The sequence below is a fragment of the Colius striatus genome, chromosome Z, assembly GCF_028858725.1.
Source record: "Colius striatus isolate bColStr4 chromosome Z, bColStr4.1.hap1, whole genome shotgun sequence".
NCBI lineage: Eukaryota > Metazoa > Chordata > Aves > Coliiformes > Coliidae > Colius > Colius striatus.
The window spans coordinates 71,748,355-71,892,533 of NC_084790.1; the positions used below are offsets into that span (position 1 = coordinate 71,748,355).

General features: G+C 40.9%; 2 protein-coding genes across 7 annotated transcripts; one reads left to right on the top strand and one right to left on the bottom strand.

Moving 5' to 3' along the window:
• Nucleotides 1–20,908: 20,908 nt before the first annotated feature.
• Nucleotides 20,909–71,566, top strand: SYK (spleen associated tyrosine kinase). Of its 5 annotated transcripts, none has more exons than XM_062017729.1 (15): nucleotides 20,909–21,156; nucleotides 38,557–38,807; nucleotides 39,904–40,364; nucleotides 41,830–41,990; nucleotides 51,177–51,315; nucleotides 52,483–52,564; nucleotides 53,372–53,421; nucleotides 57,113–57,181; nucleotides 62,850–62,940; nucleotides 63,653–63,830; nucleotides 65,067–65,276; nucleotides 65,719–65,908; nucleotides 67,274–67,414; nucleotides 67,649–67,761; nucleotides 69,343–71,566. In XM_062017729.1, exons 3-15 carry the CDS (start codon nucleotides 39,951–39,953, stop codon nucleotides 69,413–69,415), a joined length of 1,911 nt encoding a protein of 636 aa, XP_061873713.1. In that variant the 5' UTR covers nucleotides 20,909–21,156; nucleotides 38,557–38,807; nucleotides 39,904–39,950; the 3' UTR covers nucleotides 69,416–71,566. The 5 variants fall into 5 exon arrangements, with proteins under 5 accessions (XP_061873713.1, XP_061873717.1, XP_061873718.1 ...); XM_062017731.1 differs by lacking the exon at nucleotides 20,909–21,156 and adding an exon at nucleotides 21,171–21,269; XM_062017733.1 differs by lacking the exon at nucleotides 57,113–57,181.
• Nucleotides 71,567–79,544: 7,978 nt separating this feature from the next.
• Nucleotides 79,545–83,308, bottom strand: LOC104557990 (tubulin polymerization-promoting protein family member 2). 2 transcript variants are annotated; one of them, XM_010202415.2, is made up of 5 exons: nucleotides 83,241–83,308; nucleotides 82,319–82,491; nucleotides 80,265–80,441; nucleotides 79,948–80,101; nucleotides 79,545–79,805 (listed from the first exon to the last, which is right to left on the bottom strand). In XM_010202415.2, exons 3-5 carry the CDS (start codon nucleotides 80,432–80,434, stop codon nucleotides 79,623–79,625), a joined length of 507 nt encoding a protein of 168 aa, XP_010200717.1. In that variant the 5' UTR covers nucleotides 80,435–80,441; nucleotides 82,319–82,491; nucleotides 83,241–83,308; the 3' UTR covers nucleotides 79,545–79,622. The 2 variants fall into 2 exon arrangements, with proteins under 2 accessions (XP_010200717.1, XP_061873678.1); XM_062017694.1 differs by lacking the exon at nucleotides 83,241–83,308 and adding an exon at nucleotides 83,157–83,182.
• Nucleotides 83,309–144,179: the final 60,871 nt, after the last annotated feature.

The following is a 144,179-nucleotide window of genomic DNA, read 5'->3' on the forward strand; positions in this document are numbered from 1 at the left end:
CATTTTCATGAGTTGTATATTGGTGAAGTTTAGTGAGCAGTATTTTCAATATTATTTAAGCAAATAGCTCTTCCTTAAGCTAGTCATTGTCTCCCTGTTTTTCTCTTCCTTTGTGACAACATATGAACCAAATCCCGATTTGGTCTCTAGCATCCTCTACCGTTAGCATTTGATTAAGCCATCTTATTAGTCCTTGGTATAGCAGACTGGACACTGATTCTCCACCATCTGTTTTTCTTGCCTTTGCATTGGAGCAGCTGATCCCAACATGCTTTGACACCCTTTCACAGTAGCTGATGACAAAATACCTCCAGGATTTTTTACCCCTCTTTTTCTCTTCCTATCTTTTCACAACACAGCACTGAAAACAGCTGTATTATGTTCTTTTTAGGAAAGACAGGTCAACAAGGCAGGGTGGTGGAGTTGCTCTTGATGTGAAAGAGCAACTGGAATGTACTGAATTCTGTCCAGGTGAGGATGAGAGTTTGTGAGTTAGAATTAAGGGGCAGGCTAGCATGTGTGACACTGTTGTGGCTATTACAGGCCACCTGACCAGAATAGGGAAGGTGATGAGGCCTTCTACAGGCAGCTGGGAACAGCCTCAAAATCACAGGCCATAGTTCTCATGGAGGATTTCAACTACCCAGACATCTGCTGGATGACCCATACAGCTAACCACTTACAGTCCAGGAGGTTCCTTCAGTGCATTGATGATAACTTCTTGATGCAAAAGGTGGATGTGCCAACTGGATCTTGTACTCACGAACAAGCAGGGTCTGGCTGAAGTGGAGAAGGTTGAGAGTAGCCTTGGCTGCAGCAGTCATGAGGTTGTGGAGTTCAGGACTGTCATGTGTCGTGGTTTGGCCCAGCTAGCACAGCAGCAGCACAACAGTCTCTCGCTCGGTGCCCCCATTCACCCCCACCCTCATTAGGATGGCGGAGGCCCCAGCGAAATGGGAGTAAAAAAAAGGTAAGCAAGGTTGTTGTGGATTGAGACAAGGGCAGGGAGGGCTCACTGCCAATTATGGTTCTGGGCAAAACAGACTCTAGTACTCGACTTAGAGAGGAAAGTAGGAAAGTTTATTCTACAAGAAACAGAACAGAATAAAAGCAAAAAAAAAAGGGAGTAGGATGATGAGAAAATTACAACCAGCATTTTAAGATCTCCCTCCCCCATCCCTCCTTTCTTCCTGGGCCCAGCTCACTGCTCCCGATATCTCTACCTCCTCCCCCCACAACGGCTCAGGGGGCCAGGGAATGGGGAATGTGGTCAGTCTCTCACAGATGGGCTTTGCCGCTTCTGTCTTCTCAGATGAGGACGACTGCTGGCATTCTTCCCCTGCTCCAACATGGGGTTCCTCCCCCAGAACACAGTCCTTAACAAACTTCTTTGGTGTGGGTTGTTCCCAGCAGCTGCGGCTTCTGCCAATACAGGGTCCCTCACACAGGACACAGTCCTTGGTGAATATCTCTGGCGTGGATTCTTCACCGCGGTTGCAGTTTCTGCATTTGCAGGGTCCCTCTCTCGGGACAAGGCCTGCTCCGGCCATAGTGATAAAGAGCCCCTCCTTTGGGACAAGGCCTCCTCCGGCCATAGTCACTGTCCCTGGCTCGGGGCCTTTAATGAAGTGAATCGCTGCCCCTGGTCCGGGGTCAGCTTTAGCAAAATAAGTCTCTGCCCCTGATGTGGGCTCATTATCAAAGTAAGTCTCTACTGCCAATGCGGGGTCTTTAAAGAAATGAAAATAAATCTCAGCTTCACTAGTTCTCTCCATAGAATGCAGGGGAGCCTCTGCTCCAGCACACCTCCTCCTCTCTTGCATCACTGACCTTGGAGTCCGCATGGTTGTTTCTCTCACCGTTCCTACTCCTTGCACCACCACCAGCCAGAAGAAGGAAGAAGGGGCAGAAGAAAGAAAAAAGATGGAGGAAGAGGCCTCCCCTTCCGGCTTCTTCTCAAAAAAGTGATCGTGGAGGCGTCTAATTGGCTCAGCCCCAGAAGTGGGTCTGGCTCTGAGCTGGGGAGAGTTGCGAGCAACTTCTTACAGGAGCCATCTTTACAGCCCCTTCCCCCTTACCAGAAAAGGCTGTCATGTCAAACCATGACATCATGGTTTAGCAAGGAGCAGCTTTTGCATGGTAACAGGGGGAGGGGGTTGCAGTGAAGAGTCAGTAAGAAGTTCTCAGACTCTCCCTCAGCTCTTGGGTTGAGACCCACCTCCAGCCCGGCTAGGCCAATCACTAGGCACATCACTATTTAGGGACAGGAATTTGAAGTGCTTGGGAGGAGATGTAGTGGTGGTACAAGATGGAGGTGACCACGCGGACCCCACAGTCAGAGGAGGAGGAAGGAAGGAGGAGCACCAGACCAGAGATCCCTCTGCAAGGGGGTCTGTGCCCCTGCAACCCATGGAGGGCAATGGCAGGACTGAGAGCCACCAGCAGCTCTGTGTGAGTGCACCCGGAATGGGCAGAGACTGTGTGAGGAGGCGGCCATGGAGCAAGCTGTGCTGGAGAGCCTGTGGGCCAGAGTAGAGCCACAGGAGAGGCAGAGAGGAGCTGCAGCCTTTGGGATGAACGCATGTCAGAGCAGCCTGTGCAGGGCTTCCATGTGTGTGAGGGACCCCACAGAGGTGCAGGGAGGACTGGTGTGGAACCCATCTGCCCTGAGGTGAGACAAATGGCAGAAACCATTGAGAATAGACTGACTGAAACCCCTGTTCCTTGCCCCCTCCCCTGAGCCATTCAGTGGGGGAGGAGATAAAGACACTCAGGGCTCTGAGCCTGGAAGGAGGGGAGGGGTGGAGAGAAGGTGTTCTTAAAGGGCTGGTTGTGCTCTTCATCCTTGTACCACACTGTGTTGTTCTGTGTTGGTTATGTTTTGGGGGGTTATGGTTTAGTTGGTGAAGGATTAAATTGTTTTCTTCCCCAAGTAGCCTGGTCTGTTTTGTCCTGGACCATAAGAGGCAATTAAGCCCTCCCTGCCCTTTGGTAATTCTCAGGTCTTTGGTATTTGAGGCTAACCATGGTCTCTTGTTCCTTGATGAGCCTAAACCTTGACAAGGATCTTGTGTGGTAGGAACAGAATACCAAGCAGGATCACAACCCTGGATTTTAGCAGAGCCAACTTCAGCCTTGCCAAGAAATTACTAGGGCACATTCCATGGGATAAGTTATTAGAGGATAAAGGGGCCCAAGATAGTTGGTCTCTGTTCAAAGATCACTTTTTCCAGGCTCAGGATCAGAGCATCCCAGTAGGTAGGAAATCAAGAAAGAGAGCCAGGAGACCCACATGGTTAAACAAAGAACTGTTGGGCAAACTCAAGTGGAAGAAAAGAGTTTATAGATCATGGAAGGAAGAGATGGCCACTTGGGATGAATATAAGACTGTCATCAGAAGCAACTAGGAAAGCTAAAGCCTTGTTGGAGTGGTGTCTTGCAAGGGAGGTCAAAGATAACAAAAAGGACTTCTTCAAATACACTGCAGATAAAACTAACACTGGAGGCAATAGAGGCCCACTGTTGAAAGGGATCTGGGGGTCTTGGTGGACAGCAGGATGAGTATGAGCCAGCAACATGCTTACATGGCCAAGTATTAGAAGGGCTGTGGGCAGTAGGTTGACAGTGGTTCTCCTCCCCCTCTACTCTGTCCTGCTGAGACCACATCTGGAATATCGTGTGCAGTTCTGGGCCTCTCAGTTCAGGAAGGACAAGGAGCTGCTGGAGAGAGTTCAGCACAGGGCCACCAAAATGATGAAGGGACTGGAGTATCTCCCTTATGATGAAAGGCTGAGGGAGCTGGGGCTCTTTAGCTTGGAGGAGACTGAGGAGTGATCTCATTAATGTTTACAAATACATAAAGGGCAAGTGTCAGGAGGATGGAGCCAGGCTCTTTGCAGTGACGCCCAATGATAGGACAAGGGGCAATGGGTATAAGCTGGAACATAAGAGGTTCCAAAGAAATACAAGGAAGGATTTCTTCACTGTGAGGGTGAGGTAGCACTGGAACAGGCTGCCCAGATGTGTTGTTGAGTCTCCTTCTCTGAGGACATTCAAAGCCCACCTGAATGAATTCTTGTGTGACCTACTCTAGGTGGTCCTGCTCTGGCAGGGGGTTGGGCTAGGTGAGCTTGCAAAGTCCCTTCTAGACCTTGAAATTCTGTGATTATATGTCTTTGCTCTCATATTGAAGCAAATGCTGTCCTGTGAAGTGTTCTAGGTGTACAGACAGAAGCAGAAAGGTTGATATAGATGTCCATCTTGACTCTTCTCACACCACTGAATCAATACAACTTACTGATTTTGCTATCAGCTACAGCAGGTCAGTGATTTACCTCCAATTTTTTTTCCTCAAAAAAAGCAGTATCTGTACTAGGAAAAAAGCCAATTTCTAAACAAAATTATTCTTTTTGCTTAGCACTACCAATGCTGAAACTAAAGATTTAGATACCAACAATTCATTTTGCTTGCTCAAAAATATCTATGAAAAACTACATTGCCATACCTCTGTTGTGATTCTTGCAACATCTCTATACCAGACACCCCTCTTGGTTTCTGGAATTTCCACTGTTGTGTTGTATGTTTGGGGTATTCTTGATGGTTTTTTTTTTTTTCTTTTCTCCTTCATCAACTAGAAGGGAAAAATAAAATAGGAACAATTTGGCAGAAAAGTAAAAATTATTTTCTAAATTCAGAATGTAGTCACTGAAATATACTGTTACTGCAAAGTGAAATACTGCTACCTTTCAGTACTTTTGTTCAGGAATTTCAGCTATAATATCTTCCAGAAGTCAAGGAAATTGGCATTAATGCAGTAGAGAGTTTGGCCGCTTCCTTTAATATTTTCTTATAATATTCCTGGTAAAAGATTCGATGTTTGAACAATGCCTATTCTGACAGATGGTTACATCCAGTAAGGTTTCAAATAACTCTATTAATAAAGTTAGTACTTGTCATGTACTACTTTGCATATGCAATTCTCCTGGAAAATCGATGTTTTAGTGTCAGAGAGCAAGGAGGGGCAGCTGCTCCTCACAGGCAGAGATGCTCCATAGCAGGAGCTAAACACAGGCTGTCCTTGGCACTTAGTTCTCCTTTTCTCCCAACAAAACTGAGGCATTTCCAAACTGTAAAAGCTAGTTCGCATCATAGCCCCACTCTGAGTCTTTGATGAAAAGAGGAAATCACACTGACATCAGACATCTGTAACTTGCAAATTGTAATACAACTAATATACCCATATCTATGTATCTATATAGGAGAATCAATATTTTGCAGGATGACTGCTTTGTCTTCATTGTTTCTCCACCTAATTACAAAGGGCATCTTAAGGGCTGTGAGCATCTTGTGATGCATGTTGCCATCAGCTACTCTGTGGTTCTGAAGTAATCATGCAGCTAAGTAAGAAAGACATGAATTTCCTTCATTAGGAAATTGCATAAGGCTTGGCATCACTATCTTGCTTGACATCAGCAAGATAAGATTTGTATGCAGTAATTGTCTCAGGCTGATGGTTTAATAATGTCTCTAAATTGCTATCAATGATAAACACTAATAATTTGGCTATCATTTCATAATGTAGAAATGTGAAAGACATCCCTCATTCATTCATCTTAAATTATCTTGAGTATCTTCATGACCACGTTTTTTGCCAAACCAGTAATAACCAAAGCTCTGATGAGTCATTTCCCCCACCACTTGAAAGCAATTCTTTTGGCTTATTTGAGAAGCAAGAGTTTGACATTGGTGTCAAACAGATTAAAAAGTAGCTTAATGGTGGCAAATAATAGCACAAAGCTTCTCAGAAGTACAGACAATAACATTTAGGCCTGTGTACAGAGAAAAATAAAAGAAGATTCAAAATAGCAGCACAGTGCAGGCAAGGATCCAACATAACTTTTCACTTCTTTACGACACATTATTTAGTGATTTTTATGTGCTGTGATTTCTGTGAACGTAGTACTATGTACTGATGTAGAAGTTCAAAATTTTTCTTCACTGTCATCTCAGTATGTCATAAAAAAACTACTCTGCAGGTTCTGTGGTTTAATTTAAGCCAGTGGACAAGCTGAAGACTATTTCCAACAGCCTCACAGACTACAAGTAGGATGTGAACACAGTTTTGACACTATTGGTACACTGTAAGAGAAGAAAAGAGTGATTTTAAACTGAAAGGGGGAAAAAAAAAAAAAGTTAGAGATTTCCTTCTTTTATAACATCCAGACCCTAACAAAATTACGGGAGTATCAAGGGAAGACACTATACACAGGCTCTACAGTCAAATTACAGTGGATGAAAAAGACAATAAACAAGAAAGAAATCAGAAGATTCCAGTGAATGTCGGCAGGGCAAAAAGACTGTGTAGTGGGTAAAACAATAAAAAAGTTTACTGATAGACTTCCTTAATGTAAGACTTCCGTATTTTATGTTTTCTTCTTGTGTTGTAATTCAGACAAGCACTTTCTTCTGTCTGGTAGATATGACATAGGCCTGAGGTTCTGGAAAATTAGATACTAAAATTATTGTTTTCAGCCAAAAACAGACTACAAACTGTCAAACTACACAAAAACTCCCAATCTACCTATACCACAATTACTTAAAGCTACACAGGGTACCTCACCTATTCAAAGTTTGAGATTCTTGATCTGAAAACCCATCATTGTGTATTGTTACAAGACCATGCAATTGTGGACAAAACTCACAAAAAGACAAAACAAAACCAAAAGACAAAACTGAAACAAAAACTTCCTAAGAAACAAGCAAATACCTTTTAATTTATGGCCCATAAAGAACTGGGAGCTCACGTCACTGTGTGTGACTGTATCATATAAAATATGGTCATCATTAGGTTTTCAAAACCCTTTTCACTCCATCAGAGGTTAACATCAAAAGATCCAAGATTCAAAACATTACATAATGTGCTTCCTTCTCACCATTTAACCATCTTGCACGAGCCCCCACTGGATAGTACCTGTACACAGACAGAGAAACCCAGAGTCTTCCTCAAATTTTACTCTTGGCTGACATGCTTTCTTCTCTTTTTTTCTTCTGTTCCTCTGATAATTAACTTTTCCTGTTAACATTATTAGCTTTCTACAGCAATCTCCATACAAAAAACACGAAGCAGCCTGAAGTCTCTTTCATTCCTTACGGCCCCTTCTACCATGAAAGCACTATAAAATAGGCCCTTCAGTAAAAGCCATCTATGCTCCCAAAGGTGAAAGAAAACCCTTTCCCTATTTCACACTTTCTGTCAGAGCAAGCATGTTGCATAGGCAATTATTTCAAATCATAAATGTACTTTGTGTCTACTGCAGCAAATGAAGACTTCCAAAAGTAAGGTGCAGAGAGCCTTTAATTTAACTTGGCCTTTAAGAAAGTCTTATGTATGTCTAAGAAAGCAAGGTGAGGTGCCTGAGGACTGGAGGAAGGCCAGTGTTACTCCAGCTTTCAAAAAGGGCAAGAAGGAGGACTCTGGAAATCACAGGCCTGTGTCATGATTTAGGCCCATCAGGGAACAAAAGACCAGGATTAGCCTCAAGTACAGAAGACCTGAGAATTGCCAAAGGGCAGGGAGGGCTTAATTGCCTCTTATGGTCCAGAACAAAACACCAGGCTACTTGGGGAAGAAAATAGAAAAAATTCAATCCAACGCCAACTAAAGCATAACCAAAACCATAAACCCAAAATATAACCAAAATAAAACAACCCAGAGTGGTACAACAATGAAGAGTTCAACCGGTCCTTTAAGAACACCTTCTCCCCACTCCTCCCCTCCTTCCAGGCTCAGAGCCCTGAGTGTCTTTATCTCCTCCCCCACTGAATGACTCAGGGGAGGGGGCAAGGAACAGGGGTTTCAGTCAGTCTATTCTCAATGGTTTCTGCCATTGCCACCAGTCCTCCCTGCATCTCTGTGGGGTACCTCAGACACAGGGTAGCCCTGCACAGGCTGCTCTGACATGCGTTCATCCCAAAAGCTACAGCTCCTTCTGCCTCTTGTGTGGCTCTGCTCTGCAGCCCGCAGGCTCTCCAGCATGGCCTGTGCCATGGCTGCCTCCTCACATCATCTCTGCCCATCAGGGTGCACTTACCCAGAGCTGCTGGTGGCTCTCAGTCCTGCCATGGCCGTCCATGGGTTGCAGGGGCACAGCTGCGTTCTCACAATGGGTTGCAGAGGGGTCTCTGGTCTGGTGCTCCTCCTTCCTTCCTCCTCCTCTGACTGTAGGGTCCCCATGGTCGCCTCCATCTTGTATCACTCTTACACCTCCTGCCAGCACTTCAAATTCCCGTCCCCTAAATAGTGATGGCAGAGGCGCCAGATTGGCCCAGCCTCACTGGAGGTAGGTATGAACCCAGGAGCCAGGGGAGAGTCCAGAAACTCTTTACTGGATCTTCACTGCAACCTGCTCACCCTGTTACCAAGCAAAAGCTGCTCCTTGCTAAACCATGACAGCCTGTCAGCATTACCTCCATCCATGGAAAGGTGATGGTACAGCTCATCTGCATGTCATCTCTTAGCACATGAATAAAAAGAAGGTTATCGTGAGTAGTCAATATGAATTCACCAAAACGAAAACCTGCTTGACCAATCTGATAGCCTTCTACAATGGAGCTCCACAGGGATCGGTTCTGGGACCAGTCTTGTTCAATGTCTTAATCAATAACCTAGATGAGAGGACAGAGTGTACCCTCAGCAAGTTCCCTGATGACACCAAACTGGAAGGACTGGCTCATTCCCCAGAGGCTGTGCTGCCATTCAGCGGGATCTTGACTGACTTGAGAGTTGGGCAGAGAGGAACTTCCTGAGGTTCAACAAGGACAAGTGCAGAGTCCTGCATCTGAGAAGGAACAACCTCCTGCACCAGTACAGGCTGGGGGTTGAACTGTTATAAAGCGACTCTGTGGAGAGAGACCTGGGAGTTCTGGTGGGCAGCAAATTAAGCATGAGCCAGCAATGTGCCCTCATGGCCAAGAAGGCCAACAGCATCCTACTGGAAGGCATCAAAGAAGAGTGTGTCCAGCAGGTCAAGAATTTTCTCCTCTCCTTTTACTCTGCTATGGTGAGGCCTCATAGAATCATAGAATTGATTCAGTTGGAAGAGACCTTTAAGATCATCAAGTCTTGACTTTGTCCCAGCCCTATCAACCACTAGACCATTTCACTTAAGTGAAATGTCCAACCATCTCTTGAACACCTTCAGGGATGGTGACATCACCACCTCCCTTGGCAACCCATTCCAATGCCTGCCAATCCTTTCAGTAAAGAAATTCCTACTAATATCCAGCTTTTCTCCAAGTTAAATAGCCCCAGATCTCTCAGACATTCCTCATATGAGACAAGCTCTCTGTAAAGCTTCCCTACCCTCAAGTAGATTGACACTTCCACCCAGCTTGGTGTCATCTGCAAATGTACGAAAAGTACATTCTGTCCCCTCCTCCAGATCATTAATAAAGATTTACTAAACAGGAGTGTCCCCAGTACAGATCCCTGGGGGACACCACTAATGACTGGCCGCCAACTGGATTTAATATCATTGACAACTCTTTGGACACAACCACTAGACTTTCATTACAGTAAGATAAGTAAGTCTCATGACAAGCACAGGAGCCTGCCAATAGTTAAACAATAACAGCTATAAATTAAAGTCATTTATAGTTCTTCTCTAAAAACAATTGAGGAGAAATCTCTTGGTTATTTGAAAAAAATAATTTCGGAGTTGTTCTGAATTTATTTTATTCAAGTAAATATTTATCTGCAGTACGTTATTCCAAGACCAAGAAAATAGCTTACATCCTTCTTTCCTCTCTGTTGGTCTCTTTACTTAAACATAAAAATCTAAGTAAGTTATGACATGATTTTAGAAACTTATGGAACAGAAACCCACATGTCAAAATGTATGTCCAAAAATTTTAGTTTGATTTCTTCCAACAGTGAGATCTATGGGTGTAAGTTGCTGACGTAACTGAGATGGCTCCAGATATAAACCTTCAAAGAAGAAGGAAGCACAGCTCTCAGGTGCCATCCCACTCATATAACTTTAGCCACTCAGAAGTTAGACTTCTAGCCTAAACTGTCTTGACAGTCTAAAGAAAGCAAGCAAGAGAAGCTGAAGATTAATTGTTCCACTTTCATTAGTCTCTTAACCTTGCTATATAATTAACTACCTTTCAGAAGTATCATTCTCCTTTTTTGGATTCTAGATGACTAACCTATACTAAAGACACATAACATTTAGATGACGAAAGATGTCTGAAATTAGACAGGATTTCTATCACCCTTTTCCACGTGTTGTGGATTAATAAAAGAGTCTTCATTCAGAGTATGAACTAGGTAGTGTGAATTTGCATCCTGATGCATCATAAGCTATTTTCCTTAAGCGGGTACATCTAAGCATGATATACTCATTCTGTCACATGGAACCGTGGCCCTACATATTTATCTTTTCACCCAGGCATTTTACTTACAGAGACTGAGCCATGCATTATGTCAGTTTAGGAACTTTGCAGGCAATGGAATGAATTCCCGTACAAGACAATGTGAGGTATAGGTGAAACACCTCATGAAAGAAGTCTCTAGAGCATCACCGTGCATTATTCAGCCTTGTTCAGTATCAAACTGTTATCTTCTATGGACTTATCAATGGTTTGTGTGAAACGAGGAGGTGTTTTCAGTATGACTGTTAATGGGCAGGTGTCTAAAGTGGTTTACTTCTTGAAACATCAGACATCACTGGTGCCTCCAGAATGGCCAAGAAGAGAATGTTGTTAGGTAAAAAAAGCAGTCTAGTAGTTCCTTTCTAAAGTAAGCTGGTTCATATGGTGTCTTGAATATATTACTGAAATGCTGGATAGAATGTACATTTACATTCATGTTGGCCAAACAAGCTATGCATAAACTGTTACCATTAGACTACTGAACTGAGTAGTCAGGAAACTACTGGGCAGGAAACAAGGTAAAAAATGTTAGTGGTATCACAGTGACTAGAGAGTCAAAAATTCCACCTGTGAGAGCAGCCAGAAGAAGCTGTGCTAACTTGCTGAAGAAAGTGAACCCATTACAGTCTGATCCTTAGAGTCAAAGAACCACATTGTATAACATTACCCTTGAAAACCTTCAAATAAGATTTTGGTGTGGACTTCTGAACCCAAGAAGGTAAAAATCTTACTCCATGTGCAATCAAGAAGAAACCACAGATTGTGAAGATTTGGATATGGCTGCGGCTAAGCGTTCCCGTAGTGCCACAAGTTGCCTTCTAGAAACATAAAGCAAACTAGCACGAATCTCTATTGATGATCTATCTCTGAATCTCTTGGTTCTAGACAGTTTCCCCACATTTCTGGAAATGCGTGTACCCACAATTGAAAACAGCACTGCAAACACAGCTTCAGCAATGCTGCCTAGAGCAGAAGGATTTCAGACGCCTCACTGGCTGTTCCCCTCCTCCTAAATTCCAGTAGGTGTTTTGTAGTGTCATGACATTGTTAATTTGTACTGAGCTTGTTATAAAATACAACCTCTCAAGCACTTTCAGAAGAACTGATATCTCCAGATGGCTCTTTTCCATCATGTGTGCCATTGATACTCCTTTCTACATGTAGTTTCTCATGATTTTCCTGAATATTTCTGCACTTTGTTTTCTATTTTGAATTCTAATACTCCTTTCCAGTCTGCAATGACTCCCAGCTTCATTTAATTTAATTTAATTTAATTTTATTAATCACGCTTTGTATTCAGGCTTAACTGGACAAATGCCCTGCACAGAAAAACTGACAGTAGCGTGAGCTCCATGTTCTACTTTGCAATTTTGAGTAAAAACCTGCAGCTCTAACAATGTACTCACGTACATCTCTGAATGTGTGAGGTAAGGTCTGCAAGTTGTTCTACTGCTGTTAGGGAAGTTTGGACCATCCTATGGCTTTTTATGTTTTCTTTTGTTGTGGTGTTTTTTTGTGTGAAAACTACTTCTTTATATTAGTTGCAACATTTTAAAGTTAAAGCATCAGCAGACAGTGGTTTACTGCAGTGAATTGCGTTGTTGTGTCATATAGTTCTCTGCCTCAGCGGTATTTTCAAGGCAACCTTTTCCTCACACCAGAGCTCAGTTAAGGAACGTGTGGCATAGTGAGGAGGCAGTTTGCTGTTATTGTCTGTTCCTGTGACTGGGTAACACTTACAGTGAGGTCAGAACAACATTCAGGGACTCTTCCCTGTCACAGCAGCTGACTTCTCTTCAGCGATATTTGCTTTTTCTAAATTAAGAAATATTTGCATAATTAAATATTACATAGTGCCACTCAGATTGACTGAAGTGTATATTCAGAAAATAATTTTTTTCCAAGGTCTAATTAATCCACTATTTTTAGCATTCCACAGATAACTAACTCTGTTAGGTAACCTAGCACCTTCATCCATTAAGAACATACATCAAAAGGAGATAAAGTGTGGTTGGACATTGCAGTAGTTAACTCATACTTGACCATCAGTCCAGAAGAAAGATCCTTTTTAACTGATTTACAGAACAGGCACAGCTTCAGCTTGGTAACACTATTCAAGTGCTATGCCTCAGTCTAAATTCAATTCAATTGCTTTTAGTGTCCAATGTACGCAGATCTCAGCGCCCACCACACTCTGTTTTCTCCAAGACTAGCAAACAGGCTACCAATTAGATATCTGTGTGGAAATGATGATGTTCATTATACAGTTCTTTCTTTCTGGTTTTTTTTCAAGTAGACAAAGACTTCTACAGAAGCAAGCTGTCATGACCCATCATCAGTAGCATTTCACATTCCTGATATTTACCTGACATCTTCGGTTTGAGCTTCTGCAACAAAACAATTCAGCTGCCCACATGGTTCACATGTTTTCTTTCAGGCCCTTAAATTGCCAAGGAGAGCTTTCAAGAACATTTCTAAAACAAGAAAGAACATTTGAATCAAAGAAAAACACTTAACTTAGCTTTTCCCCTTTCTCACTTTATAGTCCTGAAAACATCTTTGAACATTTTTAGCCTTTGGGAAACAGGAATAGAAACAAAAATAGAACAGGCAAGTGCTGAAGATCAAGTCATAGCATTGTATAGAGCTGAGGTTCGTGACCTCTGCAGAGAGCTCTGATGTCAGTTGCTTATAACTTCATCAGGTCATGACCCTAAAGAGTAATTTTTGCATACTCCATTGTCTGTGTAAAATTGAATTTTTCATAATTCCACAATTAAATTTTATCAGAAACAGCTCATCTCTTCCCCTCAAAATACAGGAATAAAGTTATTTTTTGCCTATGTTTAAAAATATTTTAAGCCATTCAGTGACGAATTCTAGAACGGCTGTACATTGAAACAAGGATTTGATATACGGCATACGGCATTTTCTGAGAAAGATATCTGTTTTCACGTCTTAATCTGGCTCAGTTCTGTATAGGAGTTGCAAACCTAGGTTTCCAAAACTTAAAAATCATGACTGAAGTCATGTATGTAACCAAAATATACTCTATGGTGTGTATGCTGTACAGCACACAATCACTAATTGTATAAACACAAACTAATTTTTGACAAGACCTTTGCTTCCTTCAGTTAATAAAAGAGTTGTCAGTTATTTAATAAGCGACTTGTCAGTATTTAATTTTCTCTTTATGCTTGTTTAGAGTCAAAATCTGCAGTGCAGTAAGCCATAACTCAGGCTGTCAGTGCATCTGCTGTCCTCCCAGTCTTCCTGTGCAGACAGTCTGAGCCACCCTCCCGGTACAGGGAGGAAGGAGGACAGGGTGATGGGAGGAAGGGCTTTCTTCTCTGAAAGTGCCATGAGCTAACAAGCAGAAAGTCACTCTCAGCTGTAGTGAGGAGTATCCACCGAGGAGGCTCAGTGAAAAATCACCGAGCCTTTAAAGCTCTGTGTGTATATAAGGTATTGTACTCCTTTCATAGACAAACCCTCATTCTAATGTCCAGTCCAACTAAAATTAACACAGGAATCCCATCAGCAGAATTCCTCTCTACCAATCCTGATTCACTGCCAGAGTAAGTCTACCCTGTCCATGCCATGAGTCAGGGTTCCTGGAAAAAATGGCTTATGGTCCACGTTATTTCAGTAAACAGATGCAGTCAAGTAGGAGGAGTTAAAACTTTGCACGTGACCTTAAATTCCAGCATTTCTTAATGCCAATTATTTAAGATTGTGATCTAAATGCTCTTTTATTCTATTATTTTTATATGTATGTCAATGCATACCAGATAACATTCTCTTACAGTTTCCTTAGGTAACATCTCTTGTGGGTTTTTTTCATTTTTTATTTTCACCTTGTTCCTATCCACACAACACAAGACTTTAATTTGTTGTGCTTGGTTTTACCATGAGGCTGGGGATTTGCCCTGTAAATCCCTGCAATGTCATAGTGTTATATTAACAAAAATAATCCATGGAAAAATAAATCAGAAGCTTATTTTGTAAACTCACGATGTTTTGCAGAACTTCTGAATGAGATGTTCATTGATTACGTACAAATATATATATAGATATATATATACACACACATATGACCTGCCCTAACATTTTTCTGTACTTTACTGAATGCGATACAAAAGAAATTATTTTCCTCACTTGGTTTAGTGCTGCCCAGATGGAAGTTCAAAAGTAATAACACTTGCAACATCTATTAATATAGTACACAATTGTTCAAAAACCAGTGCTGTCCTTCTACTTACACTTTTTCTACTAAAAAATATCAAAGGCCATTTATTTGTCTTGCAAGAGTTACATATATGACAAATTAAGACAATCTCTGCTGTGGTTAGAGAGAGAGAGAGCAGAAGCAAGAAGATAACACTGGAAACTCCAAATGTTCACAAATGTCTGTGTGGATGTCATAAGTCACAGAATACTGTCCCTGGAGGCAGGGACTTTACCACACCCTTATAGCAATATACAAAAGTATCGATGGACTTCCAGTATGACAAAACAATTCTCATCAGAGATTTCTGAGCATTTAAAAATGAATGAGCTGAGATAAGTTAATGGAAACTTAGAAAAAGACAAATACAACTATTTATGTGTCATAAACTAAGGCATTTGCAATTTAAAAAAATATTAACACAGGGTTAGCCCCCAAATCAACTCAGATTTGTCATAAAAAATCCTGTCTCCATGCAATTGAAACCACTGCAAAAGTCCAGTGTTTCTTTTAAAACATTTAATGAAGAAACCTGGAAGTATCTTTGGGATATCCTGATGCCCCATTATCACTCTTGATCAGTTGCCTGGTATCTTCCTGAAATTCCCAACTAGTGGTTTCAGCAACCTGTTCAGGTCCTTAGCTCCACAGGTGAAATAGAGACACTTCTCTCTGTTTGCTCTTGATATATTTTTCAAGATTTAAAAGATGCAAGGATTAAGTGGAGAAAGCAATAGCTATTTGACTGTAACTGCTGCAGACAATGTAGAGAGAAGACTAATTTACTAAGATAAAATAAAGTGGAAATTTCAAAGAAAAGTGAGGTAAAAGAATGTTCTTCTGGCTGGATCTATAAAGCCTGGAAGTGAGTTTTGAATAAAGGTACAGCTGCCAGTAGAGTACAGTACATCTGACAAAGGCAATGGAAATACTATCTCTTTAAATTAGAGTCCAAGGACAGCTGATACAGCATAAATGGCCCTCTAATTTGTAATCTTGCAATCACCATCTCCTTTATCCATCAGCATCTCTTTATGGGCCAGTTTTGGTCTGGCTGGTGAGACACCAGGGGAGGGGGGAGGGGAGGGGAGCTTTTGATAATTAGCATATGGCATGCCCTAGTTTTTTACCACCCACATGCTATTAAAAGTGCTGTGGTTACGACACATCTGAAAGGACACTATTAATGTGTGGTTAAGGCTGCTGGACATAGTTAAGTGCCTCTACTTCCAACCCCAATGAAAGCTGCCAGCAGTATGGTGTCTAAGACCCCTGAGTGCTACTCTTTAGCTGTTGTTTCTTCTTTATGACTCAAACATCATGTCTACATTTCAAAAAAATAATCTAAATAAATGCTTCCTATTTTTTGTGTGTATACAGCTCATTCATTCAGCTTCTCAGTGCAGCTTTTTTTCACTGTGAACACGGCTAGAAACAATATATAGGCATCAAGGATAATTTTGACAGCGTTACGCAAGACATCTACTAGACATAAAGAAGTCACTGTTGAATAAATTCAACGTAAATAAGATTAAAATCAAGCTAACTTCTGCTTTCTGTTTTAAAGCTATGAGATCCCCAGCAGTTTCAGTTCTCGGGAAGTTACAAATGTTTTATATGTGTGTTTTGACAGAAATTCGGTTGAGACAATTATTCCCACATTCACATTCCTAAGCGAAGACAAAAGACATCCTTCAGCTGTCCCACATGCATGATTACTTCTAAATGCTTTTAATTGTTTTGCATTCTGAGACCTCATTTTTAATATAAAGTGGATGTTGCTCCTGGGTTGTCCCCTAGAGCTCTAAAGGTTTTGTATGGTCATGTGCTGCTTCCATTCTTGCATGTATCACTCTTGTACTTTATCTGTAGGGTCACAGAGACAAAAAATGAACTATTATCCTACTGACTAACTCTCATGGCTTTGCGTAATTCTAAAGACAAGTGTGTTTTTAAAGGCATGTTAGAGTTCAAACTGATCTAGTTCACAATAGACTGTTATTTTAAAAGATATTTAAAATACATACGTGTGTGTATTTGTACACCTACAGAGAAAAACATGTTATTAGACCCTATCAAACGTGGTATTTATTTTGTATCTTTCTCAAAGTATGGATTCAAATAAAAGGAAATCAGCCTAAAATGTCAGTTTGTAACCTCTGATTGTGAAATCCTTCTGCTTTTTTGGCAGAAAATGTCTCTTCTTGATGATATGCTTTTTTATATCCGTTAGAAGGACAATTTATTTCTTGTAAAATCCTATTGTATGCCTGTCAGAGACCAGCTCTTTCCAGGACGATGAAGGACAGGCGGACCACTGCTCTTAGGGCAAGTGACAGTTTATTGCTTCTTCTTATGCTCTTTTTATAGTCAGTACATATCGCAAAGGTCATCAGTATAGGTTAACAAACAATATGAGTACGTATATTTTCTATATGCTACAAATCAATCAAATGTTATCTACAAAATTTATGGTACTGTTTACTACATTTTTGTGATATATGTTCCGTGGCTACAAGACATCTGGTGTCCTTATCATTGTTGTGTATACAGGATGTTTTTGCTTAAGTTAGGGGCTTTGTTTAAGGAGCCAACCCTTTCAGGCAGGCTTCCTTAGAAAAGATTAACCCTTACCAGGCAAATCCTTTCGAGGGCCATTCTACCCTTTCAGGCAGATTGGTCTCATCATATGCCCAAAATTAGGAAATAAGTAACAATACAAATAGCATATTCATTTGAACTGCCATACTTCTGCTCCTCCTATAAACTGGAAGTCATACTAACATTCTTGCAATCCAATGAGAGAGGAAAATCCCAGATCAAGTCTATCACAGAAAAGACAGCAGAGTTCAAAATATTCAGAACAGTCCAGGATTTTTTTTTTTTTTTTAATCTTTAGCGTAGTTTTTATTTAGCGAAGAATATTGCTACTGACATTTCTACTGAAAGCAGTAAATTAGTATATAACAAAGACAGACATAATTTGTAGATTCTCACAATGAACAGTCAGGTCAATTAATTTGCTGCACATCTCTCACAGTTTACTTCTGTGCAACTGTACTAAGTTTTCCCTAGAGATTGCCGCTGCTGTTTTCCCCTTAAATTCAGCTATAGGTAAGTAAAATCCTTATGGAAACACAAATAGCTGTTATTTACAATGTATGAAATACCTCCAAGCCCAATTCTTGAGTAAAATAGGGGCAGTTGCTACTCCTTGCTAACAGAAAGAGGCCAAAGGATATCAGATTAGAGACCTTACTTTTTTAAGCTTCCAATACAGCTCAGTTCTTTCTGATTGTAATGCAAGACACTTGCTTTTATGTCACAATACTGCTTTTGAGCTATTGGCTTTTGATTTTCCCTAAATGTTGTCTACCACTATTGTGCTAACATTAAACCTCTGTTTCCATCAAAATTAAAATGAAGAAGATAATAAATAACTCCCAAATAGAACACATTTTTGTTCAAATCATGACTGGATTCAATGAACTGTGTGGAAATTTTATATTCCTTAGGCAAAATGAGTCACTTCTGCATGCCTCCCTTTGTATAGAGTCCCATCTTACTGATATTATTTACTTCTATCACAGAGACCCTTGACCTTTAGCTGTAGGTATGGTCAAGCACCAAGAATTTGAAGCTGAAATGACAGTCTGTCTGTGGTGGTGTATATTTTGCTGGTATGTATTTCAGAGAATTTAACACTGACTCAGACCACAATACATTAGCTTTGCTTACACATATGTATATATAAATGCAGATGGCACTTTAACACATCTTCAGTCTGTAATTGCCTTGAAAATAAGCCACAGTGGTACCCTTTGCACCAGAGCAGAATTCTACCAATCTGAACTATGTCCATAAAAGTACAATATCTAAAAAGTGAAATACATAAAAAACCTTTGGTGTGGTGATTTCAATGAAGAAAGGTCTATTTCAACACACCAACTTGTATTTGCTCTTAATCACCCTATCCCTCTAACAATGAAAACAGATAGTGGGGAGGTAGCAGAATAGATACTACATAACTTCAAGTTTCTGAAGTTTGGAGACGCTGGGCCAAATAATGACTTTTTATAAATTATATTGATTTTGGAGTCAGTAAAGAAATTAGATTTGGGAATATATTTAAAATCATTTAAACAACTCTACTGTGATTCATGGTAGAACAAAAAATAGATTTGAAACAAACTAGGGATGCAAATTCCATTAACAACAGCAATACTCTTCTACTCTTCCATATGTTACGTCCTGTGAGTTTAAGGGGTCATCCAAACTGCTTTCACTATGCAGAAAAAAACCTGGCAGGTCACATGCAGCACCTCCAGAGCAGCTGACGACTGTAAAGGTGTCGTGGTATAGGAGAAATTACTCAGTTATTTAATATGGGAAGAAATCTGGACTCTGTCCACAGTAAAATCCAACATCAAGTCTGGAGTTTTACCAGAAAAGACACAGCATTTCACCCAGGTTCCATCCTTCTCTTCTACTCATATTGATTGGCATAGCACGTGGTCATGTAGTTGTAAAGCTTTCTGCCACAATAGCTGTACCCTGGCCTTCAGCAAACTGTCATGGGTCCGGAAGGCAGAGATCTTTCAAACCATTTTGCAATAACAAAAGCATTGAAACTTCCTTGGATGCTCCTCAAGAATACAGGGGATTACATTAATTACTGTTGTTATTATACTGAACAATTAGTGGAAAATTATGTACAAACTATTGCTTTCTACTGTATTTATTCATATTGGGCAGGAGATTCCATAAATGTACCAACTCTTTCCAGAGACCCCAGAAACACTCTGAACAAATTTTGCCAGACAAAAAAAGGGAATTATTTTGCTATTCCAATTACTGGCTTCCAATGCACATCACATCACATCACAGAAAAGCTTCAGAAGGATAACATGCACATTAAGATATAAGTAACATTATATGTAACGCATTAAACAATATATTCCACTGTTGTGGATCCCTTACCAAAAATCTGTACAGTATAGGGCCATAACACAATAAAAATCTCACATGAAATCAAAGAAAAAGTGTGGACAGCATAAAAGACTATTTCCTTCCCTTACTGGATTTCCCCTCTACTGTTGTTATGGGCTGATCCAGGCCAGCAGACAAGCACCCAAGCAGCCAGTTGCTCAACACTTAATATTCCAGTAGTAATTTTCTAAAAGGTATTTCCCGCGTATTATGGTCTGTTCACACTTGGATGTTGATAGGAAAATAACTAGGCCATCAGAACATCTAAGCTCGCTTTTTCTAACATGTAGACCATGCTAATACGAAACGCATTGTCACTAGTGTAGTTACTAAAAGTTCCACTGAAATCAGAGACCTTTTTAACTGGTGTGAAATATTAGTTTTGTACTTCAGCAGCTATATTAACAATACAGAGAGCATGGCCCATCTTACAGAGGGAAAACAGCCAGTGTTTTGCCATTGAAAGTAATGCCTGTATCCCACATTACCATGAACACTGATTTATTATGGGGAAGAAGGAAGCAGAATTTTATCTTCCACTAGCACTGCCCATCATGGGACACGATGTCGTGTCATGCAGCACAGTCACAGCTGAAGGAGACCTGCCCACTCAGGCCTCAGACAGGGCCTCTCATGCCACTCATCAGCCCTGTATGACCCACAGCAAGAGAAGTTCCTCCCTGACAGCCCCTGGCAAGGGGTAGGTGACACTTTTTGACTGTGTGGGGTTGCTTGCAGTGGGACTTAAGTCCCTGTCACAGGGGCCACTGCGGGGGCCTTAAAGAGGGACCTTCCTCCAGTTCAGGGTCTGGGAACATCACAGTATCCTCCACACCTGCAGTTGCTACAAAAGTATTTGATTGAAATATGGGGAAGAGGAGATACCATACTATGGTAGGCCTCTGTGTTGCTCCACAAGGAAACCCTACAAGAGCCACTTTCTCACCACTGCACACATATATACCGAAAGACACTGAACTTCAATATTCACCCAAAGCGTGTATGTTCGTTTTCTCCGTGAGAGAAGCCAGTGCTCGATACACTTGACCCTACGTCCCAAGTGTGGTGTGAATCGGCGACACGGCCGTCGTACAAAGCCAGCTGCCACTGGGACCCAAATCGTGGGGTCCCGAGCAGCCCCATGCCACGGGGTCCGGAGGAGACGGACGCGCGACACTGGAGCTGCCGGGAAGCAACAGGATCCGCGCCCTTCCGCCCCGCGCCGCCGGCGCCGGGAGCCCGAAAATGGGGGCCGAGGCAGGGCGGCTGCGCCCGCTGAGGCGGAGGGAGCGGGCGCCGACGCCCCGTTGAGGAAGTGGCCGCAGCTGCGAGAGAAAACGAGGAAGCGGCGGCACCCGTGGCGCTGAGCGAGTGTCCAGCCCCGCTCCCGGGCGTAACGCGACGCGGCACGGTTCGCTTTGGCTCGGCTCGGCTGGGCTGGCCGCAGCCGCCCGCCTGAGGTCTGCATCCCAGACGGCCGGCGGCGGCGTGAGCGACAGGGTGCGGTGAGTAGCGGTGCTGGGCTGCCCGCATCGGGGCCCCGCCGGCGGCTGTCCGCCCTCTCCGCCTCTTCCTCGCGACCGCCGTGCCGGGGCCAGCGCCGGGGCCACAGGGCTTGGTAGGGCCAGCGGTATTGCTGCCGGTCCCCGTGGGGTCCGCGGGAGGGCGGCGGTGGTGGGAAGCTAGACGTGGTGCTGGGAGGTGGGCGCGGTGGCGAAGCGGCGGGACTCCAGCCGCGGGGAGCGGCCGGCGGAAGCGCTCCGGCGTGAAAGCCGCCTGTACTACAGTTTCTGAAATAAATACACTAGCCCAGTATTTGAGAAGCTTAAATCGAGGACAAAATTAAAAACAAAAAAAATTAAATCATTATCTCGTAATGCGGTATTGAGGTGGTAGGTTATAAACAAAGTGTAGACAAAACTAGTGCTTCTGTTCAAATGGTGCATAATTTGATGCCTGACAAACGGTTTTTCAAAACGTGTTTCCTTCTATCAAACTTCCCTATTTTGTTTCCAAGAAAACAACTGTAGTGGGTTACTAGAAGTGCTGAAAGTAGTTGAACGCTACGAGCCTGATGCTACAATCGTGCCCCAGCATGATTCAGTTTTCTTCTTTTGCACTGCACTGCATAAACTTTGTGTTTTAGTTGACTAGATGAGTTTGCAGTGATGTTTTGGACATAGGTAAGCCATACTTTTGTCAGATGACACTAAATCCAGTAGAAGAGTGACAAGTCCCTGTCTGTCCAATTACATGATATATTGTAAAATATTTATATTTAAAACGAAAATTATTCCTTTTAAGGGAGTTAACTGACCAAAATGATTTTTCTTTAAAGGTTTGGTTTGTTTGTTTGTTTGTTTTCCCTTTTAGGCTTCTTTCTGCTCTTTTAATCCACAGGAGTTTGTTGCTCCTGAACCCCTGAGTTGAATCTGCAGCCTAATCCATGGGCACAGGCATCCGGTACTGAGCTAGAATTATCAGCCTGCAAAACCTGTGTATTTTACAGGCTTGGAGGCCATAAACTGAAGTGGTGTAGAGTACATTGAGGCAGGAGGCTTAGAGGAACTGTGACATTTTTGTTTGTTTCACCCCCACTGTTGAGCACTGAGCGATAAACATACAAATAAGGAAGTTTGAATGTTCGTTCTATACTGACAGTTATCCTGTGGGGAAGGAAGATTATAGTGTGGCGAAGACAAAACAATTTGAAATAAAGAGTTTGGAATTAGTAGGCTCAGAAATGACTAAAAGAAGTAAAGTGATTGCTTCAGTGTTCACATTCACTTGAAGTAACTGCAATTTCCCAAGAGAAATATGGTTGAAGTGTTCTGGTTTTGCTTCTGTTAAAAATACACTGTTGTCAAAGCGAAGGTGAACTGTGCAGCTCCACCATTTGCACAGCGTTGTGATTCTGGTACATGAGCAGAGTTTGATCTCAAGTTGTAGGAAGACAAAACCTGACATTTGTTTTCAGAAGCAGCTAGTGGGTTATGTTGAGCACAAAATAAGAATTTAGAAGACTGATAGTAAAATTATAAGATGGATTTAAGCACCTTGGAAGATACTGGTGTCTGGATAAAAAGAAATATGTAGAGGCATTTCCATAGTCTCCCGTGCTTTCTTTTGTGTGTTATACTAGAGGCATTGGAAGTGGGAGAATTCACTTCTGAAGTGTATATTGTGTTCAGAGGTCTTGCTCTTAAAATCAGAATTAGTTTTTTGCAAATTATGCTTCAATTTTCCTTCCCAATGCTTTTCCAGTGTGTGCTATTTAGCAGAAAGCAATGAGTCTCTTGTCACAGTTGATTTGAATATTGTGACTGTAAGACATTGTGTTTGCATCTGAATCCACTGAAGATACTAGGTAGTGTCATCTTTTTTGCAGCTTTATAGGCTTTTGGATCAATGCCTTGAGATCTATTGTGTACACATTAGACAGGCCGCACCAGAATGTATGTTATTGCAGAGTAACACTGCTTAAAATGGTGGCTTGTCTGGTTTTATATGACAGTTACAAGGAATACAGCACTTATCTTTGAATGTTAACAGGTACAGAAAAAATGTTCAAATGATATTTAAAATTTCTTCTGTTTCACTTAAAGGTAAGCACAGGCTTAAGTCAGTTACTCCACTGGTACAAAAGTATTTGTACCATTCAAAGTGCTTTTTTAAAAGCTGGAGTTTATCTTGCGTACACTTGACAGTGTGAGTACTAAGGTTCAGTCAATAAGAATGAAAATTTATCACCATGCAAGGATTTACAGGATCCTCTTCTTAATTTCTATTTTAAGAAAAATATTACAGGGAAGCAGCTTAATAATCCAGTTTAACAGTAGTTTTGCTTGCATTTGACAAAGGAATACAGTCTTGAGGTGATGGTAGGTCGTTTTAGGTCTCAGCTAGCATTTCTAGAAGTACCTTTGCAGGGAAGCAGTCCTAATATTTTCACCACTTTTACAGAGAAACACTATTAATTTCTGCTATTTTATTTAAGCTTTTAATCACTCTAGTGAGAAAAAGAAGCCCTGGGCCTTGCAGCATCATTCCCTGTTCTTGTATGCAATAGAGGGTAGTAAGTACATATCTATTAATGTTTATTTCAGGTATAGCAAATTTGATCATAGAGTTGTTGGTTACTATTTGTATTTTTGTCCTTTAATCAAAGGCTTCATCAGCAGGGTTGGGTAAATGGATGTTGTCTAGCTTTTAATTTCATTACACAAAGTAATGTGAAGGCATGCAATTAAGCAGAAGAAAACCTTTTACCGCTGACTTCTACATTGTTTGTTGGGGTGATGGGAAAACGTCAGCATTACAAGTGCAAGAAGTATGAAGGAGCCTGTATGCTCCTGCATCAAAAGAAACAGTTCCAGGATTTACTGTTGGAAAGGATATTTCATAAATATTCGTAACCTTTGACACAAAATATCACCTGCCTCAAAGTAGTAAAATGTTATCTTATGTCTTAGCATTCCAAAGTTAAAATTAGGTTATAATTTCCTGTTCCTGTACATATGATGCCTAAATGGCCACTTCTTTAAATGTGGTGCTTGTAAAAAGGAACAACACAGGGGAAATATTTTTGAGACTCGTAGGGATCCTAATGTTCTAAGGAGACTTCAGTATATGCAAAATGTGGCAAGCCTTCCCTTTGTACCAGGTAACAGAGCAACTAATAAAAAAAATAACAAGTAATACAACTTAAATTAACAGCATACAAGAGTATGATACAGACGTTTTGTGCAGTTTCACTATCACTCAGTTTGTAACTGATGTTGGAAAGTATTAGTTTGACCAGCTAGAACGATGCTGTCATTTTCCCAGCTTTTTCCTAGTTTGCTTTGGACAATGTTCTCTGAAAAGACATCCTGAATAGACAAAATGTCCAACAACTTCTCCTTTCTTCAAAAAGTGTTAAGAGTATAGAATATGTACCAAGGAAGTAGGCATACAATTGCCTGAATATTTTAATATTATGAAGTAAAAAGAATACAGGGTTTAAAAAAATGTATACTCAAAATTCCTTATCTTAAGCAACGCATTCAGTAAAATAAGTAAAATGGGCAAAGGTCAAGTACAAACCAAATACATCAGCCACAGCCTACACCTACCCTCTTTGCTTGTCTTTCTCTTATGTTTTTTCTCCTGTTAGGTGAAATAATGAAGTGAGAAAAGGAAGAAAACACAGAACTTGTGAGACTAGAGCCTCTAGAACATGCTAAAGCCAGTGTATCTTTTGAGTACTAAAGCTAAAGTGTATGCCAAAGCTGACCATGAAGTGTATAGTTCTGCTTTAAAAAAGTCTAGTGATGATTTCAAAATTGTACCATTTTTAAAGGAATTGTTTAAAATCATGTCTTAATGTTCTTTAGAAATTAGTTTATTTTTGTGGAGCTGCCTGAAAAGCTGATTTCTTAATCTAAACTGAAAACAGAGGTTAAGAATCTGCTATAAAGACAACTTTGTTGTCACAAAAATCTGTTTGAAATTATGGTACAGAAAAACTGAAAAATTATCTTTGGCATTTTGTTGGGAGAGAACATAGAAAAAAGTAAGAGCACTAGGCAGTTGTTTACAGAGAAGTTCCTGCTTTGGGAAACTGCGCCAAATTTAGATAACTTGAGTCATGAAAATAAATTCACTCTATGCAAAAAAGGAAACCTAAGATTTTGGAAAGGTGAAAATCTCCAATATCTGGCCGGGAATATTAAGTACGGGAAGCAGCATTAGTGTAGTCATCTTTGACATGAAGTGTTAGAATTTATGGCTGCATTACAAAGAATACATATGAATTCCACAGTATTTTACTCCAGAGTTAGTAAAGCAAGCAGAATGTTTAAGTAAGGATTATTTTTATAAATCAGATAATAGGATTAGCTATCTTTTGAATCAAAAGACCATCTTGCAAATTTCTGAGAATGATGATTTATTTAAAATTAGTATCAAAAGGAGGAGTGCTGCTCTGAACAGTTCCAGACAGGACATTCCAGAATCAAAGCAGGCATCAAGGGAGACTTTGAGGAATATCCTTGGTTATCACATGCAGGTATTAAGAAATCCCATGCTGCCCCAGGTGAGCTGAACAGTTATGTGACAGTCTTCATCCAGTGCATGTAACAAAGATCTTGTCTGCAGGTAGTCCTATGCACAAAAGTGCAGGAAAAAATACAGTAACAGAAGGGTGAGTTAAAACCCACTGGAGCCTGCTTTCTGCAAAGAATGCAAAGCTGTGCTTGCTTGGAAGCAGTGTTCTATTGAGGGAGTAACTTTGTTAGTGAGAAGTCCAGTTGTCTCTGACTCCCAAAGTAAAAGCTTCATCAAATGAAGGCACCTTTTTGGTATCCTAATGCAGCAGCTATCTGTAGCAGCGGTGACCAGTGAACCATTTAGCATTGTAACCACTGATACTGTGCAGAGAATGACACAACATGAGAAAAGAAGTCTGACTATGAGCTATTTGTTTCCAGCCTGGCAGTTTGTCATGCAAGAGCTAGGGAAATACTGCTTATTGGCCCAGAACACATAGAGACCAGGTGCAGCCTCTCTCTGCCCAGAGTGTTAAATGGGCCTTGTCAAGAGTATTTTGCTGGTCCAGGTGTTACAAATGGGCTTCCTTTGCAGGAGGGGAGAAGGCTCATGCCTCTCTCTGTGTGGCATTTCTGTGAGATTCTCTTGTTTTATGTGAGAGATGAGCTTGCCATTAGTCCAACTGATCATTCGCTAGCTAAAAGGGATTCCTGCCTGCTAAGAGACCGATCCACTCTTTATAAAAATGAGAAGCAGGCTTTTAGCTGTGCAGCTCCTTCTGAGGATATAAGGTGTTATCAGAAGGGAGCGCAGACTTGCTCTTTTCTGGAACACTGATTCACTGCTGTGATAATTGGTTGTATGAGGAGCTTTTTAGCCATGCAATCTGCCTTTCTGATGTACATGTCCTGACAAAAGGATGAAGTGTCAGAAGACAGACTAGTCAGAAAGAGCTACCTCCATTGCTAGAGGATGCTATTTTTGGGGACAAACCTTCCTTTGATCTGCCTCCTAATTAGAAAACTGCTACATAGATCTTAAGATACTGATCCTTAACACTGCCAGTCTAATTGTGAGCTAGTATCACATCTTCCCTTCAAAAAAATAAGTTAATAAATTTTGTCCTTTCATCCATGCCTCTATGGGTGTGAACTCCTTCTAACTGTAATTGCCAGCAAGAGGTATGGCATTGTCAGTTACAGTGCCTCTATAGCCGAGCATTAACCTTGCTATACTCTCTTGCCAGGAGCTTTTTAAAGCAACATGGCACAGTTTTATAGGCTCTAGAAAGTGGCACTGAGAAGCCTTGACCAGTTTTGTAGAAGTATGCCTGTTCTGGGAGTGTTCACACTCCCAGCAAGTTATTTTTTTGTTCCTGCAATAATTTCTCTGTATACAGCAGGATACTGCACAGTGTTTCAGATGATAGATAACCTTGGTTTGAAAGCGGCACCTGCCTACTTTTGCCACTCCAACTCTTGATGAGGCCAATCAAGAGGCACCAATTCAGCAGCAGGTTTTAGCGAACCTAGAGACAAAGCAATACATTGCAGAGAAGTGAGTGAAGTATGATGAGATCTAAATGTTCATGGCTTAACAATATGTGCCTGCTAGTATTGGTAGATGAGAAAATGAGACTGTTATCAACATTGTTAGCCTCCAGACTGGACCAGAACCTAAGTAGAGACGGACAAAGCTGCAAAAAGAAGGGGACTTCTTACTCATTATAGCTTTGGAAATGTCAGCCTGCAACAACTAATAAAAAAACAGTTAAATGAAGATACTTAACTGGAACCAAAAAGCAAATGTATCTTTTGGTTCTGCCAGCTAGTAAAACCAGAGTGATATTTATCCAAAATTTTGAATGAAACGTGGCATTTTGTTTTAGTCCCATGATGACTGTCAGACTGTAAAATTTCTGTAATAATATTAAATTTCTGCTGGAATATCTTTTCAAGATGGTGTTATAACTTTTCTTCCATCTTCTGTTTGATAATAGTGACCTCCTTGTAGAACTGATGATGCTTTAGTTCTGAGACACCTTGTTTACCAGAGATTTTGCTAAAAGTATCATAAGGAATGAAACCTAAAGTTATGGATTGTGCATATATCCACATGTGAGTCTTGATGTTTCTGTTTTGAGTTCTCATGTGAATAAAAATCCACTAAATCACCAGCTCTGTGCTCAGGGCTACTTTCTTGTTTTGTGTGTGTTTGGAAACGGCAAGTATTCCAGGTTTTGCCTTCTTGGAAAATGAGAGTGTTTTGGTGCAACATTATTGGTACAACATTCTTGCTTCTTCAGTCAACTTCTTTCTGAATTGTAGGGCGGGGGGGGAAAGACAGTAATGAAACTAGGAAAAAAATATTTTGGAGTAATTTTTTGTGAAAGTTTAGTGATAGCTTAATGTGTCTTGTGCTATCAGTGTCCATAACAGTTTTGTCATAGTTATCTCTGTAAAAAGCCTTCTGTGAAAATCGGAGTGTATTCCACCTAGAAACAGCCTATGCTAACGTACTTAGTGTCATTATATCTTTGAACCTGAAAATACCCAGGCCTTCAAGTAGGCAGTTCCTTCTCCTTGCACATCCATAGCCTGATAATGTTTTTGTTTCACGCTTTACATTTCCCCTGACTTTTATGAGTTTATTTCACAGCTCACTCTGTACAGCCACTGTGGCCTCTGTGGAGGAGTTCTACTTGTTACTGTATTTCTGGAAGGTGCTAAGCTTGGGAGGGGAAAAAAAATAGAAAAGAAAAAAATAGGGAGGAACTTTACATATTATGAAAATCAGGTCAGTAGTTCCTGAAGTTATAGAGGTAGTTTGGGGCTCTCTGAGAAAATCTTTTCTATCTACTCCCTAACAGGCTTATTTTGTCAGCATTGGGAAAAAACTGTTATCCCTGTGGGCCTAAGTAGTCACTGCAGAGACCACAGCCGGTGTTGGTGAAGGTCTGTCTGTGGCCAAAGAGTTTTGTTCACACCTTGTCACAGCAGGAAAAGGGAGAGACTAGGAAAAGGTCTGCCTAGAGCATCCTGAATGCTTTCATTTGGATGTTAGCTTGTCCCCAATGGTTACACTTCTTATATGGTGGTTTAATGGGTACTAATCACAGTAAAGTACTTTGCCCGAAAGGAAGCCGAGTTCCACACAATGACGCTATATGTTTTGAGGCAGAAATGCTTGCTTTGACGAGAGACATCTTTAGCCAGAGGCAATAGTTTCATTTATGGCAGTATAAGAGTTTTCTGGAAAAGGAGGCAAGAAAATGGCAAGTAGAGAATGGCAAAGATGTGAGAGGAAGTGTTGATGTTTTTGTGGCAGTGTTTTGGGGTTTTCTTTCCTTTTCAGAAGGGAGAAAAAAAACCCAAATTTTTTTTACCCGTTTTTCTTAAGTATGTGTGAAAATTGTAAGGTTACTACTGCCAGAGAATAATTCTGATTCATAAGGGCCTGGGTTTTTGCTTGCCTGTGTTTTTCGAGTAGCATTCTAAGCTTTTTAAAAGATAACAGCATAAAAACTTTTTCAGAAGAAAACATGACATGTGGAAGGTTACCAAAGACGAGAGAGCCGGCAATATGCCCTGTGGCCAAGAAGGCCAGTGGCATCCTGGGATGCATCAAGAAGAGTGTGGCCAGCACGTAAAGGGAGATTCTTCTCCTCCTCTACTCTGCCCTGGTAAGGCTTCATCTGGAGTCCTGTGTCCAGTTCTGGGCTTCTCAGTTCAAGAGGGGCACAGAACTTCTGGAGAGAGTGAAACACAGGGCCACCAAGATGATCAGGGGACTGAAACATCTGTCACATGAGGAAGGGCTGTGGAAACTGAGGCTGGTCAATCTATAAAAGAGGAGACTGAGGGGAGATTTATTAACATTTACAAATATCTAAATGCTGGATGTCAGGAGGATGGAACATCCCTTTTTCCGGTAGTAGCTAGCAACAGGACAAGGGATAATGGATGAAGCTGGAACACAAAAGGTTCCATTTAAATATAATAAAAAAGTATTTTACCGTGAGGGTGAGGGAGCCCTGACACAGGCTGCCTAGAGGGGTTGTGGAATCTCCTTCCTTGGAGGTTTTCAAGGCCCACCTGGACATGTTCCTATGTGACCTGATCTAGGTGAACCTGCTTCTGCAGGGGAGTTGGACTAGATGATCTCTCAAAGTCTCTCTCTAAAGGGAGAGAGACAATAGGTTCCTAGCATCAGTGAAGAGTAGTTTTTTAGTGATCAGTGCCCATCCATGACCTCAGTACGGAGCTTATTAAAGGAAACTCCTTAATAATATACAAGCGCCGTGGTGCTTTTTCTAAGCATCTATTTGCCTTATAATAGGGCACCAACAATGTTGCCAAATCAAGTAGTATTTCCTCAGGAAATATTTCAACAGCTAGAGTGCTTGGACTAGACTGATGATACCAGAATGTCAGATGCACTTTAGAATAAATTAGGGCATTTCTGACATGTTTCAGTGAAGAGAAACATCTGTCTGACAGTCTTCAGTATAGATAAAAATTACTCCAGAAAGCAAAGCCAAGAAAAAAAATGCTCCAAAAAATCATTTTTTTTTTTAAGCTTATAATAATTTTGGATGTGTTTATGGGGGTTTTTCAGTTCTTGGAATGAATAGCTCTTTGATATGAGAGGGGAGAAAATTATGTTTTCCGTAAACAGAGCAGGCGAAGCACTGATCCACTTTCTCAGCCGGCAATTCTTTGCTCTAATGTGTCCAAAATGCTGAAGACTTACATGAACAAGGGCAAATATTGTTTTCTTTTAAGCTGAGAAAGGTTCTAGCAAGGCTACTATCTTTGTCATGAGAATGCACAGAGAACCTGCCACAGGTTTGACAGCCCATAAGTTGCTGATGGTGTTACTAGGTCTAGACTGTGAAACTTCCCAGCCCAAAGCTACCACATTCCCTATTTCACAGAATGACAGAGTCGTAGGGGTTAGAATGGACCTCTAGAGGTCATCTAGTCCAACATCCCTGCTCAAGCAGATCCACCTAGATCAGGTCACACAGGAGTGTGTCCAGAATTGTTTTGAAAATCTCCAGAGGAGATTCCACAGCCTCCCTGAGCAGCCTGTGCCAGGGCTCATTCATTAAGATACAGTTCTGTTGAATGCAACTCGGTGTTTAAAAACCTTAGCAGAAGCACTATAGTTATCCTACAAAATCACAAGTCAGCAGAAATATCTGAAAGAAAATGCTTCTTAAATTGGACTGCTACAAAGTAAAACATAAAACTTGGCACCAAAGGCAGGTATGTCTGATAAAAGTACTGAGGAGAGACACCAATGTTGAAGAAATTGTAAAGTGAAATTTCATTAAAAATAATGCTTTGTGTATCCGTCATACTGTTGAGGAACAGGAGTAGAGCCTTTGGAGATGAAAGAAGACATATTTTAAGCATCTGGAATGCTGGGAAAAAAGCAGTCCAACATATTGCTTAGGTAGTCAGTAAAAGGATGCAGAGGTCAGAGACAGGCATTTGATTGCATGAGGAAAATGTCTGGTAAGAGATATTGGAGAGAACATATGGAGAAGGTGGCCCAAGCACGAGTGATGGAAAGGTTGCTGTAGGCTGTTAGCTGGTTAGGGATGCAGTGGATGGAGACTGAGACATAGCACCTTTGGCATCATTATGCAGCCAGGACCTTTCCCTGAGGAAGTTCAGCATATCGGAAGAAACATGTTGGTGATCCCATGTATGTCACTTTTCCCTTTAACACAGTGCTACATGCATCTTTTTCAGAGTAGAACAGAATAGTTTCAATTGGAAGAGAACTTTAAGATCAAGTCCAGCCTTTGTCCCAGCCCTATCAACCACTAAACCATTTCCCTAAGTGCAACATCCAACTGTCTTTTAAACTCTTCCAGGGACAATGACTCCCTGATCTCCCTGGGCAGCTTATTCCAATGCCTGACAACCCTTTCAGTGAAGAAATTTCTCCTCATATCCAGCCTGAACCTTCCTGATGCAATTTGAGGCTATTTCCTCCTGTTTTGTTGCTTGTTACTAGGGAGAACGGGCCAACCTTCTCTACAGCTTCCTTTCAGGTAGTTGGAGAGAGTGATAAGGTCTTGTTTTCTCCAGGCTAAACAGCCTCAGATCCCTCAGACATTCCTCATAAGAGACATGCTTCAAATCCTTTACTAGCTTGATAGCCCACCTGTGTATCCACTGCAACACCTCAATGTGCTTCTTGCAGAGAGGGGCCCAAAACTGGACACAGTATTCAAGGTGCAGCCTCACCAAAGCCAAGTACGGGGAAATGGTCACCTACCTCCTCCTGCTGACAACACTGTTCCTGATCCAGGCCAGGATGCCACTGGCCTTCTTGGCCACCTGGACACTCTATTGGCTCATGTTCAGCTTCTGCCAGGTCTCTCTCTGCCTGGCAGCTTTCCAACCACTTCTCTCCAAGCCTGTAGCGCTGCTGGGGGTTGTTGTGGCACAAGTGCAGGACCCAGCTCTTGGCCTTATTGAAACTCACAGCGTTGGCCTTGGCCCAGCCATCCAGCCTATCTGGATCTCTCTGTAAAGCTTCACAATGCTCAAGCAGATTGACACTTCTACCTAGCTTGGTGTCATCTGCAAACTTAATTAGTCTGCACTGTATCTCCTCCTTCAAATCATTAATAAAGATATTAAACAGGAGTGACCCTAGTACTGAACCCTGGGGGACACCACCCATGACTGGCCGCCAACTGGATTTAGCTCCACTGACCAAGACTCTTTGGACCTGACTGTGAAATCAGTTTTTCACCTGGGAAAGCGTATGCCCATCCAAGCGAAGACCAGCCACTGTCTTCACTGGAACACTGTGGGAAACAGAGTGATGAATGGGACGTTTTTCAAAGATGTCACTGTCTACAAAAGTTGTAAAATTATCAGTTTTACCAGTGAATTTCTTTATTATATTTTCAGTAGGGCAGAAGGATTGTCCTAGTGTCCTGATCAAACTTCAGGCTGTTTGAATGGCTTGAGAGAATGGTATTCAGCTTCATTGCCTTCTGTAATGACTTACTTTTGAACATTTACTGTGTTCTTCCTTTGTTTCTGCATAATTTTCTCATAAAAATTCCTCTCCTAAGGTCTGGAAAGAAATTAAATCTTCACGTTTATGCAGGAAGGTAAAGAAGACATTTAAAGGTAATCGAATCAAATTAAGACCACCATTCAGCTGCCTAGACAAGCTAGAAGGTGATTTTAACAGCGAAGAAATGGGAACAGAACAATTATTTAAATCTATTAATATTGTTAAAATGCTATCTAAAATGTAAGATCTGTTTTAAATGTGAGGCAGGAACAGTAGATTTATAATACCTTGGTGGTAGTTATGTCAGACTTTACATCAGCTTGGAGTATATCATTAAGATTATACTAAACTCTGAAAGTACCAAAATATTTAATATACCATCTGAAGTCACCATAAAATATAAATTTCAAATCCTAGGCGTGCTTAATTCCTATCACCTTTTAGGTGCATTAAGATGGAAATGTAGAAATGAATCTTAAAATGAAAAATTATAGTGCTGTTCACAGAGTCACACATCTTGATTCCAAGAATCTTAATTAAACAAGAATTTTGGGGAAATAAATGCATATTCACACTATTCTATTAGAATTATGTATTCTTCTGTGTATGAACTGCTGAAGTTAAAGTTAGTGCTTAAAATAGCATCCTGTGCCAGAACAAATTGTTTCAGTCAGCATATTTTTGTCATTCTCTGCTGTCTAGTGGGCCTTTCTTATGTGTCTTGCATTCAAAAGATGATTGCCTAAACTTTGCTCCTCAGTTTCATACATTGCTCACAGGTGTTTCAGAGCACTGCTTCACCACTACATGGCTTTTGATCTTTTGTTACACCTCAGTCCTTTTACTCACTAAATAGTTGGATGAGTACACTAATCATCTGTCCTGAAGTTTCCTTCCACATTCCTATTTGGTTTTTGTAGAAAGATTCATACTTGTGTTTATAATTTTTTATGTTAGAGTGGAGATCAATACCTCAATAACACTATGTTCGCTGCTGTGCAAACCATTCAATAAAACAATTATTCTACCTTAAATCTTGTCTAAATATAAGAGATGAAAGAGAAGCAAGCTAAGGGTAGCTATATGGTCAGCATAAGTTTAATGTTTTCCAGGTGAGTTTTCCTGAGTTTTGCTCCTCTATTTAGTAAGAAAGTTCCTTTTCTCTCTATGCATGAAGTGTGAGATACCAAATTCTTGTGTTATGTCAGTAATACCCACTGCCTGCAACACTGATGAGGAAGCTTCTTGAGGGGAAGTGAGTACTAATTTTCCTATGTATTTGCATAATATTTTCTTTCATGGTATTTGCTTGTGTTTGTAGCTTCCTTAAAAGTCAAATTTTGTTTCTATAGAGAGAGTTGAACTTTAGACCCTCTTTTAGTGTTAACACCCAAGCGTGTCTCTTGAGTTACCAGCTACACTTCCTTCAGTCCTCTCAGGGGTAAAGCCTCATGTTCAGTTCCTTGGGGACTTCATCTCACAGCCTCACGTTGTAGCTGTGCTGACCTGACAACCGTAGCGTTATTTGTCCTTTGGAGGAATTTAGAGGAGGAGAAAGCATTGACAGTGGAATTTTCTAGTATTCCTCCCAAAATATGACCTTGATTTTTTTTTTTTTTTTTTTTTTTTCATAATTTAGTTACAAACTTTTAACTGATATTTCACTGGAGCAGTATATGTAATTTTATATATAATATGTAATGTCATATATTTTCATTAAGGAAGTAACTGATGGGCTATAGCCTTGCCTTTTTGTGAGAAGTGATAATATTCAAGCTACAACTTGAAGTTTTATCTTTATTTGTTACCTGTTTAGTTTTATACATAAATACTTGCTGTCTGTGGAAGGCTGTATGGTTTTGGTTTAATTGTTGTAGGGAATGGAAGAACTAAGTCACCTGCCTATGAGCTCATGGACTTTCTGAGCTGCTTAAATTCAAATTCTAAATGAGTCTTCAACAAATGCCAGTGAAACTGAGAGCAGTTTTGAAGTGAAGGCTGTATCTCAAGATCATCATAAAATAAAAGCCTCTTACTGGTTATTTTTAGGACAATAGAACATTTGCCTGTACTCTGGGTCTCGAAAATGGACATGCAGCGTGTCTCAGAGAGTTTCTGTCCTCAAGGGTACCATCAGATAGGTGCCTAAAGCAGCCAAATGAAGGATCACAGATGTGGCATTTGCAATGTTCTCATTACAATGAGATGTGACTAACTCTAACCTGGAGCATAGCTAAACTTAAATGTGCTGCTTTTTCATTCACATTTTGGCCCAAGTGAAAAGCACATAGGACCTGGAGTGACAGACTTACATTTATTTGTTGTTGTCATTTCCGAAGTCAATTTGCACGTATGATAATTAAAATCAGAGAAACCAATCTTACACCTGAAACAGCCCTTTTTACTGATATTTCTTTGAATGTGTTGCTCAGACTTCTTTCAGGACAACTTTAATTTCCTTATACAGGGTTCTGTTATGCCAAAAGTGCATTATTGTCCATAGTCGTCTTCTCACAATTATAAGTCTTTATGGTGTACTTAGAGCATCCAGCACCTTAAAGAGGAGATGTATTTTAATGTTATGTTGTGACTGAAGTCTACTAGAGATTGATGACTTGAACACACACTCTGGTCAATTCAGGGGTATCGTAGGAAACTTTGTCCTGCAACTGTGCAAGTTGCTTCAGCCAAGTCATTATCTGTGCTGAAATGAAGTCTTTTCACAAACTGGAGACTCTGGAGTGTAATGCTCATATCAGCTGATAACCTGTGTCATAATGTCCAGGAAATCTAAGTGCAGGCCTATCACAGACACCTACTTTTTACCATTTAAGACTTCACCGCATCTACCATTTCTTCAAAATGTTTATATCTGTCCATCTGTGCTGCTGGCCTCATAAGCCAGAGTCTTTTGTGGTATTTCTTGAGCTGGAGAAAATTATGAATTTTCTGTGAACCCTTAAATCACATTTAAACTATTTTGCCTCATTTTGTAAAGAAAGTAGCTCATTCAGTCACCATTCTGTTATGCTCTCCCTGATAGTTTTTTTTTCCTTTTGGCTTAATTTCTCTGAGGAGAGAGTCTCATTGATAGTCTGGGCAATCATTTATGAGAATAAACCAATGTGCCCAGAGGAAAGCAAGCCAACTCAGGTACTTCTGTTGCATGAAAGCATAAGCTCAACATGTGCCCATTTTTCTAGGCCTGCAAACAGTAAATGCAAACCTGATGCAAGTCTTTCCCTGCTATCTTATAGTTAATGTATGAGAAGGAAGCTGAAAGTACTTTAATTGGTGTTTGTGAGAGTTTTGGAAGACAAAGCACGTATGAATCTAATTGGACGATCCTGGCTTATTGCTTGGAGGCTGTAGGCTTGAATTTATTGGAAGCCAGGTCTTGTTTGCAGAGCAATTTGCTGTTCCAAGGAGAGCTTCGTATGAGGTTCATTAATTGGAGTTAAGGATGAAGAGTATTGAAAGGAAAAAAAACAGCACTTTTTTTTTTCTCTCACTTTTTTACAAGCTTCTTGACCGTGTCAGCTTCTAAAATTGGGGTCCATTCAACAGGATAAGTGATCAGTGAAAAACTGTTGAACCATTTGCCCAATGTCTGTACCTCTGTGTTGACGTGGTGCTGTGTCACTAGCTATGCTTTCCATATTTGCCAGCATGGCTGATACTTTTTCGGGATTAGGTAATTTGTTTTTACTTCAGAGAAGGAAAAGGAAGACAGAACCTAGTCTATGTCTTTACGTAACTATACAGAATTCATCTCAATATCTTCTGCAGCAGCAAGTATCTTTGGGGAATTTTAATTTAACCCTTTTAAAAAAAAAATCTTTCTGTTCTTTGCCATGTTTAAATGTAACTAAAAGAACCCAAGAAACCTGGGTTGCTCAATAAGAAGCAAACAGCCCTTAAAAGGAAGGTCTTTAGGAGGAGTTAAATTTGAGTATTTTGTTTCAGCAGTGCTATATGTGTGTATAATGATGGCATTTTTGACTGCCTTGTTTTAGTTGAGTGAAGTTGTGACTCAAGTCCACAAACTTTTAACTGTGTTAACAAAGCTAACTGTTCAATCTGGACATAATATCCACAATTCACATACTAGAAAGGAATATGTAAAGACCTGTTCACTTGCAGAATTGAACCTGAATAGGATAGCAGATCATTTCATTCTAGCATAAAATGTATCATAATGGGCTTTAAAAGAGATTGAAAACCTGTGTATAGAACTGCAGCCAGTGGATAGTAAGAGTCCAGGCCAATACCGTGATGTGTTAGCAGGTCAGACAGTTCAGAGTCACTAAAATTCAAGCTCCAGCAAAAAGTAACAATGGCCAGTTCCAGTCCCACACAGTCAGTGATGAGATGAGGAACCTCTGCGAACACACTTTTTCTCAGTTCTGACAGGGCAGATTCCAGCTTCAGCCTTACTGCTGTCTGTCTGCAGGTGACCCCAAAAGTATGACTACACCTCTTGTAATTATACTTAAACTGTTTCAAAATCTAATAGTTTGGTAACAATAACACTGCTGGAGCAGCAGCACATAGCTCAGCATTTTCTAGTGGTTTTGAGCATTTAGTCAGATTTTAAGGTCAATATTTAAATCTCAATGAATATCTAGATGTACCACCTCTGCTTTCGGTATTTGAGGTGAGTAGTTCAGTTTAATTTTAAAGTTCTTTATCCTTTGTAGACAGGAAGGTCCTAACTTTTTTTTGAAGTCTGAAACTAAAGGTACGGAGAAAATGAACTTCAATGAAAATAAATTCACACACTGCAGTGCAGTACCACTCCTGGCATGAGAATTGTATAACATTATTTTGTCCTTTCTCCAAATTAGCTCTTCAGTGCTGGTGAAGAGCCAGTGTGGATTATTCATCCATCCATGCAGTCAATGTGTCTGTGTCCAGGCTAAGCTCCCTATCAATATGCCAATGGCAGCCTCCTGCAGTCTTAGGATCAATATTTGTCAAGTGAGTTCTGTGTGTCCTAGATGCCTCTGCTGTTGAGGACAGTAAAGATTCACACAGCTGCCCACCTAGAGAGGCAGATACCCCTAAAGGGGAAAGACTGTTCCACAGGAGGTTTTCCCACATTGAATTTCATTCAGTTCCTCTCATCTCCGTACTTCAGACTTTCCTGTGAATGGCATCACAATCTTACAATGTTTCAAGTGCTCTTCCTTACTTTGTATTGGCTGTGTGCTTACTGAGCGTGCACTCTCTTCGTTATCCACCTCCTTAGTGAAGGTCTGGGACAGTATTGGCTCAAGTACATACCCTGGATTACAACACTGTTAACTGGTCTCCAAGCGGGCCTTGTACTATTGATTACAGTCTTCTGGCCCTGCATTATTTTGCTGAGATACTGAATTCTGATTAAGGAATGATATCTTTGTCTTCCTCTGGTGCAGTCAGAATAGTTGTTTTGTGTAGTATTTTATGCAGAACCAACGTTTGGTGGTGACTTACTGAGGTCTCTCTTCTGTCTCTTCAGTTACAGCTTTCTTTTGCAATTAGTAATCAAAAGATACATTAGTAGGTTAGTATTTGATCTTACAGCATTAACCCTTGGTTGGAAACCACATTTTGAAGGGCTGCACTATCTCTGCAGCTTTAGTGTCTCCCTTCTTGGGAGTTGTGAGGTAATTCCGAAGGATAAGTTTAATTGAACACACATAATTAATGCAAATGTAAGCATGAACTACTAGTTTTGTCCAGCATTTCATGTGTACTCTGAAAGCAATTTTTTAAATAATGAAGTCATTTTACAGGTGTGCAGGCAATAATACTTAGTAGAATTTTTCTTTTCTTTCTAGACTGAAAGAAGATGTTGAACTGTTCCTGAATGAAGTTTCTTCCTTCTTATGCCGCATAAATTGTAGATGTAACTCTCTGTGTCCTGTTCTGATTAAACGGTGATTGGACTGGGGACATATTTGGAAGAGAAAGTACATGAAAAACTTATAATCACAGAATCTTAAGAGTTGGAAGGGACCTCAAAAGATCATCTAGTCCAACCTCGCTGTCAGAGCAGGACTGTGTTCAGACCACATAGGAACTCATCCAGGTGGGTTTTTAATGTCTCCAGAGAAGGAGACTCCACAACCCATCTGGACAGCCCATTCCAGTGCCCTGTCACCCTCACAGTGAAGAAATGCTGCAGGGAATGCACATTAATGCATTTAGATGTCACTAATAAAAGTAACAAGCCAAATTCAGCTTTTGCGTTATGATGATTCCACTTCAATAACTTGAAAGAGACAAAAGGAATTCTAGCACAATGCTTCATCATCCAGGCAGTGTAAATCTGCTATGGGGTTTAATGAAATTAGGTTTCTCTGCTGACAGTGTAGGTTGGAGATTGTGATAACTCAGGGAGCACAGGACACATGAACAGTATTCCTGTAGCTAGAATTCTATCAAGTCTCTGTGCATTTTAAAAAATACAGTAATATAATACAATCTCATATATATATATGAGATTATATAAAATATATATGGGATTATTTTTATTGCTAGGAATGAAAGAATTGAAGCCAATTACTATATTCACTGTTGTTCTTCAGAGATGCTGAACGTGATTCTCTTCTGTGCTTTGGTTGGTAGTGTGCCTTCATATTGTTTTAATATAAGCTTTTTGAAATTAAAACTGTTCAAAAAGACACTATCACTTTTTTTTTCTGCCATTAGAAACTGATTGCATAAATCTGTATGGAGAGGAATGTTAACTATTGTAATACAGGACTTTTGTCCATACTCTGTCCACATGCTGGCAGAAGCTACTCTTGTAAGCAAAATCATAATGGCATAAAATTGGAATGAAAAACTGTTCTCACTGAACCTTTCTTACCTAGTTATTTGCTTCTATTTGGAAACACCTCAAGACCAGCACAAAAGGATAAAGGCATTCAGCCAAACAAAAATACCAGGAGCTCTGTATGGCTAGGCAAAGGAGCAGAAGGAGAAAGAGTTCAGGGAAACTTGTGCAGTTATAGCAAACTCTGTAACAGGGAAACACAATTTAGAAAGACAAGATAAAAACAGACATATGATCTTCATTCTGAAATATTTTTAAAAATGTGTTGCTGACATTCTGCATGTGAACTGCATCTTCCTAATGTATCCTCTGTTTTTCTACTGATACTCATGTCTCTGTTTTGCAGGTATAGAATACAAAGTTTGCTACTTGGAAAACAAACAAAAAAAAAAGATGGCTTCCAACACAGCAAACCCTGCTAACCATTTGCCATACTTCTTCGGCAACATTACACGTGAAGAAGCCGAGGAGTATCTGATACAAGGAGGACTGAGTGATGGACTGTACTTGCTCCGCCAAAGCCGGAATTACCTGGGGGGCTTTGCCTTGTCCTTGGCCCATGGCAGGAAGGTCCATCATTATACAATTGAGAGGGAGCTCAGTGGCTCATATGCTATTGCAGGAGGCAAGTCGCACGCCAGTCCTGCTGAACTCATTAACTATCACTCAGAGGAAGCAGATGGCCTTATCAGTCTACTGAGAAAACCTTTCAACCGACCACCAGGTGTTGAACCCAAAATAGGACCATTCGAAGATTTAAAAGAGAATCTCATCAGAGAGTATGTCAAACAAACTTGGAACTTGCAGGTAGATTCACACAGATTTTGCCAGAAAGTGGTCTTTGTGTAATGAGAAAAAGAGATTGCAGCATTTGTTTCCAGCTGTTGCTGCTGCTATGTAATATATTTTCATAGTGGAATCATAGTTGTTTTGAGTTTTGGACAGTGGGGAGGTTTTTCGCCACCCAAGACACCCACTAACTTGGCCATAAATGTAGTTTTCCTGAAATTTTATAAAACTTAGGATTTTTGTGATGTCATAGGATAGCATAGCCTTACTGACCATGGCACAAACCTGTGTCATCAGATTTCCCTAACACCAAAAATTAATAGATGTCATGAACAAGATACAGAAATGATTTGTTTGCTTGATTTTGATTCTGAATTGTTATGAACTGATGTGCAGGCAGGCATGGTGATGTGGTGACTTGTTTCATCCTCCTCTCTTAGCTAGCCTTGTTTCTGTAACGCTTATATAAATTATGTCCAGAATTTGGTTTCCTAACTGCAGAGCATTGTCTATATGGCTTTGGTGCTGCATGTATCAAGGAGGAATGTTCCACACTGAGGAAGACAGACTGTATTTTTTCCTCAGAATGACTCTGAAGAAGCCAGTCTTAACATGGAAAAACAAGTATAGAAGGCAGCAGCAGAAATGTAATTTCAGCTTGGGATGCTGTGAGTTACCATTATGAACTCATGGAGTGACACTGGTAGTTTTTTTCTCTTTTGGTACTAGCAAGTAGCCCTATGTGTTCTACTCTGTAAAATATGTGTAGCAATACCAAAACTGTAAAAAAATGAAGCTTTTACTACATTTACAAGTGCTGAGGCTTCCAGGTTTTTTTCTGATCAGTCTGAGCCCAATCTAGTAGGAAACTGATGAACTCAAGTTGAAAACTGATGAAAATAGGGGATTTTGCCCTCAGACTCTGGGCCAAATTTAGAAGTAGTAGGTTGTTAATGGGTTTACAGGTGTCTGCTTTATACCTAAAATATTGACATAGTTCACTCTAAAATTGTGACTGTCCTGCCTGCTTTTGGGAAATCTGCATTTATGTCTTCTACACAGAAATACTGCAAGAACACAAAGCTTGTTCAGTTTATTTCAAAAAACTGCAATGAGATAATGTAATATAGAGAGAGGGTATGAAATCTCAGAGTGACACAAAGTATATTTAGCTATGTCCTATTAGTACAAAATATGACATAGCTTTCAGTTGAAATACTGATATATCACAGGCTTCATTTACTGGTTATTTTTCCTTCTGTTTTCCAGAGGTAAAGGAAGAGTTTCAGCTTTGTGATGTTTACATCACCATATGTTAGTTTCTGTTTTAGTATCTTTATAGCAACCAGATCTTTTCTTTACATAGGGTAAATACTGCAGATTCTGGATGTCCCAAAGGCAATCTAATACTGAGAGTCTACCTGTCCTGTTTTGGTTGCAGAAGGCTATTTGACTGGCCTGTTGTGTTTTTACCACTCTCTAGGGGCATGCTCTGGAACAAGCTATCATTAGTCAAAAACCTCAGCTGGAGAAGTTGATTGCTACTACAGCCCATGAGAAGATGCCGTGGTTCCATGGGAGGATCTCTCGGGAAGAGTCAGAACACCGTATCCTTCTTGGATCAAGAAGCAATGGAAAATTTCTGTGAGTGCTTTTTCCAGAGCTATTGTTGTTTGCCACAAGTGTTAGTACATAGCTCTCTTGAATGAATCTCAAATGAGAGTATGCCCTAAAATGTGGCTCATTCACAGTGAGAGAGCCCAGTCCAGCGTGACATACATGACATAATTATTCCTGCACGATGCAAGTGTCTGCAAGATTAGATTTGCACTTAAGTAAAGTTGAGAAACTATAGCAAAAGCATAGGTCATTGGTTTTTGAATCAAATACTAGATTTTACTGTAAGAGGAGCATCAGAGAAACTCAGTACCAAGAAAAATTAATTTAACTTTGTTTTATAACTGATAAGCAGTACTAAGTGACGGTGGTAGGTTAGCCTTGGCTCACCAAAGCACTCTCATACTGCCCCTCCTCAACAGAATGAGGGAGCAAACAGGATGGAAATGCTGGTGGGTTGAGATGAAGGTAGGACATTATGTATCACTAACTCTCACAGGCAAAACAAGATTCCACTTGGAGAAACATAATTTAACTTTTTGTCCATTAAAATTGAATTGGACAGGAAGAAATGAAGAGTAAAAAATAAAAACCTGCCTTCCTCTCACACACCCACACCCCTGGTTTTTACACACTGGACTTCACTCCTTCACACCTAACTCCTCTCCCCACCACACAGCGTAGCATAGGATAGGTGAGGATGAGGGCTGCAGTAAGTCCATAACAGCTTCTCTGTGTCACTTCTTTCCCCTCACACCATTCCCTGCTGTGATGTAGCCTCCCCACGGAAATATCCTTCAGGAAATACCCACCTGCCTGGATGGCTGTGATGTAGGCACTTCCTGCACCATGGCATCTCCCACGGGCTGCAGGGGATATGTCCCCAGTGACTTAGGCACCTCCTCCTCCACAACTCATCCTCTGCCCTTGGTCTTTGCACACCTGCCTTTAGTTTTTCTCATCTGCCAAGCACTTTTCTACCCTTTCATAACAATGTTTGTGTGGAGGCAGAGGGACCACAACTGTGAGTGAGGTGCAGGAGTGTCCATTGGGGCCAGCTGGATCAGTCATGACTGGCCGAAGGCAGGCTATGACCTCCACAGAGTCCCCACAGTCCTACCATCAGAGCTTGGCCACCTGCACCCATACACTGACTTGCCAAAGCAGTAAAAATTCAAAGAAACTGCCTGTGGTAACAAATGCTGTGATCCACCATTAACAGTTTTCCCCAGGGCAATGGTGGTACTGTGTTTTGCAGTTAAGCAGCAGAAGGAATTGCCTGGTACCTTGGTAGCACCATTTCCTGCATTTACTCAACCTCGTTTTGTTTGCTGAGTGCATATGTGGCATGTAGGATACTGACTAACAGCCATCATCTCATGTGGATTAGAGCCAGTAAAAATTATCTAACAAAAAAAGATTTTCTTTTGGAAAATCCTAATTTGAGTAAAAAACACCAATATTTTCACTGAGCCAGTTTTCATCTGCCCAAATGGATTTATATAATGATAGAAAATGAAGCTTAAGGATCATGGTCAAGAAAGGATTACTTAGAGCTATGTAATGCCTGAGAGAAATGTCATTGCCTACCTACGTAGTCTCCTTCAGCATTCAAATGTCTTTTTTTAAAGACAGTTTAAAAATAAAACCTTAGGAATGAATGCAGGATGGATATGCTGCTTCAGTACCAGCTCTTAATAATTTGCAGTAATTGTGCAACACTAGTTGCTTATGTGGATGCAGCCTTTATATATTTACCTGTTTTGGTCTTCATTGTCAAGAATTGTCAGTTCCTCTGAACATTTATTTCCACCAGAGTTAATTCCTATCAAGTTGTACCTACAAACACTTTGAATATACTGACATCTCATTTCTTGAAATCTCTTTCATTGCCTCAGTCCTTGACTTTTTTTCTGTTTCACGGTCAGTTTCATCCAAGTTGCTATGTGTCTTCACATTTTAAGCCTCTTGACTTGCGATCACATCTAGAGGCTCATTTATTTTGTAACAAAAAAAAACCTGTTATACGTTTATTACAAATTTTATTACATTTGTAAAAAAAAAAAATTACAGAAGTTTGTGGTGCCAAAGATTCTCCTTATCACAGATCTGTCTTTTCTCTATGTTCTTCCTATAGGACAAGAGAAGTTTTCTGATTAAGATAGTCATTGTTTACCATACCACCATTACCATACCACCTCTCCCTGTGACATTCCTTGTTTATTTTCCTACTTTTTAGACGTAGGAACAGATGGCTGTGCAATTTGAAACAAAGCAGCAACCCTGCTGCTGACGTAGTTTTTCTTTAAAAAATTATCACTTTTTCTACTAAAATCTTACAAAATCAGTGTTACATCAACTGAGATGTGATGTTGGTTATGTGTTAAAGCGTGGTACTTTCTTGGTTTACCTCTTACACACATTGGTTTCTGTGTGGTAAAATTCTTCTCTTTGAGGAAAAAAAGGAAGCTAGTTTTTCTTCAAAGAAACTGATTCCTTAGCTAACATTTCTTAACAACAGTGAGGGAGTGTAATTTGTAGCAGACCTGACATTTTCAGCCTCTGTTATAGACTTGTTCTCTTTTTAATCTTCTATAAGCATTCCTGCAGGTTTAAATAGGAATACTTACCCAGCATTTTCCTGGTTCCCCTAGAGATGGCCTAGGAGGCATTTCTAGTGCTGTGTGCAGTGACATGCTTGATGAGCTGTGGAGAGAGCATCAGACCTCTTGTGGGACTGGTTATGTCAGAGGGTGTGTATCTTACCTAGTTTTGCAGAAACTTGGCCAGCTGCTTTCATGTCAGGTAGATAAACTCATTGAGACGAAAATACTAACTTTAATGGCTCTGTTTAAACCATAAGAAGTGCCACTGGAGGTTAAATAGTACGAACAATTGTTAATTTGTATCAGAAATAGATTTTTCTTTTCCTTGCAGAGCTTTTTTAGCTTTCAGACTTAGAGGGTCATAGCAAATAACAATAGAGCTCTCTAATTCAGAGAGATTTTCTGTTTTGTGTAGTGCTTTGCCTAACATGGGCTTGCTCAGTAGGTGTTGAGAAATAAACAACTCATTAGCTAACCGAAACAGTAGCAGCAAAACTGCTGAGTGCTGGAGAGGTGCATCGTTTTACATTTCAGGTATGGACATCACATTCCTTTTCCTTACCCAACGGCAGCACATGTCAGAATCTTCCATACATCTATGGACTGAAAACTGTGAATTTTTGCTCGTGAATGCAGCTGCTTAGGGACTGTTTTTCTCACATTTGTCAAGACACTCAAGCCTGGTAGCTGACGAAAGGTAAAACTTAGAACATTCAGTGTCAAAGAAAAGTTTGGGTGTTGAGGTAGGAAGCAGAATCTGAGAACACAGAAGCTAGTTTTTCATTGAGATGAGGTATTCTGAGGATATTCAGCAAGTCGACAAGCAGGTGCTGGTCATCTTGCTTCTTATGGGGAAAAAAGAGTAAATTTTGAGAGGCTAGAATATTTCTGTGTGTTCTTTTACAAGGATATCTAAAAGGTCATTACACCAGGAATCTGCTGCTGGACTTGCCTACCTTGAAACAAAATCCAGTACAGCCGTCTCTGAGAGAACACATCTAACACCTGGATTTCTTTAGCTCTTCTTTGCAGCAGTGCAAAATTATCCAATCTAGAATTTTGCATACATAGTAAATAGGTAAATTGTTGAAAAGCTTCCTGGTTGAAGTTCAGAATATCACAAAGAGCATCATAAATCTAACATTGCAACTCACTCAAGCTGGTGGAAAAGTTCTGAGCTAGCTGTGGGCATTTACTAGGGAATTTTTTAAGGTCTTTTTAAAGTTTTTATTATGACTGAGAAGCCACTGAAATATACATGTGGATGCTATATAGTTTGTTTTCAAAGACAAATGCAGAAACAATGTCATGAAATGATGTAAAATAGGAAGCAGTGCCATCTCTTCTGGTAAGGACACTCCTGAAAAATTGCACAAAATTTGGAAAAAATACTATAGCAGTGGAATAGAACAAAAATGGGTATCTGCAAAATTACCTGAAAAGCAACTGAAGATAGAGAACTTCATTAAAGCCTTAAACCTTTGTAATCTTCATTTACGTTACTTCACATTCAGTTTAGGACGCTAGTTCTCACTAGACTTCTGGTTTTCTTTGGACTTTGCCTAATAGGGGACATAACTGTAGAATACAATGATCAATATTTTATAGATGATCATAGATAATACTATCAATATCGTCAATACTGATATTAATATTTCAGTGATTACTGTATTAATAATACATAATTACATTGTTGATAATGTTGTTAAATGTGAGCACATGCACGTGTAGATCAGCTTAAGAATAAATTAAAGATTTACTAACAGTGACAGAGCAGCAGTGTAAGCCATGATAGTTTTCTGTGCAGTTTCACATAGGAAACAAGTCTGCTAAGTGTGTGGTAACTCTTGGTACATCTTGGTTTGTTATCAGTAGTCAACACTTCAGTTACATGAACATGTGATCTTGTGTATGTGTTAAGAACAAGAATGTCTGAAGCAGAAGGGAGATAAACACTGTTCAGAAATACTGTTAAATGTAAAAAATTGACCTTAAGGAAGTTGTGAATTGCATAAATAGCAGGTTAGTCTTTAGAAACCTTTTATATGGGTTCATAGCCATATATAGTTCACATAATGTGTGAACAACTGTGTAAAAGGAAAGTAAAAATCATGTTAGTATCATAAGAATATCTTCAGTATTCAATAAAATATACTACAGGGGACAAAACTAGTTTAGACTATGAGAATGACTAGTAGCACTGCTCATCATGGCATCTCATGACATCTAGAGACTGAGCTCTCTCTTCTATGTCACAATAGTTAACACTAGGAAGACTGTTTCAGAACAAATTTTGGAGGGCTGTTGTTTATAACGGTTTTCATGTCTTTTTTGTTTGACCAAAAATTTGTGTTTTCATATAGCAACTTATATTTACAGTAATCTTACTGTCTTCCTGTAGGTACACACTGAACTAAGCTGTTTATCTGACCTTGGAGTGTATTCTTTAAGTAAATCTATCTGTATTATGTTTGTAATCATAAATAGAACTGGACATTGTTCACCTCAGAGATGATGAGAAAGATGATGACCTTAATGCAGGCATATTAATTAATGATGCAGTTCCTCCTCAAAGTGCCAAGCAGTTGCTAGGCATAGATGACCATAAACATTGTCCAAGATGAATGATAAAATGTAGACAGTGAACCATGTTTCTAGGGGTGCTGGATTCCCCTCCACAGCAGCCTGGATGATGCCCACAGCAATTTGGGAAAGACGTTTACTGAGCTTCAATTAGGTACATAGTTAGAAGCCACTTAGAGATCACTGCAGCAGGCTACTCAAGGCGAGTTCTATATTGTGTGTTTCAGCAGCAGAGTGGATCAGAGGTGTGAAGAAAAGATGCGATCCCTGACTGAGATAGCTATAACTAAGAATAAACCCTGTTGCAGATGCAGTTATACAGCATATCTATTTGTCAGGGTTTTGGTGGAGCATAATGTATTTTGCTTGCAGAGAAATACCAGTAAAATAGACTACAGTTAGGCAGTCAGTCTCCCAAAGGTGTGTGGTCAATATGCAAAATACCACAACAGCCTTATCAGGAGATTATATATTGGGTCCCATTGTAGTTCTTTCCTTGACAAAATCCTTCTTAAAAACAACAAAAAAGAGGCTTTTTAAAATGAAGGGGTTTTTTATTATTATTATCCATTTGTATTGAAAAACAGTAAATACTGTGTGTAATTTAAAAAAGTTCCATATATGAAGAAAGACTCCCAAGTCTGCTGCGATAACCGTGAGTCGTATCTGTGCTGGAATTGACTGGCTACAGTTTAGAAAAACACCTGAACCATAACGCCAAGAGAATGAGGTTCCCTCTGGACACAGGTTTTTTTCATGTGCAATAGCAGAGCTGCCTGACAGATCTTGCCGTGACTCGGAACCACAGATGTCTTTACAGTTCCATAGCTGTTGGGTTAAGGGGAGGAAGAGCCCAGAAGTACAACCACAACCTAACAAAACTGAACTCTGCATAAAGCCTTGGTTTAGCCCTGGCTGGGTGCCCGATGGCCCACCAAGTCATTCTATTACTCCCCCCTTCTAAACTGGACAGGGGAGAGAGAAATGTAATGAGAGGTTGGCGGGTCAAGATAAGGACAGAGAGATCACTCAGCAGTTACTGTCACAGACAAAATAGACTCAACTTGGGGAGAAAGGATTTGATTTATGAATGAACAACTAAAACAAAACAGAGAATGAGAAATAAAATCAAATCTTAAAACACCTCCACCCACCCCTCCTTCTTCCCAGGACTCTCCTTCCTTCCTCTCCAGTGGTGCAGGGGATGGGTGTTACAGTCAGTTCATTACAGATGGACTGCTGCTGCTTCTCAGGGGAAGGCCTCCTCACACTTCCCACTGCTACACTGTGGGGTCCCTCCCATGGGAGACAGTCTCTCACGAACTCTTCCAGCATGAGTCCTTCCCATGAGGGCAACTCCTCACACCCTGCCGCAGTGTGGGTCATCCAATGGGAGAACAGTCCTTCAGATACTGACTGCTCCAGCCTGAATCTCTCACAGGATCACAAGTCCTGACAGCAAACCTGCTCTGGCATGGGCTTCTCTCTCCCCACGGGCTCCCAAGTCCTGCCAGGAACTTGCTCCAACACAGACTTCCCACAGAGTCACAGCCTCCTTCAGGCATCCACCTGCTCTGACGTGGAGTCCTCCATGGGCTGCAAGTGGGTCTCTGCTCCCCAGTGGCCTTCATGTACTGCAGGGGCACAGCTGCCTCACCATGGTCCTCACCACAGGTCACAGAGGAGTCTTTCTTTCAGGGCCTAAGCACCCTCCTCCCCCTCCTTCTCCACTGATCTTATTTTCAGGGCCTAAGCACCCTCCTCCCCCTCCTTCTCCACTGATCTTATTGTCTGAAGAGATGTTTTCACATTCTCATTCCCTGTTGCTGCTGCAGGGCCAGCAACTTCTTCCCCTTCTCAAATACATTATGCACAGAGATGTTACCTCAGTCACTAATTGGCCAGGCCTGGGTCAAGTGCGGGGTTCATCTTAGAATTTACTAGCATTAGACATATCAGCTACAGGGGAACCTTCTGGCAGCAGTTTGTTTAAATAAGCCACCCCTGTAGCTTCCTCAACCCCCCACCCCCCGCTGCCAAAACCTGTCCCAGGCAAAATCACTACAATCCTGCACTGGGTACTGATAGAAATATTTGGATGTGGGCTTTGATCCTTAAAAATCGTGACTGTCTTCTCCCATTGATGCCTGTGCTCTCAAGAAAGGCTTGTGATAGTAACAGCTCTTGCAAATGACAATCAGTTTCAGTAGACCTAATTGTATTGGAGCCACATTTCCTGATGTGAATCATGGAAGACATTTATTACTGAGAAATAATTCACTGCATGGTTGTAATCTTACTCGTGAGGTACTCTGAGCAAAAGTCTGAATGCAAGGAAGTGCCATTCATTTGTGTTTTAGAAACAATTCCTTCTATTCTGAAAATATTTTCCAATACGTATCAGCTAAGAGCAAATCAGAGGAAGGTGAAGTAAAAGTCATTTTTCATTTTAGCAAAACCTGTTGCTCTCCAGTGGTCAGTCAGCACAGGAAATCGATGTGCTGAGAAAATACCTGCATGTTATGAAAAACCACAGTGCTTCACATTGCTTTAAAGATACTGGGCAAGTTGCTTTGGTTTCAGAAGAAAAAAAAAATAAAAAAGACCATACTTCCCTTTTCCTTTAGCCAGTGTCTTGTTCATGTCTTAGGCAACAGCAATCACTCTGCTTGAAAAAACAGATGCATAAGTAGTTTAGACAAAACACAGCTTTAGTTCATCTGTGAGTGAGTCAGTTGAGAAGCAGAATTTAATGCTTACCTCTGCAGTCTTCTGAGATGTGACAGCAAGTACTAAGAGTTGCACCAGTGAAGCTTCCCAACAGCTCAGTGGGCATGTCTTTCTATGTTTCTTTTTTAAGACTTTTGCAAATTGAAAACAGAGTGGGTATATTACTGTGCACTCCACAACAAGAAGTGTTTCAATGTTGCTCAACATGGATTTTTCAGCAGGAAAATACATTGCTCCAGAAAATTTGAATCTAGATCTGTTACTGTCTCAGTGTCAACAGCAAGTGAACACAGTCAGTTTGAAAAGGAAAAAACGTACTTTATAAACTCAGAAGTGCTGTGGCAACTGTGAGGGAACTAGTAGCAAATTCCTGTCTACTGTGTCCAGTCACCAGGTGATGCTGGTCTCAGTGTGAGCTAGCCTTGAATACATCTAAAACAACTCAGTAAGACTTTACAGGCATAGCAGATGTTGCTTGCAGATCGAAGGAGATTGTCCTGTATACCTAGGAATTTTAGACAATATTTTTATATTACATGTCATAATCTCTCTCAGCTTAAGTTCAGACCAAATATATACCTCATTACCATTTGAAATTACATGTAAATTTCGTATGAAATCTGTAAGGAAGCATTATTGTCTTTGTAGAAATTGTAAGAACTAATGATTACAGAAATGTATGATTTATTTTAAATTCTCAGACAAGAAGCAAGCTATTTAAGTGCGTAAAGATTTTCCCTTCATTTGTGTTTCACATTATTTTATTTTTTTATCTTCTGCTGTTACTATCAACTCTTTATTTCCAAGTAGAAGATGTAAGAGAGAAATTTTGCTTTAATGAAGGTATTTATCTGTTGTTTTTAATCTTATGTGAGCTGTAAAGGAAACTGAAGTGTAGCTGCTTGTATATGGTGAATCCTGGCCTCATACTTCCATGAGCTTTGTTCAACTGTACTGCATAAGCTTTCAAATGCTTCCTTGCTCGGAGAGCACTGTGTGCACTGCACAGTGTTCAATAGCTGCCTAGCAAGGAGCTCCAAATTGTGGATTTTTGTAATTGTCTGTTGCCTTTTGAGGGGGGTGGGAAAAAAGGAGAAATTTTATCTATCTGAAAACAAATGAAACTTAGAAATAAATGAAAGGCTTTACAAAATGTATTTAGAAGTGGCAGTGCTGATATTATATTGTGTTTAATTCAAAAGCTTAAAGGAAATGGTGATTTAAAAAATTCATTTCAACGCAGATGCTCATTCCTAGTAAAGCATAACCTTGAAAGTCACTTTTCTTCCTACAGTATCCGAGAAAGGGACAGCAATGGTTCTTATGCCCTGTGTCTACTGAATGATGGGAAAGTACTACATTACCGTATTGACAGAGATAAGACAGGAAAGCTCTCAATACCGGATGGGAAAAGATTTGACACCCTCTGGCAGGTCAGTTAAATTTGAGTCACTTGGATATCTGTCATCATGTTGCCATATATCTAAAGTCAGCTTGTTTTGCTTTGCTGTACGACAACAGTCTTGAGCTAAAAACCAACGTGTTTTGGCAGGATATTTGCCATGTGCATCCAACTTTATGTGGTTTCTATATATGAAGAAAATACATGCTAATATAGAAAACTGGTGGTGTAGAGAGTTTAAACATTTAAAAATGTGATGCTGTACCTTGGCCAAGTTAAAAATTGCTGTAATTATGATGCAACTAGCTGAATGTTCTCTAGAATGGACAACTGCATTTTCAGGTGGCTGTATTGAGCAACAGCTCTGGAAGGTGTAGTTTTTTGCTTATGTCCTTTATGACAGCAATAAGCAGAATTCTAGGAAGCACAAAGGGAGGTGATTTAAGATGCTGTATACATGCTGCATCCTTTAGCATTGGAATTCTCTGCCTTCAAGGCTGACAAAGCATAGTTTCCTGAGGGTTACCATGAAAATATGTCTGAATCATGGTAAAGATTAACCAATTAAGGAATGCATAGTTGACTATGGCACAGTCAATAATAAAACTGAACACTAGAGAGATTACTGCATAAACTGAAAATGCTAAGGGAATTAAAACCCCTGCAGAAATCTCTTATGTCCTTTTGGCTAAAGTAATAGAAGCAGGACAATAGAGAAACACAAATGGCCACAACTATTGGTAGTATTCATTTATTAATTTTGTACGTCTCATTGCAACTTTGAGGTCCAAAGGAAGCATTGCCTATTAGAACAGTTCCTGCACTGTAGTAGTATACCTGTCTTGAAGAAAAGAAAATAAAAAGTTTCTCAGAGATTTGAAAACAGCGATTTGCTCAAAGTCACAAAGCTAATTTGTACCAGGTGTGGATTGCTGTCTTAGAAATCCAGTGCCTGGGTCAGGTTCCAGATCAATCCACAAAGTTACTTCAGAAACATTCATCAACACTAAAGATAAGCTAAGAATATGTGCGGTAAAGACCTGGTGTATGTCCAGCTCATTTGCTGATGTATATACTAATTATTGTACATATGCACACTATTTTAAAGAGACAATAAATTTTATTATAGCTCCTGTACCTTTTAATATCTTTTTCTCTCCTCCTCATTTATTCCCCCACCCAACTCTTGTTCTGGTAGTTAGTTGAACATTATTCATACAAACCAGATGGATTATTAAGGATTCTTACCATTCCCTGTCCACAACTGGGCTCAGAAAATGGTGAGTTAATTCCTATTATTATTTACTTGTATAAATAGCCGTGCTTATATATATACTTAAACCTCTGCTCAAAGTGATAGTGTGTGTTACTTGTCCTACACACACTAACGAGGTAGTCATCCCAGCACTCCTCTAACAGTCCTTACCCCACGTAGAGGCCAGCACTTCAGCAGGCAGGGCAGATGCAGTGAGAGATACTCTCAACAGCTGAGTTGCAGGTAGATGAGGAATTATGTCCCATCTTGTGGAGAGAAGAACAGAAAAATGGAGTGGCTGCACCTGATGCTGAAAATGGGGGTCCAAGAGTCATTCCTTGGCACCTCGAGGGAAGGGGAGGAGGGGAGTGTGCTGAGGTCCAGTATGCTCTTTGGCCAGTTTCTTCTTTATTGTCATGTTAAATACCATCAACACCTTGCCTTGGCTGCCAGAGTTAAAGAAAAAAAAAAAAAAAGTGCTTCTGCCTCATCTGTTGTCTAACTTAAGCTATTCTAGAAATAGTGCTCCCTCTAAAAGGCTGCCCTCTGTCACTCTGACAGGATACCAGTGCCATGGTGAGAGGATCTGCCCATTTTTTTTCCATTCTTTTGAATCATTTAGGCAGCGCACATACTTTTGCCTCTGGCAGCAAGTACAGGAATCTGCTGCACATTGGAAACAAAAGAGAAGACAACAGAGCAGGAGAAGCACTGTAATGTGATGTAAAAACTTGAAAGTTAGTTTTCTATGTGAAGTTTTGTGTTCTTACAGTTCATTTCTCATCTTGCATCCATTTCTCATCAGCATCCTTTACATTTGACTGTTTTACAGATAATATTGTTTTTAACAGTCGGCCTTCTCTTCCTGGAACCCTTTCTAAGGTAAGACTAGGTGGTGATATAGCAGTAGCATTCATTTGAGGAGGCTTGCAGTCACATACTGCTCTAGAAATCCTGATGCTTGGATATAAACAGGATATAAGCAGTAAGTTGAATAGAAGAATCTTATAATACTAGCATTATTATTCGTCAATGTTTTATGTGAGCTGTTTGTCATTTAATTTAATTAACTTGTTTTATACATATAATGCATCCAAAAATCAGTCTTTTTCACATGCAAAATGCCTCATTAATAGTCATGTTTTAGAGTGACTATCAACACTAGGAGGAGAGATACTGCTTTGTTTACATTGTTCATTTTGAGAATCTACTGACTGATGCACAAATAGAGGTTTGATTTATTGTCATATTTGAAATGTGCACTTCATGTCAGACTTTGCAAAAGTATTTGACTCCTTGTGCAGTGAAATTAAGGGAAGTTCTTTCACCAGATGTGAAGAGTGAGCAAGCCTATCTGTGATTGCAGTTGCCTAAGTTCTTAGAGTCCATTGATTAGAGGAGCCAACTGAGGTGTGATACATAACACCATCTTATTCAGCAATAGTTGATCTCATCTGAAATAAGGACTTTAATTTTCTTGTTTCACCACTCCCTGGAGAACCTAATTGTCTGGGACATTATCTTGATGCAGTCACATATTATAGAAAAAAACCAATTTGTCCAGATAAACAGTTATATTTGTTTCAGTACTGTTGAGTCCTTGTGAGTCTGTGACCAACCACTATCATATCACCACTTTGTGAATATCGGGTGCCCTTTTAAATCATTGGAAATTATGCAACCAAAATCAATGCCATTCTTAAAAAAAAAAGTGTTGCTCTGAGGTTTGGGTCTGTGCCATTTACAAAGACAGATGTGAAGCTTAAGCACACAAGACCACATATATATCATCCAGTATACGTAAAGTTATAGTGATGGAGCAAGCATGTTCAGTGTGGGAATGGTAATTTAGGTTATCCATAGAAAATTTTACAGTTCAAATGTAAATGAAAGTAAATTCAAGAAGTCTTAGTTTAGGTATTTAACTTAGCAAAGAAGTAGTAACCAAACAAACATGTATCTAAGCTGCCTGATGTTTAGGACTGTGCAATGAAAGTAAATGGGCCAGACTTCTGTTTTCATCAGTGCATTGCAGTAATACTGCTCCATGTTTGTAATGCTTTGCAGAGGAAACTCTCAATCATACTAACAGAGCAAGATTAATCTTGCCTAACACTAATGAATGCAAATGAAGAGCCAGTTGTTCAGAAAATCATAGAGGCTCACTTTAGAGAAATTTTGAACCCAGACACACATACCTGTCCAAATACCACTTCGTCCCAAAAGTGGCAGAATGACTTTCACCACTGTTTACCTCTGTCCATTCACAAGGGACCTAGGTAATTAGTCAAGACTATATGTCTCGCCTTCAGGTAGCCATAGTTAGGTGAGGTTAATTCTACTCTTGAACATGTACTTTTCTAGCAAGTAGGTGATTTAAATCTTCCTGTTCGCTTGCATGTTTTACATGCATCCATTAATGCTTTCAGCATTGATCAGTGGTAGTTAAATTTAAGATTCATTAGAGTGACAGAATGTTATTAATAGCTGAAGGACCACAGTGGTCTGTTCTGAGGAACAATCTAATGTTGATGTTCCTACCCAGACTAATTTTGGATATTTTTTATTGTTTGTTTTTACATGTATTAATACCTGAAATACACTAGTGAGATTCCAAAGCCTTAATGGAGAGCGTGCCCAAATCTGAAGTTGCTATGAAGCTAAGAGAATGTGTAACTACTGTAGGAAAGCATGCTGGATGATATGCAAGGCAGACCGTTACAACTAATTTACCTGCAAACTTCTGGGTGTTCAAGGGCTTGGAGTACAATTTATAGCATCAGGGAAGACTTTTCTGTAGTATTTGCTAACGCCCCACTAACAGAGTAACAAAATGTTACTGTTTCTGTCTGCTTTTTTGTACTCTGTACATCTCCTCCTTAATACTATTAACATGCTTCCTCTACAGAAGGAAGGGCTTCCTGTTGAACATCTGTATTGGAGATAATTTCTCCATTCAGTGGGGAGCCTTACTACTTCTTCTCACAGCACATGGATGAATTTCTCTTACTCTTCAGCGTGGGTTCCACAAATAGGTTTTTAGTTGATTTTGATCCTCTTTGACTTTCTAAGTTATTTTTTTTCTCTCTGCCTATCATCCCAATTTGTAATTAAACCTGCAGAGGAGCTTTTGATGTGAGCCTAAAATCAGTTCTTGACTTCTGGTCGCTTCCCAAATTCTCCAGTTAAGTTTTTTCAGAGTTGTTATTTGTTTAGCTACAGTTTATCAGACAGTAATGATAGGCTGGATTCATAAGGTTTAGGTGTAACTTTAGACTAGTACTGTTGCTGTCCCTGATCAAGAATCCATTTGTATGCCTAATACAAACCTTTGAGTTAAGCAGTGTTACCATCAAGGCAGTACAGGTGGCTGCTTGATCAAGTGATGGGAGCTAGTCTAGTCAGAAAAGTATGAGGAACCATGCTCACCACACTCTAAAAGCACTTAACCTCTTAGGGAATTTATCTGTTGCTAAACTATAGCTAAGAAAACATTCAAGTTTCTTCCTGATATGGAAACAGAATTGTGTGATGTAAAGGAAAACAACAGATTCAGTAAGCTTTTCCAATATGCAGCAACTGGACTTTTAGGTATCACAGTTATGAAGACTATCAAGCATAAAAAAAACCCTCAGTATTTTCCAGCAGGAAGAGGAATTGCATGGCTGTCCTTGCTGTTTTGAAACAAAAGATACCTTTTTATGTTAAATCAAACCTTTTTTTAAGAGAAAGCTGGGAAAATTACCAGTCCATTAGAAAAGCTATATTTTTGGAGGGATGGGGGTGGGGGGGGCGGGTGGAAACTACAAGTGAATTTTTTAAAAGTTCAGAATATCTAACTGTAAGTCAGTTCAAAGGCTGTTCAAACTGGCTGAGAATGTGGTACAGTTTATTGCTTCAGCCTCAGTGTCACACAAAATGCTTTTTCAGTTAAGTACTGCATCGCAGTTTGGATTAGGTAGATATGATCCCTCGGTGCCTCCTAGAAGTGTTAAGTAGTCACATGTGATTAAATTAATGTATAATTGTAAAACATATCTGCATTTCTTTTCAAAATCTCTCTATACAGAACATAAGTGCATGTAAAATCTAAAGCCTGTTCATTTTTGCTTGGAATTACTATTGGTTTGTTTGCTTTTTGCCTCAATAACAACATTGTTTTTTGTAAGACTAAAGTGAGCTTCAAATCTTGCTTGATACATAAGGCATGCTTCAAGACACTAAAGTTATCAACTGATATTTTGGGACAAGTGCCTTAAATTCAGTTAACAGGTATGAAAAACATGCTTTGTTAAAGATCCAGGGAAGAGGCAATGTGCTTGCCTTTTAAAACTGCCTTAAGATATATCTGCAGATTCAAGATGGTTTGAGAGTAATACAGTTGAAAGAAAATTCAGTATGAGGATTTCACGTAATACACTTATTTGATGCATCATATATGTACTTACAGGCAAACAAACACAAGAGAAAGATTGGGAGTGGTTTGTTCTTATATACTATGTCTGTTTTGTAAAATGCCTTTAGCTATGTTCCTGACACATTTACTGTTCCTCTTTGACGTTGTGGTTTCTAGAGTTGGGCAGGAGGTGGAATTATCTCAAGACTCAAATCGTACACCTTTCCAAAGGCTGGCAGCAAAAAGGTGCCTCGTGTAGTCTTCCCAGGCTTTTGACTGAGTTAAAAGGACTTACATTTGACTAATTTCACTCTTTTTTTTCTGCTCCCCTTTGGCTTGCTGTAACTAAATGTGTGTTTCAGCTACTAACAATCAGATTGTGAAGATTTTGTAAACTTTCTCCTTCTTTCCTAATTATCAGCATAATTATAACCTTGATTTTATAACTAAAGCAATTATTTTAAAGATGTTTGAAAAATTTAAGGACGATTTTCAAGTGATTTCCCACATCCCAAATTATTAGTGCAGTTCTCGACATGTCTGCAAAGAAAGTATAAGTGATGTTTTTCAAAAAACAGTCACTTGTAAGCAGACCAAAATGACGTTTCTACTCTGAACTATCATTCCTAATCAGAAGATTGGCTTGCTTACACCACACTGTCACTGAGCACGTTCAGGGAACAATTTGTTAATAATAACCACAAAATGCTTTCCTACAGAGCACGTGTGCACAAATCTTGTTATGCATTGACTTTAATTACATATGGGCAAGTGTAAGATGTCACAAGACCAAGGAGAATGGGAAAGATGATAACATGTCAGGAAACTGAGGGGTACCCGTGCCTGTACTAATGAAAATGCTGCTGCATGGCCAGAAAATTGTGTTGTACAGTAGTTGATTCAGTTGTGAAGCATGTAGTTATGAGCTTTGTTTGCATGCTGAGAATAACATGTGTGTCCCCATTCTACCCATGAACTTCTCTGTTTTTTTAATTTGTTTTTTTTATTTCCCGTTGCTCTTCTACAAAAATGAGCAGGCATAAAAAGCCCTAGAACATGCTGCTGTTCACAGTGAAAGAAACTGTTTGACATATACGGTGTTTGATAACTCTGGTAACTAATGAGTATTGTGTTTTTAGAAATTCAGTTCACTTTTATACAGAAGTACCAATAGCCATCAGCTTCCGTATACTCTTTCAGGACCCATATCTCTTTTTTTAATGTACTGCGATCTTATGGAAATACATAGTGTCAGGATGCATTCTAAAGACATCTGAAAAAAATGCCATACTATCACACGTTAGACAAGAGAAGTGTTTTGGTTTTGTGTGGAAAATGAGTCTGGGGATCTGAATTTTCTAGACATGTCTAATTTCTTTGCTAGCTGTTCACCTTGTCTTTGGCTGCTTTCTGCAGTCAAATAACTATTTCTTGACTTCTGGAGAGCTGACAGAGAGTAGAGACTGCAGAGAAAGACTAATCATTTGAGAAAATAATTTCAGGAATCTAATTGGATCACCACTTGGATGTATTAACCCTGAATACATTGCATCATACTGCCCAGTTTAAGACTCTAAACAAAAGTCCTGCTCTGAACATTTATAAGATTTACCATCCGTTAACCCCAACTTACAGAATTTACTTTAGATCTAATTAATTAGGCAGTTACTTCTCTTCCGTCAAAAACTTTAACACTTTTTCGTGTCTTGATCACTGTTAAATTAGTATTTTAACGACAATTTAAGTGAACTCGTGCCACCTAGTGGCCACTTAGGATTCTTAGCCAAAGCTCATTGAGACTATTCCACTTGCCTTGAGCAAGCTAAGACGAATTTGTAGTGCTACATATACATTTGGATTTTTGCATATCAGGATTATAAATCGGGGAAAAAAAATGGCACTTGCTGTACCTATTTCTTTCCTAAGTATATTCTTTTTTTATGGTAAGGACTGTAACTTTTTAGTAACCAGGCCAAAGAGTAATTAGAGCCATTTTGTCAATATGTTAAAGCAAAGCATAAGTGGGTCGTGTTCTCATTGCATCAGCTAGATCGGTAGGGGTTATCCTACTAAAGCCTTGTCCCTGCATTGAAAGTGGTATTCTTTTCACTGGAAAGGTATCTTTGAGACAATGAAAACTCTCTGCCTCCTGCTTTTCTCTTAGTGTAACTGTGGCTGTATTACCCCAAAAGTGCCACAGTAGTGTAGCCAGTCCCCATATGGGGAAGACTGACACATTTAGATTAACTTAGCTATGACTACGTTAGAAGTAAACCAATGAAAGTTGAACCCCAGTGGAAGAAAAACAAACAAACCTGTTAGTATAAAAACAGGACAGGAACACAATGGTTTTCTAGTATGAAAGCATAAAATGACAGCTTGTCCCATAGTATGCATGTGCATGTACCATAAGGTTTCACAGAGTATGTGCCATTTTTAACAAGTACCTCTAGAAGACTCTTTTATTCCTCTCTACTGGGCAAGCAAATCTGTGGTCATTTTGTTCATTCTCTGCCTTTTGTAGGAATGTAAAGAATAATTTCCTACCCTCTACCTTGGTTGTGTTAAGACAAAACTCTCTTTGTAAGGAAAAGATCTGCAAAATGAAATTTTCTGATTTTAAAGCATAGGGCAGAAAGGAATTTGGATTTAAACAATTAAATAGAAAGGAAATTCTATTGTTCTATTCTCCTGACCATCATACATGTAGTGATATCCCCTACACCATTTCTTGTTAGCCTTGCTTGACTTCAAGAGGAAAATCCCCATTTTTCTACTCGAAAATCCAGTTCAAAGGCATGCAGGGTGCTACGTGCCATGAATACGTAACTGGCAGAAGTAAAGAAAAATGTTTGAGGTTTGCTGAGTGCTGCACAATATTCCCAAGTTACTAATGTGAGCTGAAAAGGTGCCTGGGAAACATCAAATTGCAGTTCAGCCAGAAATATTAATGAGAAAGCCATTGTCAAGCTGTTTAATAAAACTCCAACAATGGGGAATATTTAACTACCAGGGATATTTAATTACCTCTCTAGTCTCAACTAATACTTATCACATGAGACCTTCTGCCCTCCATGTTTTTAAAAATGTATGGGGTTCTCCAGTACTGGATGAGTACTTCTTAAGTGTTTCTGACCTGCTGTTCAGTACCAATCAGGTGAAACTTAGTTATCAGACCTGTACAAGGTGTTAAAGTGGAATTGGTAATTTCCATCAGTATGATTCAGCCTGCAGAGTTATACTCCCATTGAAAAAGCATCACTTCTTCAAATGCCGTTCCTGAAGTGCTTATATCTCAATTCTCATCAGCTTGAGTTATGATGAGGAGAAGTGATGCACAGCCCTTTTACTCATCTGAAAATGAGGAAAATCAGCTTAAGTTGCTCCTGTCCGTGGGCTGAATTTGTTCCTTGTTATATAACAGCAACTACACAAACTCTCTCCAGCACTCAGCTGTGGAAAGAAAGAAATCAGAGGTCCTGTATTTCTTTGGTTGTCTTGGAGCTACAGCTACACCGGTATGACTTTGCCTAATTGTGACTATGGAAATTATTTCAATGTTTTAAGTGAGGAGTATGCTGTGGGACATTTCAAGGCTTGGGTTCAAATATTCCCACACGCTTTCTGATGCACAGTTGAGGTACTCCCCACCAGGAAGTCAGAATGATTGATAGTCCTATCAAAACTTTCAAAAAGCTCATCAGTCCCATAGTGGTGCAGTCTCTTCTCTGTGTCATTTTATGAAAGCTTTGCACTTTGATCAGAAAGATTATTTTAAGGGTAAAGTACTCAAAATGTGTCTTCTGAATCATGATTCTATTGTTCCTAAGTATTTCAGAACTTTCCTTCCAGCATTCTGACACTGAAGACTAAGTATCTTGATACCTTTTGTAGGTAGTCCCCATATTTTTATCCTTTTTTTTTTCCCCCTACTCTACTTTTGGACTCCTTGGCCAAGACTTCCTGTTAACCAGAGACTTCCATAAAATCCACACAATCTGGCAGTTTGCACCTGCTTCCTTTATACTTTTATCTGTCTAGCAACAAGCCAAATTATGTTGTACCCACTCAGTTAACTGATTCCAACTACCTTTTGGAATGTAAAAGTACATCCATTTTTAAGTGAATCAATTTTTAAGTACAGTTAACATAGTAAGCAAGAATATATCCAGGAAGCTATCCAGTGGAGCTATAATCACTTCTTAGTCGTAATACTCTACATGTTTTCCAAAGTAATACAGTATACTGAAATGTTCAAATTGATATCACTATGTTCTCAGTAAATGTAATTCCATTTGATTTGGTTTTGCTTTCCAAAAGATTATTAATATTTTTGACTGAACATAAGCACATCCGTATACTTAATGACAGTGTAGGAAAAGACTGTCTTAAGTGTTCGCCATCATATGAGAGGTTGGAGACTGAGTTCCAGTCTTGGTGCTTTTTTGAGGCGTTACTGAATGGTTTGTATGTGAAATAGATTGTGAAGTAGAGTGATACAGGTCTTGGAAATACTATTCTTGACTTGTAGACCTGACAAAGTGTACAACTGAGCAATTCAAGTCAGAAGCATTGCCCTTACCATCACACCATTCTCATGCCAATAGGCCAGAATCTTGCCAAGTCTTGGCCTCCTGGTCAGAGTTTGGTGTAAAATCCATGTAGTGAAACCTTTTCTACTTCATCCATCTGGACAGATCACTTCATTGTGATTTAAAGATCTCTACCATCCAGGTCAGGCATTTTGCCTACGTAATGCAGTTTCCAAGAGGTAGAACTTTGCACCCAATAGTTCACTCGTGGACATTTCCCAAACTTTGTCTTCACATGAAAACTGCAACTGTTTCAGGCGGGAATGTATGCCACTAAAAGCTTCAGTTATTTAAAAGAAGAATTATTTACTCAAATATTTGCAAAACAACCCTACCCAGTGTTTGGCAAGTACAGTGTACCTTTGTTTCCTGTTTGGGCTCAGCAAACTCATGCTGATGTTTGAATTTCTGGTTTTAAAACACTCTATTAGCAGGGTGAGGTCATTCAAAAATAGAGTAAAATTTCTACTGAGAAAGAAGAGGGGCTAAGCTGCAGAAATAACTTCTGTGATTCCCTGTTCCTGGCAGTTTGCAGTCAAAAAGAGGGCAAGTTATAAATTTCATTCATCTATACTTTATTATCCCAGACTCATCCTTCATCCAAGGAGCTCCAGAAAAACATTGTGTTTAAGCTGAAGTGGTTTTTGTGCTCCACGGTATTCCTCTGACAAAATGTAGAGGCAGAGGGATTGATTGTGTTTGAACCAGATGTTCAAGTATAGTAAGAATTAGGTCATTTTATTCCCCCTCAGAGCAGACAGACTGACCTAGTATCTGGTCCATTATTTTGTCCGTGTCATTAGACAAACCTATTAAAATAATTACTTTTTACCCCAGTCTCTTCTGATAGAGTCACTCTATACATACACAAGAGCAACAGGGAAGTATTTTTTTGTTTCATTTGTGCTAGGAGTTTCTCCATGGCCTAGATATGGAGAGAGATTGCTTGAAGAGGGAGGAAGGACAAATTAAAGAGAAATCCTTACAAATACTCATGTTACAAGGCAGATTTGAAAAAAACGTGTAAATTTAGTATCTGCAGAATAAGATTTGTGCATGACCCATTCCAGTTAATTCTCTCAGATCATATACTCTGAAATATTTGCAAGAACTTTTAATGCTTTAGCAGTGTATGTTTCATTTGGCCTGCATATTTACTCAAGCAATAACCTCCAGAATGAAGTAAACTTTGTTGGATCCCTTCCTTACTTTCTAATTCTCACCTCTGTGTCTCTTGCAATCATTATGTCATAGTCCTTGGGGGGAAAAAAATGCTTTTAACTTATTTATTGATAAATATAAAAACTTAATTTGTGTTCTAGTTTCAGCCATCTATGGGCCACCCACCAGATGAAGCACTTTTTAATCCTTATGTGCTGCAGAATAACAGATGTTTTCCAGGAGCAGAAAAAGGTGGGCAGAGTAATTTGTCATTAATACCATTTCCTTTTTTAGGCCAAAGATCTGCCCTCAACTTTTTCCTTGCATATATTTCATTCTGTATTGTGTATATTTTGTTCTGTGTTGTGCATTGTTATAGCCACTATCATAGCTCAAGACTGGCAGCTGAAACTGCCAGATGTCGCCATCTGTAACACCAAGTCATCTAGCAGAAATCCCTTTTTCCACGTTGAAGGGAAAGATGATTACTTTCTTGACTCTAAAAGCTACATCCGTGCAGTTCATGAAAAGAATTGTGCTCTGTTGCATCCACAGTGCCAAGCTGGTGTTCAGGCTTTCTGTAAGATGTAATTAAAGGTGTCTAAGAAAAAACTGTCTATAAGGTGGCATTCTGAGTGAAGAACTGGCTGAGTAGATAATGGGAAGTACTTAGAAGGAAAGCCAGCCTTTAACACTTCTTCTGTCAATGAACCTCCTGGTTTCACATAACCTGGATGCTCAATAGTCAGAGCACATCACCATGTGGAAGTCACTCTTTTGAGGTGTTCTAAAGTGCTTGTAGTTGGATTGCATGTGGTTTCTTCATAATGCCCTCCTAAGTCAAACACGGATGATCCTGAACACAGAAAGGGTGAATATAGTAGCTGCAACAACAAAAATACAGTAGCTGTGGCAGCAAAAATGTCTCACATTTTGTCCAATTTTTTCATTGATTGAACTGCAGGTGATCAGAGAGAGGCTTTACCCATGGATACTGAGGTCTATGAAAGTCCATATGCTGATCCAGATGAGATGAAACCAAAAAATGTCACTCTTGACAGGAAGTTGTTAACTTTGGAGGAAGGAGAACTTGGCTCTGGTAACTTTGGTACTGTAAAGAAAGGGTTCTATAAGATGAAAAAGTGAGTGTTTCCTTCTATTTTCATAGAATTTAATATGCGAAAGCTTTAGTCTTCATTTTTTGGAGCAGCAGTAGTCTCTGTGTGTCACTTGGGATGACACTGTACCTAAGTAATTTGGGCTAACATTCACTGGTTTCTCTCTTTGTACATACACTCGTATGGTCACTTTCTTTTCCTCTGTTTGCAGAAGTTTGCAGACCTCTTTGCCTGCAGCTTATTTACCTCTCAGACATTATTTTTGTCTATAAAGTTGGGAAATGCCCCTTATGACTATTTTATCTTGTGTTAGGGGTAGCAGAGTGGGAAGTCCACTGCCTTCCTCCATAGTGTGTATAGACGGTCATGCTACTCATTGTTTCCCAACTGCCCAGCCTTCCTTTGAGAAATTGTGTAGAATGCAATGGACAGGTCACTTGTAGCAAGGAGATTTTCACTTAAAGTGAGTATGATAAACATCTGTTTACTGAAGCTGGAATGCTGAGCTTCAAGAAGACTGTACTTGTTTGGACCTCTTTTATCATGTAATTGCAGTAGCAACAGATCCTGTTTATATGGGCAGAAGTGAGAGCAGCTGACTCTTTAGGCCTTTTCATAGTAAAATGTTGTCAGGATGTTGTTCAAATGCATGGGCAGATTATATATACACTCTCACCGCTTGAAGCTGGAGACATTTCTTTAACCAAGGTTTTCAGAGCCAGGAAGAATTTTTCTTATTCCAGTAAACTCTGAAGGATTTGATGGGCTCTGGTCCCAGCTTGTGTATTAGCTAATCTTGTTCACACTTGAGCTCTGTCAATCTCATCAATCACTCTTTCACTTGGTTGTGTGAGCTGAGGGTTGCCCTAGTAGGCTTGGTTTCTCAGGATTTCAGAGCACTATCTTGAGGCTTTGCAATGCTGCATGTTGTAGCCTCACCCTCAGAGTATCTCAATGCTTAGAAAGAACTTTCTAGCTTTTCTTGCCAGAACAGGCAAGAAAATTTTGTCGCAAATGCTTGTTAAGACATTTTTATGAATATTTATAATATGTTCAGGTTCTTTCCATTCTCTCTCTTTTGCTTAGCTACCTTCTGACCATTTAACAGAGAAATGTTACTGTTGGGTTTTTTCCCTTCTGAACATCAGTTGTCTTTTGTCATAGTTTGTGCTATGTGCACAGAAACCTGTGATGAGGATTGTGTGAATTTGCACACATATTTTTCAGAAGCTAGTCCCAGAACTGAATTCTTTTTTGTAGGGGTGCCAAGCCAGTGGCTGTAAAAATTCTGAAGAATGAGAGTAATGATCCAGCTGTAAAGGATGAATTACTGAGAGAAGCAAATGTAATGCAGCAACTGGATAACCCATATATTGTCCGAATGATAGGCATATGTGAAGCTGAGGCTTGGATGTTAGTGATGGAAATGGCTGAACTAGGGCCACTCAACAGATTTTTGCAAAAAAATAGGTATGTAAGCTTTGATTCCTTTTCATAGGTTTTATCCAAAGGGGGGAAAAAGATACAAGTCCTTTTTTTTTTTCTTTAAGGACAATTTTAAATTGACTTATTGTTAATATCGTAATTAGTGACTGTAGTTACACTTCACTGGGACATAATTTTCTTGTACGTGTCTCCTAACTGTCAAATGTTTCTGGTAAAATAGTGCATTTTGAATAAATGAAAGAATTTTCACATGTCCTTCAATTACTCATTTATTGATATGATCACACATCGTCTTAGTCAAGACATTCTTATGCTACCTGTTCTAATTAAATGTTAGCTAAACGTAAATGGATCAGGTTCCTAGTATGATGTGGGGAAGCTCATAGTAAAGATTTATATTTGAGCTCTTATGAAAAGTCATGAAAATGAACTCCTGACCTCTTAAAAATTCAATTATGGTTTTCAGGCATGTCACGGAGAAGAATATAACAGAATTGGTTCATCAGGTTTCCATGGGGATGAAATACCTGGAGGAGAATAACTTTGTTCATAGGGATCTGGCTGCAAGGAATGTGTTATTAGTCACGCAACATTATGCCAAAATAAGTGACTTCGGACTTTCTAAAGCTCTTAGTGCTGATGAAAATTATTACAAGGTAAGGTTGTCACAAGGCATGAAAGCTGCATAATAGTGTAGCTCATGTAAGGTTATTTTCAGTTGAAGTACAGTTGTCTTTAAAAGTTGAAAATTAGAAATGATACGTGTCATCCGTTATTTCACAGCCTGATAGTCGGTCACTGATTTTCAAAATGCGTGATCAACACTAAGACATGTGTAGGGAGGAAAAAGCTAGTGTCTTATTTGCTTATTGCTTCTATTTGCATTTGTTAGACTTGTCACTGTAAGGGTGAAATTTGTAGCGGAATTGACATACTCCCTTATACAAAAGGGGGAAAAGGTCTTTGTTGCAGATAGGAACTTATGGGCACTTAATGATTTTCAACATGTCAAAGGCAAATTCAGGCTAGCATGCTGTGTTACTGACTAAAATAACAAAATTCAGGGACGTTTTTGAAAGGATAACATGGGTAAATAATCATCTGATCTAAGCAGAATTTGTTTAGCTTGGTTGTAAATTCATCGGATCTCTGTATGGCTAAAGGGACTGAAATAACTGCCATGTTTAATAAGGCAAAAACCTCTGCGGGAGACAAAGGCTCTAATTGTGTCTGCATCTCTTTTTCTGATATATTGCTCTTGCAGTTCAACTTATTTCTTCTTCTGCCTATTCCCTTTCATTAGCTGTGTAAAACTAATAAGCCAGACCATGAAAGGCTGCAGAGGACTAGCAAGCCCGTACTTCCTTCTGATAACCTTCCTATGGCTGCCAGAAAACGCAGTAGCATCTTAAATCACTTTTACTAGCCAGAGCCGCTTCTCAGAGGTTTGATAGTTGGAATCAAAGGCCTGTCCCCTTTACAACCCCACAAAATGCAATGGGGATCTAGCACTGTGCTGGGCTGGCTTGACACTTATGTTGAGGTGACAGCGTTGCAGCGTGATTTCATCAAACTGCAGTTTGCCACAAGGCAATTGCCATGCTTCAAAAGGGAGCATCAACTTCAAGTAACAGTGAGAGACTCAGGGTAGCTGGGTGCCTATCTCTTACCCTACGTGGAAAGCCTCGATGAAAAGTCTTACTTTTGAAGAGCAACTTTAAATTAAATGCCACTAAAAATGTGGCTGCAGGTCATTTAGTTGAGCTTTGCTTTCCCATAGATTTCATTTCAGTGCATCATTTTGAAAGTGGAAGACTAGGGCCAATTTTGTAACACTTTTGAAGAAGCTGCTACCTGTTCTCCCCAATGCCACCTGCATCAGGAATTTTATGATATTTACTACAGATGTGTGCAGATCTACGTTAACTTGGCTTATATGAATTCTAATGTTGTTTACTGCTTACCAATGTCTCTCGCTTGCTTTTTGGTTTTTTTCCCCTTTCTCTTAAAAATTATTTTAGGCACAAAGTCATGGAAAATGGCCAGTCAAGTGGTATGCTCCAGAATGCATGAATTTCTACAAATTCTCTAGCAAAAGCGATGTCTGGAGCTTTGGGGTTTTAATGTGGGAAGCTTTCTCTTATGGACAAAAGCCATATAAGGTGAGTTAATTCTATGACAGTTTTTTCCTATAAAAATTCAGAGAAAATTTGAACCAATGCCTTTTCCTATCTGAAAAGGGTTACTGCAGTCCAAAGCAAGCCTTAGCGTCCAGTTTCTTTCAGCAAGCAAGTCAAAGGATAGCCCAAGAATCAGCTCCAGACCTCTGTTTCATACTAGCATGTGTGCTGTAACCATTTGCAGGCTGTATGACCATTCTGGTCACACTGTTTCAGGGAATGAAAGGTGGTGAAGTTTCACAGATGATTGAAAGAGGAGAACGAATGGAACGTCCCGAGGTCTGTCCAACAGAAGTCTATGATCTGATGAAATTATGTTGGACATACAAGTGAGTGTGATCTGATGCTCTCTCTTTTAATGGAAGTATATTTTAATCTACTTAATTAATAGCCAGTAAGGGGAGGAAGGGGTGGTGATGGTAGTGGGATGTATTTCAAAATACATAGCTTAAGCTGGTGTTTAGCTTCCAACCAACCTCCAAGCTAAGCTGTCAGTTGCACTTCCAAAGTGAAAATTATTTTCAGTTATTCTGTGTACTACAAGAAGCTGATTTTGTACAGCTGATTCTGCTGGGGCATTTATATACAAAAAATAGGCTGTCATAAAAAACAAGTAATTCCATAAAAAGGTCAGTCTGATGTATTTTAAAAAGAAAGTTTAAAATTCAGCAAATATTTTTGTGTCGTTTTGGATTATATTTAGTTTCATTTCCAAGACTTTTCCATTACTGAAATTTCAAAGTTATATTGGCAAATTATTCATCATTCCTCAATAATTGGTTATTTTTTCCTATTTTTCTCTTCTCTCATTTCTGAACATACTCAGATTGGGTCCCACACTGGCTTCCTATTGGTGGGAGACAAAAAGTCATTTCAGATCATACCTAATACGTCAAAAACATTGTTTTCTGATCAATAACAATTCTGAAGTTAGAACTGTAAAAGAGAAAGGAAAAAGCCTCCCTGATAGTCTTGTTTTATTTTTATATTGCAAAAAAAATTAGAATTTTTTTATGATACATCATTTTTTAACTACTTTGTTGAAGTTACTTTTAGCTATAGGTAGGTCTCCATACAGCTCCAAAGTCTACTGGAACATCACTTACTCTTAAAGTTGACCACCTGGAGAATATGTGTGTCCAGCAAGGGTCTGTGGATTCCATTTAAGGAAGCTGTGGTACTTCAGTTTTGCTTCTTTGTTAATTTTGATATGCTTAGTACTCTAGAAAATATCTGGAGCTGTAAAATGCTTTTTGCCTTTTGATTTGACTCAGAGAATGATGTAATAGTTGTAGACTGAAAGGGGTCATTTTTTTGTTATGTTTAGTAAACATACCATAAAGCCTGTTGCTTTCTATTTGGTTTTGCCCAAATACTTTTAATACATGAAAGATGATGAAATTTACAAAGGTGACTCAAGTCAGATGGTGCAACTGTCTTAATATATAATGTAATACTGTAAGCAGTTGTTTTTAGTTTGTGTCCTCTGAAATCAGTGAAGAGTTGCGGATACTGAGGAGAGAAAGCTGGTACAGCTGTATAGGGTATGCATAGGCTTCTTCCCCAGCAGGGCCAAGCCATGCTGTATGAATGAAGTGCCCATTGTAAGACAGACACTGCACAACAAATATTCTTTTCTTTAGTTTTTTACTGGAATAAATAAGGTAGAAAGTTAAACAGAGGTGATTTACTATTTCTTTCTGGTATTACCTTCACCAAGTACGAAGTAACAGGCGTGACAGTAAATCCACTGGCTGAATGCTCTGTAGTGACAATAACCACACATAGCATCATTTTAGTAGCCGTAAAACGTTGTGAGCTGCCTTAAGCAAGCTGTCCCTGAGGCCAGGTCTGGAGCACCTTCACAGCTTGCTCCCTCGCACTCAATGATGTGTGTCATCTTCCCACAGTGTCGATGACCGACCAGGATTTGTGGCAGTGGAGATGAGATTGCGAAACTACTATTACGACATTTCCCATTAAAGAACGACATGAAGAACAGCAGCTCCCTTCGTGCAGCCACCACCCTCTGAGAGGCACTCCAGTTTCCGAAACCAAGTGACTCGGATTGTTGTGCTGCCACTGTCACCCTGCGAAGCTCAAGGCTAAGCCCTGCATTTGTAGGGTTGCTTTTTCTTGCCTTCTGCGTAATATCCATCCCCAAAACAGAGTGTTGAAAGTGGAGAGGCCCCAAAAGCAAGCAGCAAGAAAATCAGAGCAGATGCTTATACTTTTGCTACATTCCATTTTGTTTTATTTACAGCTTCATTGGCATTACATTTTGTAGTCATGTAAAACCTATTTAATACCTTCCAGCCCTGTTCCTCTCACCTGTTTGAATGTGGGTTGGAATTTACATGCATTAAGAGTTGTTCCAGACTTACCCCTCCCCAAGGAAGAATAGCATAAATGCTTCTCACTGTGAAAGAAATTCACTGTGAAAATGTGTCAGTTGGTTTGACTGACAACGTTTTATTTTACCCCTAAGCCCCTTTAAAACAGAATGACATTCTTCTCAGTAATATAGGCAGAAGAGAACTGGGAGATGTGAATTTCTAACATGGTCTTCTCCTTTAAATGTAACCAGCTTCTCTCATTCTTCAGCTCATGTTGAAGTTCTCAGCTGTCCCTCGGGGAGCTGTTTTTTTCTTTCCTCATGAAACCTAGGAACTCAGGGGCTTGCTCTCATGTTGGAACAAAGTGTGTCAACACCTAAAGTAATCTGAGTTTTAACATACAGTCCATCACTGCATTCCTGAAAAGAGAGCCTTACATTGAAAGGTGATGGAGCAGTATTTTCCTTTCTCTGTACTGTTTCAGCCTTCCCCGGAGATGACTTTTCCATGTATCTCTTTGGGTGTACCAAAGCTCGTTGCATTTTGAATGGCAATCATTTTTATCTTTTTTCAAGCCTTTCTTGAGAAGTATTTATTAAAATTCGCCACACCTGATTGCCTCTAAAGGTAAGTTTCACCCATAGCTCAAATATTTTAAAACAAGCTTGTGGGCATCAAGTTCACTTTTGGCCTTCTAAATCTCAGTATTTTTTCCTGGGCGGGGTGGGGGGGAAGGTAATTGTCTTAGCACTCTTTTGTTACGCACCATTCTTCTCCATTAATGTGCAAGTATAGCAATGGTAATAACAAATCATGTAATCAACTTCTGATTCTACTTGTACCCACACGCTTTCTTTGTCCAATCTCATTTTAAAAGTTACAGGTATCAACATTTCTATCACTTACCACAAGCAGCTACTTTACTGGCATTTCAGTGTATCTCAGGTGTCAACTTACATTGTATTTACTAGATAAACGGATATTTAGAAGAGTGTAAAGAGTAAGATTTACAGTTAGATATATTTATTGTGTATGGCTGGTTAAACATTTTAATGTTTTAATGTGTTTAATTATTTTGTGAACAGGTTATTCTTAGAGATGTGGTGATATGTTTTTCTCTAGTAATTATAGTGGGAACGTGTGAAATAATTTTTTTAACAGATGACTATAAACAGATGCAGGAGTTATGTAATATTTTGGTTTTACTAATTTTATGGTCTATTTAAAAAAAAAAAAAAACAAGATATCACTGGTGATTTTTGGTAGTTTAATATTGGATGTCCAATGGAAGACACTTCAGGAGTCCTATGCTACTCAAAGATGCTGAGTACAATAGACTACGTTTCCAATGTGACCAAACATGACTTTTGTTGAAGATGATTTATTTTTTGTTTTGTTTTTAAGAAACGTTTTTCTACAAGAACAGCTTGTGTTAGCCATAGTTATATGGAGCTGTTTTGTCGCTTTAATTCTTCTGCAGAGAAGTTGTTAGCTCTACATGTGCAACTAGTACATTCATGGGGATATTAGTTATAAACAAATTGCACGAATCTCTGCTAGCCAGCGAGTGACAGTACTTGATTTCCCTGAGAGACAGATGTCTCGAAGTACCCCTCTCACTCTGTCTTTGAAAGTGTTACAGGATATAACAAAATAGGAGTGTTTCTTCCCCTCTTCTGAGTGAATGTCACTTTCTGATATTATTTGATTCTTTTTGACTTTGCTATAATGTAGTAAAAGTTTACAATGAGAAAATAAAATATTGTGAAATAAATGGATTAATTTTTAAAATTTACATTAAAGACACTGTTTTACAAAATAGGTTGTTTTAATGAGACTCTTTTAATATGTAAGTGCTTCCTAAAAAATTCTAATGCTGTGCAGAGCATGTATGTTTTCTCAGTGACTGATTGTTGTGAACGATTGAATTTTCCCTGTTGACAGTGAGAGGTACTTGATGTGACTTGATAAGCCCACTGAAGTCCGGGCTACTTTTGGAGCTATTCAGGACTAGGAGGAAAATCTCCCCAAAAAAGCATGTTGTTATAACACCTAAGCCTCTCCAAACACTGCCTGTTGGCAGCACTGTGCAAGATCTGGAAGGCTGGAGATGTCAGGAGCTAATGCAGCATATCAACTGTCCAAGGATTTCTGCGTGATAGATGTCAGCTATGAAGGGTTAAGTTTTGGTGCAAGTTCACATCCTCAGGAAGGCAAAGACTGGGTGGGCCTGAATGTGAATCTGAATGATAAACAATAAAAGCTGAAGGGTGGACAACTCTTCAAGCACCTACTTACCTTGAGGCAGCTGGAGTCAGTGACTGACTGACCGTGGCTGTACTCCTGCATGCGGTCTCCTGTGTAGCAAATCTGGCCTAATGGTTCCACTTTGCCACCTGTGGGACTCTACCATCAGCAGCTTTTAGTCGTTTGTCTGGATTTCGTTATTGTTATTTTTAAAACTGCTCTTGTCAGAAATGCCTTTTGGCATTTTAGCCCCAGAAGTAATAGTCACAGCAGAGCTGAGAGGTTACAAATGGCAGCATGGGTGAAAGGAGGCTGGTGTGAGTAAGAAGGAACAGGTGAGAACAGCAAGGAGCAGCTTTTGCATGGTAACAGGATGTAGTAAAGAGTTTTTGGACTCTCCCCCGGCTCCTGGGTTCAGACCCGCCTCCGGCCCGGCTGGGCCAATCTGGCGCCTCTGCCATCACTATTTAGGGGACGGGAATTTGAAATGCTGGCAGGAGGTGTAAGAGTGATACAAGATGGAGGCGACCACGCGGACCCCACAGTCAGAGAAGGAGGAAGGAAGGAGGAGCACCAGACCAGAGACCCCTCTGCAAGCCGTGGTGAGAATGCAGCTGTGCCCCTGCAACGCACAGAGTGCAATGGCAGGACTGAGGAGCACCAGCAGCTCCATGTGAGTGAGCCTGGACGGGTGAGGGACTGTGTGGGGAGACGGCCATGGCCCAGGCCATGCTGGAGAGCCTGTGTGCCGCAGAGCAGCCCCACACGAGAGGCAGAGAGGAGCTGCAGCCTTTGGGGATAAATACACGTCAGAGCAGCCCGTGCAGGGCTGCTGTGTGTGAGGTACCTCACGGACTTGGAGGGAGGACTGGTGCAGAGCCCACCTGCCCTGAGAAGAGACAAATGGCACAAGCCATCAGGAATAGACTGATTGAAATCCCACTCCCAGCGTCCCTGAGCCGTTCAGAGGGGGAGGAGATAAAACCACTGGGATCAGGGCTCTGAGCCCTAGTGGAGTGGGGAGGGGTGGGGAGAAGGTGTTCTGGTCGGACTCTTCATTGTTGTACCACTCTGTGTTTTATTTTGGTTATGTTTTGGGGTTTTATGGTTATGCTTTAGTTGGCCTTGGATTGTTTTCTTCCCCAAGCTGAGTAGCCTGGTCTGTTTTATCCTGAACCTTAAGAGGCAATTAAGCTCTCCCTGCCCTTTGGCAATTCTCAGGTCTTTGGTACTTGAGGCTAATCCTGGTCTTTTGTTCCCTGATGGGTCTAAACCCTGACAGCAGGTTAAATGGGTTTTTCAGTGAAGTAAAACACAGTGTAGTTACAGCTTTGGTTAGAGCTCCAATCTACTAAATCATGGAGTTCTTTCAGAGCATGGGATGCCATGCACCTTTTCCCATAAAGACCCACCTAAACTTCTTAAACCTTGGCACAACCTCCCTGCTTCAAACAGTCTGCAAAAGGGGCGTTTTTAATCAGAGAGAGAAAAATACCCATCATTTTCTTACCTGAAATGCTTACAGTCAGAACTGTACATTTGATGAAGAGCGTGTCTAGGAGCCAGGCTGTGCAGCTGCGATGTGGGCTGGCCCTGGCAGGAGGGGGCAATACTTGAACAGTGTTAGACTGATGCATTTATCCAAATATTTCTGGCACTCTCTCTTCTACCCGTGCCTGTGCAGCATGAGTGAACTTGCTCATCCATTTGCTACTTGCTGTGAAGCAAAGTTCCCTGTGAAGATAAATTGTCAATGATTTATATTGTGTATACTTAAATGTGGATGATTAACCAAGGTTTGTGAGACTCTTTGTCCCCTTGTCATTTAAGTGATACCAGCAATGGAGGAGCGTGGGTAGAAAGGTACAGTTATGTCCCATAGAATGGTGTGAGGGATGGCAGCATCTGGGTTGAACAGTAGAGGGGGCTGTTAACCAGCAATGGTAATTAACAACCCTAAGTTTAGTAATGATGGAAAGCCTGTGAGTCGTGCAAAAAAAATGGAGAAGGGGGAAAAAAAAAAAAAAGAGGGAGAGAAAAACCACACCATCTGATTCTTGACAGTGAAGAAAAACAGTACCAGGCTTAAAGCAATCCCAGACTCAGATGGAAATGAGCCTCTTCCACCATTCCCCAGCAGCATGTCCCAGTGCTGCACGGTGCAGTGTGAGGCTGCAGCATGGTGCTGCAGTGCAGCAGCCTTTGGGCACCGTCTCTGCTGTCAGTGTGGCTGGCAGGCCCTCAGCAGCAATGGGCAGCCGCAGGCTGAGGCACAAACACCACTAACCTGCCGAGGTTTGTTGCTGGGAAGGGAGGGTGTGAGAGTAAATCATGAAGCAACAATCTGAAAGACAAAGTGTGTAGGGAAAGAAATCATCTCTTGGGTAGATTGATTAATGGAGCTGGGGGAAAACAGAAAAAACAAACAAAAAAAAGAGTAAAGCCTATGGCATACACATCTTCCCTCAGGCTTGTATTACACCATGCATTCCTGTGAAACTGCGCTCAGAGTGACATAGTGCAAACCCAACTGAAAACAACAGTCCTCCAGCCACCCAGAGCGTTCTGAAACCAGGCTGGTGCGCTCTGCATCAATCTCAAAATGGATATTCTTTCTCTCCTGTTGTATATATGTTAATTGAGATGAATAGCCACTAGGCATATAATTAACTCTGCACTAGTTCTTCCCTGAGGCAGTGGAGACACGCACATTTCTGGATAACCGGAGAAGCAGGGGAAGGAAGAGGCAGTTAGGTGTGCTGTCTGTTAAAATTCATCATTTCAAATGCAAATAGCACCTGGGTAACCAGCCCAGGATAAACGTACACTGGTCACTCACTACCCACATCTGTCCACCATTGCAAATGCCACAAACTGTTAGGGTTAAGTGCCTTTTGGGTCCAAGCCTTGCTTAACTACAACTGAGGTCTTCTGGAGGGAAGTGTGCCACAGCCACACAGGTACAGCTGCAGCAGCCCAGCTGGCACTACCTGTGTGACAGCAGGCCTGTAAGCAGAACGCTGAGCTCTCTGTGCTTCTGACATATTAGAAATGCAAGCTGCAACAACAACAGCAAAACAAACAACTTTGCAGTAAAGGATTCAATACCACAGAAAACAATGTGAGCCATCAACCCTCTCTGCAGTGCAAGTGTTACTTTACATGGCTATTCAGTTCTGCCTTGCCAACAGTCAGTGGCTGCATTGACTTCAACATCTGTTCTTTCTTCTTCCTGCTTTGCTAAATTGAAATGGTAACAGTTTCAGCAGTAGCAAAAGTGCTAGGATGTACGTGCATCCCTGAATGACAGAACAGGCTGCAGAGGCCTGTTAAAACTGTCTCTTGCTTTAATTTGTGTTTAGATTTCATCAATGTTACTAAATTATTTCTGTCTGGCTGTTGTATCAGTTCCCACCTTCAGTACCCTGAAGGAAAGATGAGCTGTCAAAGAGCTGCTAATGTTGGTCTTGTCTTTCTACAGGTAGCAGTGAAGCTGTGTGAAGGTGAATGGCTGGAGGAGGCAAAGATACATCACCAGAGGAACAAGCTCACTGAGCTTGCCAAAGAGCAGGACTTAGCGGTAGTTTTCCACTCTGCTTTGGAATAGTTGTAAACTGACTGACTGGTTTGGTTTGATGTTTCATTTCCCATCAGATGTGTAATTTGGAGCCACTGCTTCCCATATACACCTAGATAATCAATGTCATTTTGATTCAGCAGGTTTTCCACTGTTGCCAGTAAATCCCCCAAACTACACTGTTTATATATGTGTAGCTACATTTCTGTTCTAGTAGCTTCCACAGGCTCATTCTCCTAACAGCTATGGAAACCTATGCTTTTTACATGAGAAGTGCCAACAGCCAGCCCTCACCTAAAGCCTTCACACTCCCTCTGACTGGCAAAAGACAGGTCAAGGACAGAAAAGTGATGTACAATAAACTTCAGCCACCACTCAAAGGGTTGTTCCTAACTTCTTTCTCCCAGCATGGCTGGTTTTCTAGATAATAGAGCCTCCTAGAGAGAAAAAAGACAAAATGGTAGAGATATTTAGTATCAGACAGCAGCCCTGTGAGAGGACCACACACACACCTTGCAATGAGGAGCCACCTCAGTGTTTGCAGGCTCACAGTGCACTAGAGCATAAACTTGTCAGGGTTTTTCTGTTTTTTAAAAATGCATTGTTGACTCTGTCACTGAGACATGTATCTGGCTATTTTAAAATCCTGTATTCACTGGTGTTACAGTATCCCCAGGGCCATGTAGTTATCAGGTACTATTTTTAAACTCTTCAGTCAACCATTACTTCCTTTTTATCTCTCCACTCTGTAGCTACTGTAGGGAGTGAGCATGGCATTCCTCATCTTTCTGTGGTTTCTACTTTTAAGGAATAGGCAGGACAAGTAGTGATTCTTGTTGGTGCTGGAGTACTACACAAGTTAGATTACAGGATGAAATACAGATTGAATCACATCTCAGAAATTCACTCTCCCATGTCACATTGTACCCGAGTTAATGCAAACCAGAAAGCACGAGTAGAAAGCTCTCGGTTTGTTCCCAAAGCTGACACAGATAGATGTGTATGTATATAAAAAGAAACTAATAATATGACACATTCCTGTCTTTGTTCAGTCAAATTTCAGTTCCTTTCTTTGTACAGTTCTTTGCAGAACTGTATCTGAGCAATTTCTTGAGCCATTTAATTACAGTGAAGCAAAGGCCTGAACAAAGAAATACACTCAAAGTTTGCTTGATTATTGGGATTAGTCCTTGTCTTCCCCCAGAACAAAGAGGTCCAAGGTCTTTGAAGTGCAGCTAGAAGGAATGGAGACATCAGATGCCACACCAAACCTACATGATGATACAGCTGAAAGACTGCTGGTGTCTACATCTTATGCTTGAAAACTGCATTGTTTGGTGGTAATATACTGCTGAGCCTATGAAACTGGTACGCCTTTCGAATAGAACACCAAACATCAGCAGAACCCTGCTGATTACCACCCATCATGTGTTTATCAGTTTTTAGGGGTGAAAGGGTGTGCAAAATACAGGGAGATCCTCAAACCTGTGTCTTTGATTATACTGTAACGTGCACTAGTGATGCTCCCCACAAAGTGCTATGTTGTGAGGAAAAAAATGAATCATCCCTTCATCGCAGGAAGACAAGGGGACAACTTACACACCAAAGCAAAGCTTAAAGAGCTGTTTAAGCTGGTCTGAGGCACCATCCTACAGCCCTGCAGCCTCTTAGCTGTCTGTTTGCAGGAGCATTTTAAGAGCAACAGGATGAGTAGAGCCACTTTAGGAAGTAATAAGGGAAAGCATCAGGAATAGCAATCATAGCTCTGAGATATTAATATTTGTTGCATTTACCTCCTGACAGTATATAAACAAGGAGTCCTATGATACCAAAAGCAAAGCTATATGGGAATTTTCTGTCATTGTTTTATTGAGTGTATTAACTTTATAGTGCAACATCCTATTATCTCTTAATTTACAGGGACTTTGCTTAAACTGTTGAAGAAGACATGATGTACCAAGACAGCATTGCTGAGGACAGCCACCTTGAATATGTTTTTTAGAGACCTGAGTTATTAAAAAAAACATAAAAGCAAGCATGAGGTCTAATTTTTTTTACATGTATTCCAGTTCTGTTCTTTCCATTTCACCATATTCCTTTCCTACTGTCTTAGGCAAAGAAGCGGTTTTGTGTCTGAACTTCACATGCTATTTTATTGTCAACTAACAGAAACTTTATCAATTTTTATATTGAGAAAAGAAAATGAGTAATTAAACAGAATCTTAGAGAAAATATAGCAGCTTGCCCTCAGACACTTCTGCCCCTTTCCCTGTCCTCCCAGCCCCTCAGGACCTTTGTGGAGGCCGTAGGTGTCACAGGAGATTGGGGTCAGTTGCTGTCATTCCTCTTCTTTTCCTGCTCCTTTTTTCTCACTGCACTGCTCTGTTCTGACCTTCTTCACCAGCTGCAGTCTCTCTGGAGTCATACCTCCTCCAGTGTCTTCTGTGTGCCTGCCCTAGCTCAAGGGGTTTCTTTGCTCCAGCCCTTGCTGGTGGCATCTCTTTGCTCCAGCCCTGCTGAGGTTGTGGGCCAGCACAGGATGGGTGGTCTGTGACCTCCTCCTCCCAGGTCACCCCTGCCATCTCTAGTTACCAAGACCCTGCCAATTACACCTAATGTACCTGCTTACTTTTCTACAGGTCTTTCTGCCACATATCCCCGAGTCACCAAACCTCTTAACCTCCTAGATTACAATGGATAATTTTTAAAGTGGTTTAAAAGGTCATTGGTAAGGAGGGACAGCAGACAGAAAGCAAGTAAATTATTGAGCTCTGTTAATTTCTAGATTCACTCAATTTCTATGTTATTAACAGCAAAGGTGCTGTTTCAGTTGTCCCCAAAAGCTCAATGATGCTAAATCCAGGATTGATTTAGCATGTCCTGGATGCTAAATCCAGGAGACTGAACGTGCTTTGCAGGAATGGCAGGCCTGGTAGACTGAGAGCCGGACACACACCCAAGGAGCCTCTCACATCTCTCTGCTGCACAGAAGCGTGTCCTGGATGGGTGCCCACACTGAATAGTCCAAAACTGGCCACACAGGCAAAGATCCAGAAACAGGGACAAGGGGCGTGCTAGTCCTACCAATCTGAAGAAATGCTAGGGGGAAAGAACAAGTGCATTTATGATTTTTGTATGATTTTTGTCAGCACCAGAGCTCTCATAAGCAACCATAGCACTGAGGCTGAGAGGCAGAGAGGGAGAGAGGAGCCGAGGAAAGGATTTGAGTGCAGGCAGAGTTTGTAAGCAGTCCTCCTGAGTACAGAGGGCCTGCTATGCTCCACATAGGCCTTCCTTCCTTCCTTCCTTATTCCCCACACCATAGCTCTTTATTTGCTTTCCTCTGGCTCTGAAACTCTTCCTCAGCTGTCAGCATCCTGAAGCCTGGGAAAATAGTAATAAGTAACCATGACAAGTGCTAGGAATGAGTGAGAGGGTTTAAACTGGGAGAAGGGGAAAGCAAAAAAGCAAGAGCTGGTGTTATTGATATCCCTTCCCTCTCCACAGTGTGATACATGTTGCATCCTATGCCATGTAAGAGTAAGTTTCAAGTTGTGATCAGGCATCACTGGTGATCTATCTGCCACCAGACACTATCAACCCAAATGTAACCCAGAGTGGCTATATAAAAACATGAACATACTGCACCCAAAGTCCAAAAAAATCACAGTAAAAAGTATAGTGCGTAGGAAGAATAATAACAATGAGTGAGGATTCAGAGACTAACCTATTATTCTCTGAAAATAGTTGGAAATCCAAAGCAATGTGATGACAGTGGACTAGATGGCCCACAGGATTCCTTCCAGAAGGCTAGTTTGTTCATGGACCTAACCTTTCCACACAGAAATCAAAACGTGGTCAAATGGAGAACCCACACCACCCTTCAGCATCGCCCAGTGCCCACCCCACATGTTCCCAGTCTGTTGGATTCACAGTAAAAGAACATAAAAAGTATGGTTGCATGGCATATTTATTTGCCTTTTTCACATGTTTTAGGGGGAAGTCCTTGTTTCCTTAAACAGTTTCAGTTCTAGTGCTTCTGGTCATAGGTGCCAGCTCCCTTGTAGCCTGCCACGTAGCCACTGTTGTCAGCCAGATCCTGGCGACCGGCAAGGCCCTTTCCTTTGCCACTTTCATCAAAGCGCTCTTTGTGGCTGCCTGTGTATTTGCTAGTGTCTGTCAGTCTCTCAACACCACCTGCCTTGGTGGCTTTCTGCAAGAAAGGAGGATAATGTTAGCAAACAGCTCACAACCAATCTCTTCCCTATATGTGAGGACAGCACCCACTCCCACAGAAGAACGAATGGTTCCATGGCAGCCCAAGGTATGCAGCAGCTGAAGAAACCCATACTCACCGTGGCACCCGTGTTGCTGGGCTCCTTCCCCTCAATGAGGCCATACACAGCCTGCAGTGCTTCCTCTGGTGATTTCCCCTTGAAGCGCTTTCTGCACATCTCCTTCATGGCTTCTTGGAACTCAGCAAAGGTGATGGTGCGGGCACCCTTGGTCCTGTGGCAAAGACACACACAGAGCAAACTGACCTGTCTGCCAGGTGGCAGCAGAATTGGAAAGCCCCACGGCTGCCCCTCACACAGGAGCTTGCCTGCTGCCTCCCATCAACCCTTCCTCCTGCCCAGCTCTGCTCCCCACCATGCCTCCCTCTGATACTCACTTGACTTTGTTGAACACGATGTCGATGTCAGTGCTGGTGACGGCTTTCCCGTCCATCACTCCACATTCTTTGCACAACTTGGAGAAGTTTTTCCCTGTCATTTCATTGCCACTCGCGGATGTGTCACCGTAAACTGCAAATTTACGGAAGGTGTTTTCCACCTCTGACATCTTGCTGCTGTGGAGAAGTTAGCAGAGAAGGAGATGAAGACCTTCTGCAGCTGCTGGACATACACTCATGTCCCACACACCCTGTCTCCAGCAGAGCAAGGGGCACCACCCACGAATATCCACCACAAGACCACCATGGCAACCACATAGGTTATGATGTCACAAAACGTCTGATATCCAGGCAGGATCAGGGCAGGGATGGGTTAGAACCCAAGGCAAGGCAAGGAAGTGGAGGTGAGGCTCTAGGATGAATTAATGACTGCTACATTTGAAGGAACAAGGCATCCAGAGCTTTTAAAACACAAGTTTCAGTTAGGCTGTTGTTTAATAACAAATGCCTGCCTTTTAAGCTGATTTATGCTTTGCCTGATAGTTGAGAATAAAGAGTCCTTGCAAGCAGTCATCAAGGAGTTCTCCCCACCATAGTCATCCCCTACATTGTCCCCTGAATTAGGTTGTCATCCTAACACCAGTAAATTTTCCACTACTGACCAACTCAGACCACTGCAAACAGGTATTGCGGATCTCTGAGTACATAAAAGTCATTGCTGAGACAGTAAATTAGTTCATCATGAGTTCAGCAGCTAAGTCTTGCTACCCGTGAGACAACTTTGAACCTTTTTGAAACATTCAGCCTCTCCTACACCCTTGTGCTTCACCCAGAGGCCCTGAGTCTCAAGGCTGTTTGCAAACTTCCATCTAACATAAATCCTGTGTGGGTCTGCACTTCTCTAGAGCAAAAACCAAGGAGGTTGTGTGCTGTGAGTATGAAGGATATCAAGGAGGCTCCAAGGGACCTTGCTGGGTACCTCTCAGAACCTGTTGTAGAATCATAGAACCATTATGGTTGGAAAAGACCTTTAAGATCATCAAGTCCAACCACTAAGCTCACACTACCGGGCCCATCACTAAACTAAACCATATTCCTCAGGACCTCCTCTATGCATCTTTTAAATATATCCACGGATGTTGACTCCCCTACCTCCCTGGTCAGCCTGTTCCAATGCTTAACAACCCTCTCGTCCTAATGTCCAATCTAAACCTCCCCTGGCACAACTTGAACTCATTTTCTCAGGTTCTGTCATTCATGACTAGAGAGATCAAGCCCCACCTCACTACAACTCCCCTTCAGGTAGCTGTAGAGAGCCATCATGACTCCTCTCAGCCTCCTCTTCTTTAGGCTAAACATCCCCATCTCCCTCAGACATCAGACTTTTCTCTAGAACCCTTACTAGCTTCACTGACTGTCTCTAGACATGCTCCAGCACCTCAATGTCCTTCTTGTGGTGAGGGGCCCAGAACTGGACACAGTAGTTGAGGTGCAGCCTCACCAGTGTTAAGTACAAGGGGACAATCCCTTCCCTGCTGGGCACACTGTTTCTGATACAGGCCAGGATGCCATTGGCCTTCTTGGCCACCTGGGCATACTGCTGGCTCATGTTCATATGGGTGTCAGTTAACACCCCCAGGTCCTTTTCTGACAGACAACTTTCAAGCCACTCTGCCCCAAACCTGTAGCATTGCCTAGGGTTGTTGTGAACAAAGTGCATGACTCAGCACTTGGCCTTGTTGAACCTCATGCAGTTGGCCTCTGCAAATCACTCCAGCCTGTCCAGGTCCCTCTGAACACCCTTCCTGTCCTCAAGCATTTGCCCAGCCTGGAGTCATCAGCAAATTTACTGAGAGTGCACTTGATCCCCTCACTCAGATAATTTCTAAAGATGTTAAACAAAATAGGCCTTAGCACTGAGCCCTAGGGAACACCACTGGTGACTGGCTGCCAACTGACTTTACCTCTGTTCACCATGACTCTCTGGGCTCAGCCATCCAGATAGTTTTCCACCATCTTTCCCACCCTCTCTGGGAGCTGTGGACCTGGCTTACCTGATTGAGCAAGCTGGCAGTGAAGTTGATGACGATGGAGATGGTACTGCCACTGTCTCCTCTGTTCTGGAGGTACTGGGCACTTGAAGTCACCCCTCATGCCTCATTGGCCAATTGTGACATCAGCACCTATCATCATGTGAGGCCGGGATGGCGAAGAAGAGTGGAGCAGCCTATTACAGAGCAGGGGGGAAGAGTACAGCCCTGTGCCACCAGAGATGTGCTGGTCCAAAACCCTCGTAGGGGGGTATTGGCTCTTCAGCCCGCTCTGGGATAAAACGTCAAAATATTGCACCCTGTTCACCCACTGTAAGCATCATATACCAAAAATGTTAGCTATACTGAGGCATGTATACCAAAGGAAAGAGGCATTTATCCCCGTAACTCAGTCCTTGCTCCTCTTTCCTCAAGAAGCTGATCTGCTGCCATTATGCCTGTGCCCAGGCCAGCAGATGTGCCCTCACACCTTTGGGGGTCACTGGGAAATCAGTAACTCCAGAAGATAAGATGGGGTGAGAAGAGTGTACAACACAACACATATCATCTGTGAAAAAACTTTTGAGAAACAGTTTCCACTCACAAGCTAACAAAGCAGCTGCAAATTGGGTCTGAGAGGTCTGGGCTAGCCACATGGCTCAGCTTGCACCCTGGCAACCATACTGTGTTTGCAGGGGGACTATGGTAGTGCACCATTAAAAAAGGCATTTCATCTTTGTGGCTCATGTAAGAGTAAATGAATGTGCCTTCATTGGTTGATTTATTTATTTTCCCTAAGCTGTGCTTAGCAACATGGAACCATGTATAAATATGCCTTATTTCAGAAATATTTTATCCTCACCACTAATTAACAGGCATGTACTTTCCAGTCTTGCTGTTGGTAATGCAAGCCCACAGCACTGGGGTGAATTTGGCCAAGCTTTACCCATGCTGGAAAATTTTGCAGATGCTGCTGGATGCTCACTGCTCCTGCACTTCTGCATGGTCTTCAGTCTTCCTGTTGGGCTGACTGTAATTCTTCACCAATTCCACTGCCACCAGAGAAACTTGTTTTCCCCGAGCAGCCTTGCATGAAGGCCACTGAACAGCTGTCAGCCTTGAGAGGGTTCTGTGGGGAAAAGTGGTTCAGTCAAGGGCCAAATGGCAACAAAGCACCTGGTGCCACCTCCCATCACTGCTAGGCAACATGGCCTGTCATCCCACCCCACCAGGCTGATGACCAAGAAGGCTACAAGCCCTGGCACAGCCATGCAGCACACCAGCTCTGCAGTATCCCTTACTTCTGGTGAGCCAGAACCAGAGATCAAGGATGCCAAAGTAAATGTCAGGTCCTTTCCAACCCCTACCATTCTATGATTCTATGATTGGTAACAGCACTGTTTCTGCTCTTTAGACAGGTGCTGATCATCCCTGTGAATTGGTTCCTCTCTGCCTCTTACAGGCAGTCTGTTCTGGGACCATCCCTTCAGGAATGTCGGTCTCCCGGCCTGTGCATGGAAAACAGGGGGAAAATGAAGCACTAGGTGTCATCACAGGAATAGTGATGTACAGGGTAGATGTGCATCGCATTGGTGGGGATTTTTCTAGTATTCTGGAAAAGTGTCTTCTTTCTGCGGCAGAGTGTATTTTTGGAAAAGAGCTTTTTCCGCCCCCCCCCTTTAGTTACAGAATATGGCTGTTATTTAAACTGGAAAATGTATGCTAGCTTTAGGTGATTAGGTGAAGCTGAGAGGCTCAGAAAGATGGCAAATGCTCTCTTAGAATGAATAGTCAAGTGCCTATAAATTTCAAGGTCAGGAGTTCATCTCTTTTTTTGGCCTGTAACTCAAAAACACTTCAGATTGGTTCTGTAATACCAAAGGCTTGTTTCTTTCCTCTCCTCACTGTCTGCAAAAGGTCACTTCCCTTAAGCTCCATAACCATAAACTCAACAAAGCTGTAAACAGAACCAGCTCAAAGTTTACACACACTGGGCTTACCACCAAAAGCTGCAGATTCATCCCAAAAACACATCTACAGAAAAGGATCTCCTGTGATCTGTTGGATCACTCCCGCTAAATTTGTTTAACCTGAAGCAAAAGGCTTTAAAGACATGCTCTCGAGAATGACAGCATGTAACTGACAGATCACAGCAAAATTGTTTTATATGTTCCAGATGCATTGATTCAGTGAAGTTAATGCAGAGATTAATCTGAATCACTGGGCCTATGGTCTCTACTCTTCAATTCTCTTATGGCTGCATGCCAGATTTTTTTCTTTAAACTGCAAGGCTCTTGACAAAGTCAGCCCCAGGGAGTGCACAATTTGGTCCCAAGTAACTAGTTAAGTATTTGAAGCTGTTGCTAGATTTTTATGAGCTCAGTTTAAAATCACATTTAGGAAGGTTTGAAGTATCTTAGATAAGACAGATGCTGGAGAAATAGAAGAGAATCGTCAGGAAAGAAAGGGGGGAAAAAAAGAAGAAAAAGTAGCATCCTACTAAAAGAACATAAAAAACATATATAACAGAGATGAACACACTGTTCCTCTCTTCCCAAAACAAATGCATCATTAACAAGAAATTTTCAAAGAATGAAAGGATATGCTAAATTGCTTAAATCTTCAGTTGTAGGGAAGTGATTTATTCTGTATCAGTAAAGCACGTAGCAGAGACCAGAATTCAGTGTTTTGTTCAAATACTTACATAAATCTACAGGAAAGTTGGAAAACAGCTTTGATACCACCTTAATGGAATCAACATATTTATTTAAGGAAAAATAGTGTTTTGAAGAGAATAGAAAGGACCAAAAAAAAGAAGTTAGGGCAACTGTAACACTGAAGTAATCCCAACTAGCTCTGCAGAACAAAAGTCCAAGAGAAAAGATTAATGTCTGAAACTCTTTTGTAGGCAGGAAGAATATTAACTTCTGCTGTTATGAATAAATGAATTCTAAATTATTCTTTGTCTGCTAGATTTTATGAACTATTACCATAATCACATAAACCTCCTTTTTTCCACTTAAAGCTATGTATAGCACAAAACTTCCCTTTCAGTGCCATGATCAGAGAAACTCTTTGAATGAAGACATTAAAGCAGTGAGATTCCAATTACCGTATGAAACATTCTAAATCTGTCAAAAAGAGCTGCTCGGATTACTGTTAGACCCAGAAAACCCCAAATGATGGAGGATGAAGGTGAATCAAAACTCAGATACAGAGCTGTTCTGTATCCTTTCCACAAGTTCCCCTTCTTTGATCCCAGAGCGTGTCCTTTTGCAGACAAATTGTCCCTTTCCTCATCTACAGCTAGATGAAGAACAAAGTTGTATTTAAAATGAGAGTCAAATAGGAGAATGTAATACACAGCACGAGTTTGAAAGGCAGTGACTTTAGCTGTCTTGCTGAACAAATATAATCTGTCTGATGCAGAAGTATGGGGAAAGAGGAGAAAAGACAGCAATGTGTTGGTTCCTGGGCTTAAAAGAGAAGCTTTGCAGAATAGCTCAAAGAACAAGAAACTTGAACTGAGACATTTGAAGCCAATTGTCAGAAATTAACATAAAGGTAAAAAAACTAGACATGCAGTTGTTCTGTGTAAAAAATATTTTATGGGCTTTCTTTTCTATAACTTCAGTTCTTCATCTTTTATTCCTGTCAGGCACTCACATGCACATACACGATCAGGAAACTTCTATGGACATGTAGATCAAACTATTGTTCAAAGGACTAAATTAGGACAAGTTTAATAATCCTGCACTGAAGTGGCCTTCTGTATGCCTCAATCTAGCTCACATGAACTCCAGGTTTTCTCCTTTACTTAGAAACCAATACATAGAAAACCATGTTTCTGCACTGTCTTGGGGTCTCTGGCAAGTAGCAGACCCATACAAGGGTAAATAAAAAAAGAAGAAACCCTTATCCCTGTGATGAATCACTGACTCCACAGACCATATGCCTCTAGTAAATAGGAATAATTACAAAAAAAAAAAAAAAGATCCTCTCTCCATTTATGGAAATCACCTGCCTCTACAGGTGTCTGTGACCCTGCACAAAAAGGGTCAAGGATTGACTTGTGGTCAATCTGAATCTGCATCTGTCAAGGAAACCTGTGCTTTAGGGGGGCACCCACAGAACAATCCTTCTGAAAGGAATTTCCCTACAGTGGGCAATGTTTTGCTGTCATTACAACAGGAGAGCCCTGGTCCTGTGGGAGCTGGGCTCTCCATGCAGCAAGGTGCCTGGTGTGGGAGGAGCCGAGGCATCCTCCAACAGGGACAGGGTGGGTGAGAGGACAGGCATCAAACCCACAGAACCAATGTCCAGGAGCCACCTGGGAAAATGCCATGCAGCCAACTTGGGCACGTTGCCACTGTGAGTGCTGAACACCCTCTCCCTTGGCTGCCCGAGATGTGATGCTCTGTGGCTTCCATGGCCACTTGGGCCACAGCAAGTCTGAGGAAGAGGCAAACTGAGCCCAAAAGCTGGGCTGCAAGGAGCAGCCATGCAGGGAGGAAGACTAATCACAGTGAGCACGAAGCAGCACCAGACTGCACTTCAATCACTCTTCAAATTATTATAACCTTAATAGAAACCTTGCATGCGCTCTGCCATCTGTATGTGTTAAATGCTTTTCATTTTTTCTCTATGCTGTTACTAATCTACCCAGCAGTCATGCTGCATGTCTGTAGGCACTCAGCATGTCTGTTCCTTATATTATGTAAATATTACCCTATAGTTAACTGCAATGTCCTCCTCGCTGTGTGTAGGAGGACATGGACAAACTGAAGGTTAAGCCAGTTCTTTCAGTAAGTTTCACCAACAGCTTTCTTCTCTCCTTGGGTGCCTTTTGGATCATGGTGTTGGCTGGAACTGATTTTTGCTGGAGAGCTGAAGAAATATTGTTCTCCACACACCAATCCCACATGAGAGCTGTAGCATAACCCTCTCTATTGGTTATTGGCCTTCACATGCCTCATTTCTTCACTTTTCTCCTTAGACAGAAAAATCAATGTGAAATGTTCTGACTGTCTAGATGCACCTCGTGATCCTGACCTCTGTTAAGAAGCTTGCTGGTTTAAATTGAGCAGTTCTACATAATGTTAACTTATTTTCATGAAAATTTATAAGCTTTTTTTCCCCAAATTGTCAATGTATTTCAAGAATCATGTCAGTCACCAAAAAAAATGTTTTTAAAAGGGGCTTTTAAAGACATCAGCCACAGAGCAAAATTAAATGCAAAGCCTAGTCAATCTATTCTGATCTGGTCACAAAACTTAATTTTAGGGATATTACAGCTGCATCTTAGCTATCGTTTGTTATAGCTATATTGGCAGAAAACACATCCTCTCTAACATTAATTCATCTAACTCATCATATATGTTCTCCTTGACCAGAAGTCCTGCTCTCCTATTACATCAGGTTGGACTAGATGATCTTTCGAGGTCACTTCCAACCCTTAAGGTTCTGTGATTCTATGATTGCAAAAGTGAGAGCAGGCTGTGGCCCATGGTGTCATGTGAAAACGCTGGAGTACTAAACAGGTGTGTCGTTTTGTCAAATATCTCCCAAGACTTACCAAAAACATCTTAGATAAATGCTTTTACGACACTCTAAGTAGCTAATTCAGACATATGGCATTTAATAACCACGTTATTAAAAGTGATTATTAACATATTAAAAATGTCATTTTCATATATATTGAAAAGTTCATTTATATATATATATAATTTCTATAGGATAACATGAGTCATACTCCTTGCCAGTGTAACACCTACTGATCCCACTGAAGCTATATTACGAGGTAATTTTGCTCCTGAAGTCTGTTTTAGTATTTTATATTAGATACATTATAGTATCTCCCTCCACAGACAAATTTGCATTTACTTCAAGCTTGATTTGATGTAATTATCTAGGAATAAATGATCTTGGTTTGGCTTGTTTCAACAAGTTGAACCCACACTGTTCCAACAGCATTCCCCTGCCTGCGGAAGTGTCTTAGCAGTTCTTAAACTCTGATCTAGGAGTCTATCTGAAAAGGTACAGATTCTTTGTGTGTACTTACTGTGCAAACACAGTTGTTGCTGCTTACTTTTTTCCACAACACGTGAAAGAATTTTGCAGAGGAAGAGGTACAAGAAATATAAAGTTAAAACATTTTTAAGGCTAATATACTTGCATAAAAAAAAGAAAGTATATCATCTGCTTTTTCTTAGCAAAGCTGACATTTCAGATGTTTGTAAGAAACATGCCTCTGGATATCTGTTGTAATTTAAGCTTCTAAATTGTTTTGATCCTTACAGAAAAGTATTTGCAAGTCAACAGCTGTGCACTGTCATTCAGGCCAACAGAAAACTCAGATGCTAGCATACCTCAAGCACAACCAGGACAGCAGACTTCCTTGTCACTTATCATTTAGTACCTTTATGAACAAATTCAATGGGCTCCTTGAGATAGTCTCATATCACAGGTGATGCTGACTTATCATTTACTATGATAACTAAAGTCTTGTTTTCTGATGAGCCGCACAGGACAGTTTCAACCACAGGATTCCATTTCAAGATTTTAAAAGAAGAAAAAAATACCAATAACTAACTACCAGCATTATTTTTGTGCCTTATTGTATCAAACAGCAATATTCTTCAACATCAGTCCATAAAGGCCATGGCTTAACTAATACAAGACCTATGTCTTGCCAAGATACTAAGCACTACAATAGCCAGTTTCAAAAACTGTAGTCTTAGAATTGCATTGTCCTTGCATTATATTTTTAGATTCTCTTCTACCTTGATTTCCACAGAAGCAAAGAAACCACTTAAACAACAAAAAAACGAAAAAAGCACTGAGCATAACCAGATTTGAACAACACAAGAGGATTCACATTATGTTTTAAAGCTTCCTGAGTGATTGCTTAGTTTTCTGCATCCTGTTTAGCAAATAAAGTTGTCATATTAACAGCAGGCTGTAAAATCTGAGAGTAGATATAACAATGGTCTACAGTAACAGATTTTTTAAGCTACAGACTGGTCTGCCAGCAAAAAAAATAAACAGTGGTTATGGTTTTGTCACTACTAAGGAAATCGACAACCTCTTTCAAAGTGCACTGCAGATTTCAGAGAAAGTAGCTGTCTTTCCTTCTCTGTCAGGCAGCGATTCAGGCTTCAAACATCTTGGTGAAGGCAAAGTGCAAAGACAGGGAGCAGAGCACTCTCCCCATTAAACACCTGTGCAGGGAAGCTCTGTGGTGGCTAACATGCAGATACACACTTCTGTTGCTTTGCTGGGTGCCTAGTGTTGACAAGAGAGTCTCAATTTTGAGTGAACACCTCCTGGGCATATCAAGTGCAGAGACAAACCCAGTAGAGAGATATAAACCTATCACAATTTCCACTTTCAGCCTACAGTGTATCTCCTGGAAATTGGAAAAATCTGTTGTGATTGAAGAGTCTTCTAAAATAAACAAACAAACAAACTACCAGCATTCTACAAAATTCTGCTTCTTTTGGGCTGTGATGGTTGTAAAAGCTGTAAACTCCTGCAGATGGGAGCTGAGGCGGCTCACATTTGCAGCTACACTGAAGAGGATTACCAGAGTCCTGGTCACCAGAAACTGAGAGAGAACACCTCTCGAAAAGCAGGAGAGCACAAGTGCTCATTTTCCACTGTTCTACAGCTAGATCATTGGAACTGTGACAGAAGATCTAACAGCTATTTTGCACACTCTGCATGATTCAAGCAGTGCAATCTGATAGAGTCAGACACTTGCTGCAGGGTGTATGGCTACAACACATTTGAACTTCCCAAGGGGGATTAAGTTAGATCAATCTGCCTGCAAGTCAGGTAGCACAGGCTTTGTCACAAGCAGCAGTCTTTCAGAAGTGTGCTAATGCTGCTGGGCTCCACTGCCATCACCTCAGTGGCAATGGTACCAGGCTAGCGCTTCTCTGACTGTGGTGCCTGGCCTATTTTCAAAGCTCAGTTTGATCGTATACATCTCATAAAACCAAAGGGAAGGACAAGAGGGGCACAGCCCGTTTTCCGCAAGGTCTGAAACCCATTGAAGGAAATAGAAGGCCTCTTCCAGCTAAGAACATCTTGTTTTCAAAAGCATTATTCTGGCATGACTTCACTGACTGATCCACATGGGACTATTTTGTGGAATTGGGATAATTTGTGGCATGATTTTTATGGTATGATTTTCTGAAAAAATACCCATCTCAATGGCCAGCAGCAGTTCAGGCTCTGCAAGGGCACAGCTCTGCTCTCAGCAAGGCTGGGAAGGCTGCAGGAGAGAAGTGCACAACATGGAAAGAGAAAGCATTATTAAGACAACCAACAGCAGTCTTGACACTATAGTGGTGCTCCTGAGCCTGCAGATCTCTCACCATTTCATGTTATGCAATGAAAAACGCTCTGCTTCCTTCACAGCTCTTCTCCAGGGCCAGATCCCCAGCAGGTGTAAACGGACTTCCCAGCACTGTGGCCGCCCATCTTTGCCAGTTGACACCAGCTGAGGTTTTGGCCATAGGTACTTTATCTCCTGAAGGCACAGGAACACTACTGAAATGTGTCAGAAACCTTAAGCCCTGCTGTGTCCACTCTCTCATCCATCCTGATTTCAAAGCTAGGTGCCAGCAGCCTGTTAAGAAAATACATGTCATTTTTTGAAAGCACAGCTGTGAAAGGGAAGACAAGAGTCCCCCATGTCTCTTCCCTTTCGTGTTCTTGCACAGAGGTACCCCATTGCCCCGTGGAGGGAGAAGGCTTGCTGGACACAAGCCACAGCCCCAGTGAGATGTTTCCACCCACTCATTGAAGCGGAACAGTCCCATCACTTTCAGGCTGGAGCCAATGCACAATATTTTACGCAACTATTTTTGTGGTGGGATCGAATGGCTTGGTATCTGGGACATCTGCCGGAAGCAAGACAGCATTTGTGGGAGTCTACACAACTCAGCTGGCCTCATGCTGCCGGTTGCTGAAGCCACAGCCTGGGACCGCTTTTCAGGTTTGGTTAAGGGCAGAAGAAAAAAAAAAAATAAACCTCAGCTTGTTTCAAACTGATATCAATCATGCTTGGTGTTACCATGTTAGGTACGACTTATGCAAAAACCAAGAACCTGCGACATCCCCCCACATGCCTCCCAGCTTCCTCAAATCCTATTTTTGAGTGAGGAGCCAGAGTGAACACACAGTTGTGGCAGGACCTTACCACCTGCCACCTCTAATTATAGGGGAGTCCTGGTCTGTAGTTGCAGCAAAACATCCCCCACGCACATACACTTATGCTCACTCTCTGCAAGTACAACCGTTCAACCACTAATGTCAGGCACTGGTTCCTTCATGGCAACAACATATAAATATAGACCTTGATGGACCCAAAGCCTCTCTTTTTTTTTTTTTTTTTCCCTCTTCACTTTAACCCTTGTATTATTACCACAGCTTGTTCTCAAGGTCAATTTTGTGATGTGAAATCCAGTACTTAGGGCCATCTTGAAGACTGGTACCCATACTGTTTAAACAGTATCCATCACCATCAATGGGTACTCCAGGAACAAAGAGTGGGTAGTAAAGTGGAAGAAGTTTTTTCATGGGGACCCACTCACACTTTGCTGAAGGAAGAAAAACCTTGCCACAGCCTAAGCATTCTCCTGCTTGCAGCAAAGACAATTGTGCAGGATAAACACACAGATGATTTGTAATCAGAAGTAATACTGCTTGAGGCTACAAGAAGGTAGTGTGGGGTCAAGATTTCTAACTCCCCCTGAGGCCTTCTTTCTTAATCAGATAAATATTAAACTATTAAATATTAAAAATATTTTATTTTAATTTTATTTCTATTTTGTATTTATGAATTTATCTTTCTAGTTCTACTTTTCTATTTATAAATTTATGTTTATATTTCTTTTTATACTTGAATTGGGTTTTAATTTAAAATATTAAATATAAGAAAAAAGTCAGGGCACTACCTACATAAAAGTCACAGCACCCAGTTCTGGCCTGTAGGCTCACGTGCATATATACATATAACTTACCATATACATGTGCATATATGCATTAAAGAGAGAATAACCCTCAAACGATACTCCATAGGTGTCATAAAATTCTTCATGAAAAGACATTGTAATGTCTCCATGCAACACAATTTTTGGGTAGAACAGGTCTTATCGTTTTAGCATCACAGGGAAACACAATAGTTCATTTGGCTTTGTGACTCAACAGAAGCTTGTCTTCAAGCAAAGCGATTGAAGGGACAAATGAAACGTGGTTTACCTATCATGGAAAGAAACACTCTTCTGTCCTTTACCTTGCTCATCTGCTGAGTGAGGATTTGCATAGTCTGCAAATCAGCCAGGCTGAGGGATGAAGACCACCCAGATGATCCTGTGGTTAATATCCTCTCTAGAATCCAATCCATATACTTTGTGGCTGAGGAGATGGCGTGCTAACCTCTGAGGACTTTAATCTCAAGTGTACCACATCATGAGATTTGTTTGTTCTTTGCCAAACTCCAAATCCAAAACTGTATTCTTTGTTCTAAAATACAGTTTACTAAAGTGTGGTTTAAAGAGGACATATGCTATTTCAGGTATGTAATAACCAAAATATAGCTGCAAAATCAAAGGAAATGAAAACCAGCTTATTGCATTCAAATACCCAGCAATTATATGCAAATTCTCCATAATACAGGGTTAAGAAAATAGGAGAGAAAAAGGCAGAAACCTCAAGAAAATATAAATCACAGGGAAAGGAGAGAGGAGGATGTCAGGAATCTGGAAGAGACCTCAAGAAGCCATCCATTCTTTTCTTAAGGCAAAATCACTATTTCTATCACTGCCTACAAATGCTTAGACAAGATAAGACAAACATCAAACACCAGCAACAGGGATTCCACAGCCTCTTCAGTCAATCTGTCCCAGCACTTCACTATCTCTGCGTTTAATGCCTTGTCTAAGTCTCTTCCCTCACTTTGAGTCTGTTTCTTCACACCATACCCAATAGGGACAAGAAAATGAGTAAGAATCAATTTAGAGAAATCACATTGTGTTTTGAAGAAGGAATGGCAAATGGTTTTCCTACAAGTCCATAGTTTTTTCTTTATTTTAGGACCAAATTTATTTCCACGTACACACTGCTCGCAAAACGACCTGCTGCAGAAAAACCATCAGTAACAGTAACCCTGCAAAGATGTGGAGGTGGGTAGGAATACTGAAATCTTTCCTGAATCTGTTTAATAGTGTCCTTGTTAGATGTATGAATCAACAAGATCTGGAGCTCTGATGGGGGTTTCAGTCATGATGTCTAGAGAGATAGGAGCAGATTTGATATTCTTACCTGTAGGAATACATGCAGAAGTTTTTAGATGTATTGTGTCTTGGCCAGATAGTTCCTCTCAGGTAGTAGTTTTACCATTGATGTGATTTGAGAGTTTTTAATATTCAGTAAGGAACAGAGTCTTTCTGAGCATAGGCTGCAAAACCATTATATTGCACTGCCAGAAAGAAAGCATTTCCTATGCAGCACACGGTTTGCGAAAGTAATGTTTTTTAAGAGTAGTATCCTATTCTCATTGAAGGATATTAGCTAGGGTGGACTGTCACATTCAGCTTGACCCACATTACCCACAGAAGTATGCATTAGCGGAAGCCAAAGGGCAGAGTTGTGGCAGGCAATGAGCTCTTTATAGCTTCACTGACTTCCACTGGGTAGCAGAGATTTCCATAAATTAAGAACCTTGTCCTCAGACATCTACATGCGTGGTCTCCTGTGTTTACAGAATTACTCTCCACTGGCTACACACTAAAGGGAAAGCCAGCTCTCCACATGCAGGCTGAGCTCCACTCCTTTTGGATGCATTAATTAACATATTATGGCTGTTGAAACAGGCCACCATCTCAGCATGATTATGAACATTTCAGTACTTGCTAGTAGGCAGAGAACAGCCAGAGTTTTAGAAATTAAATAAAAAAAAAAACCACCAAAACCCTATGCTTTACAATCATATTAGTTCTGCACTAAAAAGAACACATTTAAGATTATATTAGTGCAATTTGTGTGTAACAATTGCTACAAGTATTCCATGTGCCACAAGTTTTGCCATGGAAATGTTTATGATAGCATAGTGGGCAGAACCTTTTCAGACTTTAATACCAGTGCTATATATTAAAAAACAGTACTAATGCTTATTAAAAAAAAATGACCTTGTCTTTTATTGCCATTCTACTGACAAGGTTTAAACTAGGCATAAAAGTGAGACTGGAAACTTGTGTAATTCAAAGGAAGAAAAAACTCCATACCTAGACATAAACTGATTACAGTGGCTTAAATGAAAAAAAGTCAAGAAAACTGATTTGAGTTGCCTCTGGAAAGACAAATGGGGTTTTTTCAGGCATCTACAGTGAGAGAGCAAACAAAAATACTTCTGTCAACAAAGCAATAACCAGTAGAACTTTAGCATCAGAATTTTCAGACCTCGGTGAGAAAGGACATGGGAAATTCTAGGTAGAAGGAATCTATATGCAAAGCTAAACATTTTAAATTTTGTGGATCAGAATTCTGCCTGTCACAAACAATCTGGCTGATTCTGCAAAGCCTGAAGCAGCTAGGCACTCTATTTGCCAAAGCCTCCTGACAGAAGTTGTCTCACACCATCTAGCTCTACTAATGGCATGAAAGTTTGATGGGGCAAGGCATAATCTGCTACAAACTCGAGATCTGTACAACTTGCTGTTCATGGTCAGATCATTTGTGATGCCAGGGCTGTTTTCTTACATGATCTTGAGTTTGAGCTTTGCAAGAACTGACTTTTCATTTTTTGATTTTGTAAATGCAACACATCCATCACCTGTATTGCACAATGTTTTCCCTGGGAAAAACAGATGTAATAAGCCATTTTTCAGAAGAGTATGTGTCTCCCTTTCTCCATGACTTAATGTTATGACTTTCCCAAAGAATAAGGGCACATATCCAACATCCCACCGCCCTGAGAGACTTTTCTAAGCAAACTGCTCCACTTTATTGTTGTTCAGCATTGCTGCATAGCTGGAGCAGAACATGGCCTCAAGTCTCTTATCTCCCGTCTCTGTGTGTGATCATAGGCATTCCTCACTGGCGTTGAAAGGTACTGTCAGCACAGGTATGATTTCTTTTTCATTTGCTGCCTTGAACATTTATAATGGCAAAAGCTCTAGATGTACGGTCTATCTGGCTAAAAACAGTTGCAATTGCCAATACAGCCAAAAGGAACTACTCTACACAACAAATTCCCCTGTTGTTTTAATGGAGGTGCCTTGGAAGTCTGTACTAGCCCGAGCATAGGCAAGGTCTCATCTTCATTTTTCTTTTCTTTCATTACAGAGCCCCTGTATGACCACACAAGGCAGCTAGAATCTCCTACAAAACCTCACAGTTACACTGGAAGTCCCAGACCTTCTGCCCACAATCCTGGCCTGTACCTCAGTAGAATGGGGCAGCAACTGCCCAGGAGCCTTTGCTCCCCTATCCTGTGCTGCCACAATCCAGACTGAGCTTGGCAGCCCTGGACAGAAACACCCCAGAAACCTCCATGGGACTTCCCAGCATTGATGAATCCCTGGGAAGCTCTGCCAGCCTCACAGTCACTCTTCACAACAGGCTGTAGCAAGCAGGATGTAATAGTGTATTTATTACTTTAACAGGCAAGGTTTAATAAATGTGCTATAAGGAAGGAGATGATGCAACAAAACAAAAGCCATGTATTTAGCTCAAGAAGCCATCTCTGCTGCATTCAACTGATAGTTCCAAAGCCAGCCTAACCCTTGAGACAACTGTTACAGCTCTGAGCAATAGCAGAGATGAATACTTTATTTATATTGTTCTTTTCCTTGGTGACTTTACGTGCACCGCTAAGGATTCTCTGTAAATCCCAGCTCCAATAACTAATTCAACCAGGATGTCAGCCTTTATCTATGTACCTCACAAATGAAATCCCATCTATCACCAGTTCAGCAACTGGTGGGAAAATGGCCTTTGAAATACATCTTCACAAAAGGCAAATATAGAGGAGTGTTTGAAAGCCACATTAACTTTGGTTCATGTAAGTCTATGTGCACAATGTCTCGGAAAAGAAAATTTCTTTATAAACTCATAAAGAGAATAAAGAATGCAGCCCATTAGTACTGTGAAGTTTAAATGCACAGTACTAAAAGGACTAGCAAGTAAGCTTTGACAAATAGCATTTTTGGAATGATATCTTCAGACATAATTTGCTTAGTGGAAACAGGGAACAATCAGTACATCTCCTTCCAAGGCAACATCCTCTTTTACTCCTTGAAATCATCAGGATTTATTCCCAGGAAACCAGAATAAGGAACTGCATGAAAAGCAGTGTGGTCAGCAGGTCAAGCACAGTGATACTGTCCCTCTGCTCCTCCATGGTGAGACCTTACTTCCATTCCAGCTCTGGAGTTCCCTAAAAAGAAGGACATGGACCTGTTGGAGTAGGTCCAGAGGAGGTCTGAAGATGATCAGAGGGGTGAAGCACCTCTCCTATGAAGAGAGTTGGGGCTCTTCAGCCTGGGGAAGAGAAGGCTCTGGAGAGAATTTAAATCTATCTTCCAGTATCTAAAGGGACTCTTACAAGAGAGATGAGGTGAGACTTTTTCAAGGACATATAGAGACAGGACAAGAGATAATGGCTTTAAACTGAAAAAGAGGAGATTTATATTCAATATTAGGAAGCAGTTCTTCACTATGAGAGTGAAGGTGCTGGAATAGGTTGCCCAGAGAGGCTATGGGTGCCCCATCCCTTGGCAGTGCTCAGGGCCAGGCTGGATGGAGCATTGAGCAAGCTGGCCCATAGCACGGGGGCTGGAATTAGGTGATCTTTGATGTCCTCTCCAACTCAAATTATTCTATGATGTTTTCTAATTAATCTCCTCCATATTCTGACACAACACCTTTCTAACTCTGTCCCAGTAACTCCTGCTTAATAGGACTTCAACAGCATCCTGAGCTCGTACATCCAGGGAGAGACCTCAAGCACCTTACTACAATTAGTATTTTGTGAAACTTAAATTGGAGCTTTCTGATTAATAGCATTAACTGCTATGAGCTAAATGCTATGAAGAGTTAGAGGAAGGAGAAGCTTTGGTCCAGGGAATATTATTTACCTCTGCTGAGGTGCGGTGGCAGGAGGGAAGGCCTTGCTTATTTATAAGGAAGAGAAATCAGAAAAGCAAGCATCTATTTTTTTGTCATTTGTCAGGTTACAAAACACACTTGGATGAGTCTCTTTTGTGTAGGTCAGAAACAAACAACAAGTGTGTAAGACAGTTTAGGAGAAGTCAGCTAACAGTAATCTAGCACTGGATGTAGGCAGTCTGTGCCACCATCTCTCCCTGTCCATCAGGCTCACTTTTTTGATCCACCCTCTGGTTTGGAATTCCTTCTTCGTGGATACGAAGAGGCTCAGAATGAGAAGCACAAGCACATACTCCCTGCTGTGAAGCTGGTTTGAGGTGTGAAGGAACCACCAGATACTGTCTCTAGGTTTGAAAGATGAGAGAAGTTAAGAGCCTGTCAGACGCCCAAGTGTGGCTGCTGTGCAGCTCCTTCAGATATATCTACCACTTCAACTTCATCCAGCTATCAACACTGAGGAGTGTGGATCCATGCTAACATCCCCACACTTTGCATGATAGCAAAATCTAGTCTTACTTGTGTCCTCACTGGTCTTTGCATCCACAGTTGTGGCTATAGGATATAGGACTGCTTCCAGGCCTCTTTCAAAAGAGCTTGCCTCCCTGAGGCCCTTTGTGGAAAGCCCTGTGAGTCCTATCAGACCCTAGGTATCAACTATCCTTCGACTGTGTCAGCTTGCATGTAGGCAAAACCCATTCTCACCATCATATCCTCACAGGACTAAACCTGCCCAAGCTTAAAGCATCTCCAGTCTCCAAGTGGGGTGGCAGCTCCTGGGGCCTTTGATCTAACAGCTGCACAAGTCCCCATGTTAACATGAGAATGAAGGCTGGGAGCTTTCACCACCATAGGCATCACCCAGAAGATTTCTATACCATGAGTCATCAGTGCTGGAGCTGTAATCATAACTGTGAAATAAACTCATCTTCTAAATTACTGTGAGAGCAAGTTTGCCCTCACACACCTTACCTGTAAGGCCAAAGTAAGCTAGCTTTTAAGAAATGCTGTTAGTGTTTCCCTACAAACAGAGGTACGATTTTTCAAGCAAGTAACGGCAGTTTGCCTTGTGGCCAAATAAAAAAAATGTTACTTGCCTGTTGAGCAGCCTCAACAGAAACAGTGTCTTACATGTAAAGATGAGAATACATCATGTAGGCTGCAGCTGCTTATTCAAACCCTCATAAAGTTTAATGACATTGTGTGGGGTGTGGCTGCTAATGTAAACGGTCCATAATTCACTGGAAGTAATTTGAGGGAAGAGACCTTCCAAAGGTCTTGTGTGTCTTTCTGCCCCTAGTCACACTGACTTAGACCAGATGTTCAGAGGCTGGGGTGTTACAGGGATGAGTAAATGAGGCCCAGCAAGCACAAGGCTCCTCAAACGAGACAGAGATTCTCAGTGGTTTTAAGGCTGGGGTTATTGGTACACTGCAGTGCACAGCACTGTTCTGTGCCAGTAAGCCCTTTTGATTTCAATTTTTTTCTCCCTACCTTTTGCTTTGGAGAAAGTGCTGGAAGTCCTACCATTTTTTCCAGTGCCTTGGCCAGTTGCTCCATGGACACGCACAGAGCAGTGATACATCTTCCATCCTCTGGCCCATCCACCCAGCCAGCCACCCACCAACCCATCTATCCCTCCATCTGCTTGCCTGTTTGCAGTGGGGCCCCGGGGCCGCACTGCGGTCAGCGGTCAGCGTGCGGTTACTCCAATTTCTAATTCCTCCTCTCTGTTATTTACAAATACCTTTCTCTCTCTCAAATCTTCAGTTTGTGGCTATGCTTGCCCTCCATTGTCAACACAAGAAACCGTGTGCTGGTTTTAGTTCTCCTTCCTGCAGTGGTATTTGTAACTGACGGCAATTAACGCCTTTCTGGCCATGCTTTATTCGTACTCCTGTAACTGTAAATACGACCCAGCATGCCTGCAAGGCAGTTCTCCTCACCTCATCATTGCCTTTGGGCCTGTGAAGGTTTGCACTTTGTGGTCAGAGCAGAAACAGAAGGTGGGATTAGCTGTCAGTGCTACCATGGTTAGCCTAAACTTTTCCTGTGGTCACCATTACAGACCCATTCCTAAAACTGGAGGTCTTAACAGGAAAAAGAAGTATCTTTCAAACAGAAGTGGGTATTTTAACTTCCTTTCATGTCCAAAGCAATACAGCTTTAAGATCTAGCTTTTTTTTTTTTATTCCCCTTTTTTAACCAAGAGAAGTAACATACAGAAGAAGTCATCACAACTGGTTTATTTCCATCCAAGACTGCCTTTGCTTTGTGGGGAAGATCCTTCATCTTCCCTCTCTGTCTCAGTCTCCCCATGACAGCTGTTTGGTTTTCAGAAAGATCTTCATGGGTAAGTGCTCACTGTGTGCTAAAGAAGGTAAAGACTCTCCAGTTGTATTCACTGTGGAGCGAGCGGGGCAGGCTCACCTTCTTGAACCACCTTAACCTTATTCACTCTTCTCTAGCTTCAGTCCTAAGCTTGAATCCCTTGGCTTTCACAGGAGCCCTCGTTTTGTATGCAGGCTGTATTTCTCAAGTGCTGAAATGACCAAAACCTGAAGCATATCAAGAGAAAAAAAAGACATTTTGAAAGCACAAATAGTGATTTTTCTCTCACCATTTTAAGCCTCCTGCCCGTGAATAATGCACTTCCTTTCCAAAAGAACAGTAGATGGGTAATTCACCCACTTTCAACCTGGTGAAACTTCTCCCTTCTCCACCCAAAAGCCCTGTTTCACTGAGATCTAAGTCTTCTAATAGGACCTACTCTGACAATTTTGGCAAGGCTGGGCCAGATTTTCCCTGAGGTACAAGCTGCACGTGCCATCTGCCTCTGAGCTTGCCTGTTTATAGAGTGCAAATCTCTGCAGTGCTCTCCTTCATCCCTCTGATGAAGTGGCTGCTTGGAGCCGTGTGCTGGAGGCCAAGACGAGATCCCTATCTGCCCAGGCTGTGCCATAGTCTCTACAGCAGGAGTACAGGAGGTGGATGGTGAGTAACCTCATTTACTCAACAAGTATGGCCACTCAGGAGCTGGGGACAGTAGAGTAAAAAAAAAAAAAAAAAACTTAAAAATCCCCAAAAAAGTCTACTGAAAGTAGTGTAAGGAAGATCCCAGCTTGAGAATTTGGGATGGCGAGCCAAGCTGCAAACTGATAGGAAGAAACAGAGGGAACCTACAGAGAAGTAGAAGAGTAAGGACTCTTCCATTTGCTTTTCTGTCTATGTATGTCTATTTGTAAATCTAGACTTGCAGAAGGAATTGTTATAGACTATTCCTGTTGGTTTACACATAACTGTTTAAACTTGTTAAGTTATTAATATTTGTAGGAGATACTTAAAAACAACATGGAAGTATTTGTACATAATACTGTCTGATGAGACTCATGCCGTCAGCTCATCCTCAGACTTTAAATATTTTTCAAGATATCAACACTGCTGAGCTATGTCAGAGACTAAATATTTCCACTGAAGGAAAATTTAATTATTTTAACTAACTAGGGAGCACTTCAAGAGAGCTTCAACTACAGATTCCTAGTATCTCAGTGTGTATAACACTTTTATTGAGATCTGAGCCCAGAAAAAATAATAATAATCTGAACTGATAATACCTTGCTGTACTATAATACTTGAACATACAGCACACGGTACTGATATTACTGACAGAAAATAACTCATGCAAGCCCAGTTGATGCACTCCTTAACATGAACCTTTCCTATGCTTTTCAGCAGTTTTAAGACTATCACCCAGCTTACCTGAAGTATTGATGATGGAGAGTGCAACAGATTGGATTAGATTTTTGCATAAAGGTTACAAAGCATAAAATGAATTGCACTCAGAGAGGGGAAAATGACCCATGGTAAGGAGACAAAGAAAATGAAATGCTGCAGAAGGAGGGATGCTTACAGCTTTCTGACAAGGAAGAGTTTGCAAGGAGAAACTAATGAACTCCGTATGCCTGTCCAAAAAGCTGCTAGCCTTCCTGCAGCATGGGGTTGGTGTGAGGATGGGAAGCAACAGTCAAATCCCAAGAAGTGTTCTGGGACTGAGTGTCTTGTCATGGTCCTTAGCCCACTAACAAGCAGCAACATCGGCCTCACTGGGGTTAGACAATGCTTATGAGAAGCAGCACCAAGCATTACCCTTGTCTCATTTCTTTCAGAAGTAGTCCTCTTCCTCCCCACACGCGTATAGGTTTGCTCTTTTGCCTGCATGGCTATCTCCTGAAACACTGGCACTTTCTGGGGCAGGAAGTTCAGTGAAGAATACCAAGAACTAGCTCCAAGCACTCCACAAGGCTGAGGAGAGGAGGCAGCAGAAATCGAAGCATGAGCAGAGAAAAGAAGTCTGGGAGGTACAGCATTTATGGAGAAAAAAACCTGTCTAATTATAAGTGTAGACAAGGGACTAATTGCAAAAGCTAAACAATTAGACATGTATAAATTAATACTTAATTTGTACAACTAGTGATAGTGATTAGCAATGCCTGTAAGAGCTAAATGTTTAGAAACAGACTGTGATTCACAGAGAGAAATATCTTTCTGCATGGGCAGACTACTTAATTATTATGATAGCAATTGCCTCAGTAGTTCAGATTTTGCTCCAATGGCCAAAGACTAATAGTCATCGCTACCTAGGATGGGTATCAGTTGAAGACAGTCATCCACAAAAATGTTTTAACAAGATTAAAGTCTCCACCAGATCCAGAAATGAAAGAAATACACAAATGCAGAAATATAGCTTCCACTTCAGGAGGTCCCTGAGATACTCCAGGAGTGTAACCCTGACTGTGTACCACCCTGCACCAAGCCAAGCTGGGCCCCCTTTCCAGGAGGCCAGGCAGTGGAGAAGGAGATGGATGTGAGGTTTGAGGCCTGCTCAGCCATCAGCTTAACTCTTGTTATCAGTGGACATGCAAAACTCTACAAGGTGCCTTTGACTAGAGTGCTGCTTCCAGCCATCAGAGATGCAGCAGCTACACAGTATGAATGCAGCCCAGAACTGCCTCTTGTATTCCCATCCTCTGCCCTTTTTCTTGCATTTCCATGAGCAGTAGTAGCAACACGTAGAAATGTGTCTACAGTTCACATGGAGACACTTGCACTCCCTAGTGTGATTATCTACACTGCTTAAAACATACACACACACATATGCACACACACTCACAAACCTCAGATTTTTCCCAAGTACTGTATTCAAATTAAATATTCATCTCCCTTAAAAAGCAATTAAACTTTACTGTCTAGTAATTTGCAAATCTAAACAGCAAATGTAAGAAAAATAATTAGCATAGTAAGAAACTAGTTATTTCTCTGATAAGCCCATAAAGTCTTTTAATTAAAATCACGATATTGTTAATTGCTAAGGGGAATATTTTATTTATAATAGCAAACACTTCTCTAAGTTTTAATTTAAGTTCAATCTAATATTGTGATAATTGAGAAACGGCCTCCAGGGGGCAACAGTATCCACCAAACAAAGTAAGGTGCCTCTCGACTCTACCAAAGGATTTTCCTGCCTGGAAACAAATCTTCTCCAGATGCAGAAAAGGTAAGCCAGACTGTGCAAACTCTGACAAGTCTCCCGTGAGCACACACCGAGCGAAATAGTTCATTTAAAGCTACACTTATTTTAAAAAGCTACACTTATTTTAAAAAGCTATCATTAATCAAGATTCAAGACTATACTTCCTGTGACTGTATGTGTGAAGTCTAAAATACAATTTCTCACCAAACATATGAAAAGACACTATTTGCTTTTTAAGCTTTCAGACATGCTATTTTTGAAAACATATGAAATACCTCAGAATTGACATATCCTGACACTTCCTCTGTCAATGGCAACCTAATGACATGTAAAAGATTTGCAAAAGTTAAGGTCTGTCAAACTCTGTGGCCTAGTAGAGGCCAGACCACCACCGCTCCAGGTTCCCTGGCCCAGCCAGTGGCAAGAATGAGCCTAGGTATTTGCCCACATGGACAGCCACACATACAAGGCATGCTACACCCATTCACAAACATCAACAGCTTCATAATGTTCCTTCTGGCTGGTCAGGATGGTGGTCCACTAGTGGGAAATCTACTTGCATATACACACAACATGGATCTCTCCAGTAGCTGGCTCCTGGAGTGGCCCAGGGGGATGGGGCAGGGGCTTGGGTCTTTCATGGGGTAGTTGAGGCCTTCCACCCTTCCAGCAGCATGCTGGAGGAGTTACACGTAACTTAGTTGTGTAACCTAACAATAAGCACACCCAAGTCGTACACGATGGATGTTAAAAAGCATATGTGTCAGCACTAGGCTGCCAGCAGACACCAACCAGAAGAAACATTTTAAAGAAACCACAGAGTTTTTGCCTTGGCTACCTTTGAAACTACCATCTCCTGGGGACATTTATAGCAAGGTGTTTTTACCTTGCTATAACATTGTAACATTGTCAAATATTGTTGTACCTACTTCAAGTAATCGTCAGCACTGAAACCCATCTTTACTACTATAGAATTGTTTATTAGTAATCTGTTATTCATTATTTATTGTGCCACTATGTTAAACAACCTAGTCAAGACCTTGTTGCCTAACTTTCTGGGAAAGGTATTATCCCAGAGAGCTGGTAGTCCAAAACTTAGAACTGAAGGAGAGGAAAGATAGTTAATTATGCAGGTGTGGTCAACTGTAAATCGATCCCATTTGTACACATAAATACAAGCACTCACCTTATGGAGGAGTATGAGACATTAAGTTAATAGTTGAAAATAAAACCATCTAAAGGAAGGATATGGTCACATCAACTGATGCCACTTTTAAAATGTAAAGGAAAAGATAATACAAGCAGAAGAAGACTGAAGACAAGAGGAAATCTCAGCAGTTGGGAACTTGATCTAGGAGACAGAGCATCCTTCCTCCTTCTGGACGTTGTTCCCAAAGATCTGGACTGAGGTGGACAGTCCAGGAGGACAGATATTCAGTGCAGAAATGTGGTCAGTTAATGCCACTTGTCTTTTGCATTTTTGAGATGCTTGAGCAATGTTGTGATCCTGGTGGAACATTTTCCTTCATTTTAATCATAAGAAACTATGTTTTGAAACACATTTTAGCTTCCATTCATCATGGGTTTTTTGCAGGTTACCATGTCCAGGCTTGATTAAGCATTGATCCATCATCCATTGAGAACATGACTCAGATAGCATAAAGCACAATGAAAGCTGTATTTCTCTGACTGCAGAAGATTTTAATAAAAGGAACGTGTTCACTGAAGAATGCCAACTTTTATTACCCTGCAGTCAAAGGGAGGTCTAATCAACCTTAGAATAAAAAAAACTTAAAATAATTGTATTTCTACATGTGAATTTGTATTTCACAGTCCATTCCAAATGCCTCTAACCGAAGTACTTCAAAATAAATTGGATTAATTTTGCATTAGCATGCTGTTAGTAAAGCTCTTCTCAAGCAGATAAATGTCATATGTAATTTTTCGCTGTTGCTATTAGTTAAAAAATAGATCTCAATATCACCATATTCCTATGCCAACTAAATAAAAACAACAGTAACAAGTTTCTTCCAGGACAAAACACCTACTGCACGTTTCATTTTGAGAGGTATTCCATGGCTTTCTACTGTATTAGATTGTGTCCCGTGATCTGCATTTCAGCTTATCTGCCTGTCTACAGATAATGCTTCTTGTAGCAATTTGTAATAACTGCAACATTTTAATTTTTTTTTAAGACTTTCTCAGGCCTCTGCTGTTAATGAACCTTTCTGACCCTTTCTATCCAAACATTAAGATACATTCAAATAGCCTTCCATACATCGGATGACAAAACTGGCATCATGCAAAGTCTAAGAAACAAAGGAGAACCAAACCATTGGTAAAACCAAACCTCAACAGCCAGCTAAGCCGAGCAAGACACAACAAAAAGCTGGTAAATGACACAGAAAACTGAACACCTGAAGGTGTGTGCATTAAGGAAGAATGTGTTTTTGACCAGCTACAGTGTGAGGTTCTTCTCTTGTGCTGATTTAGTAGCTGAAAAGTGGAAGCTGTGAACATCCTTTGCTACGAATAAGCAACTAGGAGTGTTAAACTGCCTTGCAGGGCATGTGTGCACATAACACACGTCAGTCGTCATGACAGCACAAACTCTCCCTGCATTAAAGTAGACCATTACCGTGGGTTTGCCACCTGATGCTCACCAGTGCAACTTGTCCAATCAGCTGTGCAACTTGTTTAAGTGATTCTCCACCAGGGCTGCTAAAGTGGAAGCTTTACTGGATGTTCAGGCCCTGTGCGAATCTTTTCCTCAGAAGAGCCTCCCTATTCATGTTTATTAATTACTACTGGATCCCAAAGCTCTTGTTTCCTTATTATTTCCTTATTTACAAAACAAGTATTGTTGGCTAACAGAAGAATAGCCATCTGATTGTTTCCTTTTGGAAATGATTAGTCCAGTTTTGTGGGTGTGTCCTTTTTTCAATAAAATCTGGAAGCATCTGAAATTGTTTCTTAGCAACCCTTTTCAGTTTGCCATTTCCTTGTATTCAGGTCACCAAAGAGTGCTTTCAAAGCTACAGTAAGGTTGGCCACTTCAGAGAAGAAGCTACATTATTTTTCTTCTTGTATGAAAAGGTAAGATCATGCCCAGATACTATATCCTGACAGGAATATGCTCCAGTATATCAAAAACTATCCTTAAAACAATTAAATACCTTTAAGCTGACATAATAGGTGAATTGCTGGCAAGACTACTGATTATCTATTGTGCTTGGAAAGCACAGTAGACAAAAAGGACAGTCACTTCATTTATTGTTTTGAGTAGAACGTTAATTTTGTCTAAGCCAAAGCTTAGAAATGTATATAAATCCACAAAGGTACTTCTCATCTTGCTTCCAGCACCTTGCCTTGCCTACCCACATGCAGAGGGCAGCTGAGTTCACCACCACACCACACAGTGTGCTTATAAAGTCCTGCTTCGTGGTAAATACCTAATCGATAACACTTATTTTACTCATGAGATCAAATGACTTGATCACTCCCTTCAGATACTGTCAGTCCCACAAGATACACATCACCCTTACAGAAAGTGAAAGTCTTTCCAAGTAGCTCAAGGCCACTACATTGGTTTCTGCCTTTGTATATTGCAGTTCCACCCTTTTCCACAGAAGAGTTACACACTGTTTCAAAAGTGAGGTTTTTCACAGCATATTCAGGTAGCAGTAAACTTGACTCTTTTAAGTTAATTTATAGCTAAACAGTAAAACAGGGCTGGACAGAGGGTGCTGCAATGGAAAATTTGCACTAGTGAAAGTCTATTCATCCTTCAACTTCAATGCAAAGGTCCTGAAACACACAGTGGGCTGCTTATTAAACAGAGTCTGCTGTTCAACCACTGTCCAGAGTCCTCGCAGCGTATGGTACTCCCCTTTGTTTCCTGTCACCCCTCCAAGTTTCATGGGTGCTATGCCACTGATCAGCTCATTTTCCACTAAAAAGTGTTAAAATTTTGCAGACAGGATTCAGTATATGTTGGGACCTACAATATTTCCATCATTTCCAAACAAGTACATTACCAGAACACTGCAATAAATAGTTTTGTTGGCAAGGCACTTGTCCTAGCCTGCTCTGCTTCTGCTGTTCCACCAGTACAGAAGGCACTTGACACTGCTGAGGAGAGGTAAGTGGTTTGACCCTCACTGCTGGAAAACTCCTTCATCCTCATTGTGTAGCTGCTTTAGACACAGTCTCTAGCTGTCACGGGAAATTCAGGCAATTAACCCCAGCATGACGAGGAGCAGTTATTAATACATGCAAATTAAAATGGCTTTTTAGCATATTTCTGTTGCCCCAGCTTCCAGCATAGTAGAACTGGAGAGTTTTTGCATGCTTGGGCACTCATTGCTTGAATCATGCAGATTTCAGGGAGTTGTCAGACTAAAGAAATACCAATACAAATCCTCCTTCTCTAATCACACACATGTGCAAACTGAAAATCTGAACATCAGTCAGAATCTTTTCCTCTACAGGGAAGACAGGATGAAGCCATCTTGGAGGACATTTGGCAATGCATAGCTTGGTTTGGTTGTTGAAATTCTGTTGTTCATACATAGCTAGTCTCAGCCTCTCTCTTATTGCATCTATTAGTAAGGTTGGCAATGGGATCAATAGTAGCAGCAGAAGAGCCAAAACAGAGACTTTAATCGCATTCATAGCTTGTGTCACCTGCTAAGAGGCTGTGTGAGATGTAACAGCACTGCTAAAGGAAGGTCAGAGGCATCGTACCACCCAATGACACAATGCAGCACAGCCACAGATGTCAACTTTGAGTAAGCAGCACTAGTCCCTCAGAGAAAACACACAATGAAACAGGATAGATGAATTAGATGGATGACTAGGGCTGTTGTCTGTATTTCTGCCCCTACCACAGGCACTTCACTGTTGTCATTTCTCCAGACTCTGCTGTTGCACTTCAGTGCGATAGTATTTATGACTCCTCTTACACTAGCAGAACTTGCTGTCCTGGTGATGTCCCTCTCAAAGTTACAAAACTTTGTGGCGCAATGTTTCTCACTCTGAAGACCTCGGCTTTCACATACAGTGGGAGAACACTTGGTGGCACTCATTCAACATCATATTTACTTCCCACACCACAGATTGTCTGGATTAACTTGACTATGTGAAAAATTCCTCTTAATAAGATTATCCCATGAACTCTGCCACTAAGATCAACTCCTGCAGTCACTACTCAGTTTTGACCTGATCATTAAGGAAACAAAATAAATATTAATTTTGTGTAAAATACAGCTAAACTTTGGTTTATGACAGTAAGCTGATCACTAGATTGGATTTGAGATGCTTTTTATATACATTTTTTTCTGCAAAACTTCACTTTCTGGCTTGTATGGGTAACTAATACTTACTCCTTGTGTAATGTTCCAGTTTTTTGTCCCTGTACTTTACTGCTCACTGCAACTTGCAAACAGCTGTTGAAAACAAACACAAAAAGACATAAACCCTGACTGAACCATCTGGTAAGCAAGATAGCTACTGAGAAAGAGACAACTGCAAAGGAGGTAGAGAATTGCACTTGGCTGTACCCATCAGTCCTTCTAATTTATATGTCTGGATCACTGCCATCTGCAATCCAATACTGTGTTTTGAGAAAGACACATAGGAAGCAGCAGCACCCTAACCCATTTAGATGAACAAATACCTACCATCTCTCAATAAAGTCCTTCTTTTCCAGGAATTACTCCAGTGAGGGGGTAATCAGACAGTATCCTAAAGTCCTGCCAAGGACCACGGCCTTAATGCTGACACCTGGCAGTCATTCCTGTCAAAGCTGCCGAAAGACCTGACAGTCGGTAGGGGATTTGTTTATTACCCTTAACAACAGGACACTATTACATTAGCTGAGGATAATCCCAGCACCATGAGATAGCCCAAAGCTTGACTGAAGGTGCCGCCTTTGTGGGAGGGGGAAGATCAAGCCCAGATGTCCCTGCAACTCTCCACTTACCAAACTCAAAATAAAACTTCTGTGAAACACAGGTTACAAATAGGTCAGTAGACACTAGCAGCCGAGACACCTTCAGTGTGAAATGTCTTAAAGCGATGGAGCACATCCAAGCAGATAAACCAACCCATCCTCTCAAAACACAGAAGCACCTGTCTTCCTCTGGGACAGAAATAAAGGCTCATGCCTACAATTGCTCAACAAAAGAGGGTCAAAAGAGTGACCCACAGCTGTTACTCCAGGGTCACAGCGCCCACGGAACTTGATTACTCCATAGCCGCCCATTGGCCTTGAACCTATGAAATCCATGCTGCCAGGAAACTCCTTTCGCAGCAGCTTTGACTTTGTTCCAAGTTTTACTAGCTGCACCGGGGAAGATCTAACTTCTTTGGACAGTGTCCATTTCATTATCTGCCTGTACTTGCACACACTTTGTTTGTATACCCAGTGGTGCTTATTTACTTGAGAAAATGCTTTGCTGACAAGTTCTGTACAGTTTTCCAATAATCCAATAATCTTTATTAAAACCCAGCGTGCACCGTTCATGCCAAACAAAGGGTTTTGTACCCCAACAGCTGTGTGCCAAAGCCAAATTTTCAATTTCAGAACACTTCCAGTCTGTTTAGAAAGAGTTTTGTATTTTAAAATGAGAGAGCATGTCATCGTCATAATAATCACACAGCCTCTCCCAGACCAAGCACCAGAGCACAAGTCACGAAGGGTAGAGCCTTCCCAAGTGGCTTTTCATGACCTGTCCTGTCCCTGTTGCAGGGAGGGTCATGGGGACGAGCAACTGTGTTGTACCAAAGCAATGTCAGTACCGTTTCTGTGCACAGAGGGAATTTTAGTTACTTCCTATTTTATTACAGGTATTCCTTGCTTTGTTAGATTCCTAGGAGGAAACGGCCGGGTCGGACAGCTGTGTCAGGGAAACTTGGGGCGATAAACAAACCAACAAAAAGCTCGTTTCAGACCAAGGCAACTCGTCCTGGGCCATCAACTGTCCAGCAGACGGTGCTGCGGCGACAGGCTGCTCTAAGGCCGGGCCCGACGAGCCGCCCCCACGCCACACCGCCCCCTTTCCCCGCGGGGTCGGGCGCAGGAGGAGGAGGAGGATGCAGCTCTCCGAAGAGTTAAAAGCCTTTGAGCCTCCATGCGTGGGAGGGGTCCGGGCAGTAATGGGGGGAGATGCAGCAAAAGTAGGTCAGCTTCGCCCAGCGGAGTGGAGGGCCGGGCCGGGGGGATGTGCAAGGGGCTGGGTGGTAAGCGATGCGGCCCCGATTCCAGATGCCTGATGAGAATTTGCTACCAGCTACGAGCAGGTACTGTCGTAGTATTTACAACCTGATAGCTCTCCCGCTGGATACGTTTCTGTTTTCGTAAACAGGCAGACACATTCAAGGAATTCCGGGGGGGCGGGGGGGGGGGGGGGGGGGGGCAGGCCAGGGGGAGGGAAAGGCGCTTGAAATTAAAAGTCAAGCATAATTTGAAACTCTGCCTACACTACGGCTTTTCGAATCGACTTGTGACATGCTTGGCGCTAGACACTGTTTATGTCCACAATTAATGCAGTTAATACTGGGTTAGTAAGGGTGGCAGGCGGCCACGTGTGCCACCTGGCACATGGGTGGCTTCTCCCAAGAGTTGAGGCATACCGAGCTTCCCGCCATGCTGCCCGGGCAGCGCCAGCACTGCTGCAACCAGCCTTGCTGCGGCCTCCCTCCAGCGCAGAGCTCGGCCTCGCCACTGCACGCTTACAATCAAAATGCTGTAAAAAACGGGAGAAGGAGTTAGGAGGGGAGGAAAATGGGAGAGGATGAAAAAATAATATAACATAAACAAAAATGGGAGTGCAAGGTTCTTTCTTTCCAAAGGAAGCCACCCTGCCGCAGCAGGTTTCACAGCCTGCCTGAACAAGACCCAGTATCAGGCAGCCCCTAACTGGGCCTCTGTAACCAGTTTGGCCAGTTCTTGTTTCTCCCCTCTCCATACAGCTGGGCACCTCAGCACACATTTCCCAGGTGAGGATGTTGCTCATCGCCTGTTGTCCCACCTGGTGAGGGACAGTGTCAATGCTATTCTCTATAGCAGGTGAGTCACCTAAGGGGTATGGCATTGTACACCTATCAAGTGCAAGCTCACGGAATTTTTTTTTTTTTAAAGGCCTTCTTAAGATAGAGACACCATGTTGCAATGGGAAGATGAGCATCTCACAAGGTGGTTGCAAAATCTCATTTGTACTTTTGGAGCAGGAGGTGAATGTTGAAACTGAATTTTCACAAAGTTCAGAAGCTCTAACGAGACTTTTGCAGGTGAATTTGAGGCTTCCTTGAGAAATCAAACATCTTCAAACACTGTGCCTCTGTCTAGGCTTATGCCTATGTAGCTGCTCATTAATGCACCAGTCACACTGGTGTCATGACATGCCTTGTCTTTCTTCTGTGGCCACTTACAACTTCAGTGAGAGCAGAATAAACTCACAAATTAGTCAGGCATGAAGTAATGTCACTATCATCTATCACGCCTTTGTTCACTTATCCTCTTCCCAAGGAGAGAAGTATTTGTTTGAGGATTTCACACACCCCTAAAAATTTATGCCGGAAATGTCAAGGTCAAAGAAAGGTGCTCTTCACTTGAAGTAGGAGATGGTGAAATCTGAGATAAGCTCCCAGAGGAAAGGAAGCCTACTTCATAGTCATGGCTTGGCCATCGAAAACAAATGCCTTCTGCACAGATACACGTCATCCTTCATCTGGAGGGCTACCTCGTGCCAGAAGAACATCCCTGTCAACCCTCATCCTCTAACCCAATTCTTCAGATAGTCTGAAATGATCTGTCACATCAATTCCCGCTTCACTTGGCATGGTTACATTAGAGGAAAACTCCCTATCTCATTTCTGTTCAAGCCAAGTTCAGAAAATACTAGAGGAGAGCTTCAATAACACTTTCATCAAAACGATTACTATTCTCTTGTGTTTAACAAATAGAGAAATTGAAGTTGTTTGTTTGGGATTTTTTATTAAATTACAAATTTATTAAAGGTAATCAACATGTTATAGGATACAAAAGATTGCGTGTGCCTGCTGCTACATTTCTCCATATCTTTCATTACTTGTGTTCTCAGTCACTCATTACTGCGTTTTCACTCTCTGCAAGCTATAAGCAAGAGGGTAGCAAATACATTGCGACACATGCTTGGAAGTGTGCTATTCTTTCCTGTTTCAAAGTTTTGAAAGTAGCTTCAATGCAGAAGCCTTCAAAACGCACAAAACCAGAATAAGTGCGTTTTTGGAGTGAAAAAAAAAAAGGAAATCAATCGCTAATCTCCACTGAAAATTGTCTTCAGATGAAGCACTTGTCATTTTCTCATGCTTCAGTACCACAGAATTAACACTGCATAAAGAAAACAAAATAGTCACACACACACCAGCAATTGAAAGAAAAAAAATCATCCAGCAATGGAAAAATGCAAGTGTACAGAAAAGCATTGTGTCCAAACACAATAATACTGCAAGGATTACAAGGAAAGGAACATCTACACCTGTTAAAGGGAAACAACATTCTACCGATGGTGCAATGCCTGGGTATATTACAGTGATACCTCTATTTCCTAAATAAGGAAGAAGAGGGATTAGGTGCTGTTCCTGTTCATTGTTGAGTAAAGCTGCTCACATTTTTTGCACCATCACAAATTCATATTTAGGAAGGCAGGATAGTGTAGGACAGATTCCGACTCTTCCTGCTGTTGAGCTCCTTGCTCTGCTGGTCAGCAAGGGAGACTTCCCACTTGCTAAAATGGCTTTTCTAACCATTTCCTCATCAAGGAGAATCAGAGTATTTCAGCATGGTGCTTAGCCTCACTGCCTCTGATTCCTTGGGGCGGCCATGAGCTGACCAAAGCCAGTGGAAGTATACATCATTTACTGCAAGTAGATTAAGTAGTTTTCTTTGGACTTGCTGCTAGCCCTTCTACAACATTTTAAGACTGTCAAGCTGGAAATGCACAAAGCTGAGAATGGTCATGGAATGGATATGGTTTTATCAAACAAATCATTGATTTGTCAGTCATGCCAATAATTGTCACTATACTAATGAGGTCAGACAGTCATGCTCTTCTACTTGCAGTTGGAGGACACTAATTACAGATGTAGTTCCCTTGGATGACTCCTTGTAGGAAGAAATATGTGGCAGCCCTGGTCTCAACATAGTGGTGAAGATTACGGAAATCATTGCAATCAATTGGCAGAGAGGATATTTTAATTTATAACAAAGCCTAAGAGCAAGCTTGATGCATTTATGTATTTGCAGGGAGCATTTCTCTTTGCTCAAGTGGGATGTAGCGTGCTTCATGTCTCAGCAGTGTGTTCAAGAAGAATCAATGAATAGGAGAGTGAGTTGAAGGGGACCCAGACAATCATCAAGGGTGAAATGTGGAAGGTGAACTATGCCACTACTCAGAGAGGAATTCTAGTCCCTTTCTACTTGTCCAGCTTCTGTCTCCTCAGAAAGAAAGGAGTTAGGAGAGCTAAGGACCATCATAATCACAGAATCATAGAATGGTAGGGGTTGGAAGGGACCTTTAGAGATCATCTAGTCCAACCGCTCTGCAGAAGCAGGTTCACCTAGATCAGGTCACATAGGAATATGTCCAAGCGGGTCTTGAACTCCAAGGAAGGAGACTCCACAACCCCTCTGGGCAGCCTGTGCCAGGGCTCCCTCACCCTCACAATAAAATAGTTTTTCCTTATGTTTAAGTGGAACTTTGTGTTCCAGCTTCATCCCCTTACCCCTTGTCCTGTTGCTAGCTACAACAGAAAAAAGAGATGTCCCAACCTCCTGACACCCACCTTTAGGTATTTATAAATGTTAATAAGATCTCCCCTCAGTCTCCTCTTTTCTCGACTAAACAGCCCCAGTTTCCTCAGCCTTTCCTTGTATGAAAGATGTTCCAGTCCCCTGATCATCTTGGTGGCCCTGCGCTGGTCTCTCTCCAGAAGTTCTCTGTCCCTCTTGAGCTGAGGAGCCCAGAACTGGACACAGGACTCCAGATGAGGCCTCACCAGAGCAGAGTAGAGGGGCAGAAGAATCTCCCTTGACCTGTTGGCCACACTCTTCTTGATGCATCCCAGGATGCCGTTGGCCTTCTTGGCAACGAGGGCGCATCGCTGGATCAGATGATCTTTGACCCACAATATAGAACAATTGCCCGGTTATCTACAGTTGCGTTAACCTGGTTCTGCTACACATCGTGTGGGGTAGAGCTGACTAAAAAGTATGCCTTCTATCATTTGTTGACTAACACAGTCTTTGTGGACGACTCGTGCACATCCCACTGCAAAGGCTTTTGATAATGCTGTTATGAAGGCTTGTGAATGTCAGTGTAGGAGGGCAAAATATTTTGAGCTGCTCAGTTTCACTTTACAAATATTTTTGGAAGCCACCAATGTGAAATACTCCATTCACATTTGGCACTGGAAAAAATAATGGCTTCTTTTAAACAAAGACACATTTGTCAGTGCACTAGAGTATACGAATTTATGCAATCTGCAGCATAGAAAAAAGTACTTTCTCAAACAAATTAAGTTGAAGCAGGTAGAGAAAAAACAGCATGAAGCTCTCTATGCAATGTCAACAATAATTAACAGAGCACTTTATAGTCTGCCAGTGCTTCCCGTGAGTAAGGTACTTTCAGATATTTGGTATGAGCAGGCTGCTCTCTTGTCCCTCCACTCCTGGAACTCAAAGCCACAAGTGTTAGCTGTTAGCAGCTAGTCTACCATTAACTATTTAAATGTATGCCACACAACATTTTGCCTTAGGACGGAGGGCAGAGGACAAGAAGACACTGTTGCAACTGCTGCAGGGATTCATGGGATTTGCCTTGCCCTCTGTGTCATACTGGTAAAATTGGACATTTTTTTTTTCTCAGGTATCTCAAAAAAAAAAAAACCAAAACCAACCAAACAAACGAAAAACCCAATACATGCCACCATGTACAGAGTCTGTTAATCTCTTTGTTCCCAAGTTTCCTTGTTTATAACCTGGGAGAAGGCTATAAGCTTCTCTGGGGGCACAGATTGCATTTTGCATCACAAAGTCTCTTCCCTTAGTCTGCCTGTGTACAAAACACAGAACTGATGCGAGCCTACTTTCGCACTCATTATTCTATAGCTCCAGTACTTCTGATTTAATCATGTTATCTTTCCATGTACTTATAGATTAAATTTCCGGTATTGCCACAGAATGGGGCATTCTTGCTATCCTTCTCTCTCCAGAGACAGCAAAACTGCAGTCTTGTCTAGAGCAGAGGGATTTCCACAAGGTTTTTTTCTTTCCTTCTAGTATGATTGTGACCGATTTCTTCCGCATATAAGAGTGCTCACACGGTTGTCAGGGAGACAACTGTTGGCACAACTTTGCCCTGGTATTTGGAGGGCTTGGCCAGTTGATTGCTTTCCAGTGGATTGTGCATTCGTGCAGATGCAGCATGCTGGCAGACTGACAGATATGACTTTTTCATTTGCTAGTTTGAGCTCACAAGCATACATTACCTTCAAACTACAGCTGCAAGAGGTGGCCATCTAACCTCAGCTCCTGTTATTTGAACCAGTTTGAGCAGCAGCAAAGTAAAAGTCAAGTGCAGCCAATATGAGATGCAGGACTTTTTTAGAAGATAGGCCTGATCTGTGTATATTGCTTTTGGTAGCTCAGCTGGTTGTTTAAACGAATCCAGGCCAAGATAAAGTGCTGTAATAATGCCTCTCTGATGCCGGCGTCCTTTGTACAGTACAGCCCCGAGCCCAGAAATTCCCATCAGCCTGCAGTCTCTGCCATTGCTTGCCTCTCCTCTGCAAACCTCAGCATTTTTTCCTTCCCTTGCTGCAAGCTGTGACCAAACCTAAATCAAAATGAGCCATCATGTCCCCTGAATTAGTGTAGAGGTTGAAAACAAGGATAATAAACTTTGCACCGGCCGAGGCTAATTACCGTGCAGGTAGTCATTTATGATTAAGCCATGCAAAACATTTGCTAGTAGTGCAAGGGCTGAATACTATAGTAAAAGCCCAAGCCACAATGAAGTTAAGTGACCTGCCCAGTTTGACACAGCAATTTAGAGACAGAGGTAGAAATAGGCTGCTCAGTTCTCTTTCTCAAAACAGGTCTAATCTCTAGATCGTACTTTGATCTCCCTTTAGTAGCAGAAAATAAAAACCCTTCTGTTCATGCTATAAGTCATTACAGAAATTACTTTCAAGTTACAGACTCACCATTATCACATCAGTGCAAGATCAAACAAAAAAGAGGGCAGTAGTGGAGGAAAAGAAAGGTTACTTTGCGTCATTTGTTTCCACATGCTGCTCCACAAAGCCAAAGAGAAAAATCATTTTTATTTTTTTAGACAGATGCCTTTTACAACACATCAAACACTTCTCATGGGCATATGTCAGAGATGTTTTACTACAAAGGCTTTGTCCTTTGCATTCATGACAGCATATTCAGGATATTCCATTCCCTAAATTCAGGATTAAATTGGGATCTACATTAAGAGAGCAGCAGAAAGCACATCAACAAAGTTCAAAATAAAAAATAATTAGTGAAAAGAAAGCATTCAGCCAATATATTCCTGTGTTAAGTCTGTGTGTGGGGGGAGTTTCTGTCATCTCAAAAGGAATGTATGGAGAAGGAAACAGCCTGTTTCCAATGTTCTGGCTGTGAAGGAAGCCAATACAAGGAAACAATTGCCTTTCCTAGTGGATTTTACTGCTGGTAAATGTTTAAGGCCTTCATGCAAAGCATGTGGCCCAGATATCACCAAGACAACGTTGTACTATTTACTACATAACATCACGTGCGTGTATTGTGCTCTCCACATGCCTGCAGCAATACTCTGATTTGTTTATTCATGAGTGCAGTTTGTAATTCTCTAAATTATCAAGCACAACAAAGAACATTACACACAGAGACAAACTACATCTAACGTTGCTACATCCTCTTCCACTTTTAGGCCAACACTCAACAGCATCTTGCATTTCCTCTCTCCTTCCTCCACCCTCTGGTATGTGTAGTCTCTGTCCCTGAAATACTACGGGGGCCTTCCAGAACCTCTTGTATCCTTCCTGGGTGAGGTATTCTTCTTTCTAGGAACAAACCAGGTCCTTGGTTGTTGTGCTAAGACGGTACTCCCAGCTTCTCTACAGACAGTGGAGGCTGGTAAGAGGGTGGTACAGAATCATAGAATTGTTTCATCTGGGAGAAGCCTTTAAGATCATCGAGTCCAGCCTTTGTCCCAGCCCTATCAACCACTAGACCATTTCCCTAAGTGCAACATCCAACCATCTCTGAAACTCCTCCAGGGATGGTGACTCCACTACCTCCCTGGGAAGCCCGTTCCAATGCCTGATAACCCTTTCAGTAAAGAAATTCCTCCTCATATCCAGCCTGAACTTTCTCTGGTGCAACTTGAGGCCATTTCCTCCTGTCCTATTGCTTGTTACTAGGGAGAACAGATTGGCCCTCTCCTCGCTACAGCTTTCTTTCAGGTAGTTGTGGAGAGTGCCTGTTTGTTGCTGATACTCCATGCATCAGTATAGAAGCACTTCAGATAAGCTAATGAGCCCAACACCTATTTATGAGTGTGGGGGCTATTTCCTACCAGATCCTTCTCAGGTATTTCTCTGACTTCTAAATCATCAACAGCCCTTGCCTCTTCATTTCTCATTATATGTCTATCCCTTATATCCACTGAGAAGTCAGAATCTTCACTAGTACAATATCTTACAAGTCCTGGCATGCTTCCCTTGGGCTTATTCATAGCACACCCAATTATATTCCCTTCCCCATTTGAAACTAGTTTAAAGCTCTATCAATGAACCCTGCTAACTCCTGCCCCAGAATCCTTCTTCCCCTCTGAGAAAGGTGCATTCCATTTGCTGTCAACAAGTCAGGTGACTTGCATATCCACCCATGATCAAAAAACCCAAATCCCTGCTGATAACACCAGTCCCAGAGCCATGAATTTATCTGATGGCACTTCCTGTTAATTCCATCATTCATCCCTGCCAGTGGAGCAACAGAGAACACAACCTGCACTCCTGAAGCAGCTGCCCCAAGGTCCTAAAATCCCTCTTAATTGTTTTTGGGCTTCTAGTAGCCACTTCATCACTACCCACTCAAAATACCAAAAAGTGGATAACAATCCGAAGGCTTGCTCAGGGTGGGATGTTTGTGTGACATGTCCCTAACCCGTGCCCCAGGGAGGCTGCAGACTTCTGCAGTGGGTCTGAACAACATATCGGGCCCTCTGTCCTCTTCAGGAGGGAGTCATCCACAACAATGATGTGTCTGGTTTTCTCTTTGGAGCCAGTTTTGATTCTTGGTCTAGGGCAACTTACTCTTGGTGGTGCTTCTGACCTGGGTGAACTAACCACCTCTCCATCAGTCAGTTTCTCCTGCAGGGCCCCATATCTGTTCTGCAAGAGGAGCTGGGAAGGCGAGGGGATGGGAGGGGATTCACCTGCCTCCCCGAGAAGGGGCTTGCTTCCATTCACCCCCATCTCTTTGGTCCCCTACTTCAGCCAAGCAAGTTGATTGGCTCAAATCTCTGTGAATGGCCAGGCCTGAAGGTTTTCCAGTCTCCAAAACCCACCAGCAAGAGTAGGAGCACCAAACACCTGTCCTCAAACCAAACACCTCCACTCTTCTTACTTAGAGTGACATGGAGATCCCACAGGGTATTCTGGCTCCTGAGACTGAGGTCTTACGTGCTTCACTTGAGAGGAAATATTATAGTGAATCAGAAGGACAATGTGCTCCTACACTTAAAGCAGAACAAGAAGATAGGCAGAAAGAGCAGAAACGTCTGAAGTCCCTTCTTTTGCTTCTGTTTGGAATATCAGAAATCTCACAGTTCTTCTCTGCACCAATTCTATCATAGATTGGAATAACTGTTCTCCAGTTCTAGTGGGTGATCCTGGTTTCTTAAGAAGGTAAGCCATCAGGTAATCCCACACTTACCATCTGGCTCCTGACACCACTGCCACTGTGTAGTCTGCATTCAGTATTTTCTAAGTATTGGCGCATCAGTTTGTGCACTGCCCTTCCTTCCACCATCAAAAAAGGAACAGACCCCTCCACTAAATGTGCGTAGCTCTATTCATAAACTGCTAGACTCCTGTATGTTACTAGTATAGTAAGTTCTTCCTCAGAGGGTCTGAACAGCCTCTCCTTCCAGGTTAAATCCAGTAGCTCTAGATCTCCCTCAAAGATGCCAGTGGATGGAATGTGCCACCCCAAATCTCCCACCTCTCAGATCATATACTGCGTACTTGAAAATGGTAGGTAAGCTTCTGGCAGCTCTTCCACTCCAAAATGGGCTGTGGGGAAAAGCAGAATGTAAATTTCTGGCAACAACAGTGGAACTATAAAGCTAACAAGTCTCTACAGTTATTCCCACCTGTTCCTAGAGCAATGTATGTATTGGATATATATAACTACCCATGAGTCTTTCTGTGATGTTAACTCAAACTAATACAAACCAAAACAAACCTCAGCTTTTCCTGCTTAGGAAAAAGAGTGTAAAAGAGCAGGTGAGAATTTCACCTGTTTTCACATCACAATCTGGACCTAAGCCCCTTTCAAAGAAGAGAATTGAAAGAGGACAGATGTGTCAGAAGCAGCAACATCAACCGAAGGCTGATGACAGAGACATTGTAATATATGAAGATGGAGCAAGATCAGGATGAGTCAGCAGAAAATGTTTGTCTTCTCTGCAGTCTCCTAAAATTTGGTGATCTATTACAGGAAATTACACTAACATTGAATCACTGTTCTCAGTACACATCATCGTTCTGCACAGAGGTTTTCCATACTAGTTAGGTTTTACAATTTTGTGCTACACTTTTATTTCAAAGCATTTCAGAGAGCATCCAGCTGACCTTGTGCAGGAAAGTACTGAAGTACATACGACTTTCTTCATTCTCTCCAGTAAAAACTCTAAGCAAGACATTCTAAGGATACAAGTAATCACACTTCCATATTCTACCTGAAAAAGTCAAACCATTTTGTGACTACAACAAAACATTACAGAAAAATGGTGAAAACAGCTGGAAAGGATCTGTGGAATGCTTATAAAATGGAGATTTATCTCAAGACAAATGAACACAGATTGCCTTAAATTTTTCTGAGATATTTTGAATTTTGTCCACATAATTTGTTTATTAGTGGACATGTTTTAAAAATTAATATTACATTGTAATTAGAATTGCTAAGCTTACTCTGCTCCAGAAACTTTAAATAAAGTCCTGGCAAATTACTGTTTAAAAGGTTCCCAAGATTTCAGAAGCTGAGAGGGAGTTAATCCAAACTCATCTGTAGCAAAACATGTTTAAAATTTATTTCTTTTAACGGCTATTAAATGTTGAAAGTGCAGTACAGGAGATACACTGATAACAGAAAAATCCTCCCTTTTGCAAATAGCAATAGTAATGAGGCATTATTGCACAAAGGGAAAAAAAAAAGATTAGCATTTCATGCTGGATATTCTCCCCCTTGGACAACACAGGCCTTTGGGCAAACTGAAGTTTCCAAACAAAAGGTTGTGAAAAAAGATTTGAGGAAAATATGTTCATAATTAACGATGGAGCTTGGAAGATGCCCAACAATGAAAGCAATTCTTGTTTTCTAACCTGGAGAACAAGCCTTCTGTAAACACTTGCAGTGAAGGAGATTACCACAGTAATGAAGGAGAGCAATGAAGTGAAACAGGGTACACACACATACTCTACTTGAAAGGGTTTCAGACTTTCAGCTATTCTCAGCCAAGACACAAGCTATCTAGCATAGATAGATTTGGGGTATAACGTCAGTGGAAGTCTGTGGAGACAGACTTGCTGTTACATCAATACAGCTCCATGCTCACAAAACGATCCGGCTGTCTTCCATAGACACTCCTGGGTGGAAATATTTCTACTATCTTTCCAGTTATCCCATAAGCCAGCACTGCATAGAGCGAGGTAGCTGAATTGCAGTTGTTCTTTGAGGCTTTAGCTTAGATATTGGGCCAAGGGGGGAAGTCAGAAGCACGGGGTTTGGGTTTTGCAAAAGCCAAACAAAAACTGTTTCAGTTCCAGGCCTCATTTTTTCTGAACCCTGAAAGTTAAAGCTTGGGTGGTTTGGCTAAGTGCTTCTAATTCTAGCATATGCCTATTTAAAATAAGAGGGAGGATTTGTTTTTAAAAAGCTAAAAGTAGGATGGTCTAGAACAAAGTCTCTGAAGACATTTAGGGAGGATTCAGATAAACAATTCCATTCCTTCCCCCACCCCTCATATCTCTCATGAATTTATATCCTATCCCTTCCTTGCTGTCTCTCTCTCAGATATTGTTTGCTTCCCCTCAATTTCCAATGGAGCTTGAAATTAGATTTCTTTTACTTCCTTGTTGGCAAACAAAGCTCTGAACAGCACATCTTGGCATAAGTTAACTCTCAGATTGAGTCACTGCATTACCTTCCACCTCTGTACCTGAACTGGTTGAAGCAGTGCCAGAGAAATCACTGCATATATCTTTTTCCATCTCACACCATCATTATTTGCTTTTTGGAAGGAAAATTTTTATTTGAGTTGGGCAGAAATAGAACCATCTAACTGTAATGGGTTTAGTCTCAATTTACAACAGCAGAAATTGACTTATAGTGTGACTCAAGATAGAAACAGGATTCATTGCCACAATTTATAACTTCATCAAGAGTTATAAACTTGGGAACTGCAAACTGGCAGCAATAATTGCAGCAATTGCTGCAAACTGTGTTTTCATAATTTTTGTTAATACTGGCAAAATGCTTGTTTTGGCTTTCTGCATGTTGCAGTCATTAGTATAATACAGTATAGCCACTCAGATATATTTAGGGGAAGGTCATTTTTACTCAACTGATTATCTACTAAGACATTAAATAAACAAGCTAAAGGCATCAGCAATCCCACTCCTTGATCCATGCCTAAGTGAATTCTAAAAGCCGGTCAGTTCAATTAAAGGAAAAGTCAACCAGTGATTATGACAGTTGGAGGAAAGAGAACATTAACTTTAATTCTGCTCGAGGATTACCTGGAACACCACTCTTAGGTGATAGCTAAATACATCCATAAAGCTGTAGGTGTTCAAAGACAAGCTAGAACACACTTGGAAACTCTGACTTTACCAAGATTACTCATTCTGTTCATAACAATGAAAATTTCCTATTGAGATTTCACCAAGCAGAAAGTACAGAATTATGACTATTTGTTTAGAGCTCTTTGGAGTGACTTTGCAAGGCACAAAAGGATGCTGTCCTTGAAAATGATAGCTGAGGGAAAGTAAGAGGCCATTTTTTTTCATTTTGCAAGTTTGTAACCGTAGAAGTTACAAAGCAAGTCACTTTTGAGAAGTATTCATCTTTTACGCTCATTAGATTGCAATCCAGAGATGACTGAACATGATATTTAAACAGTAGTGTTTTTGCCAATGAGTTACATGATCAACACGAACTGCTAATGTTTTCTATTCTAAACCTTCTCAAAATGTCAAGTGTTCTTGTCAGCTGAGTGGAAGTGGCATAAAAGTAACTTTTGAAGTTGCTGTTGATGAGATACCCTTGGGGAACTTAGTATATATACTGAAATCATATTCACAACATGCTCTAATCTCCCCTGCTGCAAAAGGATTAGGCTCTTAACTCTCATTTCCATTAATGGCAATGTAGCAGAGCCTGGGTCTTCCTTCCAAAAAAGACACTGGGCATTCTTAAATAACACAAATAATATTTCCTGAATTTTCCCAAGCTTTAAGAAAATAAAAACACAAAATAAACAAATGAAACTGCTTTTGAAAACTTAGGCCTGTTAATTAACGCTATTGCATCCCTTATAATTGCAGCACTGGTTTTGGGGTTTTTTTTTAACACAATAAATCACCAAAACAGCAAAGAAATTCATAGTTGTATGAGTCACACTGGCTGTAGCAGGCTCACTGTTCCTTGAATGCTGGTTTCTTCTGTGAACTACAATGTCAGAAAAAGGTAAGAAAGACAGTACACTACCTGCAAAGGATGTGGAAGACCTGAGTACCTTCCCTGCTCACCCATTTTTGTCACATATGATCATGGACAAGTCATTCAGAGCTATTTCCAATAACATACTGAGGCAAAACTTTGTTTGTGCCTGCCCAGAGGTCTCATAGCCTCACTCAGGTGCCTCTAGAGCTATGTTGGCTCTTGCTGGGTTCAGTTGTCCCTCACTGATTTTACCCTACTGCCCCAGGAAAGACCACAGGCTTCTGCTCAAAACCAGTGCTGATGGTGGCTGTTATGTTATTCCCAGCAAAAACCATTAAATTGTTTGCTTCTGGAGTTTTGATAAGACTTCCACTGACATTGTACTTTCAGTGTCATGGGCCTTACGTGTTGATGCATATCAAGATAAATTACTTTCTGAAGTCTCTTTCCGGACTAGCAAACTCCTTCTTTTTTAACTCAAAGTATTTTCCCAAAGTCTAGTTAGACAGGTGGACCTTTACAGACTACTAGCAAAGGGACTGTATGCTTGTGATCAATGTTTGGTTTTATAATCCCACATGCTTTTCCTTAGAAAGCACCAAAAAATGCCCCAGAGTCTCTGCTTAGTCTTTGAAAGACAGAATGGTTATTTTATGTGGTTCTTCTATGCATGAATGTCTGATTATAAGAACAAATAGTAGAACTTTGGACAGGGAAAACTCAGTTTTCAGTTTTAGCACTGTCAATCCAGAGTAACTACAGTGAAACATAATTTGGCACAAAGCATAAGTGTTCACGAAGATGAGCTTTTATACATGGCACTTCATGGCTAAAGTGAAAATAAGCATGAAAATGGAAAGCAAGGTAGAATTCAGTGTGCATTTCATTATATCTGATTTTGTATCCACACTTTTCACTTGACCTCTGGCAAGCATTAGTTAGGATATTGGTTCCATTAAATAAATATTTCAGAATGAGTGCTTTCAAATTGCAAACTGCTCATTTGTGATCATTTAGCAACACTCACTGCTAATGTCTCTGTAACAAGTAATCCGTGTCTAAACTGGTTTATCACACCGCCGAAAAGTAAAAGTTTAAGGATACTGGAAGAACAAGTAGGCCTCTGAAAACGTTCGATTCATGTGCATGTTTGATCTCATCCACTTTTGTAACTATGTTATGCATTGTTGGATTTAAAAGACTCTTCTCAAGCAGGTAATATCATAATTTAGAGTACTGTAGCCTTATTTACATTGCATTCACAATTCCAGCAAGTAGGTTGAAAAACACACAGGGATATCCAGCAACTAGGTTAACCCACATCCAGAGATATCCAGAATGTGGGTTAGATAGAGGTAGAAGAGTACAGCTGCCACATTCAGGTCAATGAGATGCATCTGGGTTCCCAGCTCATCCTTGCCTCAGCTAGCTTCCTCTGTAAACCAGGCAACTGGGCCAGTTGTTGATGCTACTTAGCAGCTCACACTGCAAGCAGGGCACTTTCGCTCCTATTGGTCCTAACTACTTCATACAGTCTTGACAGTAGTAAAGTCTGGCATTTTGCAGTATCAAATCAGTACCATGAAGTATGAAATTTATCTGTAGACTATCACATAAGGTAGGAGCTTTCTCCATTAGTAACAAGGATTGCAAAACTCTCAAGGAAGTAAAGAGCCATAAATGCAGCAAAATCCATCCCACCAGTACAAATTTTTAACAAAAGCATCAGAAGACAGAGGCTTCTGACTCACTAGAAGCAAAAGGCTCCTGATGATTGTATGAAATAACAACTTTAATGCTTGTAATTTTCAGCTGATTTATTTAATCTTTACACACACCCACAACAAAGGAAGGCAAAACAACTCTGTCTGCACTGCATGGGGCCTACAAGGCAGCAAGAATAGGGGATCTGCCCAGGGACAGCATGAGGAGTCTGGAATGTCTGGCTGCCAGCCCCATTCTCAAAATACATCTCTCCTTTCTAGCAGCAGCAGCTGTTTGTTTGTTCCCTGAAACGTACCGAGCATCTAAGATTATTTCCATTGAAGATAATAATCTGTCCAGTCCAGTGGGAATAATATTGTGTCATAAATGTTTCTGATCCAGTTTCACTGAAGTCTCCTGATAAGCTCACAGTTATACACCACATTTTAATTATCAAATTCAGTTTGGGAAGTTGACTGGCACACTGGTAAGGCCAGGACAATTGCACAAGACCTGTAGGTTCAGCTCTTTGTTCTGCCACAAGAGTGGCTGATCTTCTGACTGGGACACTACCTGTAGCTGGAAACACAGCTGATGTAGTAAATCCTACCATGCTATCGCTAGAGGTTTGTACCTACACTTAAGAACCAGGCAAGCATTTCCCCAGCCCACGACTGATGCACATGATGGAGACATGAAAAGACAAAGTTTTGGGACTAAAGGCCTCCTTTAGGATATGTGGACATTCTTCTGTGTTTCAAATGTGCAACAAGAAATGGGGATATTGTGGAGTCCTAGGTAAGCAGCAAAGGAGGAGGTGTGGACAGAAGGAATAGTCCCAGCAAACAAGCAGGATACAATGCAGAACATCCTTGTTATGCTTTGGTCTTTTTTTGATACTTTGGACAAAATATAAACATTTACATTTTTCCACAACAAAACCCCTGGTTTTTAATTGTTTTTTAAAATGGGGATGTTCACTAAATGTGGTGACTTTAAAGCAGCAGAGTAGTAAGGAAGCTGGTAGACTGTGTCTTGTGGTTCTGAGAAAGACCCTCAGTGCTTTTGACTTCTACCAAGTTCCTACATGAGAAGGGCACAGGAGTCAGGAGACGCTTAACATTTTTAATATCAAGAACAGTACCATTTAAATGATCATCCTTATTTCTATGGAAGAAATTAATTCTTATTATTGTTTGAGGTTTCTTTTGCAGAGATAAGCAGAGTGAAAAACCATGTCAATCTGACTGCTTATTACAAATACTTGGTTTCTCCTGCTTTTCAAACCAGATCTGTCCCTTTATGTATGTCCATAGGGCATAGTGAAATGTCTGTACTGCCTCACTACAGGCATTCCACTGGGGCAATCTTGAATTGAAGGCTAGACACTTTGGGCACCGTTGCTGTCACTGAATACATACAGGTACCATGAAAAGATAATTAAGCCCACCTAAGAATCCAAAAGTGTGTCATAGAGCTAACACTGAGTCTTGTAATAACCTACAATTAGCAGGTAAAGCCCAAGGCATCTGCACACTGACAACATGGTTTAATCCAGTTATAAAGTAGGCTAAAAATTATTACTATAGCTAATAGTATTTTTAACAGAAACCATGGGCATGAAGCTATAGAAACATACTGACTTCAGTTGTGTCCCTCTGACGTATCTGTAAAGATTTTGTTAATTTTGGCCCATTTTTCCAAAAAGAACCCAAGGCTCACAAATGTAGAAACCCCTGGTTGTGTCAAATGGAAATCTGTGCATTAAAATTAGCTATTTGCATATTTAACTGCCCATATTTGTATCCTTCTACCCAGTCTGCATATGTAAAGGCAAAGATTGTTATATTTATCAGTGCAGAAATGAAAGGAGGATAGATAAATGACCTGGTTTGCAGAGGTGCTGAGCACATGCAGTTCTCATTTATTTCAACTGGAGTGTGAAAAACAGGCCCTAAGTGACTGGCCCAAGCTCACACAATGCATGATTGTCAGTGCCAGGAAGAAAACCCAGAAATCTTTCCAGTCTAATCCTCTCAGTCTGAATCTTCCACAGTCTAAACTCTAGACACTGTCTCTCCCAGTGAAAAACAAGAAAAGAAAAGCACTGTACAACAGCTTCACCACTCTTATTTCTACCTTACCTTGCTAAGAGAATGCATGATCTTTAATGACTAGCAAATAATGCCAAGTAGGGCAAGTAAATATGTGAAGCACTGCGCATACACCCAGCAACTTGCATGTGTGTCACAGATGGTTTTTGTGAAGAGCCAAAAAGGGAAAGAGAGAAAGGAAAGAGAAAACAAATTGTAGACCAGATAAAAAGTAAGATAGAGAGACAAAGACATTTTCTAGTATTAAAAAAAACCTTTAAAATGCTACAAAAACTAATGATAAAAAATCATTAAACGATTCCTTCTCCTTGATAACGTGTAGACTAATCTCTACATAAATAGAAATAACAGCCCTTTGAAATGGCAATGATTTGCTTGGAAAACATTCATTAAAAACGTCCTGCAATTATTGACTCTATCATTATTTCTTGGCAGCAGCTGAGTCTCACTACATCTTGTGTTGTTTTTCCAATGAAATGCAAAGCATTGTTTGAAAAAAAAAACCCACCAAAACAAACCTACAAAAAAAACCTGACCAAAAACCACTACCAAAAAACCCCACAAGGACATTGTATTTGAAATATGTACTTGGTGACATGGAGCTGATTGCCCAAAGGATTCAGGATACATATATTTGTATTATTGTACACGTGAGTAGCTTGAATCATGTACTGCTCACTCTCTTTGTTTGGATTATACAGCTTGGCTGGGCAGCCATCCAAAAGATTCACATTAAATTCTAGCTATATTCAGCACAAAAGTCATCTAGCATCAGAGGATCAAAGTTACATCAACCAACAAGCACTAAGGAATTGATAAGCCACTAAAATTAGGTCATCTCCTAGCAGCTGCTTTTGATGGATGAAGTAGAATTTAGCCTCAGGTTTTCTATTTAAAGATCTGTTACAGCATCTTTTCCTGCAGCCACAATGAGAACACAACAAAGTATAACGCTTCTGATTAAATGTTTAATCATTACTCTTTACTCTTCTGATTGTTTCTGCCATGGCACACATTTACAGTGCAGTATTTGCAACTTTCCTAGCCCTTTTTAAACTGACTTTAAAATAGTCAAGGTTTTAATTCTTGAGTTGTAAAACCTTAGAGGTGATTTTTTAAAAACATGGATAAGAATCTTGCTAAGCTGTTTACTTACCACATTTAGAGACACTGTTACTTACTGGAACTGAAAATTAATCTCCATGCAATTATCCTGCTACTGTGTCCACTGGAAGAATTACCACCTCACAGGGAACGTGTCTGTGTATGTATCTGTGTGTAAGTGCACTTGGGGCTACGGAAATGTTTATGTATTTATGATTTTATTTCTAGCTGCTTTTTTGGAGATTATGTAATTAACACATACTTTTAACAATACTCGCTAGCGCACCAAGCTATCTTAGCTCATTAGTGACTGCCATCGTGATCACTAGACACAACATAATAGATACCCTGCTGAGACATATTTGTGGTATCAAGGCAATCAGCTTTAGAAGAGAGCTCAAAACATAATAAAAGACAAAAAAACCCAACCAAAACTGATATAGTTTCATATGCATAGAACTTGCCCTTGACCTGTTCAGAATACAAGCAAGGTCTGCTGGCTGTATCCTGTGTACAACACAGCTGTGTCATCATCTGCGTAAACGAAACTAATGCAGGACTTTGTTGTCAGGATTTTCAATATGACATCTTTCATGTCTGTTGAAATTGCTGAAATCTAATTTAAATAATCTTGAGAAATGCAGGAGGGGAAAAGAAAGAACATCTGCCCAGTGGAAAAGATTAAGTCAACAATCTTATGCTTTTTCAAGTAAAAAAATGATGGGGGAGAAAGACTGAAAAATACAGTAAATGACAATGTCAGATAAGACACACAAGCTCCTGCAAATGATGGACATGGGTATGCCTCTCTGTAGCAGTCACACTCTGTCCTCCCCTGTGCCAGGCCCCTAAGTGGGCTGTTGCTGGGTAAGTTTTGTAAGGGATGGAAACTCCCTGTATGTCTCTGTTCCAAATTTGGTGTGTCCAGTCTTTATTACTTGATAAAGCAGCATTATGCAGTATAGTTCAAAGTCTAGTCCTAGCTTTTTCCAGATATGTACCACTTTTTAAATTAAAAACTTAAACTGGGGCAGGGGGAAGAGCATTTGATACATCTGGAGTAGAGAACATATCTGAAACTTCTCCTTTTCAAGGCTGAATCTTTATGAGTAGAATGTAAATTAGTTTAATTTATCAAGGGTGCTTAGTACTGCAGTCTACTTGGATCTTGAGCTAATCAGCTTTCTCTTTTGCTCAGGGCCTTAGAGAAAAAGCCAGTCAGGGAGACAGCTTGTAGGTGTCTATCTGGCTCATGGAGTAGGACATCTGGCGAGATGGGGATGCTTTGATGCCACATAAATTTCTGACAACCTCAGCTGAAGGCTGTCTGTCATAACATCTGCTGTCTTACTGTGACCATGCTTTTTTCTTGTGTGTTGAGCATATCTGATAGTACACCATGTAAATCTTGGGACTTGGGTTTTGTCCGTCCCAAAAAGAAGAGAGAGAGAAGTGTTTTTTTCCTGCCCTCTAGCTGCCCTCTTTGGCTCGTCTTAGCATTAACATCCTTTCTGTTCATCTGTTTACTAACAAAGTTACCTCATCATTTACTAATAACTATGTGCTCAAGGCAAAACTGGCCAAAGCCTCCCCAACATAACAAGCATTTGCTTACTTTGTGACATTGACATCTCTACACTGATCAGAGGAAATAAACACAACTCTATTGTTAAACAAAATACCTGAGCCCTTTTCAATGGAGTAAGGCCACATATTTTCCCTAGGTCCACAAAGCTCATTTAGCTCATAACAGAAAAAGGATATCAACATTTGTTGGAGAAATTGCATTGTCTAAGTCACTTTTTCTGGTAATGGCTCTAATTTAAAGTTAAATCTATTACTGAATATTTTCTTCTTTACAGCTATGCTTATTCTTGACAGCAACAAACACGAAAGAGTGGGAGTTTAGTATGCATGTTATGCAGAGTCTGATACCAATCTCAACGCAGAGTGACATTTGTTAATCCACAACCATAAACTAAACCTCAATTGTTCAAGAATCAACCTCAATCACTTAAAAAAATCACATTGGCCAATTTATCGTTTGACAATCTGAAGAACTACTTTTTTTCTGCCTTCTTCTGTCTTTGCAAAATTTTTATTTTCAGAAATTTCCTTTTTTACCTTTCCTTTTTCTTACATTCACTTGATACAACAAATAGTGTAATAATCAGAATTTGTGGACAATCTGAAGAAGGAAGAATATCCACCCGTCTCTTTTGTGTCTCTACCAGATTTATGAAATCCTGTAAAAAGTAAATGGGAAAAGAAATGAAATACTAAAAAAAGAAAAAATCATCTTTAAAAAAAAAATCAGTGCAGTCATTTCTCCTTTCATTCCAGGCAGTGATTAAGTGAGTCAGGGGAAATAACCTTTCTCCTTCCTTCCCCCAAATTTTGGACATTTGTTTGGCATATCTACTGCTTCTAGTTTTGGTAAAATGCTATATTTGTAAATATTATAGATATTAATGTTATTTTGATGAATTGTATTTTGCTACTAATTGAAATGAGGATTATTTGGAAAAAAAACCAGATTAAATAACATTTTTATGAGCTCAGGTATGAAAGAACCAGTGGTCGTATGTGATCTTGCTTGCCCACACATGGTTGCTATGCATTATGTTCCAAAACACACATGCACAAACCTACTGACAAGAGACAGTAAGAAGAGGAAGGTTGTGGTTACTTGTCTTAGCTGAGAGGACTTGCTTCTTTTAGGCTTGTCTATGTCAGAAGAGTTGCACCATCCTATCCGTGACTTCTTGGAAGGGCAATGTGTCCTGTTTCCACTTAAAGGTTGAGAGTTTGGCAAGGAATGTTCTGATCTTCCAAGAGTGAACAAATGTTGTGCAAGATCTCATTACAGAGATCCTTGCTTGCTAGTCTAAAAACCTTCACTGGACAATGACTGTTTCTTGGGTACACTTATGAACCGAGAGGAGCTTGTTGCTCAATGCAGCCTGCAGTACACTGTCCAGACATAAAAATCAGCTGTAATAGGGGAAAAGTGTTTACAGAAGAAAGGGTCATTATACACTGCCACATTTGGATGGATTGCTAAGCTTAGTAAGTCACAACGAAGCTTTAACGTAGGCTGATAGTACGAGGTTCATTTTTTGGTCATGTGCTCTGAGGATTCATCCGTGCCAGTTGTCTTTCAGAAAGCGCTGCCATTGTTTTACACACCCATAAACAGTACTGGAGAAGAAAACTGCAAAAAGAATAGTAAGATTCACAAAACCAAGCCCTTCAACTTCAGTAAACTGAGCAGCAGGATGAGGTTTCCCACTGTCTCTTAACTGAGCCTCCCTGCCATGCTGCCCAAGCTCAGTTCCTGTGGCTGCATAAGGTTACGTATCTTTTACCCACAGGCAGTTACATAATATAAAGTGTGATCAGTCACTCTTTCTTCTACTGGAACCTTACAGTGAATGGGCAGTTACTCGATACTTACATTTATTCCACGCATTCACCATGGGATCTCAGGTGTCATTTGTTGCATGCCTTTCAAACCCTACAAGCAAAACAGAATTTTCTTTTTCTTGGGCTTTTATTTGGCTTTTACATCATAAGACATTAACATTGATTTCTGTTTTTCTTTAAATAAACCTGAACACATTTACTAAACGTGAGATGACATTACTGCCATTTTTAGACGTACAAGAGTGTTTCAGCGAGAATAAAGCCAGATTTGTCCATGCTGTAAGTTAATTTGAGGGCCCAGTTTGAGATGCTAACTACAATTCTAAGTACTTCTCTATATTTGCTGAACATGGTTCTCACTGCCATCAGCTTCTGCTGAGAAGGTTTAGCATTTCTGCAAATCAGATCAACATCTCTAAACATGGATATTCCTAAATCAAGAACCTACCGTGTTCCCCCACCCATCCAGAATCCTTCTTATCACCTGCTATTTCTCATCCTTTCGGTGACTACATCACACCAAAACTGCCATCTTCCTCCTCATACCAGGGCAGTAAGATTTAGACTGGGAAAGGAAGCATCTCTATTTTGGGTCTAGTTTTAAGCCTGTGACAATTGCTGAGGTCGGCAGTTTCAGAGGAACTCTGCAATAAAAATTCTTTCCTTTGGGATTTGTGTCTGCATGCACGAGTGTGTAGCAGTCATGGTGGAAACAGAAAATTACCATTTTCCCATGACTTTAACTAGTATCTCATCTATATCTTGTCCTCCTTTCTACCCAGGAACTTGTTGCTGAAGGTGTAGACCCCATTGTGGTGTGCTCTACACCCTTTAACTTTTCCCTCTCTGCTTCCACAGAGGTTTGGTCTGGTGTCACTCAGATAGGGCCAAGTGGTTTAGAAAGGCATAGTGAGATTCATGTGAAAGAAACCAGGAAAAAAGATTTACTGAATAACAACAAAATCACTGTCAGGAATTTATTAAATTCTGGACCTGACACCAAAGTGCAGTGGTGGAAGATCCACGTTTGAGGCCCTTGCAACTCAAAATATCCACTTCAGGTTGGCTCCCAGGGGATGATTTGAACACATCATACCAGACCTTTTCCAGCTAAGACTTCTAGGATTAAAACCTACTCTTGTAATGCTGCCAGCAGTCTGTGTGTGCCTTAGCCTAGCTGCAGCGGTCAAGAAAGGTACATTCACAGCTACATCAAGGCCTTTCCCACTTGCAACAGCAGTAATGAGTACACAAAATATTTTACATCCCTTTTCCTAGCCATATATAGCAATTATTCTGTCATTCATCAAATGTACACAAATTCTCTTTCATATGTAAATACACCATTTGCTTCACAGCTCCAGCCAAACAGTTGTGCAGTTCTTTGTCAAGAAGATAATATATTTAATCATGGAGTGCCTTGTTTCCATTGTATTGAACAGGTGTTGTTTAATGGCACAGCCATTGTAACATTATATTCTTTTAGTAATGTGAGTGTAACGAACCTATTGTAGAGAAATAAATGTTCTGGTCTCATGGTTAAGGTTAGTGGCTTCTTATGATGTGGTATGTGTAGGATAGAGGCTTAGATTCAGACTGCAGAGAAGTAGGAGTTCATTATATTAAGTCCAAGTGATGTGGCTGTTTTTGGCCCTTGTTCCCTTTTGAAAAGCAGAGAATACATGAAAGACTTCATTGAAAATGTGCAAGTTATTCAGTGTGGTTAATTCTATGTTGGCTTCACTCCCACCTTCTTTCAAGACTGTGTATGTGACCATGCTTTCTGAAACAGCAAAACCAATCTGCAAGAGATTCATGTTGCTTTTGGATACATGTGCAGTCCCTAGTATCCCACTTCACGAAGCAACCTGTCTTCAAATGTGATGGGGGAAGTCAGTTGGTGATCAGCTAAAACTGTGAAACAACGCTCCCTTGGTTAGTCTAGCCATGGAAGCTCTGTCACTTCATTTACTCATTTTTAAAAACACTGACACATTTTCAAGAGTTACTGCTCTGAGTGTTTCCTACCTAGAACTGCAGCTCAGCCAGCTGGCAAGGTAGCCACAGTTGTACAGGCAAAACAGGTAAGTGGAATAATTTAGGCACCTGATTTTTTCTTGTTGCATGAAATCATCCAATTCAGCATCAGGCCTGAGGGGGTAAGAATTCACAAATGCAGGTACACACCTGCAGTGCCCGTTTGCTTCATGGAACTCAAGTGCCTACTTCAGTTTGTTTGGACACGTCTAATCTCTTTTTTGGTGTTTTTGAAGTGCTTTATGTTAACTGTGGTGCCCTGTATCATCATTCTGCAGTGCATTAGAAGTACCTTCCCCGCACTCCCCTGCACCCCTCCTTTTGGAAACACTGCTTTTAAATTTCATGGCATGTCCATCAGTGATTGTGTTAAGAGAAAAGATGAATAAAGCATCTCTGTACGGTACCTTGTTATATGACATGTCTTTTGTATTGTCTGCCAATCAAATAATCTTAACCTTGGTAATCTCTATTTCACTTTCAGCCATAATGCTAACTGGCCCTTTCACAGCACTCTCCTGCAGTCAGCCACAAGCACTTTCCTAGTAAAGCAAATGTAAGCATCCCACTAATGATTTTCATTGCTGCTTTTTGGAGTCCATCATTTCCCAAAGTTTGAATTTCAGTGGAGGGCTGAGAACAGAACAAGGCAGCTAGGAAACTAAATAAAGTGTTCATATTAATACAACATTTTCTGCACTCTTCTTTTGACTCTTTAAGTTTTTACAGAAGAATGAACAAATACCCTCATGAGGTTGCCCAGCTTTTTTTCTTGCTTGGGCTGAAAAACATATTGGCTTCATTTTCTTCTCACTCACACCAGCTTTGCAATCTTTCAGCTCCAGTTTCAGTTGAATTACTTCACAGTTACAGATGAGTAAAGAAAAGCAGAAACTGATTCATTATCTGTTTTCCAGTTTTCTCCCATGGGGCTTGGGACCAAGGCAGGGAGCATTCCATTCCAGTAGTAGGGGAAACCACTTCTCCGATCATGGTTGGTCACAACTCAGGCACAGTGCAAAGGGCCCATGCATGATGATCCCTCAGCCCCATGGGCTCAGCCTGGGTAATTGTGCTTCGGCCTGCCATGGCTGTAGATGAGAAGCAGGAAAATATGGACCCTTACGTGAGCCACTTAGCTGATTTGATGCATTAGCTGGAACCATCATACCTTTGCTCTCAAACCAGGCTCTATTCTACACCTCAAATGTCTTCCTGTGTTTTATCATCTGAACTTGGGTTGCAGTGCTAACCTCCCTCGTTTCACACTGTCTTCCCTGAAGACTAGATTTCTTCTATGAAAATTAATTTTACTGAGCTGCCTGACAAATCTACTACAGGTTAGAGAGCAGGGGACTCACCATCCAAGGGCACACTGTTCATCCTGTACTGTAACAGTGACTTCTAGCACAGATGCTCTTACAGCCTTACAGGTTTCTGTCTGCAAGTACATCCTGAAACACAGCCTCCTCCCAAATCAATCTGTCTGTCTAATAAGCAGGATTGACAATGGATTTTCTTTGAGGGCAATAGGGGAAATTTGCCTACTGTTGCAAAACAAGACTGAGAAAACTGGGAGCAAAAGAATTTTTTTGGCTTCCTGACACAATACTGTGTCTGGCAAGCCACATTTAAGTTGTTTTATTTAGCTAGTTTTTAGCTGAATTTATTACTCATCAGAATAAATATTAATAACCAGGAGGGAACAGTAGCCAGTTGCCAGATCACACACCCTTCCTGGATGCCCAACGGCTGCTCCTCCCTCACGAGATGCAGACCACCACTCTAACGATCAGATCATCAATTACACATGTTGCATTATCTCTTCTTCTCTTTTTGAACACCTCAGCTTTGTCATCCACCACCATAGATCTTCGAACAGGATTTGAAGAATGCCTGTCGTGTAAATCAGATTTAACAAACTCATTCTCTTTGGGGTGAAACTGGCAGCACAGCCAGATTCACCTACAGGATCAGTCTGCTGCCTGGACTTCGAAAGGAGAGACACTAGGGATGGCTAAATCTATGCATATGCATGGCCCCGAATGGACTTCACTCAGATATCTTTGTTACACAGGCTTGAAGGCTAAAATACAACAGCTTTTAAACTGAACTGGAGTCGAAGTGGGGAGAAGTATCTCTCCCATGGTAGAGACGGTGTAAAACTTTTGACAGAATCCTCTAGACTAGCCATCCTGTGAAATACAAGAACAAAGCATAGCAGGGGAGCTCTTCATTACATGCCAATTTGAGACACATATGAAACACGACACTCAATATTAGATTTTTAACAGATAGCCCTTCCACCCAGATGAAGAGATTACACCATTATCTGCATCAAGAGCTTTCCTTACCTCATGAAAAATACTCTGATGTTGGCCACGAGAAACACTATTTCACTGCATATGGAAACAAAAATGATCTATTCTTAAATGGACAAAAAGAAATCCCAGATAGATAGATAGATAAAAGGCAAGCAAATTCTGTTCACAGCTCTGTGTCTGTCAATGATACTAGCCAACTTACCAACTGAATTGTCAGCAATGTAAGAGGAAACTGTGGCCAGTAACTATGGTCATGCACATTATCTTACCATAAACAGAACTGCTAATATGCAAAGTGATACTCACAGCTGCATGAAAATAGCAAAGCAGCTAGGTAGGGAAGACAGGTGACAGGAGGTTTTCCAGAAATAAGTGCCTCTAAACAATAGAGGTGCTCTATGCAAAAGCTTTCTAATGGGAAGACTGGTATCTTTCAACTGTAATCCAAATAACATTAGTACACGATGTTGCCCTGCATCATTTAAGTGACAATAAAGGCAATACACCATCTTAAGAAGAAATTATCTGCCTCCAAATTCACGATTTTCACCTTGAAAGGAATAATGTGATTAAACAGAATCACTACAGCCTTTCCTTTAGAAAACATTTCACATTTCTTTTTCCCAAAGATTTATGAAGACTAAAGAAAGCTCATGCATCCCTGTAGTGAAACTAGAGCCTATACAGCTGAGGAAGATACAGTGATCTGTGACAGTATAATAATTCCCTCCTTCTAAAATTTGACTGTGCCTGAATGACGGGACATATATGGGTACAACACAGCTGCTGTTTCAGGCAAAGTGTAAGGGAGAGTTAAGTCACATGTGTGCTAAAATGATGTCACTAAACATAGCTATCATTAAATTATTTTTAAAGTTTTAGAACGGAAACATGATGGTACTACTCAACAGTCACTGGACAGACCAGCTGGGAGGATCCTCTAGCAGTATAATTCAGGACATAGACATTCAACACATGCATATGAACTTTAAAATAAGCAGAAAAAGGGGCAAGATTCCATGATTATTTTTAAAAACTCTCATAACAACCCTTGCTACCATGCCAGGTACTCTGTGCTCCAAGATACTTCCTGATAACTGCTGTGGTCTTGCTATCATGGTCTCATCTTCCATTTCATTACATAATGAGCTAAAGAGAAGAAAATAATCATGTCATTCAGGTGGAAAAAAACCCCTTATTTTCTAGACAGAAAGGGCACTCACAATTTGTAGCTATTAACCGTTGTGTTTTCTCCAATCAACTTGTAAAAAAACTACTTGCTAAGAGCATGGGATTTACTCTTCTTACATTTTTGCCTGTTGATGGGTAGCAGACAGGCTAGAACAGGCCAGAACAGAGGAAACGGCAATGCAACATTTTCTATGGCAGCACCACACCTGGCATGTTTTGCAAGGAAAATCAGAGCAGAGAGTATGCGGCACCAACACATACGATAAGCTTTGCAAAGTGACAGGACTCCAGAGACAGGATTCCAGAGCGGAAGTGTGTGTTTGCAACATCTACCATTACCTTCAGCTACTACGATGCTGCATTGTGAGAAGCATACTTAAGAAACAGAGCTCTCTTATTTTTTTTTAATTGATACTAATCAGGTCTGCGTACCCGTCCTCACTCTACAGACTTGTAGTTATGCCATGTCCCCATAAGATCTTTCAGATTACAGATAGATTTTTTTCCAAGCATCATATTGACATCTGGCCTCAAATTACCAACTGACCTGCATTAATCTACAACTTCTGAAAAGTCATTATGCAACATAGCAACGGAGCTAGAGGAGCAGAGGTTAGTCATTACTACGCCCCTAGTTGAACTGATAGCCCTAAAATCACATTAGAGAAGAATTTCAAAAAGCTACACCTACTGTGTCTAAGTAAAGAACGTAGATGAAGTGTTAATTGAAAGTCAGAGAAGTAGCAAGTTATGAAAACAGGATTAGAGGAAGAGTTGCAGACGAAAGAGAAGCTCGGCTGATTAGAGTGAAATTATTCTTAAGACCAACTACTGTAATTTTGAAAGAACTACAGAAGCAGTCAAGTTGATATTACCATATCTATGTTAAATTGAACATTGTGAGAGACAATTACTGAAGGTGCTGAATCCATACACTGGTGAACTCACCAGGGGACACTGACCATGCCTGATGTATAGGATAAAAATGATATGAGGTTGCTGCTCCTTCTACTTGCCCTCTGTATTGCTCCATTATTGCCTGCTGGTGATACGCTCAGAAGGAAACCTGAGCTGCCCTGGACAGTAATGAAGTGCCATTGTGTTACAAAGGCATGCTTAATTTATATGTTTCAATGTTATTTTTGGCAGCCATGTGATAAAAAGCAAAAATTCTGTGTGTATTTGCACAAGCACATTACATTCAAGTCACGTGAGCAGGAGGCATAATTCTGTCCCTGAAATAAATGTACTATCAAGGCTTTAAGTTTTCTAAAAGTGTTTTTCCACATCTGACGCTCATTTGGGAAAACAGAAATCAGCTTATCTTACTAAAAGATGCAGCAGCAATTTGCAGTAGTATGCCTGCCACCGTTCCAAACCCAACCTTTGACTCTTTGCCTCCCCTCTCCTCTACCCCAGCATCTAGATTAGTCTACAATAGAGCATTTGGCCTCAGCACAGCACTACGGTGGTGCAGAAAGACTGAAGCATTGCTCTGCACCACAGGGGCAATGCCATTCCTAATGAAAATTCAAGGTGTATGTAAACCCATCGGCACCAATGCCGAGAAAGCCAAACCACTGACAAGCCTCCTCCCAGGCAGTGAAGCCCCTGAAGAGAAGATATGGAGTGAGTGCCTCCTTGGATTGTTCATCTCCATAGTCTCTGTCTTTCAGGTGGCAGACAAGTCAGGAAAGAAAAGTAGTTTCAAACAGCAATGTCTATCAGCCACCAGATCTAAGGCAGGTGAGTAGGACAGGATACTAGAGGCAAACCCAAGTCAACTTCAAGCAAGCTAACTCTAGAGCACTTCTGTCCATCATCACGTGGAGCTCTCTGCAGGCTACTTTCCTGCTTCATCCTCCTTCAGACATATCCTCTCATTTCTGGCAGAAAACCAAAACAACCAGTGGCATTTGGAAGTTGTTTCCCTTGTCATGGCAGCACATACAACAACCTTCATAGATGTCACGAAATTGCTGGGCTTGAACAGGCAATGCTCTCCTCTTGCAGTACTACCATCTTAAGGGACTTAAAGGACACAAAGAGCAACAAAATGGCAGGAGTGGTCGAGCACTGCTGAGCTCCAGGGCCTTCAGAATATTTAGGGTGCTTAGGACATGTGGTGCATGAAGGTTTCACACAGGAAACTGCTGGCCACACTTGGCTAGCAGGAGTGGGGAAGTGATTGTCCCTTTACACTTGACATTGGTGAGACTGCCCTTCAAATACTGTGTTCAGTTTTTGGCCCTTCACTACAAGAAGGACATTGAGGTGCTGATGCATGCCCAGAGACAGGCAACGAAGCTGGTGAAGGGTCTGGAGAACAAATCTGGTGAGGAGTGGCTGAGTGAACTGGGGTTGTTTAGCCGAGAGAAGAGGAGGCCAAGGGAAAATCTTATCACTCTCTACAATTATCTGAAAAGAGGTTGTGGTGAGGTGTGGGTCGGTCTCCCAAGTAATAACTGACGATACAAGAGCAAATGGCTTCAAGTTGTTGCAGGGGTGGTTTAGATTGGACATTAGAGAAGATTTCTTCACCAAAAGGTTGTTAGGCATTGGAACAGGCTACCTAGGGAAGTGGTGGAGTCACCCTCCTGGAGCTGTTCAAAAGATGTGTAGATGTGGTGCTTAGGGACATAGTTTAGAGATGAACTTGATGAACTTAAGCCTTTCCCATCTTAAATGATTCCATGATTCTATGCTACCTAAATGTATCTATATACTGTAGCTGGTTGCTGCTGAGTCATTGGTGCTTTTGAGCAAGTCAAGTCTCTCTGAAGAAAGTGTCTTGGCTTCTTCCTTTGAAAGCAGAATAATGTTTACTTACTTAGTGGACTAAACCTCAGAAACACCAGAAGCTTGCCCTGTGCTTTGAAGTTCACATATATCATTTTACCACACAGAGTCATTCCCTTTTCTTCTGCTGCTGCATTACATATGAAAAACAAATTATTCCATGAACACTGAAGTGAAACCTCATTACTGATGGAGGTCAAGGCTTTGTCCCGTCAGGTTTCTTTCCACCTCCTCTTTCACTTCAGTCTAAATCTGTCTCCTCATTATCCTTGGTGTATGCATGTTTCTTACGCACAAAACGGCATGTGCTGTGCTATGTACCTCTATGCTGAGGGCTCAGCTGGCATCTGTATTTTACCTGCCTTCTGCTTCACAGAGGCACTGCCTCTGCCTCTCCTCCTCTAGACAGAAGGCAGTTTTCACAAATCTAGTCAAAACGTAATTATGTGTAATCCCTCTTCAAATCCTGTTGAAGACTGAACAAACTCAGAAGCCGCTGGTAAGGGGAACTAGCAGACAGACTGAAGACAAAGATTGCATAAACCTCAATTTGTTATGAAACCAAGCTTCAGTAGAATTAGGAGACTCCACAAAGATTGTAATTCATCCACCTTATACAATTTACTCTAGAGCAACACTACTCATTTTACTCAGCCATACAAAATACTACACATGAAAAAAAAGAAGGCTGATGCCTCATTATCCTTGGCCCAGGGGTCATGAATCTCATTACAGGCCTTGCAAGCAAATAACAAATTTTAACTACTGCTATGCAGAATTTTGTTTAGAGTTAAAAACTTCAGAAAGTTGAATCAATAGACTCAGGATTTGGATTTTCCCCCAGACCACTAGCAAGCTAAACTACACTATTTTAACTAACTAAAATAACAATCAATCTCAGACACCAACTTCTGCGTTACAGGAATATCAGTCACCCTTCTAAACTGCAGTACATATAGCATAGTTTTTTCACAAACATGTACACCTAAACACAGTTCCCACAGCTGAGCTCCATTTCCAGCTGTTTTGCAGTGGCGTGCACAGTTTACATTTTAGTAGTATGCACACTTCAGTTTATGTATGTGTAAGCTTTCTGTTTAATGTAAGTTGCTCATTTCATCTGCAATTGCCATCAAAGTACTTAACCTTTTTTAAAACCCCAATTTTACATACAACTGAAGAGTTACCTCTACAACATTAAAGCCTATGCCTTTCTGAAGAACTGCACCCAGCCATTTAAAGTCAACAAACATGTCTTTTCCCTGACCCTTTTGAGCTTTTGTTCAAAAGTTTGAAGGCTGCTTACTGACAAGTGATTTGTTTCCATTAGAACATGCCTTGTTCCAGCCATCCGTGACCATTTTGTACTTAGGGCTTTATAACCAGCACGTCTCAACATTCCTAAAATCCCAGAGAGGATCTGAAAATAGAATAAGAAATGAGCATTTAAATTAAAAGCAACAGCCCTTGCATGAAGCTGCCAGGTTTTTATGGTAGATAGTGTCTTTTCGCCCACCCCCACTCTCCCCACTCTCCCTTCTTCATAGGGTTGTAAGCCACATTTTCCATAATATTTTGCAATGCCACCTAGGGTTACATTCACTCTATTTATAGGGGCCTGTTTTAAAGTGAAACAGGTGTCAGATTGAATGAGACTGTTGTCAGCATACATGTCCTCTTGGGGAGGGGATGGGAGGTTTACTACTTTCTGTACTTGGGGGATTTACAGTTTGGTCGCTAATCTCTCTCTGCAGGGCTCAGTGGGAGGAGGGGGGAGAGCAGAACAGTGGAAGAAAAGGTTAACTTTCTGCTGAAGCTGTGCAATGCTGCCTCTCCCCCTGGCTCCATGCAATCAGACCTTTTCCTTTCTTCATGTGCTAAAACTGATCTGAGCATTTGTGAAGTGGCCAGACAGCCTGTCCTGAGCAACGAAACCCGCCGAATGGCCACAGAACAGGCTGAGGTGGAGAGGACTGAGGACTCTCATTCCACCCACATCCTACCCATCCCCTTCCACCCACTGCACCACAGACCACTTCTGAGGAACAAAGATAGTGTAATGCCTCCACATGTAATGCTGCCTCCTAAATAGCAAAGCATTAACATTGCCTTCAGGAACTCTGGGAGGAGGCAAGATACAGACCACTGTGCTAAGTGGTGCAGCAATAAGCAGCAGCATGAAGAGTCCCTGACCCACTGAACTCAGGGTCAGACCAAGAAGGCAATGAGTATGCGAACAGATGAAGGTGGGCGGAGGAGGGCAGGCAGGTGGCATGGGAAGTTGAAGTAACACTTAAAAAGAATTTATTGAAAAGCAGAAGTTACAGCTCGTTGCTTGCCTTCACTTTGACTTGCTTTGCTATGCTTGTTGCCTAGACAGTGATTTGTAAGAACAAAACTGAGACATTTGACATAGACTAGTAACAATTTGTGAATTGTTGCGACTATTAATCACTACCTATACCAAACCAAACTTCTTAATACACTGAACTAACACTCTAGTACGTGCCAGACATGCTGCAGTGGCAAGTGAAAGAGCTGCTGCTTGTCCAAGAACACATCCACACTACAGAAATTCACTTGACAAACAGAGAGAGGACAAAGGTAATGTGATAAAAGTCAGACAGATGATAAGAGGAAAGAGAACAGAACAAAAGGAATTGTGACTAAAGCTGTTGTTTTTTTCTTGTTAAGGACATTTAATGTAGAGATGAATGCCTTTTTAGCACAGTAGAGAAAGCAGATCTTCAGGAAGCACTGGAATGAGAAGCTCACAAACAGCATTAACACATAAGGAAAAACTGGGAGAGATGCACATGGTCAATGCCAAAAGCATGATGTGCACCACACAGACTGGAAGCAGAGCTGTCAAAAAGATGGCGTTACGAAGAAAGGCATGAATGGAGACCATTTCATAATTAAGGTGTTCCTAGAAAAGAAAAAAGTTTGCATGTGACATCAGTGACATGGATTTAAAGGTGGTCTTGGACTTGTCTGGCATCATTACCATACCAGTACGGCTAGAGCATGCATATTTTTAAAGTATTCACACGTATCCATCAGGGACCTCCATCATAGTGAGTACCTCCTGCCCCTCTGCCCTGGTGAGGCCTCATCTAGAGTCCTGTGTCCAGTTCTGGGCCCTCAGCTCAAGAGAGACAGAGAACTGCTGAAGAGAGTCCACAAAGGGACACCAAGATGATCAGAGGACTGGAGCGTCTTCCTTATGAGGAAAGGCTGTGGGATGTGGGCCTGTTCAGCCTGGAGAAGAGGAGACTGAGGGGGGATCTCATTAACACTTAGAAGTACTTAAAAAGTGCATGTCAAGGGATGGGGTGGCACTTTGTTGTGTTCAGTGACAGGAAACAGGGTAATGGGCATAAGCTGGAACACAAAAATATCCACTTAAACATAGGGGATTAGAACCTAACAACTTCCACAACACCTGAAAATGAGACAATCTTTCAAGAGATAAAATCATAACTAAAGAATAATCTGGAAGAGAGGTGGGTTAGGACACGATAGTGATTTCCATTGCAAGAGAGTTCTGAAGCTCTTTGAAACCTATGAGCCACATAAAGTCATCAAATTTATCCAAAGAATAAGGCATTAAGGCAAATGGATTTACATGTGCAAAAATCCCAGTTCAGCATGTGTTTGTGGATTTACTGTGATTCATGAGACATTCACGTTGATTGGCCATACAAATAACAACTTACATTTTAAATTTAGTATTTTTACTTGGAATTATCACTACTGTATAACTCACCATGGTATTTGCGGTTTCATTTGTGCACATATTTATGAACACTTGGGTTTTAAATATCATGAAAATCACAAAAATATGAAAAAGTAATCACAAAAATATGAAAATCCTGCAGCACAGAAATGCAATAGAACTCTTGCAGAACTATTTAACTTTGTTTTATTACTCAAGGAAACAAACTGAAAATAACAATGAAAAAAGTGTCACATAACTTCCTGTGTCATGAGGTTGGGAGAAGACATAGAAATATTTAAGTACAAAAGGTTATTTTTTCAGAAATGCTCACCAGACCCCATTCCTGAAAATGAATACCAGACACACTGGATGCTGAGTGCTGTCAAAAATCTAACCACTTCACTGAAGAACCTAACTGGGAGCTAAACTGTCTTTGTAATCTGATCCCATTTGGGAGATGTGGCATACCAAATTCTTTGGAAAGAACTAGATCTTATCATTGCTCTTCCTGAATTAATAAAACATAGTTGAAAGAGTGCTTTGTGCAATATGAATAATTTCACTAATAAATTTAAATGCTGCAAAAACAAACAAGCAAACAAAACCTCTGGAGACAGAAACCCTTTTTAGCAGGTTGTTCTTGCATTTGGTAGGGGGCTTGAAAATAGGCAGCTGAGTAACTCTCCACCTGTTTAGAAACCCCGGGCACAACTTCACTGTACTTTGCCCTTCACTAACCACCAGGGCTTTTGTTTC

Bases quoted from the DNA above. Each gene is read 5' to 3' on its own strand.
- LOC104557990 (XM_010202415.2), bottom strand. From the start codon at position 80,434: ATGTCAGAGGTGGAAAACACCTTCCGTAAATTTGCAGTTTACGGTGAC. The intron at 80,102-80,264 runs GTGAGTATCAGA...TCTTTGCCACAG, and splicing joins ATCGTGTTCAACAAAGTCAA to GACCAAGGGTGCCCGCACCA. The intron at 79,806-79,947 runs GTGAGTATGGGT...CCTTTCTTGCAG, and splicing joins CCAGCAACACGGGTGCCACG to AAAGCCACCAAGGCAGGTGG.
- SYK (XM_062017729.1), top strand. From the start codon at position 39,951: ATGGCTTCCAACACAGCAAACCCTGCTAACCATTTGCCATACTTCTTC. The intron at 52,565-53,371 runs GTGAGTTAATTC...ACTGTTTTACAG, and splicing joins ACAACTGGGCTCAGAAAATG to ATAATATTGTTTTTAACAGT. The intron at 67,415-67,648 runs GTGAGTTAATTC...ACACTGTTTCAG, and splicing joins ATGGACAAAAGCCATATAAG to GGAATGAAAGGTGGTGAAGT.